Source organism: Trachurus japonicus, chromosome 8 (genome assembly GCF_045865225.1).
Source record: "Trachurus japonicus isolate A0001 chromosome 8, Traja_1.0".
NCBI lineage: Eukaryota > Metazoa > Chordata > Actinopteri > Carangiformes > Carangidae > Trachurus > Trachurus japonicus.
The window spans coordinates 21,266,552-21,400,935 of NC_140914.1; the positions used below are offsets into that span (position 1 = coordinate 21,266,552).

Consider the following 134,384-nt stretch of genomic DNA (forward strand, 5'->3'; position numbering starts at 1 on the left):
CAGAACTCATGCTGAGAAACTGCAGCTGGAGAAAACACATGCAAATACACAATTGCATTGCAAATTCAGAAAATAATATAAGTTTAGCACATGCTGCGAGGGAGTCCACAGACCGCATAAAAGTGATGAACTTTGTTTGGACTCAGTCAGAACTTTTGATTTGAATTGTTTAACAAATGCCTCCCTGCAGGTTATTGCCCTTTTTTTCTTTTGAAGTTATTTTTTGCCTTAGGAGACAGGAAAGTACAAGTGAGAGAGATACGAGAGTTTCTTAACCCACGTATTGCAGTTCTTCTGACCAGTTCTCGGAAGCATTTTGTGTAAATTTTAAGTAATGTATCCATTAATCATTTCAATACTTAGTGGTTCTGGCTCTGCTACTGCATTCCTTTGCAAGGCCAACTAAACAAGTAGATACATTTTTAATGTGATGCCTTACTGAGGCGTAATCCACCTACCAACCTATTGGTACCTGAAGAGCTTATTGTTCAAGCCTCTGAAGGCCAGTGAAATAATTCAGCCTTAAATCATGTAGCTGCTCAAGAAGAAGTGGTTTTAATAGCAAATAAGGTATATCAGGAGAAAGAGGCGTTGGTATTAATGTGGACAATGTGTGTCTTGGGAGGTCATTAGACCAAGCTGAGTAATTCAGTAAATAAGCTCCTGGCAAAGTCAGTACATTTCCTCTTTCTAACAGCCCTGACACACCAGCAGGAAGTCAGGCTTCCGTCCAATCAGAGAACTCAATCCACCTGGCTTTGTGTTGGGATAAACAGCAACATGACACACGTTTGCAAACCAAAAATAAAAATAAAAATAAGAAAATTAAAAAATATATAACACAGGGAAATTCAATTAAGCTTTAGCTGGAAGCATCTGATAAGTTTATGGAAATTAAAGTTTTATGTAAATCAGTTGTCTGCCTGGCCCTGTGCCAGATCACAAGGGGCTGCACTATATTGCATTCAAATTAGCTGCCTCAGAAAACTCACCGTCTATGCCTAACAAGCTCAAAAACAACATTACATGGAATCTAAAGCTCTGCATATTTTAATAGAGATTTCACATTATCTGCTCACTCAACATCTTACCTATTTCTGTAAAATGTGTAATAACCCATCTCTCAGATTTTTCAAACATGATTACTACTGAAAGCGGCGCCACTGCTGCAGTCACTGTTCTCTCAGAATGCAACACAGAGACCAAGACACATTCTGGAGGATGCATGAATATTCATTTGTGTGATAAATTCTTTATTTAAACAAGACTGCTTTCGATTTCTTAGGGGACAAGACAAAGTGTGAGTATAAACGTTGGTGATAAATAACTTGCTCTGATCTGAGAGCGGTTCACATCTGAAAGTACACTGACATCTAGTGGACAATGAAAACAACTTCAGAAACATGATTTTTTTTTCCTGTCATCGTCACCTCATCTAACAATATTTTAAAACTGCTGTTTAGGAGGTTTTTGAATGTATTTACCTAGCAGATATCCCTACATAATCGCATCTGTACTGGACAAGCATCGAGCTACATATGAGCTGATTAGACATTTCACATTTACACAAGTTCATATTCATATTGTTATATAGCTACTGAACACAAATACATACAAAGTCAGGTCAGTCATCACAGGCTCAGAAAAAAACTGTTGCCTCATTCCCTAATAGCAAAGAAGATCAATGTAACTTTAGTGTTGCACTCACTTGAAACACGTTTCCATCATATGAGTTTAAAAAAAAAAAATCGTTTGGACATATAAGGCAGAGTGAGATATATGTAGGTTTTAGGTCATTAAGACACATGTTGGGCAGGTGCTACCGTGAGATGGAGCTGGCATTTGATTGGCTAGAGGAGGTCGTGGCACCACTGAGCTGTGAGAAGCCACTGTGGCAAGACTCCAGACTGGTCATGGATCCCCTAGAAATAACAGAAATAAATATTAATTCATAGATTTGACTCAACCTAATAAGAAAAAAGACAGGCAACATGGACACAACACAAGTGTAAAAAGTACATCAGGCAAAGTTGTCTGCATAACACGAGGACACAACCAGACATATCACCACACTGATTTTCCAGAAACTCAAAACAGCCAGTATACGAACAAGAGCTTCTGTGTTGTACAAAGAAAACATGACACGACCCAGAATAAAAAGAAGGGAGGCTCATAAATAAACTGACCTGAAGTCATGGGAGGCCAGCACCTCGGTGTAGTACATAATCTTACACTTGTGCGTGGAGACCTGCAGAGAGGCCAGCACATCATCCACACGAGGCAGGCTGGAGGCGGTGCAGGCAGGGGAGCTGTGGAAACGCCACTGCAGGATGTAGAAGCCGGGCCAGCGTGTTATGTGGGAGCCCTGTTTGAACAAGGGGAAAGCTGCAGGATTAATTTGAGGCTGTGATGGTAGATGATTAAACACTTTGATGCAACAAACAGCACACGGGGACAAAGTGTAGCTGAAAGCTAAGAGAGAGAGAAAAAAAGACAAGAGTCCACCATCTTCCCTCTTACCTGCACACTCTCTCCCTCCCTGCAAGTGAAGGCTTTCTCCACCATGCTGTAGTCCTGGCCCAGCACCCAGCTCCTGTCTATCAGCTGGGCGTTGACAGCCCCAGGGGATGGGATGCCATGGGCTCCGAGAGTGTCTTTTTTTGGAGGCTGAGGGGCCCTCTTGGAATGGTAGATGTTGAAGACTACATCTCCTTTACACACGTCGAAGTCCCAGGTGATGACGGAGGAGGCCTCTGTAATCTCAATCAGCATCTGCAGGAGGTTGTGAGGAGATTAGAAACACAGAATAGCAGACAGCAGGTCATTAATCATGTTTCTTTCTTTCTTTTTTTTTCTTTGCGGCAAGCCTGCAATGTAGATTTTTTCCAGGTGGTGGCACCAGAATCCACAGCATAAAAATCCACCACACAGAAACTGAAATCCTGGGGAAATACCTCCTCGCCCTCAGATTTAAACAGCCTTAAACAATTAGGATAACCTCTTTAACAAAGTGGCATAAAATCACTGTACCTCATATGGGGCTCCCTTGAAGATACTGGCACTCTTATAGATGGAGTCAGTCAAAAGGCGGTTCTCCTCACTCTCCAGTTCCTCAGCTGTCCTGTACAGAGATTTGGGGACCGTGCTTCCTTCAGGAATTTCACACTAGGGGACAAAAACAACTTAAAACAAGAGAAAACACAGACTATTCAAATGTATACATCCTAACATCTAAATAAATGTGTCTCTATTTGTGTTTCAGGTTACATATTTTGTCTTTTCTCATTGATCCATTGATTTGATTGATTGATTCTAACGCATACAGTGAATTCTGAAGTTGTGTGACTCATGGAGAAAAGCACTGCCAAAATAAGAGGTGTGATCCACATTACATCACTGTGTTTGTTTTGAAAACTAATTAACAGGTTGAGATCAATACACCCGGGAATCAATCTCACCATGCTGTCTCCTCCCAAGAAGTCAGGGAGGATCTCTTTGTCAATGTAGTCCACAAGCCCTCCTGGACCCTGGTAGTCATTTCCAGCATAAACAAGGAACTTCTTACGGGTGTTCTCATCAATCAAGGGGCTGACCTAGAAACAAGGCAGTAACAGACATCTGAGAAAGAGCAGCGGGTTCACTTTTTTATGAGCTGTAAAATTCAATCCAGAAATATTTGAATTATTGATATTTAAAAAATAAAAGGGTTGGCTGGTTGTTGGTGTTGCTGAGCATCTATATTTGTACTTTAAATGGATTTTATCATCTGATATTGTATCAATGCATTTTCTATTTATCAATAAATGATTGCCTCTTCTTAATATCTCAATTGCTCAACAAAACAGGTTTAACAAAAACCCATAAATGAAACCCTCAACTATGAGATGGTAAAATCAAGAGTTTTTGACTCCAGCTGATCAAATATGGGTTCTGTCAACTTGTAACACAACAGGTAAATAAAGAGCTGAGCCTTTCTCTTAGTATCTGAAAGAGGCAGAAATAACCCATTTTGTCTTGCACATTTTTCTTTTATCTGGTTTTACTTTTCTTGTTAAGCACTTTCTAATTTTGTTAAGAGAAGCACTGTATAAATTGAGTATTGTTCTTATTATCATGCACATTTGACGTGCGAGGAATGTCAAATGTACTGGTTTTTTATCTGTTATGCGTACTTTTATCTGTTATGTGTAATGCAGTTACTTGTGGCACATGACTGTCCATGACAAATTTCCCTGCAGGGATAATACAGTAAAACTTTGTATTGTATTGGTCTTTAAAAAACAGCAACAACAGTCAAAAATCCAGTGTGTTAACACTATTAAATTTCACACAGTGTAAGGTATTCATTCATCATATTAAGCAGACCTGAGCCTCCTTGCTGGATGATTAAATGCTGGAATCCTACTGATTCTTAGATTAAAATCTTAAACACAGTTATTCAGCTGTGAACCGAAGTTGAGAAATTGCTGGTGACAGGAGAGAATGAAATCAACCAAAAACCATTTCTTTATTTACAGATCTTTGGTTGTAACTTAATAGTATGATGGTGACTCACTTATACATTGAAATGCTGTCAGACATTAGTGGCAACATGCTTACATAAGCTAAACCTTGAAATAGCTATCAGATTTAATAACAACATGAGTGTGTATTAATAATAAGTGCAATAGACTCAAAAAGGCAGTGAAGTGAATTATAATCAGCCCAAATCCACTCACCGAAAGATATTACGTTGGAGCCGGTGAAGCTTCATATGCAAATGGGGGCTAAACTGACTAATTTGAGCACTTGAGATGTAACAGTCTTAGAATACATGGGTGAAAAGAGGGAGCTGAAGAAAGCATTAAATCAATGATTGTTTTTGTCAAAGGTTTTCCAGTGAAAGGTTTGGAGCTCCCCTCTTCTACAACGCTAAATATCTAGAGAGTATAGCGTGCTCATTCGACTGAAGCCTCACCAAAACCAGTTGCGGTTCTCAAGTTTCAGAATAAAGTAGAAATATGCTTAAAGGAACTTGGCAAAAATAAAAGGATTTGGTTTCCAGGAGAGAAATGGTACACTTAAACCATGACTATATACTGGGGCTGCTGGGGTGGGGGTGGGGGTGGGGTGTGTGTGCTGAAATGAAAGCTGTGCTCAAGGAAAGAAATTTAAGATTCCAGGTTTCATTGTGTTGTGTGCTGTATAAGGAAGAAGCAGTGATTTACAGCTCGGCAGAGGAGGCAACAGTGCATATGGCGCAGAGGGGGAAAACTGGCGACGACTGTGAAAAATCCAACTTCCCTTCTGGATCACATCAACCAGCTGACTCAACCACTCAGCAGAAAGCCAGGAAACCAGGAGAATACAGACTCTAAGCAAAGCTTCAAAGAATAGCTCCAGGCAACCCAGCATCAGGACACTTGACAAGTAGCCTACTTTTGCTATGACAGAAATACATTCAATATATCTTCTATGAGCCTTAAACAATCGGGAACAATATTATGAGATAGATCTTACTATCAAAGCCATTTCTCAGTATGACATTGAATTTATTCCACGTTCCAACAACAACCTGTGCAGAATACGGTAGAAAGTAACTTCATACAGTATAAGGTGAATGATCTGGACAAATCAAATCAAGAGGGGCAGAGTTCTGGTGAAATTAAAGAGCTGGGGAGCAGATGCAGCTCTCCTTCAAGAAGCTCATCTTACAGAACTGAAACACCAAAAACTTGGAGACTTAATCAGAATTTGTCTTTCTGTAGTCAATCATGTCCCAGGAGACGGCAAGCAACTTTAATTTCTAGTAAATTAAACTTTGAGTAGACATAAGGAAGATATTGATGGGATATGGGTGCTGCTGTGGGATATCTGAAGGGTGTTTTAGTTACTTTTCTGAATGTTTCTGGTTCCTCCGGGATCTGAATGGATATTCTTTAAATAAATCTTTGAATGAAAAATATCGTTGTCTGCGTGTATCTTACTTTGCTGGAGAGAAGTACAGATTAAACTTCACCCAGTCCTGGTTACACAGAAACATTTCCACACAGGGGAGAAGAAAACTACAAAAGATGTAAAATGAATGATGGGAGTGCTGGGAGTTGGAGGGATGTGAATCTGACAAAGAGAGACTACGCTTTTTTTCACACCTGCACTCTATCTATGTTGAGTTTATGTTTTTATGTCCATGTGATAAATTGCTGTATTTTGACAATGGATTTGTCAGATCACGCTTAATTTTCCATTATAAATGAAATGAGGCAGCAAATAGGGACTGATATCAAAGATTATCAGGACGAAAATGATAATAGGAGTCAGGAGAGCCTCCCCAGCTATTCTTTGGGACACATGCAGAGCTGTTCTTCTGTCAGGGGAAACATTATTGGCTATTGTTCTAATTTAAAAAGAGAGATTTGCCGACCCTTACAATGATGATCACATAACCTTGCGACTGGCATAACTACTTGTTCTTGGATAGAGTCTGATTTCTCCAACACCCGAGTGGAAGTTACTGACAAATAAGCGCACTGAAGCGAGATTATAAGAGCTTTACCCACTTTCTGGCTAAAAGGATTGAAAATGGATTGAAAATCCTTCCCCAGATAATAAGTCTAGCTCAGACGGGTTTTATTCAACAAAGGCAGACACGTGATAAAATGTGCTAAATGCTTCATGTGATTGAACAGACAGTTAATGCAGAAAAGGCTTTGGATCAAGCCAATTGGGAATTTTTATATGGAATATTACAGAAATTTGGATTTCGTCCGACCTTTATTAAAACTATTCAAGCATTGTTTAACAGCCATATCAAACTCATTTGGTTGGAAAGAGGGACCAGACAGGGCTGTCCAGTAAATCCATTACTGTTTGCAATGTTTATTGAATCGTTAAGTCAGAGGATGATTCAGGATAATAGTTTTACAGGTATAAAAATGCTACTAGGCCAAGAATATAAAATGTCTTTACTCAGAGAGCTAAGGATGGTATTTTCATTTTCCTGTCACAGAGAGTTCAATTTTGAAATTATTGTCATCCTTAGATGTTTTTAGTTCCCTCTTAGGTTGTGAATTAGAAGAACAAGACCCATTATGTCCTAAATTTCAGTTACAGGCTATACCAAATAATTAAGCTAATACGTCCAACTAAGCTTAAGGTCACCCCTGTTTCCCACTGTGCATCCACAGTCAGCTAGCATCAGGTCTGCTAACTCCAAAGCTAGCTTCCTGCTCACACACCCTCTAGCTAGTACACCAGTTAGTTGGCATCAGGCCTGCTAGCTTTCACCATGCACACAGTCTCCTGAGCCCTCAGTCAGCTTCCTAATTGGCTAGCTGCAAGTCTATAGTCTAACCCCAACGCTAACCCACATCAGCTGACCCACAGTCAGATTCAAGCTGGAAATCCCTGCAGCGGTAGCAACATCCCATTAGAAAGCACTCGCATAATGTTTCAACTCTGCACTGTTTCATTACTTTTATTATTGTTTAGGTTTATTTTAATTTATCTCTGTGCTTATATTACTTCTCATCTTTATTACTTCCCCGGATGCTATTACTCTCCTATAAACTATACTACCTCATATTGCTATGGCAGTGATTGAATTTTCCCTGTGGGGCTGAGATAGGTCTGTGCATACTGATGGCTATAATTATCTTCATTTGCTGATATTAGTTTTCTCTGTTCCTTCTTCTCATGTCTGTTGTTTATCATCCGCTCATATTCATAATGTGGTTGGACTGCAGCCAACTATTTAGACTCCGTATCGACAAGAGTATCTGCCAGATTCAGCCTCAGAGCCTGTGAGTCCATCATGATGCAATGATTAACCACATTAACAGATGCACATTTAACGTAAACACAAACATTATTCTCACCAGAGTCCAGAGAACTGGAAACACCCGCGGTGCCCTCAATATGAGGAGGCGACCCAGAGTCTCGGGGTAGTTGGCTTCCACCACCTCGATGATTCTCAGCAGAGCCTTCACGCCTGGTCTCCACAGGTGACGCATGTTAAGGCCCTCCAGATCCACCAGGCAAGTCCAACAGCTGACCAACATATTAACACAAACACTGCATCACTATACAGCATACAAAGGCACGTGCATATCCAATTAACAAGTAACTTATAAAACAGACAGAAGACTATTTAGGCACCTAATAGGTCGTCCAAAGACTCTGGTGTTTTCCTCACAACGTCTCAGTCCCTCCTCATTGATGGACAGGACCTGGGTGACATTTATAAAGTTTTAGCATTAATACAACTGTTGATACCCTAAAAGAAAAATGACTGCGTGTTTCTGTTGATAATACCTGTCTTAGAAGGGCCTCCTCTCCCAAGGCTCGTACCAAACCCTTTGTGTCCATTTGACCCAGACGCAAGATATACAGAGGACGTCCATCTAAACATGCAAGCACATGCACAGACATTACACAACAGAGTAAATTTAGCCCACAAAATAAGTAGATCCCTTTGATGCTGTTTATGTGTAGCTGCTATTTACCACTATAAGAGCTATTAACTCAGCATATGAGCATTTTAATTGCATTTTCTGTGTTCAAGTTCGAACCAACCAGGTGGATCAGCTGAGCTGTTAGAAACAATGAGTCATTTCCAGACACGGGAACTACGACAGATGGTGCTCAGACTTTACAGTCAATAATTAACAGCCTATTCCACCCCATGTGGACTTTCTAAATACAAACGACTAAATTGTTCTGCCTCTTTACAATCAGTGATAAGTGTGTGCGCTGTCACAGAACAAACACCTCAGCACAAACAATAGGCAGTGAACTAAAGTGAAAATGAGACGATGTAAAGATGAAAAGGGCAAGTACGGTTCACTCAGTACCTCTGTCATGGTGATGCCAGCCTCCGGTGTAATATTCCTGGAGCAGTTGCGGTCGCTGCCATGTGTCTAACAGGAAATCCACTTGATGTTGTTTTCTCCAGGTAAGAGACTGCCACAGAAGCTCCCTTGCCTTGTCAAGGCTGAAATCTCTGGCCCTCAGGAAGCGAAGCACATGCTGATCTTTTGGAATCTGCACACAACAGACAGGGTTCAAATCTTCAATGCAAAATTTTCACTTACAATTACTGAAAAAAGCAAAGACATTCCTTGACCTTTCAGCCAGTACATCATTTTTGTAATCTACAAAATATCTGTGAATGGCAAAACTGACTGGGGGCAGGAGGTTAGCAGAGGTCTAGGTTTTTGTGTGATTTTCTGGAAATAAATGTATAATTTACAGTATTGCACAATAGCTGTGCATTCCAGTGGATTGTGTGTATGTGCCACCTTGCCCTTGTGGGTTTCCTGGAGCCACTGGCGCAGGCGAATAAGACAGCTCTCTTGCAGAGGCGTTAAATCACCTAGGTAACGTCTGATGTAGTCAGCATCCAACTTGTCTGTAAGAAAAAAAAGCACATGTATAGTGTAGAGTTAGGACATATTGCATGCGTCAGACATAGATGTCAGCAGCTGTTGACCACAGTGCATTAAAAAACAGATGTTGCTTTAGGTTCCTTTCAACTCAGCATGCTGTTGTAAGCAACAGCTATGGCTTAAAATGTTTCTGCAAGCTTGGTCCAGTTCGCTGCTGTTTAATTCACTGACGCTTGCTGTTTCCAGCAACATGCAACTTGGCAGCGTTTATTAACACTGGGAGAGAAAATATTCCGCTTTTAAAATATTATATTCAGTCGCATGAAACCTGCAGTTTTTTATTATTATTTAGATAATACAGTGTGACCATTTATTCAAGACCCTGCTCATTACTCTAGCAAATTATCTTTCACAAAATAACATTTAAACTGCACTTTTGTGCTGTGTGTTGGCTGCTATTCTGTACTTAATTATGACTAGTGAGTAACCACAGACCATCAGGGGAGCCAGCCACTAGCTCGGTGGCACTGGCCGGGTCTTCATCCTTGGCACTGTTCACTGGGATGGCTCGGGCAGTAGAGGGGGGAGGCAGCTGGAGCCTGGCACCAGCAGTGCCAGAGACAACGGGGGGTGTCCAACGAGGTATGTAAGTGACTCCTTCTTCGTCCAGCTCTCTGAGGTAGTATTCAATAATTTCTTTACCCTACAGCATGGGAAGGAGATGAGAGTACATAATAAATCTGAAAAACTCACAAACACTGAAAGCAAATGTAACATTTCTCCATGTGTAAAAGTGGAGGTGCAGTGTGCAATACAGTATATATTTTGGATCATTGATTGTGTAAAGACCTTTTTTATGCTAGCAGCATATTGTTTCATAGCTATCTTCTCTGCTGAGCTCTCAAAGCCAAAAAAGGACTTGATATCCAGACTAGCTGTCTGTTCAAAGCACGTCCAGTCCTCATTCTCTGGATGAACCTGTGGCATGAAAATAAAACCGTTATATGGATACTGAAAATCATACTTCAACAGAGGTGAAAGTAATTCATGTAGGCCAATGTTTTCTAGGTAAAAAGTGCCTCATTAATTTGAAGCTGACTGGTACAGTAAATCATAGAATCACAGAGGAAATGATATTGCAGGTGATGGTTATGTTGTGAAAAGTGAGGAAATTGTTAATAGAGAGGTTGATACTAGAATAACCACCTGCTGGCACAAGTGTTTGGTGCATTTGGCACACTATGGGAAGATAACTTCAAATGAGTACTTCATGGTCTGAACAGGAAAGCCAGATTTTCCCTGGTATGCACATGCAGTGGTTCCAATCACGTCTACAACTGTGACTGCTATTTTGCTGCCTGTTGTTTTCATCACAACGCCGTACTGGCTTTAGGCGGGGAGCTGTCCAGATCACTGGGCACAGCAAAGGTGTCCCAAAAAAAACCCAGTAAAACAAGGACAACAACAAAGAACAAAGAAATAAAACTCATTTTCTTATTCTGCTCCACTGTTGAGACTCACCGTGTAGTTGCAGCACTCACTAACAATAACTCTGTTGGAAAAGGTCTCGTTGTGAACCTCGATGCGCAGCGTCCTGTCTCTACGGTTCAGAGTGTTCCTCTGGACGAAGTACAAGTAGTCCACACCAGCAATCTACAAGAAGCAAAAGAAAACCTTGGTTTAGACCTGATTATTCATAAAGAATGTTAATTAAACACTACACAATATCACCTTGAAAATGACAAGATTCTCCGACAACAAAATCCAATTTTTGTTTTAAAGAAATCAATATTACTATTACGTTTACTATTACTTGCTCAATAAAAAGGTCAGAGGAGAGGTACCCTTTTGAGAAGTCGTGGTGCGTCAATGTCGATCGTGCAGCGCCTCTGAGTTATCACTGTAGATCCATCCTCACTTTGGTTTTCACTGACGACCTCACTGTCTACAAACACCGGGATCAAGGGGCACTTTGGGAATCTTCTTACATAGGCCTGAGGTTGGGAAACAGAAAAAAAAAACACACAAAAAACCAAAAATGAAATCAGTTAAATAATCCTGTGGATCCTCTAGCATTAACTTTGTGATGCTCTCGTGTTGTGCCTTTAACACATCAGGCTGCATCTACGGCAGCTTTTACACTCAGTGACTGCTTTGTGCTTTACTGCCCGCAGCATACTGTATGGCCATCTGTCCGAGGCCAGTTTCACCAGGTCTACCCTGTCAATATTGATTGAGTCACTGAACGAGGCGTTTCAGGATATGCAAAAAAAAAAAAAGCCACCCCCCTCCCCTACTCTGTGACTAGCAGCAGTGAAGCCCTTGCTAATAAACCGCTGACAAGTAACCGAAGGCGGGAGGGAACTGGAACATTACAATATGAACAGCTGCCTGTTTAATGTTTCAGAGTAACAACAAATTAGTTCCCCACAGGGTACAAACACAACACCACTGCTAATACTCTCGAGGTTCTCTGAGCCCTAGATGTGGCAACCACTGACAAGCCGAACTGGTATATATGTATGCAGTAAATCAGCCTGGTTGCCGAAGCCTCATACGATTTTAAAAGTTTGATGAGCTACTCCGACGATTCTGGCTATAAAAACAGCCCAAAGGCACGAGAGAGCTGAATTTTCAATAGTTTTTTCTCTCCAAATCCACACTTGAGCAGCGGTCTGTCGGCAAGAGACACACACGCTTGTATCGATACCACACAGCATGCCAGCAATGCAATCAATAGGATGACATTATTCACTAAGCAGTTTAATGGGAAAGGTTTCCTGGGTAAATAAGCAGCCGTGCCTGCTGTTCTGTAACAGACACACTGTTCAACAAAAACATTTTTGTTTCACTGATTCCAGGCTAATTAAAATCTTTGTCCTTTCCCTCTCGGAGCTTTAAACATAATGGGAGCACAAAGTACAACTGAGAAGCAGAATGAGTTAATTGGCTCCAGAGGACTATGTCAGTCAAACATCTGAAACAGGAATTTTCCATTATTTTACACCATTATATTTGACATTAGACAGCCAGTGTCAATCATAAGGGTTAGTGTATCTGCGTTGAAACCAAATCCAATGCATTTCTATTACACAAAGACCCAGGAATGTTTCATGAATGGGACCACAATGATGTCAGCGGTTACAGACTCAGTAATATCCAGGACAGTGATTAGGACTGTTGGCCACAGTAATAACCGCCAGTGGAAGGATCAGCAAAGGGACTAATGAGAAAGCTCCCTGATAAATGGGGGCAGAGGAGGGGATAAACTACTCACTGGAGTCTCTCCTTTATGCTGCCAAGGCCCCGGTCTTTTCATATGAGCTCTTATTTAGTTTTCACAAAAAGCTTATTTTGAGATCCTTTTCAATAACCTGCAGTGACGCAGTGAGAATTTTAGACACGGGATGTTTCCCGGCAAATGCAGCTTGTGCAGGTGTTAATGTAGACTTGTGAGGCGAAGGAGTTACCGTTGGTCTTTTACCCCACTCTGAGGATATTGCATAAGTCTTTAGCTTAATATATAACTGCAGGGAGCAAGAAACACCAACAGGAGCAGACTGTAAAAGTGGGTGAAGGCTGTCTGTCTGTCATTTTACTTTTGTCCTACTTTCCCCCTCACCAAGAGGTCATGTTCTATAATTTCAAAAGCATACATCTGTAGTTTACAGACAAAGCAAGTACTTTCACTATCAAAATAATAACCCAACTCTTTCCCGCCTAATGAATTCAAAAATGATCATATGGTGAATAAATGTTAGAAAAGACAGTTTTCTAGCTCTTTCAGTAGATCTTTCCTTTTTCTGTTGTGACTTTTAAACACTGCTGAGCTAAAAAATCAAAGTCTATTGATTATTACGTTATGCTATTTATCTGTAGAGCTGTAAACATTTATGACGAACTGTTGTGGCAGCCTCTTATCTCAGCTTGACGTCATTTATGGAACATTTTGTCTGAGGGTCCACAGGAAAAGGGTAAACTGAAAATTGAATCGAGCTCTGGTCTTGATCCCTCATTAAATATTAAAACAACAATCAAGGTCTGGTTTTAGGAGCTCTATGTGCATCAAAGATAAATCATCCGGCCCAGAGAGGCATAAAACAAGATCTGTTTGGCTTTGAATTAAACGGATCCAAACTTTAAGAGAAGGATAGTTTAATAAGCAGCTTTTTCACCCCTACGCACACTGCCTGTGAATTACTGAATTTACCACCGCAGCAGGGAAGGAGAAGCTTTATTGTATACTCTCATCAGTCACTCATCACACAAAATCTATCCCTGGTGAAAGCATAATAAGATGGAGACAGATGGCCCTGAGAAGCAGACAAAGCCACAGACATTCTGTACTTTTTCTGAAAGTGTCTAGTCTTTTGTGAATCGCCACCACTGAACCCAGTTGAAATTCTGCATTTTCTTTTATATCTGGTGTTTTCATTCAGAGCAGAAGTAGGAATATTTTAATGGAGAGCAAGATTCAAAGACAGACTCCACTTATGTAACAGTCAAGTAAGCAATAACGCACAGCTGTCTTCAGTCGTGTCACTTAGATAAGAGAGGACACAACTTATCTTCACATAGGCACTGAAAATAACAACAAAACTCACCGCCATTATCAACTCGAATGAGTGTTTGTAGACCCGAACGGGGGACTGGTATTCCTGCACCATGGTTGACGCTCGCCTCACAGACAAACACCCTCAGACTGCACAGACAAAAACATGATGGCACAGCTAGATCAAAATCACAGTGTTGTGTCAGCAGTTGACACAGCTTATTGTACTGTGTGTCCCTGGCCATAAAGAGCTTGTATCAGCTGAGAGGAGGGAAAGAGGAGCAGTGACACTCACATGACACTGGTTTGATTTGAGTTGACTCTCCACCAATAAAGCTGACCTCCAGTCTGCACACTGAGGACGAAAGGAGAGGACAAAACAGAGTTGGAGAAAAGTTTTTTTGAGCTCCCTTAGACAATATTAATTTCTAAAAACAAGTAGTGGAAGTGAAATACTTCGTTACAGTGCACACACTCTTAATGGAAAACGGCCTGAACGGCGAAAAACAAGCGACTTACAACAGTTTGAACCCCCCGGCCGGTGAATATAAGCGTCACTGTAGCAGCTCGACTTTCTTCATATCCTCCATGCTGTCAGCTGAGAGGGCAAAGATTACTTCTACGCATTTCTAAATAGCGAATAAATAGTCAAATTAAAAGTACAACGACGGCCTGTCCGCCCGTTACACTGTAGCCTAAAAGTAGCACTGTGTGACTGTTGGCTCCGCCTCCTCCTCCTCCTGACAAACAGGAAGTTGGAGTTATCGCTCCTTTAAAAGTTGGAAGTTGTAATTTTAGCTTTAGCCGACGTGTATAAATTATTAAAGAGATTACCTATCTTCACAGAGTATTTTGGTGAACTATTTTGACCAAATTTCGTCTAATGCACAGACGTGTGGTCAGGACTGTGGGGGCGCTGTGACTGATGCGACTCAGCGCTTTTCATGTTATGTTGTTTTTAATCACACATGCAGTCATGATGTATTTTATTAGGTGCTGGTTGCAGCAGAGCAGTCACCTGGACACGCAGTGAATTATGAGTTTAAATTTGACTTTTTAAATGTGCTATTCCAATGATTTTGGATGACACAGTGGATGGCTCGAATAGTGGACTGCTCCAAACACAGCTAGGCCTCAGTGGTCAGGACCCACCTACACCAAAGCCTGTTACATAAAGCTCTGTCAAACACAGGGGGGCCCTGTACATGTAACCACTCCTAGCCCAGTATTCATCCATTGCAGGATCAGGCCTATTGGAACCTGGGAACCTGAATTTGATTTGCTTGCAGCTTGTTTATCAGTCTGTTTTCAGCTGTTTTTTCAACAGTGCAAACACAAACACTAGGCTAAGACTTAATTAAAGCACATTTATTCAAATGAATCAACAGAAACTTAATCACAACTAGTATGATAATGTACTTAAAAAAAAAAAAAAGAAACAGTGCCAAATATTTACTGGCTCCAGTCAACAAAGTGAGGATTTGATTAATTTCTTTACAGCACATTATATAAAAAAAACACTTTACAAAACAAGACACTTGAAAATATTATATCAATCTGCTGGAAAATTACCATCATGTTTCATTATTTTCCGACATATTCTGGACAACAAACAAACAAACAAAAACCAAATCAATCAATTCGAAAATATTCAACTGGTTATAAAGACAAAAGTGATTATTGTATCCCTGAGTTTAGAAAGCTTATTGTATGTTTGACCTCTCAGTATCACCTTCCAGTATCTTATTCTGTAATTTACGTACTGTATGTTTGACTTGTTAAAACCACAACTTCTTAAAACTTTGACCCTACTGCCATCTAGAAGGCCCCATATCTGACCTCTACCCTGCAGCTCTATCAATTAGGTCCTGATAATCACAAATTTGTTTGTGTTTCTGTTCTTCACACAATTACCCATTAGTGAATATCGATTGACAGCATTGCAATGATACTTGTGGTGTTCTATCCAGGAACATTATTTTGTACAAATATTCACATTCTCTAGCTGTTCCAAAGAGATGCAGCTGGTCCGACAATGAAACTCCTGAAGCAGCATCTGGATCTGGCAGCCCTACAAAAGGTACAAGTCCAGCTGGGGACAACCTAAGAAAGGGGGATGAAGTGGAGCTGAGATAAGCTTTATTTTTTTTCCCTCCTAATCAGCCTCAGGCACAAAGAATGATGTTCCCATGAGGCAAGCTGCACTCAACACATCTCAATCACGGTTTCGGACAGAATTGTGCCACCTTTGTGCCACTGCACAGTCATTCTTGTCCTTCTCAGGAGATGCCACAAAAGTTGAAGGATTTGGGATAATTTGTCAGTAAGGCTTTGCTTTGTGTGAGTCACAGCAGCCAACCATATGTCTTTAGTGTTGTTTGGGCTATTTCCTGTGTGTGATCGGACAAAAGTATAGAAAAATTATGTGATTAAACCCCATCTTTGACTCCATTATTACAAAAGTGATCATTTATATATCCCTCCCTATCTCACCCCCTGGACTGAGGACCACACACTCATCTATTCTTCCAATGAAAAATATTCACCTACACATTTTCTGTCATTTGTGCTAATAGTAGTCCAGAAAAGGAAAATGTGAACTCTTAAGTGAACTGCTGCTCTCCTCCTTTCAGCTCATCACTTCCCTGAGCTCATCATCCTTTTTAGAATCCTCTTAGCTCTGTCTGATTAACTCTAATAATGACTGAAGCATTTTAATGTACTTTTTTTTTTTGCTGTGTGCTGCCCAGACTCCACAATGACTCCAGACACTGTTGCTGAGGGCTGAAACCACTGGAAACAAACCTCATGGAGTTTATGCAGCATTAGGCTCAGAAAATAGGATCTGATGAATAAAACCGCACATCACTATTTACATTGTATATAATTACTCATAAATGAAAGCAATGAAAGAAATACGCATAATTATTCAGCAAAATCAAATAATATTGTGGTTATTTGTTTCATCTTTCAGAGTAACTTTGACCTGAAATGAATGAAAGCTTAAAATGCCAGTGTAGTAATGCAGGTGATGTTGCCTATTTCAGACTTGTTATAGTGTCATATGGTTCTGAAAACTTTTTCTTTCCCTGAAAGCACCTCAGGGAAGAGGTCTATCTGAATTAAAATGGAGGCAATCTAAAAAAGAATAATAGACAGAGCTTTAAGGAATTTGAAATGATTTTCAGTCAAACAGAGAATCTATACAGAAACTTCAGAGTTTAGCACAGTGAATTAAACTATTTAACATTCAATAAAGAAGCCCCTCCACCCCCAACACATCAATACCCAACTTTTAAAGCACTAATAAAATATTCAGTGAGAGACATGAGGAGTGGCACGGTGATATTGTGGTTAGCACTGATGTTTCTCAGGAAGAAGTTTCTGAGTTTAATTCCCAGGCCTGCATGGGGCTTTTCTCAGTGGAGTTTGTATGTTCTCCGTTTACCTGTGTGGGTTTTCTCCAAGTTCTCTGGGTTCCTCCCACAATCCAAAGGCACTAGGTTCATTGGTGACTGTAAATTGCCCGTAGACCCATGTCCATGTGGGTGTGTGAGGTTGTTTGTTTCTATGTGACAAACCTGTGATACACTGGTGGCCTGTCCGGAGTGTACTCCAGCCTCCCCTTCATCAGCTGGGAATGGCTCCAGCCCCCCTGCAACCCTGGTGGTTGGATGGATGGATGGATTAACCATTGACTGACTGTGGAACAAAACTAAGTAAATAGTAATGAATAAACAGTTGGAATAGCGAGAAAATTGTGGAAATCTAGCTCATAATTCAAATCTGTAGCCAAAAGCAATGTTCACTTGAATGACACTAAGAGCTCAAGGCAATGCCGTCTAGACACGTGGAAACAAATGCCAACAACACAGAGACATACAGGTATACAGATACAGACACAGAAAAAAATACTTGTGATGTCCATGCAAGTGCGTCTCAGCTGGCTTCATCACTGTTTGTGTCCACAGGAAACACTTCCTTCTTTTTCTGTGCTACTTGCAGCACATCTCTGTTGTTGTTGTTGATTGCGTTGTAAGAATTTGCAGCACATATGCTGTGATAAAGATGTTTTCTGAATTTGCCTATGTTTTTTGCAAAAATTAATGATACTGTACATGGCTGACACATCCAGTGTTTGACATGAAGCAATACAAACTTCAATGAAGCAAACTGCAAACTAAGAAATGACACGTAAGGGAATAAATAGTGTTGAATTACATCCACTGTGTAATCCAATCATAACAGGAGGTTGACAGGTAGTCTTGATGCTGGTGTGCTTGAGCTCATCCAACAGAGCTGTGGGGGTATAGCATATAAAAACTGGTTGGGAGGCACTGCTGTAAGAGAAAGTAGCCTAACCCTGAGGCTAATCTGACTCAAGAGGCTGGTGTGTTGTTTTGGATTATCTGCTCATTACAGCACAGTTTGCTGAGGGAGAGAAGAGAGAGACAAAGGGTGTTCTTTTTCAAAATCAAATTTAACAGCATCAGTTTCCTGCGCACTTATCCCCCAACTGCTCAGAGGAATGAGATAAGAGATTATCAGAATTTGAAAGAGCGATTTCATCGGGCTTGAGTCTTGTCAGAGAAAAAAAAAAAAAGGTGGCAGATACAGTGTTTCACTGTTGACGCACCAGTAGAAACACATTCATTCTCTTTGTCGTGATGAGAAGATATTTAAAATCGGAAACTTATTCGTCAATCAGTTGCAAAAGGTGAAAGTTTGATGGCTGAGATTAAATGCACTGAATAACAACTAAATGCTGCAGGCACACACAAACTCAATTTCATTGTGGTGACTCCTTGATTAGCTTTTAGTGAGGTTTAATGGGTGCAACACTTCTTTTTTCCCTTAGCTACATTGGATTAGTGTGTGTGCTCTTATTAGATTAGATTTACCCACACAAAAAGATTAAAAAAAGATTAAAAATGTATTCATCAGTACCCAAACAAATATCCAGAGACAGAAACATTACATTTCCCAAAAGAGAGCTCTGTCATCTGCTGTAATGAACAGTTGATCTGTTGATTTGCCAGCCGGTTGGACTCACTCACTCACAACGGCATAAAGGTCAAACTACAAGGAGCAAGCGTGGGCAGTATATTAGTGATGCAACTCCTGCAAGCTCCGCAGAGGGATTTAAGTGAGTGGGGAGGTTGTAGGTTAGATAAGATGGCAGTGGCAGTGACGGTTAAACACCATTAACACTGTGTGTGTTGTAATGACTGATCTGTCAGATACACTGTTTTTTTTTTTACTTGTACCAGTAGGGGTGTTGTTCATTTACTGTCCACTTGAGGTCCTCAGTCTATTATCAATAATGTGTTTTAAATTAAAATAAGTTCACTTTCTTAAAAATGTAGGGGGGTTAACGTAGGTAAGTGATTTGAGAAAAAAAGAGTGACATAATGTATAATACATTATGTATGAAGTAAAAAAATACATGGACATCATAGCAGGATACTCTTCAAACCACATGTCTGTCTGCACCCTCCCTGCAGGTGGGAGTCAGTGCTGTAGGGCTGGGATCAAACTGACGCATCAGACTAAAACATCTTCTCTTGCACTTCATCCGTAAGAGCAGCCTGCAGACTGCCCAATGTCAGATATGTTTTAAAATTCAGAGCACCTCCAGAACGTCTCAGAAGTGCCATGCGGGATAAGGCGCTTTTTTAAGGTGAAATAAAGACCAGCTGAGGTGTAAAGTCAATAGAATGAAGGCTAAAATAAATAAAACAAAAATTAAGCGTGTATACATGCTGACAGATTCTTAATCGCAAATCTGAAGGAAAACACTTGCAGCTTTAAAATGCATGTAATAGGAAAAAACGTTTTCTAAATGAGCAACATCATAGGCAGTGTTTCATTGATATAGCAATAAATCGGTATAAAAGAGTGTGAACATGACCACAGCAGCTGGTAATACATCGACCTTCATAATTCATGTGCAGAATCTGCTCTGTTGGTTTTACATGCATTCTGAAAGACCACTTTCTCTCTCCGAGCTGTTTCAAGATCAGGGATTTTGTTGTTATTGGGAATCTTATTGAAGAGAGAAGAGATCTTGTAACTATTTAATGCAACTGGTGCAATATAAATGCAATGTCTAAGATATTCTGCTTGTGTTTTTTTTTTTTTTTAAACAGTGAAATGATTTCCTCCCCTGCTCTCCTCCACCCACACACACTAACCCTGTGTATTAGCAACGTGCTTTTTGCTCAGTACGCTGAAAGCATGCTGTTGAGCAAAATAGAGCAGGCAAAGAAACATACACAGACAAGGGGTGATATTTTTTTGGCTTGGATGATAAAAAATAGATCTTTGTCCTAATTACGACTGGACATGCTGTGGATTCATGTCAGTTCTAGATAAGTGTCCGGAAGATGTAGCCCACACAGATAGACAGAAATGCAGGCAGCAGTGAGATGTTTTTGTATGGACTTCACCAAAGTAGTAACAAATCCACCTGTGTGTACACGGAAGTGGTTATTTTTTTTGCTTGTGACATTCCTCAGGATTTTGTTACATTTGATAAATGTATTGTCATGATGTATTCTGTCAGGGTTATGTTCCTATCTTGCAAGGAGCAGCATGACTACCACCTCTTGTTCTCACCTTGACACTTTCTTTTCAGCAGAGTGTGCTACACATCAGTGCGGTCACACACTGGAATAACTGTGGCACTGCAGCACACATACGAAGGCTAATGAAATACATTCCATCCATTGCTCTGTTAAAAAAAAAATCAAATTGTGCCTTGAGCTTCTCATGTGCACCTAAGTATAAAATTTGAGACTGATGGTGGTGACATGAGGTGTGATTTATGAAATCCCATGCTTCATCTCAAAAGAAAAACAGATTGTCATACTGCATTCCTGCTCAAAGCAACGTCAAGCAGAGCAGGGAAAGTTTAAATTAGCCATCTAAAATCACTATAATACAGTAAGTCATGTTATGGCCCAGGAGCGAGCTGAGGTAATTGCATCTGAGAGCAATACATTTCAAATCTGAGTTAAAGAGGATATGCTGAGAAAGAAACAGCTAAACCAGACAGGGAAATAAAGATAAGGACGGAGACATGCTCCACACATGAAGCACTGCTCTGAAGAAAAAAACAAAACAAAACTACAGTAGATGCTATACTGCTTCTTTTTCCATCTAAACAAGCATATTACCTGGAAACCTCATCACAACACATGGCACTTTTTGGTGACCCTCAGCACATGCCAAAGCTGTCAAGGTTAAAAAATATTTGCCAGTTTGTCCTCATAAACGAGGTATGGTGCAATAAGCACAATTGTAAATGAGGGCTTCTCCTCAATGTTCTTTCGAGGAAAAGGTTATAATAAAAAAGCACATTGATAGCAATACTGAAATGCTTAAATCATAGATGTGGTGTGCACATAGCGATGGCTGCCAAGAGTACTCAGGATCTATAAAGCTGGCAGCTGCAACCAGCCCTGTTTCAGGTGTAATGATGACTTCAGAATGGCTAATTAGTAAATATATATGTTGGTCCTGTGATATCAAGACGGATAGCAACCCTCAGCGTACAGTATGAGGCACAACGTGACAAATGACAAACTGCAAAGAATCAGTCATCTTGATATATGCTTCCAGTGCCCTTTCATATTCAAATGAGGAAGACGTGAGAGCGAACTGAGACTGGGCAGCTGTGGAAAAGAGAACCCATTCAGAAGATTTAAAGGAGTGATCACCATATCGTATCAGTCGTCTTGTCCCAGCTCTGTTGCTACATCCCAGAGGAGATGCCGTAGCTTCGGTGTCTTTCAATTTAATGGAGATTCTTAACTTGTAAAATAGGAAAAAAACGTGTCAACATGTATTTAGCAGGAATTTGCCTTCAGTCTGTCACCAGTTACTGCTGAGGATGTCACCTCATCTAATAATGGAAGTCATGACAATACGTTTTGTTCCTGTTAGGTGCCTTCATGTGCTGTCAAAAACATGGCATTACAGATAATATCATTATGATCAATACCACTGTCATATCACTGAAATATAAAGCTACTGCCAGTAGCTAATTAGTTACGTTTAGCATCAAACTACAAACACCTAGTTTGGACACATGCACTGTGCATGTTTTATGGGGGGTTGTTATATAGGGAATTAGTTCTTGCTTATGTATCTCCTGCTTCCCTGATATGGAGTGAGGGACTGGTTCATTCTGGCCCTCAGGACATGCAGGGGGCGACTCCAACACCTACATTGGAGAGAAAATACAGAAGAAATGACGATTGACACTCACCAATATCCACAATATCTCATATCTATCCAGCAGTTGGTGAGGTAAGCTCGGCATATAGACAGAAAACACTAGGAGACTAAGCACCTCTCTGTAATCTAAAGCTCCCTAATTCCAATGCTGGTATTAGATGTACTTGTTCATTACAAAAACCCAAGTGTAGAAGAAAAGTGGTAACATCACAGGGAATGATTAACTAGTAATCATTAATCATTACCAATTTACTATATTTACAACTAGTACAGGACTTCGTTTTCCCCCTCAAATGAAAGTGGAAGTCTTCCACAGCTGAGAAAGGTGTGTTTATGTTTTTGTTGTTTTACTCCAGGGTACCTCTTATAAGCTGCTAAAAGTATACACCCAACTCTCCACTTGCCTTTTGGTATTATATACAGTGCACCCTTTCAATATCAAACCTCAAAATGAATAAGAACACATACCTATAAATTCCTGCAGTGTGTCTGTAGCTTGTTGACAGAAAACAGATAGAAAATGTGTCCTGCTACAGCAATGTTAAAACATGAAACATGCTTTTTACACTGCACCAGCTACATGGGTTGTAATGCTGTGTGGGGCTGTTACTCTTCCATCACGAAGCAAGAACACAACTGCTTATAAACTGACTAACTGTTAACAAACTGTTCTGTATTCAGTATTGAAATTGTAAAGAGCCAGTAACTGAACTACATTGCATTATGAATTGCAGACTGCATCATAAAGTCTTACCATGACTGCTTATTTATCTGTAGGGAGAAAGAGATTAATGAGTGCGAAGATTGTATCTGAACTGCAGAGATTTCAGGATGTCATGCTCATATTTAGCGGCTGAGTTTCAAAAGCAGAGCTATTTGTGTTAGTCTACATGAACAGTACATTTGTAAGGCATCGATGCTGTCCTGTGAACGGCCCCGAGACGAACTCTGTGCTTTACTCTGTTGCCAAAGATAACTCGGTCTCACATGGTGACATGTAATTAGTACACTCTGACAAGCCAGGCAACAGCAGTGTGTGCCAGTGCAGAGGGAAGCCTTAACCAGCTCGATCAAAGCGGGAGATTTTAGTGGGGAGATGTGACAGTAGCATGCCACTCTGATTTATTTGCTTGTCCTGATGCCATCCGAGCACATAGCACCAGTAGTGCCTGTTATCACACACACCACTCATACGCACACCTCTGCTTCATTCCAGTGTCACTCTGAATCCCATGGAGAATAATTATCGGGCCATTACGAAGATCTAACAGCTCAGGAAACAATTCTCTGTAATTACATTGTCAACCTGTATGAAATGACTTCCTGCATGTGGCTTAAGTGATTGGAATAAGTAACTCCTGCAGCTAATTTTATTGGATTTCTCAAAATAGCTGAAATACCACACGGATCAACTGGGAAGACAATTATTTCCCCCTTAAAGAAATAATTGGTATATAAAGAAAATAAACAGTCTAGGGAGAAGATAAGACCCAAAGTGTTGGGCTGCCACTCTCTGTTTCTGCTGTCATGTCATTTGGAGAGATCAAAGAACATCTCACGGAGGTCAACTCAGATGCTCTGCAAGGACACGCACCAACAAGCACATTTTCCATTATACAACTGTTTACTGAGTCATGGATTAAACCACAGCAACAACCAGGAAGTCAAGGGAATTGATTAGCCGAGTGCTGAATCATTTATCAACCATCATCTTTTGCCTGTTAACGATTCATGGAGAAAGACCATCTTTAATCATGTGTAAACATCTTAATGATGTACCACACACAGGATGTGCGTTTTGGCACACTGCCATTTGCTGGTTAAGGGACGTATCTGTGGCAGAGCCGGCGCAGAAGAAACCAGGCAAAGCTGCCTGCAAAAAGTTTCTAGTTAGAGCATCGCTAATGTTCCAGATGAGCACAGGACTATCCAGGAAAAGCCTGGGGTAGAAACTCGTGCCTATGTATAGATTCACATTTATTATTATGTGAATGTGAGGGAGAGATAAACATTTAATTAAAAGTTTGGACCATGATTTTGAACATCTTTAAAGCCACTAGATTAAACGTTGTGTCTATAAGGAATGAATTAGAACATTTTTAATATTTTCAAATATTCCAATTTAAAGTTATGCCATTAAATTACTTTACATTAAAAAAAAAATGTTTAATTACAATCACAAAAAAACTTGAAGCAAATAAGTGCCACATAGTGCCACAAAAGTGTTTCCACAGCTACACTCATTGTAAACAAGATAGTGCTCCTGTCTGTCCATGTATGAAGACTCATTAAAAATCAATGATCAATATTTGAGGGATAATGAATAGTTTGAATTTGTTCTAAAATATTGCACTCATGCCTGGATAAGTAGCTTGCCACAGCCAAGGGCACATTAAAGTTAGGCTCTTACCTGTTCTTTTTTTTGGTGAAGGAAAGTTTACGCTCAAGGTTAAGAAAAGATTACACTACACTCAGCTCCTTCCTCAAACTCACTGTACCTAAAGGTCAGGGCTAACTGAGCAATGCCGTTCCTTTATATTCAAACGGTCATGATGTAACTTACTGAGATCAAGTTTTAAAACCAACTGTTTGAAATGACAAACTGTTTGTAGCTGCAGCTATCCAGTTGTTGTTAGCCAGTCAACAAAATACAGACAGAAGTGGGGTACCTCCTGTCTTTAATTTTACAATGACCCAAACATCAAGAGAAGTTGTACATTTTTTCAGTTATCGGTAATGTGCTCTGCTTATTTACATATTTACAGGTCACACAGTTTGCACCTGGGGATTTTTCACGTTTGCACTTTTTGACCAATGTGACCGTCTGAGCATTTATTGACTTCTCTCCCTCACTTTCCCAGCTTCTGGAGCAAACTACAACTTTAAATGCTGCAACAGCAACTTCTTTTCTGTATCTCCCTCTGCAGCTGATTACTAAGAACATAACTCTAGAGTACCTTCATTGAAACATTCAGCCTCTCTCTCTTCCATAGCCCTCTCACCTCCCGCATCAATCCATAGTTTGCTAAATAACTCATGAGAACATGCAGCATGCGGGCTGTAAAACTGCACGATACCTTTGATCTTTCAAAAAACTTTGACATCAAGGTCCTAACAACCCTGATCCAAGAAAACATGTTTTTCTATGATTCCATCCCCATTTGAGAGCTCTGGCCCTTTACTGTATATCCTTGGTATGGCGTTTGTACAAGACCACTTTGATGCTGCTTTGAGAAGCCTTAATAAAAACTGTCATATTCACATGCTGCTTTTCCCTTTCTGTCATCTCTCACACTTGACTCTTTCCAGATTCTTCTAAACCCAGCCCCCAGCCACTAATCCTTCCGCTTTGATTCTTATTCCCACTTTTCAATCATTTGTCTTCTCATCTATATCTTCTTTCCCTCTGATTCATTTTCTCTGCAGGATGGTCAGTCCGTTTCCACTTTTCTCCCAACCGTCCAATTCCACTCACACCTTCTCAATCACTTCTATTACAGTTTGACAGTCCACTCAGACAAGCAGGTCACCGGGGCAGATGGACTGTCTATAAGGGATGAGGTGCTTTCTCTCTCATCCCTCTTCCTTCACTCTTGCAGTCTACCTTATTTGTCAGGACTGAAAGTATGCAGTCACAAAGCCTCCCAGATCTGACTAAGACACTTCAGACAGTCAGCCCCTCTCTTAAAGCTGCCACTTTTTATTCACAGAGGGGTGTGGGGCATTGGTTCCATATGTCCGGTGAGCCTCGCATTCGGCTCGATAGGTTCAGTAATGGACTGGCCTTTGCAATTGCACAGAGACTGACAGTAAGACAGCAGTGACAGATACAGTACCACCTAGATGTCTGTATAGCTGCAGCTGCCAGCTGGCACAGGCAGCCATTGACTAGGATGAGTCAGTATTGAGAATGACTGGGGAGTAGCCTCTTGACTTTTCATTGTTCTTTACACTGCCACTCAGGACATATGTTACTGAAGAAATACATAGTTTGAATGTAAAATGTGCCAATTTGCTGTAATAGGGTGGAAATTCATGCAGAATGAGGCACTGCCTGGAGGACATAATATTGTCAGCAGAAGGATGGAAATATAACATGAACCTGAACTTGTATCAAAAACCATTTCCCAAGACTCATAACTTTGACTCTCCCCAAACTGAAGATTTGACAATTTTGAACTCGAGTGTATCCATCACAGGATGGCTTCAAATAAAAAAAAAGATACCCTTGCCTGCTTTTCAGTGGATTCAAAGTAATAATTCAACATTTTCAGCCATTTGCTATTTTACTGTCTCACCAAGAGTTGGATGAGAATATTGATGACTCAGTCAGTTGTATAAATTGGCTGCAGCCAGCAGCTGGCTTGTTGTTTCCCCATTTCCGGTTTTTATGCCAAGTTAAATGTTAGTAAGCTAGAGTTGCCACCTTAAAAAAGTGTAAACACAACACACCAAAAAAAATGAAGCCTGGACAGGGTGGCCCTGCAGACAGTCCTGAATGCCCCAGACTGACTGGCTGACTGGGTGGTGGAATTGGTGATTAGTTTGAGCTACTCTAACTTTTTTATTGTTGTATCCAAAGAAATAGTCCACTTTATAAGTTATAGTCCACTATAACTTAAGCATAAAGCTAAGCTAACTTCAGCGGACCTGTGGCTCTAGCAATTAGGCTGAGCATATCTCCCATAGCAGGCATTCCTTTAGATTCCTTTAGGAGAGGAGCTATTTGCATTAATGGTGTGATTTATAGGCCAACGTTGCCATTAAACAGCTTTTAATAGCATCTCTGGAAATGGTGAGCATCACTAATTCTCTAGATATCACTCTAATTCAAGTGTAGTGTTTAAAGCTCTCCCTCTCTCTGTGTACGCGTGCATGTGTGTGTATATAATTGTTCCTCCTCTGAGGGAATTAAGATGAAAAAAGAAAATCAACCCTAAGCAAGTTGAGAGTCTGTGTTTGCTCTGTTTGCAGTGCGCCCCAATGGCTTTGGTTCACTTGAAATGGAGCTGACTTCACTGCGGTAGACAAGACAGCAGTGTGGTACACCAGCACAGCTCCTGATTAGTGATGAGTAATCAGTTACCACAAGTGCTGTAGATACACATCACATCCTCCAAGAACAGGTACACACAGACACTGAGATAAATTTCACCTTATTTGCTTTGTTAAGTGCAGATGAGGTATATTAACAACAATTGTTGGAGTTGAGGTGAACTAAAAAGAAATGAAGTAGGCAGAAAGAACAGAAAAAAGACAGCTGATCAGTGTCTCCACATCATTTCTGAGTTTAAATACTTACGACTTTTACTGTCTTTAGACCTATAGGTAAACTACTGTTCTAACTTATAAAACAGTAACACAATAGAACTTGTTCTTTCTGCACCACAGTGTATATATTATATTTATGTTAAAAGGTCTCACAGCCCAACTAAAATTACCCCTGCTCTACAATTCTTTAGTCATAACAGGCACACTCCATTAAGTAACGCCTGAGAGTGTTGGTTTTTCAGTCTACATCCTATTATTATGTAGAAAGGCATCCGCATACAGTATGCACACACAAGGAGCAGGGCACAGAGTCATTATGTGTGATGCATTTATCTTTGTGGGAGGCAGCGTGAGCAGAAGGCAGCTAGTCTCCTCTCTGTCACCCATACTAAAGAGACACAACCGAGGGAAAAAAAGAATTCATTAGGAAGAGGTATCAAATATAATGCTACGGAAATGTGAAGGGTGAGTGATCGGTCATGGAGAAGTTTTCAATACTTGAGTTTCAATTAATTCTGTTCAACCCCTCCCGTCCTTTTAAAAAAAGACAAGGAAAGGGCTGAGTTTCTAAAACAGTCACGGGAGAAATAATGTTGATGAAGTGAGAAATGCTCTGAAAAATAGAGACAAAGGAAGTTAAGCAAGTTAAAGAGGATGAAGGAGAGGAGAGGGCAATGGTGAGGAGGTGAGCACGAGGCTGAAGGAATGAAGGTGCCTGCTGTGTGTGGAGAAAAGCGATTAATCCTAGTCTGTGTGACCTCTCTCTTTGCAAAAGATGGCCTGCTATGCCGTGAATCATATTGTATTGTAGTTACATGAACACACTTTCACACAGCTGTGAGAGCCACAGAGGCCACAGCACATATAATGAGCTTTGTCCTATACATGGTCAAAACCTTGTATATTGAATGCATTCTTTTCTGAAAATGTCAGTCATGATCCTGTTAAAATCAGATTTTATAAAAGAATTTTAGTGTATAACAAATCAGATCTTTTCATTTTTGGCCATCATTTCTTCCAGTTATGATAATTCTGTCTTGACATATGAAAACACAGGTCAAGTCGGATAAAAAAAAAAGATGCATCTGTGATGGATGTGTTGGTAATGGTTTACAAACTGCTCCTGTTTCTTTTTCTAACACTGTCAGTTTGGCTAACTTGCGGTATTTCTTGCCCTGTCAGGTTTCTTTGAAGACGTCAGCTCAGATCTCTCTCTTTATGTGTCATATCCATCGCCACCAAGAAAATTGGCTGCTGGCATTGCAAACTTCACAGTTCAAAGTCATTCATTTACTTCTTTGCACTTGTGTATGGGTAATATCAGGCACAAAGGGAAGTTATGGGAGGATTAGGTTAAGATGATGGCATAGGAGGCTGAAAAGAGGTGTGTGTGTTTTTTCATAGGTCGTAGGACTCTGACAGCTGAAGACTGGGGGGTTCACATCAAACAAAACAGAGGCCTAGCAAAATGATGGAGCTGGTTATTGACACTGTGACTGTGGTATTGTAACACACATACAACACGGAGCATTTCACAGATGATGAAGAAGAGTGCAGTGCAACAGCATTTACAGTTCAGGTATAAACCTGATGTAAATACCTAATTACATATTGACAGAGCTAAACCCTCCCCTTGAAAAACATAATGTAACTCAAAGGACTTTGATTAGTGTTACAGCTTTACTACATACTGTATCTGAGATAAACCAGATTGTTCTCTTAAGGCTAGCATGTGACACGTGTGCATGATAGCCTGCTGTGTGAATGGTCATTTATCCTCAGGCCAACTAAAGATTTTCCACAGCTTGCGAGATAAAAGAGATCTATAATAAATGTCTCTCTCTCACCTCAATTCACATTGTTACTTGAAATAGGTAGCACAGGCAGAGCACGCCGGCAGCCTTTCCGGCACAAACATCTGAGTCTGAGGAGGAGAATCGCTCCGTGGTCAATGTCAATGGGCTGTCAGGACAAAAGACCTGCCAAAGAAGCACAATTTAACTGCAGGATGTAAAAAAGAAAGAAAAGAAAAGAAAACATTACTGTGTGCTCTCTGTTGCTGAATCATCTAATAACTGACATACTCTGTTATTACGCACCACAAAATTATTGAAAGTTTTTAAGAGGTGAAAAGCAGAAACAGAGGTGAGGTGAGCCTTTTTCCTTTGTAGAGCTGAATAGAAGAGATGCAGTTCTCTAGATTTTGCTCAAAAATATCTTTTGAAAAAAAAAAAAAACCTCAAGTGGTAGCCTATATTTATATTTTTTTAGCTTTAACTCTCAGAGGCTTTTGTTCAGCACCTGAATTCTCACCATAAAAGCTTCGACCGATATAAATGCCACCACTGCACAGTATATTCTTTTTCCTTTGGTTTCAGAGAATCAAGAGAAGGTTCAACATTAGTTCAGAGATTATAAATTGGAAAGGAGAAATAGGCATATTGCGAAATGGTCCTTACTATCAGTCAAAGAGACACCATCATTAAATGAAAACCGGCAAATTCCAACTCTGTCTTTTGAGGATGTCTCATTAAAATCCTCTTATCTTAGTCAAGGGTTTCACAGCTTCAGTGGAGCAGCAGCACACATGATAATGACTTTAGTGACATTGCAGCATTTCCTTGCATATTACAATGTCCATTTGTAAAGGTGATTTAAAATAAATGAAAAAAAATATATATATATACGTATATAAAAACGTGTTCAAGATTTCAGATCTTCAAGCTTTTAAGTTGAGCCTGAAGTTGACAGGAGATGCTGAAGAAAATGAATGGTTCTTAAGTCTCACTGCAATCTAAAAAACAAGCACACAACCGGTAGTGAAAGAGAGCATATCTTGATTGAGTATTTGAAAATAAAACATAATTGAGAAAAAAAAAATTGAAGAGCACTTTCATTCGACAGTAGATTGTACTCATTCGCTCCATGCTGATGTCACTGGCACACAGACGACTGAAATTGTGCGTTTGATGGTTTTTCCTTCAGTGAATTGCCCGAGAAGGCCCCCAGTTGAACATGTATTAGTGGGGCATACGGGCTTTTAATCAATAGATTAGATTTTTAGAACACACTACAATGCCATAATGTTAGGCTGCAAGGATATTTGTCTGTGTTTACACTGTTATTTATCCTTTCCTATTAAAAACACATCTCATAGTATTACAGCTATATCATATTATCATTTAATATCTGGTTACGCTCCAGTCTCTGTGGGTACACATGGAGGAGGAGGTATAGGTGGTGGACAAATACACTACACAACTACTGCAAACTCAAACAGAATTACACATTAAAGATTGTTCATTGAGTGGGCAATGGGATACACATTTAACTTGACCTGCTTGGGGCGAGACTGATTTAACAACCTTAAACTACTGACATATCGAAAAAAAATAGTTCCAACATTGTCTCCCTTTTTTTGCCGCAAGCAAGTAAATGTATTTCAGAGAAAAAAATTCAGCAGAGCATTTGATGTGAATGTGCTTATCATTATGTGACGCATGACAACTGGTGGACACTGTGCTGTGTGGTTTGAAGGAGAGTAGAGGTTTCTGGCATAAATGTATCTACTTCCAATTTGTGTGGAAGGTCACAAGACCAAAGAGATCAGAACTAACTCACCTCTTTAGTTTCAAATCCAATCACAATGGAGCAGTATGACGGATGAATGCAATAGTTTTCAATTATTCAATTCAGCTGCACTTTCAATTGGCGTGGTTCTGGTCACTGTAAAGTTTCCTCCTCTTCTTACTGTTTGTAATCAGTTTACAAATGTGTAGGTACATGACTATGGTCTGCAGATACACTTAAATAAAATGTGAACTTACAATAATATGACACTACATCCATACCAAAACAATTTGGCAAGTGGAGAAAGTTGTGATTTTACACTGCTACCATACATCAGTCACTGTGCACAGTGTGCAGTCACGGTCCAGCTCATCTCTTACTCTGTGTGTAGAGGGGCTGATGTCTGCCATAGTCATTCTCACCAGAAATGGTTGTGTTATTAAAGAAAGTGTCTTCCTATCTTGAAAGCATAGGGCAAATATGGGTTTCTGTAAGGGCTTGAGTATAAACAGTGCATGAGAGTATTGTATTATTTACATCAAATATCTTTTTTATGGCTTTTCAAAATAGCTATAGCAACTTCAACCAAGATGAGTTGCTGAGATGCTAAGACTGGGCCTGGATGTCTGACGCGCTTACAAAAGAACCTCACTGAGATTTCTGAACTAAAGATCAAAATGAACTTATAAAGAAGTGTATGAACTAAAATCAAAGTAATCACAGTGATTCACAAAAAAACAACTAATAAAATAATGGCCAACAAAAAAATACGGTGACACCAGCTCACCCTCTCTCCCTCTCTCAAACAAAAGAAAAGCAACAGGTGAACATATTAAGTGCTATCCCTGTCCATAATCATGTGACCCGCCACTCAATATGATTACACAAACTAAATAATAATCAAAACAAACACCACCGAAATAACCCTCAAACTTAACTAAAAGAAAAACAAATTCATGGTTCCTACAATAGCTTTTAGTCCGTTTTCAAATAAAAGAAATAAAATAAAGATGCTGGAATCAACCCAAACACAATTGTCATCTTTTATCCAAAGAGTGCATTATAAACTAATGAGCCCAAGCCAGCACTGTTTGCATATAAATCAGTCTGAAAGAAGTAATTAGGATATTTCCCCACACTTGGCTTTGTGAAATTGACCATAAATGATTGATGATGTCTCATTCATTGAGTCCTATTTTTTAAAATGTGATGAAATATAATTCCAAAACATTTTCTATAATAAATATGGCAACGTGTTTTCCCCCTGTATTTTATTAAACAACACCTATGTACAAATATATTCATTACAGGACATGTAAAATAGTACATCTCAGCATGGTGTAAATGGCTTTGGGTGCATCTAGTACAAATATCCACACTCCACTATGATACTTAGGTATTCACACAACCCTGCAAAACACACTTATGAAATTCAAGCATTGGCAACATTGTTTTGTTTTTTTTGTGATCCCTCTTTCCCTTTTGATTGCTCATGATTTTGTTACTAAACTAACTGATCCGTCAAATGGCACATTGTCATCATGACTGTAGTGAATGTGGTCCTGATGCTGCCATGTACGTAAACCTTTAAACTGAAGCTTCAAACCCACCACCAGATTCAAAGTACAATCATGCAGTTCCCTGAGAGCTTGTTACCACCTTACCTCCTTCGGCAGACAGTCCTGGGTCAGAGGCAGAGGATTAGAGTCATTGTTTAAGCATTACAGCATGTTACTGCTTTCTCTCCTTGTCAGAGAGAAGAGTCTCCTGGGTCGGCCGGGACCTCGCCAAGAATTAAAGTGTCTCCGTCAACCAGCTCCTCCCGTGGTCATAGGCAGTCCCTGCACAGTGCAACCTGGCCAATACGATAGTCCCTGCAGGGGCACAGGCGGCGGTATTTGCTGCTGGAGCCGGCGCAGCTGAACAGCAGCGGCTCCTGCTGCAGGCCACACTCAGCATGTTCTGCTGAGAAGGCAGGGAAGAGGTGGTTCATCTCTGACTCCAGTCCCTCGCACTGGAAGTCCAGCCTGGAGACAAAGACAGAGGAGGAGGAGGACCCAGCTTACAACTTACTGTAACATTCATTGTTTTCAGGTTGATAGAGTATTAAGTGTAATTCCACTCACAATATGTTTAATATTAATGTTAGCAAGAGTGCCAGAGGGTACGGGTGATTATTCCACTAATATAATTAATATTAATTCTACGGTGGTGCCTCTTCAACCTCGGGGAGAGAAGGGAAATGTTACAGGGAAAGGGTGAACCTCCTGTACTTTGTGCTGATGCATAATAGGAGTGTAAATGACGCACAACACAGTGAGGAGAAAGTTAGTTAAATTCATTGTTACCTTATGATGATCATTTTTTAAGACTCCCCTGAAAAGATGATACATTTTACAAAAACACTGAATAGTGTGAACAAGAAAAAACTTCAAGTTTCCCCTTCATTTAAAGGGCCAATGTACAGTATACTATCAAAATCACAGGTATGTTATTGACTTTTCAGAATGAATTATATTCCAACATTAAAGATGAGTAAACAATCTCTACATTGGTAGACATACAATGTGTTTGTATGTATGTCATCCAAAAACATCATTATAAAAAACAGTACTTTTTTTCAAAAAAAATCTTGTTTTCTTGTTTACTTCGCTGATACATGCTGATAAACACTAATTATACTACATTAAGAAATGAAGAGTAAACATGACTGTTTTGTTATAATGCTGTGTCAACACCAGCAAATGAAAAGATTCAAAATGTGTAGGGCCAAATTAATGTGCACAGTCATTTAACAAATGATCCAAACGAGGAAACATCTTACGCGCTGAAGGCCTCCTTAATGTTGATGAAACGATAGAGGGCAGGTTCGCAGATTAGTCCTGCGCTCTGGCATGCCGTCACACACGACTGACCCTCCAGCGAAGCCAAAAGCCGCAGAGCACTGAGCGGGGGCCAGGATGAGTAGGAGCTGCCGTGGGATGCCCAGGTTAGAAAGCTGGAGTTGGGCAGGAGGATGAAGGGGCTGGGAGGGCTGCCCTGCCACGTCTTGGATGAGTTTACTGGAGGAAATGGAGCCTCTGGAGAACAAAAGTCCTGCAGGTGCCAAGATAAAATGTCCCAGATCAGTAATATTTTGAGTGTTGTATTGCAAACAATTTGACCCTGTCAGGTAAAATAAACTCTCTACTACACTACAGACCCGTGACAAAGTAGCTTAGCAGCACACAGGGTTCCCTGACAGCTAATACAAGAAGTAATAATAGAAGTGTTACGATAGAAAAGGTGCTCATCAGAACTGACAATTCCTCGACAATCTTCCGGGAGAAGTATATGAATGCAGTTATGCCACCAAGTAACAAATGAGGTTTAGAGGTAAAATTAGGCTCTGGTGAAAGCCCTGATTAGATTCCCCCTCCAGCTGGAGCTATTCATAAGACCCAGGTAATAACATTTCTCTGACATGTCCCTCTGGCCTCCAGACCCGTTTATTAAACAGGCTCCTAGTGCCCACAGGCAATAACCAGGTTTCCAATCTCTCCATCTCTGCTGCACCTCCACTCTTAAACACAGACATCATCCATGACACACACATACGCACGCACGCACGCACGCACATACACATGCACAATGTACATACACACCTCATCAAGAAAATGGAGGGCTGGAGAGCAGCAAGGTTAGAAGATGGATAAAAACAGTAAAAATGCTATATGTTTTTACAGTATTGTGTGCATCATGTATTATTTGTAAAGGATTTACTGTATTTTGATACTATTATCATTGTTGATGTGGTGCATTACATCTGTCTTGAAACATTAAAATAAACTACAAAATTTCCTCATGGAAAGTTTGAGAGTGAGTGTCACAGGGGTTGCTGCCGGTCACATATTGAACATTTGCATTAAGGAGCTGTCAACCTGTGTGTGTGTGTGTGTGTGTGTGATTGCAGATTCCTTTTCAATGCAAGGGATGACAGTAATGGACATTTTGAGTATATTCACTATTGGGTTCACATTGAATAAACTGGATGTTCACAACCTGACCATTTGAATAGAAGGAATCTGAATAATTTCTGTGGTGATGTTGCCAGTTCAGTGCATGTGAAAACATATTATGGTCAATTATGGTCAAACTTGATGAGTTACATTAATCCAAATGTCTGTATTATCATTTACACACTGCATATAGTCCCTGTTCAATGAGCATTTGTTTTAACACCTTAGGTTTTCACTACATTAGAGGATGCATTGTGATAATAAGATCTGTTAACACCCTATGGTGAGCGGCCACAGAGTAAACAATCATTTTCCTCTTTTTACAGTGTAGCTGTGTGTCTTTGACACAGGTAGACTGACTGGAAGAGCAGCCACAAACTTAAGCTGCATCTCAGATAAATTACAGGAGATGTATCACTGTTATTTATCAGTTGGATTCTTTATCCACAGTCACTGGGAAACTTTGAAAACTAATACAATAGGACATTAAAAAGTGAAAGTGTGTAAGATGCATTCTTTGTGCTTTACTGCATGTGCCATCATGCTGTCATACCCTCGGGGGGGGGGGGCTCTCAGCTGAAATGAAAGTGCATCATAACAGTGACAGTGGAAGAGGAGCTCTGTCAGTGGACAGAGGTGGTAGTCACAGCCGGAGGCTTAGAGATTCGACTGGAAAGTTGAAAAATGAGGGTGAGAAATGTGAGCGATTTGTGTAGTTAGAAACAAAATTGGAAAAGTCTGAAATGGGCGACAGGGTGCGTTAAGAAAAGGGGAAGAAAAGAAAAGGGAGGAAAGTCTGATTGGAAGTCTGACCTTGGACAAGCCAGGCTGGCATGCAGTCACAGTCTCAGTCAGTCACGGCATGTTGAGTGTGTGTGTGTATTTCTGACAGCGGGGGAGAGATTGTGTCAAAGCAGAGCAGAGGCTAACACATTTCCCTTAACCTGCCACTGCCAGACTCTATAGCAACCATCACAACATGATAGATGTGTCAGAGGATGACAACATGTGTGAATGCACAAATACAAAATATGTGTGTGGGGTTTGGATGTGTGTGTCTACTTTTTGTTTGGCAGTAGGACTTCTGTACCCACACTTGATTTGGTAGTATCTAGTGTAAAGTCATGTCTAAATTATTGATGACTATCAATTTCATGTGTCAAAAAAAGAAGACTGCATGTCAGCCCATTTTATGTATTAGCATTACGTTTCTCATTCATCTGTGTCCTTGAGGAGCATCACTGACTAAAATTAGTCACTGTGCTTGTCTATTATACTTGCAGCTGGTGCCTGCAAAGGTTTTAATAGCTGGCCCAGGCAGTTTAGCAGAGGTATAAATATTGTGCCTAAGCAACCAAGAAATACCAGAAAGGGAGCTCTCTAAATACAAGTTCAGTTTATTAATTTAACATAGATCAACTGAATGGACATGTGAATGTGAAAGGGCAGGAGACCTTGTGCCGTTGCAAAAATTCAATTACAATATGTTCCTCATCCATTAGGCTACAGGCCATTTAACCACACAGCATTTTTTGGAATTAGCAAAACGTCTCCACACACCTCACATTCTGAAATAGCGAAAACTGTCTTCACCCAGAACATCTGACTGAAAACGGCAAATGCTGAGATGATGAAGGACAAAAGATTCAAACAAATAGCAAGCTTAGAGCATAAAAAAAAGATGAGGTTAAACATGTTGATTTGAAGCAGTGTGGCATAGACTGGATGGTGTGTATCTGTTTCAGGAGGTGGACAAATGATGACAAATGTTTTAGATGCAGCAAAACACATTCAAACCAACTCAGGCTTCAGCAAAGAGCCAATTAAACCTCTTCCCCTGTCAATAAAGAAACCGAGACAACTTACAAAGACGACCATCCTGATGAGCGGAGGCCTCCTATTGCACTTACTGCTCTGAGACTCATCATTTATATTCTTCATGCTGTCCAAGGAACATCATTGGTTTACAAGGTAATATCTCTCCATCATTTATTTCAAATAAAGTAAAGAGACAAGATGGGCTAGGGCTAGCTCGTTAGCATGCTAACTTCAAGAGGGAAAAAAAGACATGACTGAGGCTATTGGCATTGCTTTCAGCAACTGGAGATAGTTGTTAGCCAATAGAAAGTGAATTTTCATGCTGATTTTGCAATGTTTCCTCTAGACCTGCAAGTTAACAGCAAGTTAAACTTACAAATGGCTCTTTTGAAACCCTTTGAAAAGGGCCAAAGCTGTTGAGGCACAAACTGAATAATTAATCTTGTGGTTCCAGCTCACATTTCACATCTATTCCGATGGTTGATTCACACAACCAAAATGTCACCAACCCCAGCGGCCCTCCTTTCAACACTTGCACCAACAAACAACTTCTATTATATCACTACATCAGCTGGCATGCCTCACCTGATTGGATTTGTTTTGAGACTTACCTGGTTGTGAATGTAGGCATGAACTCTTTCAAGCATCCCTTCACAGGTGTACTCATAGGGCAAGAATGGCTCCACCTGCAAGGACAGATGTGAACCCTGATGAAGATGAAGAAACAGTGAGGGTGGTCGGTGTCCACAGAACCAAGTCTTAGTAATTATAGGAACTGAGCATCTGATACTTAATCAAAGCTGACATATTCATTAGTGTAATTGTGAAAGGCTTATATCATGCCATGAGCATCACATTAAAATCAATGACCTAATACATCACAGGTGACGGGTTTGAAAATTGATTTCATTATTTTTAGTGATGACTATACCAATATGTCAAACAATGGATTAAACTGACGGCAGGGCACAGGTCCTCCTGCGCTGAAGATGACGATGTTTTTTGTGCATTCTTGGTCCTGCTCTTATCAGTGTGGTTGCTAAGGCCCGTCACTCATTGTGTAAATGTTGATGGCAGACAGTGGATTAAAATTCAGTGAGAGAACAGTGATCGATTGCATGTTCAGTTCACTCTAGTGTCGGTTGCTAACAGATTTGTAAGAGATGTGAGAACATAGCAGCACAGGGGGAAGACTACTACTGCTGGTTATGGAAAAAAGAGTGCAGGATGGTGTCTTATGAGACAGATTTATATTAATTACTGAGTTTTTAAACCTATTGTTTTTTTGATGACATCAGTAATTATGAAATATATCAGGATAAGATACATTCTGTTAGGCTCCCTGATGCAGAATCCCCTCTGAATGTCTCCCGTGGTGGCTGAAGTGAGATCTCATTGTTTACTATCAGGCCACTAAAGCACAAGGGCTTTTAAACTGATAAATGGATCCTTTTAGTGTTGTGTTCCTTTTAGCACTCCCTTATTACTTTATTTCATCTGAGTTTAATGAAATGTATCTGGCACTTCATCAGCTATTCTGCAATGCAATTTGCCTTTTGGGCATCTTTATATAATAGAATCCGAGAGCGAGAGAGAGAGAAAAAAAAGAAAAACGCTTCATAGATGGTGATTTGAATTCAGAAGCAGAAAACATTTTAAAAAGACGGTGCAGTTTATATACCAAAACCGACAGCATTCCTCCGCCTCCAAAAATATGCAAGCAACATTCATTATTTCACTTCAGCTCTGATGACATGAAATAAAACTTAATCTGCGTTGCCAAGGTGAGTAGTGCCTGGAGCAGCCATGTCCAGGAAGAAGCACACAAGCCCTGTCGGCAAGTAAGATCAAGCTGGTGTCACAAACGTTTAAGTGCGTGTGTTTCTTTGTTTCCATCATGCATTGTTACCATGGTGCCAGTAAAAACTGAGGCAACAGCGTTTCAGACAGGCACAACAGTTAGTCAGTTAGGTATATTTCAGGGTCAGAAGTGTCCCTTATAATCTGTAAAAAATTGTATTAATTTATTTCACACATTAAGTTACATCAGCAGCTTTCCTTAAATTTTATGATGGAACAATTTTGTTTTACTGTATTTACAAATCCATGTAATTCCAATCAATAGTATTTAAATATCCACACTACATAGACACATAAAAAAAATCCAACAATTTCCTCATGCATTATATTTATGAACATTAAATTCATTGATCTTTCTAAGAGGATAACTAGATACAAGGTAAAAGCTGCTCAGTCAGCCTGTGTAATCATTTGTTTTTCACCACTTCTTTAAACATTTAGTAGTGCCCTAACTGGTAACATATTTTACCTCTATCAGCAGGAAGCACAAGTTTCTATTTAACACACCTGGCAGGTAGAGGCACACATGCATCTTGGCACTGCGAGAGTCTTGGCTATGGCTCAGCGTTGTTGCGCTGACACATTGAGCACAGCGTGATTGATTAATATGATCTGCTGTAGACAAAGCTTACTGACTGTGGTGCCGGCCTCTGGAAAGCAGCCATGTAAGCCCAGGTGTGGGCATAGTTTACCTACTGAGCCGCTCAATATCTCAAGCAATTAGCAGCGCAGAGAGCAGAGAGGAAGCCAGCTAAGCATTTTGCTCTAATGTCGGATGCCATGATTAAGAGCTCTATTAAAGGCTGACGGCCTCAAAAGTAGGTCAAACCATGTGAAGTGTGAATATAAAGTGTGCAAGTGCGATTTATGCCTTTACCTAGCCTATTATGCAGCATTATAATGTGCTGCAGTAGACTTTATATTAGAATACTATGATTTTGTTGAATGGGTCGTGCTGAGTTTGGATAATAAAAAAAAAAAGGACATACATTGATCTTCATGATTTCGCGGATGGTTGCATCAAACTCTTCAGAGCTATTGAAGTCGATGGTGATGACGCGAGGTCTGCCAATATACTGCTCTGCGTAGGGATGCTGGGAGAACACCTAAGGGAGGGATAAATGGGATACATTCACAATTACAATAAAAGCATATCAAGTTGAGATCGAAAATTGTGTTGTTCACTTGGTTTTTATGAATGTGCGATTAAATATTGCATTGTATAAAAAAGTCAATTGCCATCATTCTTATAGCTAGGATGATGATGAGTCTATCTACCTTCCTGGAGGTGGGCTTCCCTCTGAAGAAGTTGTGATTAAGAGAGCTGTGAGGGGGATTAAACTTGGGTTGTAGAAAGATGCAGCCATTGGCTATAGCCTCCAAAGGGGCCGGACCCTCATATGGAAACCCAAATCCAATGAAAAGCTTAACAGGAATAAAAAGAGGGAAAAGAAAGGGATCATAAGTATATTCACTGAGCTGCTCATATCCAGGTCAGCACTTGCATAAGGTTTAGTTCAGTTCTTTAGAAGCAGAAAGCACTTGAATATAATTCAAAAGTCGTACGTGAAACATCTGAGCATTTTCATGAAAGCATCCGTAACGTCCCTACCTTGGCCTTTCTAAGAAGCTGCTGCAGCTCGTGCTGAGGCAGCAGACCATGGTTCTTGACAAAGGCAGGAACCTCCGGCGGACGCTGTGTGTCATAGTAAACTGTCCCGTGGATCTCCATGTAGCGCTGCAGAATGGCCAGGAACTTTTCCTTACCCTTTGGAGACACGCGGGAGAAAATGAATTAAACACTGGAAAATAACTGATTTATCATTGTAAACACTGCTACAAAGGTGGGCCATCCTCATTTGCATTCAAATTAGTATTTTCTTTACTCCTCTGTATCCCTACTGCTTAGTTTTAGTCTCTCACTGCTTCACTTTGTGTCGTATATTTCCATTGTCAAGTTTTCAACACTGTTACCCTTAACAAATGTTTTTTTTTTACCTGCAGTTTGGATGCTGTTAGATGATTATGTTGCTTTGAAAACTCCCATATCTAAACACAGACCTCCATGATAAATAGATAAATAATAAATGCTGTCTATTCTAAAGCCTGTTTATGAAATTAACTTTAAGATAAATGTTGCATTCCACCGCACAGAAATTACACTATCTTTAAGAACGGCAGCTAAAATTAGTTTTTCTGTTTTGGTCTGAACTATGTTTGACCCTAAATGTTATATGTTTTATAAAAAATAATATAGTTACAAATAACTATGCTCTATACAGTGAATTACCAATGTCCTAAGCAGTGAAAGTCCTACTATTTTGTTCTGTATTTCTCTGTCCTTTGTTCTGGTATCTTATTCTAAGGAACATATTGTACATGCGTGTACATGACGGCCCTCCCAATGTTTATTTAAGCACACAGACTGCCCATATAAAGGTGAGACGGGACAGTGAAGCTTTCAGGTGAAAAACTACCTCCCAGAATTTCCTCCACTGAAGAAACCACCGTTTGTGCTTAAAAAGGCCTCCAACAAAGAAATGGATAAAGCTGGAGACCTGTCAAACAATGGCAATGCATAAAGTTTTTATCGGCTCCATCAGTAGTGTTTGTGCTGCAGCTTCCAAGTGATAAGTCTAAGGCTGAATTTCTTTCCCCATCAGACTGTGGAGGCAACAGTACTGGTCTGGATTTTGAGACGGTGCTGGCATTTCTTGTGCGTTATTATCCCGATGGCTACTTAATGTTGCATGTCTGTTTTCATTATAGGTAGACATGATAACATTAGCTAACTTGCTGGTAATATAATGAATTTGTTGGCACATGTTGCTTTTGCTAGCTGGCTTACCGCCAACATTGGCATGGAGCTTATAACAGCACTGCCAATATGGGCTAATGGCTACAGCTGGTTAGTGGAAGCAACAATTATTTATACAACCTTTCAACACAGTCGATCAGCTCTCCTATAGCACTTCAACAACACACACACAGTTAAATGTGGTGCACTGATTCATTACTATTACACACAACCACTCCATGAAGGGCAGAGGGAAACATCCCGTAGGAGTTGAAGAGGGCAGGAGAGTCACTTAAGCCAGAGAAAAAAAAATTGTCAATGGAAATAAGACAAGCTGATCTGATGAACCGAGTCAGCTCTTGTTAGCACCAACATCATCGTCGAGGCAACGGGCAACGATCCAACACCTGTGACGTGATGAAATCGATGTATATCCTCTGAGTAGCTGTGTGAGACACTTCGCTTGCATAATCCCACTGAGGTGAAAGTGAATTTGTTCATCTCAAAAAGTGTTGCTGGGGGAATGTCATGAATTATTTACTCACACTATGTCTTGAAGGCATAAAGCATTTATAAATGTCATCTGAGTGTTACTCCTCGTTTTTCATCTTGGGCTATTTTAATGTCTGTGAGCAACATGGAGATGAAATCACACTTTCTGTAACTCAAAGTGACACTGCTCCCAAAAGCCTTCATTCCTGGATTCATGATAATTACAGTGACTTATAATTATGACCACTGGGAAAAATTCAAAACTTCTTTACCAAATTTAGCCAAAATATGTTCTGTCTTATGAGTTCAGTCAATTTTATATGACAGTCCTCCATACTTTGTCACAGATGGTTTAAATTCTGGCTGATATTTCAAATCACGTTAAACAAGTCTGTAAGCACATATTTTGGATGGATATTGTATATCCACATCACTGACATGAACCACTCCAGGAATGCATGGTTTGGGTTTCAGCATTTGGGAGAATCGATAATGCCAGTGAAAGGCAGGTGCTCTTCCTTGATGCTGTGTGGATCCATCAATGATGCATCATGGTATCATGAATACAGAGTAGTGAAGGAAGAGAACAGAAGTGCCAAGAGGACGGAAGTGAGTTGGGAGAAGCCGATGTAGAGGAAAAGAGAGAATACGACATGAAGAATTAGTCATTTTTCCTCTCGTAGGACCTTCGTGAGCCCAAAATCTCACATGTGAATCTCAGCACAGAGGCGGCAGAAGAGTCTGCTCTCAATGAAGGAGGTTTTCATTGTCTGGAGAGATCCTGACACTACTGGCAATTTTTTTTTCAGACTCACAAATGTAACATCGGAGCTCAGCTTGTTTGGAGAAACAGGGGACGCTGTGCCAGTGTGCGAACAAAGCTCCGGTTAGATTCAAGTGAAGCAAACCTTGGGGGAAGCTGCAGCACACTTCAAAGTTACTGTACAGTACGACAGAGGGAAACCTTGCCAGTAGCTCGGCGGGAAAATTCACTCTAAACAAAAACCAATTGTTCCTCTACCAACAACATTTCAGCAGAGATTCCTACAGGAGAAAATGGTTCAGAAAAGAAACATTTTGTGATTGTTTCACAGCGTAGGAGGGTTATATTCAAGAGTTCTCCAAACTTAGCATCCATTCTCTTTTTTATCACATTCAATAATCCACTCAGGGACAAATAATTTGCTCTTCTCACAGAATAGAAACATACTACAAAAACTACAAGACAGCTATTGACTAGGGATGCACAATAACTGTTTTTTTCCACCGATACTGATAACTGATAACTTCCTGCTTCTCATAACTGATGCCTATACTGATAAATGATATCATTTTTAATAGTTTATAAACACACCTGAGGTTAAGAAAGGCTGAGATGTAGTGAGTAAAGATGAATTTGACATTGTAGCTCTGCATCTGACTTAACCAAATAATACAAACGACATCACAACTGTAATCACAATAAAAACAAGAACAGTTATGACTTCAAAAATCAATATTTATTATTGTTTCAAATCAACTGTTTCAAACTGATCGATAATGAGCAAAATCGAGGCTATGTTGGCTTATTATAATTGGCTCTAGAAATCGGCAAAAAAAATTAATTATCTGACTTATCTGTGTATTTTGCAGATAATTATTGTCTAATAGCGGGCCAATAATTATCTGTACCGATCGTTATCGTGCATCCCTAGTATTTACAGCTGTTGCAGGGGTTTATCATGTGATACAGACCTTCCACATGCTGGCTTCTTTGCCATACACAACAGCCATGTTAACCTTGTTCCTCTGAACATTCGGCCTCTCCGTCTCATTCAGCTCCTCCGCCACAAAACCCATGAAAGAGTTGTCTGGAGTGTGGGCTGCCAAGGACAAACAAAGCAATTTGAAACACAACATTAAAAATTCAATTTCATATCTGGGAATAAAAAAAATGTTATTAAAAGTAGTCTTCAGAGAGATTCAGAATTCTGTGTGTTTAGAGACTAGAATAAAAAGATGGGAAAAAAGTAAAACTCAGTTTCATGTTTTAGGCAATTTATAGTTGAATTCATCTGAGTTGACAAACTAAAAATGGTGCCTTTATAAATGTGATGTTAAGAAACTTCGAGTCGCATCTGCCTGGTTGACTCCATCAATAGTCTGTACAGTGCATTTGCCTCTATGTCTCCTAATAGCACAGCAACCATAAGGTGAAACAACTTTACAGGAATTAAACTTTTTGTTCCATCATCTTTGTTCTGGTTTTAACGAACACAGAATTATGGATTGCGGCTCTAATGCGTCCTGAAAGCTTTCTGCTCTCAGGCAACTAAACAGCACAGTGACTGTTAGCACACACAAAGGATCTACGACACCACCAGGGAGATGTAAAGTGGGGAGGTGAAAGAAACGATATTTTCAGTCAATTTTCAAACCTGGGATGAAAGCTGGCATCTTTCACAGTGTCGCGCTTTGTGATAACACAAAGTATTTTGGAAACAGCGGGGTTGCCAATTGTCGCTGAATTAATTGGAGACAGCTGAAGTTTAACCCAATGTGCCGTGAACGTGCTTGTGTTTGTGTGTGTGGGGGGCTGCTGGTGTTCGGCCACTGTAGGCTGCTTTAGGCATCTGTGCAGGAACAGCTGTTCTGAACGAACGCTGAAGCACTGGAGCCCCAAAGCTGCGTCTGTGCCGGCCCGAGGACTTCGTAAACTCATGCAATCTGTTCGCACTCTCTGTGACATGAACTCAGATGCACACATGCCTGCATGCACGCGTTTCTGATTTAGAATCGTCTGTGAGAATTTTTGCAGACATTTAATCAAATAATTTCCCACAAGCAGATGTGCAACCTCGGGCTCAGAGATAGCAAAGTGGAAATGTGTGTTAGAGAAAAATCAAAGTCCACGTACGGAACATGGTCATGTACTGTTTGGCGTGTAAGTTCCAGTAGCCCCAGTTGGTTCTGTAGCCGTGCAGAGTGGCGTACTCCTCGTGGTTGTAAGCAGGCTCAGTGCCGAAGGTGTCAATCACTCGGATGTGGCACCTGGGACAAAAATAAGAAATAAGCTGAGCTAAAATTGGAACAAAGTTGTTTCTTGCTTTCAAATCACGACGTCTCTGCTGAATTAGTGAGACAAAAAGGGGGGAAAAAAAAGTCAAAGTTTTTCACTAGAGGCAGCACGTTCATGCACAGTAAGAATTTAGTCTGCAAAATAATATGCTCACAGAGATCATAATGACAGCACAAATGACAGCCATGGAAAAACAAACAATATTATCTTCACTTTGACTTATGGGAGGTTATCACAGAGCTATAACTGTGTCTTGTTGTCAGAGTGGTTTAGAAAGCTGTCAGCCATGATGGATATCATATCCATGTCCCCTGCCAGTCTCCCCGTGGTGAGCGGGGCTCACACGGGGCCCCAAGGTGAGACAGCTGAGGTTTAAATCACAGCATTGTTTTGCAGCCATCACAGGGCGCAGAGCATGACACCACCTGGGCTGGTCTAAGCTGGATTTGAGTCAAACACATGGATCAATATTGTTCTCTGAAATGTTAAAAGTCTCTTGCCATATGTAAGTCTCTGTGGATTGACTGAAAAATGCTTCAAATCCTCCCTGATAATGTTAAGGCAACATTGAAGGAGGGAATAGATTGCACCGCTTCGACTGCATCAGCACTTAAACATCTTGAAATACGTTTCACTGACGTCTCTCCAGATTAAACCCGGGCAGAAAAAACAGGGGTGTAACATTTAGTTTACGAGGAGCAGCAAGAGTAAAAGATGTGAAGCAAACCAGCACCGAAATCAGCAGTGAATATTCTCACTCTCAAGAAAATCCACTAATGTAATCTAACCTGAGGAGATTTATCAACGCCCTGCATCTCTAATCAGCATCAGAGCTGGCAAGGAAATTAAAGTACTGGCCTGTCACACTTTGACAGCTGAGGAGTGCTGGTCGATCAGCTGACCTTGGACTGATGCTGATTGGAATCAGCGGAGGCTTTTTGCCGCTGCCCTGCCGGGGGCCTCGTTTTAAAGAATTAAAATGCAGGAGAATCAGGATGAATTATTGTGAAATGTGTGCGCCTGCTGCTCGGCCATTTAACAAGTGTAACACGCTTCTCTAACAGTGAGCTACACACTGCAATACAGCTACACCATGTAACACTACGCCCCATCGATTACCATTATTTTCACACTGCTATAACTTCAAGATTTGTTTCTTTGATGTTTACTCTTCAATATATGTATAGCATTACTGCAATTTACTGGAATTACAGTTACAATGATTAATACCTGAATTGCACCAAGGGGATGAATAAAGTTCATATTGATGTATCTAATAATTTAGATTTTGATTTCCTGTGCTGTGACTGTCACAGTTCTACTCATAAACACTACTGACTGTATTTATTTACTTATTTATACCTTGAAGATGTTTTTTCTTTGCCTTTTAGTTTATTATACGTTTCCCTCACAGGGTTGTAGTTTGCATTTAAATGTGTTTGCATTCTATTTTCTTTGATTGGGAAAAAAAAGAAGAAAAAAGAGAGATTTCCATACTGTGACTGTTGCAGTTCTGCTCATATGGAACAAAAGACAAAAACTTTACCGAAGTGTTTACTGAGAACGGCGCCTGTAACCACTCAGACAGGTGAAATGTGTTTCTCTGTCTGGGCAATTTGCAAATAAATGAGCTGTGTTTCACTCTCATACATATAACTATACACTTATATGTGTATATGGCAACAAATTCATTTCAAGTAAATTACCCGTTTCCCTATGTGATGCATATAAATAACAGTTTGTGGCTCAAGGTAAAAGGAAGTGACATCAGCCCAGACGTCTGCACCTGGTTCATTGATCAGTGTTTATAGTGGCTAAATTAGCAGCCCACTGTCTACCAGCCTATAACGCTGGCAAATCAATAAGCTAATAGTGAAGTATTTCATCAGACAGGCAATTGGTCGTTACCAAAATGGCTACATCAAACAATGGAGCTTGTTAAACTAACAGAAACAACTGTGCAAAGACAGAGAGTAAGACATAGAGAAAGAGACTGACTTGTGCTTCCTCAGTGACAGACCCATGAGCTGCTTCATCTGCTGCAGGCCATGGTAGTCGGTGTAGATGAGGTCAAAGGGCACAGGTCCCGACACAGGGCAGCTTCCTCTTCCTGGTGGGACCCCCAAAAACCTGCGTACAAAAGGTTAGATGTGCTTTAAATATTATTGGGGAGCTGGGCGGAAAATGTGCACAGTGGAATAAAAACACTGAGTGTAGTCTTACAGAAGAGAAGGAGGACTCAAAAGAAAAGAAAAAGCAAATGTCACTGAGAGAGATTTTCACTGGCCATCTCATAAGTAGAAAAAGAAAATATCTGTGCAAAATTGAAACAGTCCAGGGACACTCAAGCCTAATGTGTCAGATGCTTGAACAGAATCTCAATTAAGGCACATTAAGTCCACTTGCTTTGAGTCCCACAGCTTTTCAGTGATATAAATGAGGCTGCAGTCAACCAACAGTCACAGATAAACAGTGATGGGAATAACGTTGTATTGGTATTAACGCTGTTACTAATAGTGCTACTTTTTTCAGTAATGAGTAATCAAAAAAGTTACTGTTTCCCTATTACAACGCTGTTACCGTTACTGACAATAAAATACGCCATTACCTGGCTATACTTGACCCACTTGAAAGGTTCTTCTCCCCCTCCTCTCCTCTCCTCTCCTCTCCTCTCCTCTCACACATTTTGAACTGCCATTATCTGTTGCACCTGGTATTTTGGCCTTGGTGTCTCGCACTCTCTGTGTTTCCACAGATCTCTCCAGAGCTCCATCCCACTACACACACTCGAACCACCTGCGTCGCCTCCTTTCCCCCTGCTGTTAAACCAGCCTGCCATCCCTGCCCATGAACCAGTCTGCCATCCATTACTCCCATTAAGCTGTCCTGCTCTCCCTACCTTTCCTACCCATCATCATCATTGTAAACTGTTTTCTTGTCTGTATTCAACATCTATTGCATGTCTGCCCGTCCTGGGTGAGGTTTCTCCAACTTTTTCCCTGTTAAAAGGGTTTTCTTCTGAGTTTTTCATCAGTCGAAGTGAGGGTCTAAGGGCAGAGGATGTTGTTATGATGTTGTGTAAAGCCCTTTGAGACAAACTGTAAAAATGGGCTATACAAACAAAATTGCCTTGCCTTGCCTTGCCTTTTTTTCTTTGGTGAGGGCAGCTGATGTGAAAGGGAGGGTGAGACAACCACATAATAGGTGATGAAGATTGGCTTAGGTACAATAAGATTTCATCATAAACCAATCAGAGGCAGAGTGTACTGTATGTGTGTGTGTGTGGGGGGGGGGTCTGTTCACAAACACACAAGCTCAGCAGCAACTACACTTCAGTATCAAGAGGAGTTACAGCGATGACAACGTGATGAGTTCACAGAGTTCAAAGGTAGCTTTCTCAAAGTAGGTACAAGCATTATTTTTCCTTCGTTGAGGTGAAAGAAAAAAATGTGTTTGTAACATGCAGTTTATGCCCAGGATGAAAGTGGGGGGAAAGTAATTTGATATATTTGAGCATTACAAAAAAAGTACTGCAAGGCAATAGTTACTTTTCCTGGTAATTCATTACTTTCATAATGTAGTAACTCAGTTACTTTTTGGGGAAAGTAACAAGTATCTATAATTAATTACTTTTTAAAAGTAACACGCCCAACACTGCTAATTAAATAGTTCATTTAAAACACTACAGCTGTTGCACTAGTATTACTGTAGATGTGTCTGACAACTTTTGTGAACATTATCGTGATGGACAGATCATCCTCCACAAAAGGATGATAACAGCCAAAGATCTCCAAAATACTGTCACTCCACCATCATACAAATAACCCATCAGGAGAGTAATTGATTTTGATGGGACAGCTCTACCTTTCATAGCTGTTGGGTACAATTTCTCCCATTTCTCTCAAGTGTGTGAGAGGGTGCATGCACGAAATTGAGAACGGCTGGAAGAGAGGAGGGAAAGAGACACAGAGAGACAGAGAGTGAAAGAGAGAGAGAGGAAGAATGAAAGTGCACAATTGCAGCGTGAAGCATCTCAGCGCTCTCAGCGGGAGAGGACGGCAGAGCCACTCAACCGAACAACCCACAATTCAACTACCAGGCAACGGGATCTCGCGCAGGGGGGGCACTTGGTTTGTCTGCACAACTCGATCTGACTGAGACGCAAAAACACACATTATCTGAGACGTGTTCACATGTTCATTTAACCACACATCTCTGGCAGATGCGGAGCAATGGCTGCTCTCAAGTACTTGTGCAGCACCTGGCTTTGTCATGATACCATCTAAAACACATACATTTAAATTTCAACTGATTTATTTTCTATACATTTCTTTTCTATTTTTAAAAATATATACCGGTGTTCCTCATAATTTACTATCTTAATACTTTTCTTGTCATTGCTTACAATGTACTGGCATTTTAAAATATTTTTTTCATAGTCCTTTGGATGCTATTTTTACCAAGGCTAAATTCCAAATGAGGTCTCTACCTCAATGCAGTCCGGACTTAAAATTAGGGTGAATGAATGAATGAATGAATAAAAAAATGTTGGCATTTCTTCACTGTTAGCTCTCTTATCTACAGTGGCCCTGAGAGCTCAACACACTAAGACTTAAAGGGATAGTTCAGCTTTTTGAAGTGGGGTTGTATGAGCTACAAATGCCCATTAAGTACACTACATGCAGTAGAGAGGTCTCTGCTCCCCCCCACTGAGAAACACCGGCGCATCGCGCTGCACTGAGACACAGGCAATACACTGTTGTGAATGAGGGACAATTAATCAGTGTATTTCGCCGCTTACAAGAAGTCCTGTCTCAAAATAATACACCAGTTGAAGAGTACGATCATAAGTAAAAGTTTGTGCTGTATCACTCGCCTCTTCACACTGCTGATCAAAACAGTTGAAGAAATTACAATTAAGTGAATAAGGACAGCACTGACAACAAGGTTTATATTGCCTTATATACTATTAAGCCCTGTATATTTCTCACAGGGCATATTATTCATTTGTATATTATGTGTCAGATTAGAAGTCGGTGCTGCGTTGAGAGAACATACCCCCATTGCTTTGCTATTTTCAATGAATTAGCTTGGCTTGATCAGGCTCGCTATCAAAATGTTGCTGCTGCCTGAAAAGAATAAGGCATAAATAAAACCAAAGAAAGTAGTTATAAAAGAGTCTTTTGTTTCTAAAAATAGAAAAAAGGAAAGGCAGGAGATGCAAATTTATTTTCTGCTATGACAAAGTACGGTGCAGCTTCAGAGTGCTCTGCTTGCAGCTGGGATCAAGGTAGCACTTTGTTTGAGAAAAACACAATCAAGCGTGTCTGTTTTCATTACAAAAGGAAGTGGTGCTTTGTCAAACTTCAGCGATTCTTCAGAGCCACGCAGCACAGGAAACGGCACGGTAGAGGGAGGAGGAGGAGTGGACTTTGTGCACTGTACAGTGTGTCAGGATAATGAGACATTAAACATTTTGGGGCAGATTGTAAAACAAAATCTACTATGTAATATTTTGTGAATACAGTAATACAGTGGCCATAAATGCACACAAACATACTGGAGGTGTGGCTGGATAATCCCAGTTGATAGAGGACAAAAGGTGGGATGCAGCTCTTCCAAGAGCCACTTAAATCCAGCTCCAAATGTGAGACATCCCCATAGAGTAGACTGTTAAAATGTCCAACTTTACAACAGAATTAAACATGTTTACAGCCTTGTGCAAAAAATTGCTTTGTCCTTCCTGACAATTGATTTTTATAAAACATCTATTTACATTTTAATTTAGGCTTTAACGTCTACATAAATGAAGGGTGTGTTGCTTTGAGTGACAGGTGGAGAGTGCATGCTTGCCACAAATTGGCTTGTACTGAAGTCTCAGCTGTCAGGTACGACAGGGATGACTGTAGAACAGCCAACTGAGAGCTTCAAAACTGCCCTTAAAAGAACCTACGTACTGCATCTACAGTCTTTGATAAAGACCCATAAATAAACCAAATCTGCATGTTGACTGCCAGGGCCAAAATACAGTCGAACCACTCCACACTACACCCACTCATTAGTAACTACATGTATAATAATGACCCCCAGCATCCAACTTACCATGGCCATCCAGCATCCACTTTAAAGTCAACCCAAACAGTACTAAAAAGCCTTAACCCCAGCATAAATGTTTAAATTTGTGCCGACTACAACTTTGTCCTCGGACTGATGCCAAGTCCCCACAGTGAATTAACAGAGATGACTTGATTACTTGAATACAAAGTGTGAAATATCTGATTTTTTTTGTCTCCGTTCACTGACAATGTACAGTATGATGCACTAAGCAACATTAGTATTTTATTCACACTATTTTCCATCCAAGAGAACGAACACACTGCAGCGCACACTGGATATGAGGGTTAGGGTTAGGGTTGTTCCTCTGTTTTCGGCAAAAAGTTTTGACGTTAAGGAAAAGGAACAGTATTTGGTGATATGTGACTTAGTGGACAGACTGTGGAAACCACAGACCCATCTAACATCCTCCTGAGACCCGGTAATGCATTTTTGTACACTGTAGTGCACATAATAGCTCATTTCTCTTATACTATGCATGTCACCTTATTAGTTGTTGTTGTTGTTCATTACAGAGGACAACTGGCCCTTTGCATTGATAGCTTGTGTGTGGGGGTGTGACCTCTTTTAAAAATGGCCGACATCTCAACAAGCACATGCGAAAGAGTAAAAGTGAGCATTATATTGACATTTTTAGTATTTTGAGTGCTATATGTTGATTGTTTATTACTATAAATAAACATCTCAGCAACATTTAAGTGAATTTTCAGAACTGAATTGTTTACTTTTCATATGAAAAAAAAGCTTTACTATTGTACACTGTAGTGGACATCGGGACTCTGTACTTGTGTTTCGGTCACATTTTTTAAGGAACAGCTCTTTGACAGAGGCTGAGTGAATTTTTTACAAAATCATTGAGGGAGATTCAGAAATAGATTTATCAGAGGATGAGAGTCAAAGGAAAGATGATGACCCTGCAGGAGAGTGTAAAAGTTCAGATGAGGAAGAGCCAGATGAAGGAGATCAAGACACAGAGCTGGTGAGGTGCACCATCGGCCTCTATGGGCCGAAACCAAAACATAGGGTTTTGAGGTTTTAAATCAGTGCAAAATGAATGCCTATGGAAATATGTTCCAAAAAACATATCCCATGATTTTATTCTTGACTCTAAATAATGATTAATCAGTGAAAACTGTTCATGGATGGACAACAAGCTTTTTGTTGAGGTATTAAGCATAGGAGACGCAACCTGTTAGGAAAAATGATAAATAGTGTAGTAGTTGATAAAAAAGAATGAAAACCCCATAACTGACATTCTTTTTTTTATATTACTGTACTTTAGAGGATAATTCTAGTCTTTCCATGTAGATTATAAGCATAAAAAATATTGCACGTTTGAGAACAGTATAGTCCTGTTGTCCACTACAGTGCACATGTAAAATGAAAATGAAAACATTTTCATATCTTTTTCTTTGCAATTTGTTCTGGGTCTTAGGAGGCGCCCTTGTGTAGTTTCCTATGACTACAACTCACTGTAATAAATACTGGAGATATTCAGCTCAACGTTCAAGCTAAATTTCCTGCTTTATCGGCTGGAGTTTTTTCATGCAAAGACTGACTGAGACACTAATGGGTCTACAATTAAGATACTGCAGCCAAGTAGATTAGAACAGGAAATTGACTGGATCTTAAATATCAACATGGTTCTGTGATCAAAGGAGGACATTATCAAAGCTTCTGTTTAAATATGAATGAGAAAGAAGAATGACCAGTGGCAGAGAAAGCACCTATGTAGAAATATGAGATGAAAGACCCAGTGCTCACTCAGAACCACCATAAATTTTAGTGTTGTTATACTGAATCAATTCCATGAAAGTTTTTGCAGCAGGAGTCACAGACCCATGACCTCACACACTACCTCTCCTGGTACCTGACTCAAAGCTGCACAACCCAGCATCTTCTCTCTCTCTCTCTCTCTCTCACTCACACACACACACACACACAAATACCTGCAAAAACAAGAGACTATCGATCTTTCTTTGGACGGTGAACAGATTTAGTCAGCACTGCAGCCTTGTGGAAACAGGCATGGCGGCCCGTTCCCCTACAATAGATGGGATAATGAGCAAGAGTGTGTCAGCCAACTGTGCTTTACGCTGCGGTTTCATCAGTCAAAAGTACACACTCTGGCAATTCGGTGCTTACACAAACAAAAAGAGCTCTTCGCTTAAGCTGCTTTTCTGTTCTCTGTTTTGTACGCAGAGGGACACAGTGCAGTCCAGTTGAAATAACCATATCATAACTCTGATGTGGGCAAGCAAGATTACAAGAAAATAAACTCAGATAGAGCAAAAGCACATGTAAGCTATCAGATCAAATGCAAACACTTGATATTTTACAATTTTAGAGAGAACAGTGAAATTAACTCTCTCATATCAAACCACAACAACTCTCACGCGCCTTAAATTCTTTTGTAATGAATTCAAATATAAATGACGTTTCTTCTGTGGTTTGAGTGTATTTGTGTGTGTATGTGTGTCGTTTCTCTTGCCCATATTTTCTGTCTGCAGTATAAATGAGCATGTACTTTCATCAGTCTGTGTATGTGGGATTTCACTGTATGAGCTTAAATTGGAATTATGGCCTTTATGGGCCCTCATAGTTTAATGCTGTCGTGCATTAGTGTGAGAGCAGATGTGTTACAGTGACTGAGTGCAGAACTGTACGTGACTCCTCTCCGCAGCGATTCACAGGAGATGCTGCTGTTCAGAGGTTTTATTGGATATATGCAAATCCAGAGAAACTTTAAGGGAAGAGTAAAAGGATTAAAGTGCATTATGGAGCAAAGACTGTGGAAATGGGAGTATGCGTACACACACTGTAGCACCCAAACACACATACATATACTGCACGCATCCACATGAAGAAACAAACAAGTATATTTTTCTCTCTTTATCTGTTTCGCAAATGCACACACGCACAAGATTAAAGGATACTGTATGGCTGGCATTATTTTATCTTTTTATCATTACCAACAAATCCCATAGAAAGACCAAGGCCAACAATGGATTTATTCTACTAACAAGTACTGTTTGTGCAGCCACAGTCTGATAGCCCTCATGTCTCAGTGATGAACAACTCCATTACCATCCAGAAATTATTATAAACACATTTAACAAAAGCCATACCGTTGCATATTTGTGACATTTTCCTCCGCGGCGATACTTAATTTAATCTTCTCACAAGTATAAAGACGCAGCACGTCCATGAGCATGCTCAGTGGTGTCTTGCTGTCACAGAGCTCCTCTTTAAATGATGAAAACGCAGCTAGAGAGTTGTTTCAGGATATACTGTATCAGCCTGGCAGAGTTCATCATAATGAAGGACTATGTCACCCACTGCAACTTTAGACTTGGAAATGTGTTTTTAATAGGTTTTGGACAATGTAGTTGGCATGGACGTGCATGCAATTCATTTATCTTTTTGTTTTTGTTTTTAAAGATAGAATAATATCAGATATTTGGAGGCATAGTATGAAAGTGAGTTATACAGAGAAAAAAACATAACCTGCTCAGACTTCAATGGGGAAAAATTACATTTTACAGAAGAGAGAACAAAGGTGCAAGACTTGCATAAATGTCCTCACAGCACTTGATAACCACCCATCAGGCACAAACTCTCCTTTTCACAGCTGGCCACGGGCACCATGGCAACTCACCAGTTTGAGGAAAGGAGCGAGTGTGAGAAACACACGAGCGTAAGAGACTCCACACTCGCACAGCGTTACCTCTTAAAGGAAGGACGCATAAAGTATATCAAACAGGAGAGGTAATTGGCTGAGGCAGATTTCTAGGCACATATGAGAAGGCTGAGGCCGGGGGCATGGAGTTTACTGATGGCTGCAGGGAGGCAGGCTGGAGAGAGGACTCACAGTGTGAAGAAAATGACACTAGCAGAGAGGAGAGTTGATGTGCCACTGAGTGTAAAGCCGGCCTGGCAGAGGGAGCGGGGTCTGGCATGCTAATCGATCAGTTGAGACAGCAGGAGAGCCGGCAGAGAGGAAAACTCAGATGTTGTCACGGTTATGATCAGATACAGCCCATGTGCCACTTTGTTGTGCTGCATCTCTCCATTTCCATGTTAAAACAGATCATGAAAATGGTGCTATCACAACAAAAGAGAAAGAGTCTCTCCTTTATGTTGGACAGCTTTGTGTGCATAAAAAGCAACTTGGGCTCATTATTTTCAGTTTTTATTGAAATAAAACACAGCAAAACTTGAAATATATTTGCATTCATAGGGAAAAAGTAACATCAATAAAACAAACATCTGGATGAAGATCACATTTTCAACATTTTTTTACTTACTAATGGGGATTATAGTGCAAAAATCAGGAGCTCATTTGTGCGTTTCCCAGTTTTTCCCTTCACTTTCTGCACTGTAGACACATTCAGAGCTGTCAACATCACAAGAAGACCTCATTTTCTTAAATCCCTGGTAAACAGTGTCCTTATGCTGCAGGAAATCTAACAATTTTTTGGTATGTAGCGGGATCAAATGCAGTGTGCGTTTCCCCTAGACTTTTTTCCCCAGCAATGGTGCTGTTGTGCCTGCACTGTCTGCAAGTCAGACTAGCCTGTGAAATAGGATTATTCATGTTGGCCTTTATCTACCGCTTTTATCTGTAGAAATATATGTCAAATTTTTTAATTCTCATTTTCCCTTTGTACCACTGGCCATATTTTTTTTGTTTAATACAGATAACATATAGCGAGCAATTTTATTGACTCAAGCTTTACTAACCTCCACTCATTCTAATCAATCAGTTTAACAGGCTCATCTGAATATTGATATATAATTTAACTTTCAAGATGTATCTGTACAGAACCAATTTGAATTTAGTCTAAGCTTGAACCTGATGTTCAAGGACAAGTGTTGTACTTGTTCTGGATAAGTATGTAAGTTAGTAATCAGTCATTGCAGTCAAGTAACTTGTCTCAACCTGTGGAACCACTTGCAATGTTTTGATCCTCTGAGTTACCGACAGAGGATTAATACTGCACATACTGTACAGGTAGTAATAACAGGCAGCTAATTAACATAGGGGAGAGTGGGGTAAGATGAGCCAGTGGGTAAGTTGACCCACCCCTTGTTTCTAGGAAACTATAGGAAAAAAATAGCATGTGACCAAATATTAGGGAGGCAGGCATCATTTCATGGAGTCTGTGAAGGTTAGAACCATGTGAGTAAATTGGTTTAACATTTATGACCCAAAAATCATTTTTCACTCTCGCAAGTGAATTTTGTTGATCATAAGTTTTATGAGAACTGTGTTTAGACCAAAATAGATGATTGTAAATTTGTTTTATACATGGGTTGTGGTATCTATGAGCTACAACATGAGGTAGTAAACTTAGCATGAAAGTGCACAATAAGCTGTGGGAGTAATAAACCCAAGCCAAGGTAGCTGTGGGGTAAGTTGATCCATTTGGCCAGGGGTAAGTTGAGCCACCTATCCTATACACTTAGTGAATATATTTTGGCTGTATATGTCCAAATGATTAAATCAAGATTCTGTATGTTTGTGATTACAGTAAGTATGTTCCTATAAACAGGAAAAGTTGTTTATAGTGTGCCAAACTTTACTTTCAAAGAAAAATATCTGGGATTCTTCCCAAGATGCCACGTAATTGCAAAACTCCCCAAATCTCAATGAGTTGGTGGCTCAGCAGGAAGTCCCTGCAGTTTGTGTTCACCTGTAAACTGGACAGATGAAATATTAAGTAAAGGGGGAGGTAGGAGATGGATGGAAGGAAAGAAGGGGGGTTGATCAATTTACCCCACTCCTATGGGGTAAGTTGAGTCACAAGACCACTTTTTTTGAACATGCTATTTTTTAAAAACAGTTATATTTACACTCATTCTGTTAATTTGTAGAGATGCAAAACATCCTGAAATATACAGTTGTGTTCAAAATAATAGCAGTCTGACATCACTTGCAAGATAAATCACTCATTTTGTTAGAATTTCAACTTATTTTTTTTTCAACTTTTTCTAGAAGGTTTAGTAAAGGTATAGAAAACCAACAGACACAACAGGCATGACGTGCATGCTGCTGATTCTGTGAAACTGAATCATTTACTAAAAGGGGCGTGTTCAAAAAAATAGCAGTGCCAGGTTCAATTATTGAGGTCATTGATTATGTGAAAAAAAATAGGTGTTAAACAGGTGGCCCTTATTCAAGGATCAAGGCAACTGATGCTGCATGTAAAAAAATACATGTAATGAAGCGGTTACAATTTGCTAAATAACACATTGACTGGCCTAAAAAGAAATGGCGTAATATTTTGTGGACTGATGAGAGTAAGATTGTTCTTTTTGGGTCTAAGGGCCACAGACAGTTTGTCAGACGTCCTGCAAACACTGAATTCAAGCCACAGTACACAGTGAAGACCCCCACCCCCCTACAAGCATGGTGGTGCAAGCATCATGATATGGGGATGTTTCTCGTACTATGGTGTTGGTCCTATTTATCGCATACCAGGGATCATGGATCAGTTTGAGTACATCAGAATACTGGAAGTAGTCATGTTGCCGTATACTGAAGAGGAAATGACCCCAAACAAGACAATGACCCAAAACACACCAGCAAGCGTGTAAAAAAAGATGTCAACACTGCTATTTTTTTGAACATTATATTTCTTGACTTTCTGTAAAATATTATCAAATTAAATTACTTTTTCCAATGTTCTTGGTTTGAAATAGAATGTGCAGTGTCCCCAATGCAGTTGTGTTCCTTAAAATACAATTTATTTGAAGAATTTTGAGGTTTACTCACCTTTTTAAACACACTGCTATTATTATGAACATAACTGTATGTAGATGTGTTAGTTAGGAACAAAACTATAATTGTCTTGATGTAGTGATCCTGAATACAAAAAGTGGCTGAACTTACCCCACTCTCCCCTACCTGTCAATGAATGTAGCCAAAGTCACACAGTTATCACTAGCCAACCCGCTTCAGTATTTATTAACTGAGACACTGCAAAACACACTATACAGTATCAGTGTACAGCTCCCAGATCCACCAGCGTTCATATCTCCACCATTACTCTTTGCTGCTAGTTTAACACCTGTCTCTCTCTCAAATGACCTGAATAGGCTAATTTTTTTTTTATTAGTGGGATGGTGGATCACAGAAAAAAAATGCGGCTTCGCTTTCGATAAAGGTCACAGTGACACAAGATGCATTCATGTTGTGAGAGACACTTGTTTGCTACTGTATGGTTACGTGATGGCGTGGTCAGGGGGCTTCTGGCCGTCCATTCACGGCTGGTTCGGTCGGTTCGAAACACTGAAATGCATGTGATAACATTGTTTAAAACAACTGATCTTTGCTAGGCTATTGCTACACCAATGTTAGCATGTTCCTTTCCTTTCCAAGGTATCTCAGCGTGGGAAGCCGCACTCTTGTTCTGCTTTCATTGCATTTCTTAGGCTATACATCCTTTAATTTAGAAGTTAGCATGCAAACCACCTAGCTTCAGACCGTTTGGCCCATCTCATGACTTTCTGATACTGAGCCCCTATAGTGTAATTTGTCTTGAAGAAGACAGCATCCCAGATCAACCTCATAAATCAAGAGAAAAATCACATGACTGATCACTAGTAATGGCTGGGTGAAATATTATTTTTTTGACAGTCATTATCAAAGGCAAAACCCATTGTAGAGAGCTGGGGCTGGTTGTTGCAGCACAGCAGAGCAGCAGCAGCAGCTGTCTGGACACATGCAGGAAACTGTGAATAAGAATTTGTTCTTAATGACTCACCTGGTTAAATAAAGGTTAAATAAAATAAATGCACAGATGAGATGATGAAAGAGGTCATCTTATTCCTGCCTGTCATATTATTGCTGGTCAAGTTGAGTGTTAACAGTGCAGGTCAAATGACCCTCAGGCTACCAGGAAGTGTCCCACTTCTCCCGATGGTTTGACAGTTTGTGACATAATGTCTTGTATTATTAATACATTAGCAGCTGAAGCCCTTCACAAGATGGATAAGTAAATAGGTGTTAATGTAAATTGGCTATGTAAGAAAAACAGTTGTTTTAAAGTACATATTTCTGTATTTTTCTCAAAAAAATCTGTAGAAAACCAGGGTAATACATATTTAAAACCACTGCCTGCATTTCTGTTTTTGACAACTAAATGCACACAATGCACACAAAAGACTCCAACACAAAAGCACTGCAGTGTTAACCTCAATTAGTTTCCATACTATGCAGTTGTACTGAAGATGAATCCCGGTGTTGGCCCACAGTGGCTATTTTTAACAGTGCTGCTGTTTTTGCATTTCATCTCAAAGCACAGAAACAAAGTCTCATCAATCAGAAGGCTGCAGGGTGAGAGTGCATCAGCACTTATGGAGAGGCACAACCTGACACTGGCAGCATAACAAGGCTCTTTGTTAGTGCTTTCGAGGAAAAAAACAAAACAAAAAAACAGCTTTGATTTCAAGTTTCTTATTTTACACTTCAGAATGACTGCACAAGCTTGTCATTACTTCTACTGTTCAGCCTAGGTTCCAGGACTACAGACACATTTGAGTCCCAATCAGACATTTTTGAAATTATTTCTTAGGCATACTGATCACACAATTCTGGCAAGACTGAATGTTTGCAGTAAGAAACAAGGAGACAGGGAAATTACCTGGTGGCTGCGTTAATGTGCTCTGTCAAGTGCACCGCAAAAGCCCACTAGACATGATTCATATAGAAACTCTACTGGCAAAGTATCTACGTATGAAAAGCAGCTCTAACATCCTGCATGTCAAACCAGAGGGAAGCAAGGTGGGGGTAGGCTGAGAGTACGTAACAACAATGTGATTATAGCAGCATCAGACATAAACAGGAAGACTGGCACAGACAGTTTGAGCGGAATTGGAACCATCCTGTGAGAGAGTAGCAATCATAACTATTGGTTTCAACCGGTTATTTCGAGATGACAACACTACTAAGTGAAACATTCCTCCACTCTGTGACAGAACTTTCTATATGTGACAGGCTGCAGCTACCCAACTCCCCCCACCCCTCACAATTTTTCCCTCCTCCCCCTGCCATTGTGTCTTCGTTCCTCAGGTGTTGAGAAGCAGTGCTCTATCGCAGGCTAATTACCCGTGTCTCTCTGGGAGGGAGATGTGGGGGGATCCCAAAGCGGAAATGACAGCTGTCTTTGCCACACTGCAAACTGCTGCGGGACCCTCCCCTCAGAGTGCGACAAGTGCCGGTGTTCCAGACAGAAATAATGTCACAGCCTCAACCTCACTCACAGTAAATCAAGGAAAGATGACAGACGGAGACTGTACTACTTCTCTTGTTCCTTTATTACTAACTCTCTGCTTCAACATAGATCTGTCTTTTACCTCTCTCTTCATGAGTCAACTTCCCTGCAGCAAGATTCACATTTCAAATTCAAAATCTCAATGTGTCTACACAGCTACGTCTCTCATTTCAGCACTGCAACAACAACAGATGATGTTTGAAGAAACAGTTTGTGAAGTGATGCTTTTCGTGGAAGATTGGTATACATCATTCTCTCTGTTTACAATCAACTATGGTCCTTTTCAAAGTATACAAGACTAGAACCATCAGGTGAAATGTGCACACTACATGAAGAAATATGATTTTAAAACAGTTTCAATGATTATACTGTATATTGATTGGTTTCTGTTTTTGAATTAGACCTGCTGTGAAACATGTGCCTTGTCACCCTGCAGCTCTCATCAGGGTCCTCAGAGTGGATGACTGGATATGATTACCCTGCATCTTCAGCCTTGCTAGCAGCTATGCAAAGCTCCACTTTGGGATAAATGCTATATTCAACATTTCCAACAGCATGAGGCCGGATGGCAAAGCTAATGATGCTACGATGAATTCTCTTACACCACCAGGGGAAGTAAGACAAGTAAGGACATCATTTGTCAAATGGACATGTTATCACTAACTGATACAATCTAGATGGTTTACACCATCTGTTGTGCACACTGCCATGTTTGAATTTCTCAGACTTGTATGTAAACCATCTTTTTTATATATATATAATGTAAAATAAGTTTTATACCTAGGAGGGTTCACAGCCACATGTTTTATGTGTATTTTCAATTTGCACATAAGAAGCTGGAACCAGCTGTTTCTCCTCACAATGCAGCACTTACAGTAATGATAGAAAATATGCAGTTATTCTCATTTTCTTATGCAGATTTCCTCTAGTTAAATTGAGTTACAACTTCTGCTACGTTCGGTTGAAAACTCACCTCATCATAATTACTGCACAATTTCATCTAAGCGAATGATTGGCGTTCAGGAAACAACTGTTTGAGATAATAAAAAAGAAATAATTGTCAGTGTATAGTAAGAATAAAGTGAATTGAATAATCACACCTGCCCACAGAGGTGTGATTGGTGTATCCCTTTGAGAAAACCTTGCTGTGCGGGAAAAGAGAAAAGACAACAACGTCTTTTTCTGGAGACATCTGGAGGGAAAGTAAACCGGGGTCTTACTGTGAAAACACAATGTGTGAGCGAAACCGATTTGTCTAAGCAGGACAGCAAAGGGAAGATGCCAGCCAAGGCGACTATTCAGTGAGGCCACCAGAGAACATGAGTGCTGCCAATTAGAGCCAATTATGTGATGCAAACCAACAAGCTGACTCCCACTGTAACTAAGCTCCCAGTGTGGCTAATCTGTCTATCGAAGAAAACACTAAACATATCAACAGCCGCGCTCAAAAGAACCACAGCAGGCCATCCAGCGATATTACACTCCTTTCCAAAGCTTGGTTGGAAAAAGCGAAGAGTGGGAAATGTAAATAGATACACGCCTGGGGGAATCTGTGGGAGCACAGCCCACATAACGATCTGTCAATTTAATAGCATGCGGGAGAGAGTAAGAGTAAGGGATGGAGAGACGTGTTCCTTCTCTCTATTCATTAATAGTCACAGAAAAGGGATTTATGGATGTTCAGCATTTGCCATTAACTGGCCAATTTACGAAGGCCATTAAAAAGAATGGGATATGTAAACTGGGTTTTGGGGCTGCAAGCGGAGAGGTAATACAGCCAGTTCCTGATGAGTCCACTTCTTGTATTTAACCTATATTTTCTCTAATGTTTAACATTTCATTTCCTACAAGAACAGACATCAACAAAATACCACCACACACTTATATAACTGTCTGTCTCTGATGTATAGTGTAAACGGTCAAATACAAATACACACACAAAGTAGGAATATAATCAGCTGTTAGCCATAACCTTGGCTGATGTTTCTTTGCAAGTCTCTGTCAAAACTTCTGCAATTTTCGAAATATTTCTAATGCTGCACCCAGAGGAGACGGGCTGCAGCGATTCAATACACCATGACACCAATTAGTGGGGTAAATAATAGCACGGTCAACAGAAGCATTCCCACTGTGCCATCTTTCCCACCTCACTGATCTCCCCGGTCTGTTCTTATCAAAGCAGCTTTTCTTCGCAGCCTGAAATTTAAGATCAAAGGGCAGCTCCAACTCATCAATGCCCTTACCTCTTCCCCACCGCAATGGATACAGTGCTCAATAACAAGCACGCATTATCATGAGCCTGTCTGCTCCAGCTTCACACCACCCACTGCTAGAGAGGAATCGACAGCAAATCTAGTCTTGTACACAGTCATTTTCCTGACCAGCCAGCGTGAAGCTGGAGCAGTTTTTTGAAAGATCACTGCGCCCACAAAACGTCCAAAGCAGAACTGGACTCGTCTGCCTTCTGAACTCTTACGGCACCTCGCCAGTGTGGCAATCAATGGACTTATATTTTTAGACGAAACCATCTCGTCTGTGTAACTGGAAGGCACATTATATATAAATATATATATATTTATTTATGTGTGTGTGTGTGTGTGTGTGTGTGTCTGTTGGCATAAGGACTTATGTCGGTGATGACAAGCGACAAGGCTGTTATCACTCTGGAGTCAGTGAGCTGCAGCAGGAAGGAGGTGCACAAGCTGTAGAGATGCTGTCAAGCCCGCAGGCTGAAACCACACTCTGCAGGAAGGAGAGATAGCTTATCTGTGTTTGGCCAAAGGTGATCGAAAACAGTGTGTGGGAGAAAAAAAAAAACTCCAATTGGACTGTTGATCATTTGCAGAGCATCCAGAGAGAACAACGGAGCATTTTCATTCCATGTAAAAAGCTACAAAAGAGAATGTTTTATGGTTTGTATTTTCATAAAACAACAGATGACTCCTGCCTCGATGCCCCACACAATCTCACATTAAATTTGGATGGGAGGAATATCAGCTCACAGAGCTGTGAATTGTACACTGACTGCAGCAGTTCTGCCTCCAGCTTGAAAGCAATATGAGAAAATAACAGGATCAGAGAGGAATAAGTCAAACCTTGACTCACCCGTGCAGTTCCTTGAGAGAAACCGAGATCTTGAGGTTGTGCCCAAGCACATGGAGGGCTGTGAGGATGTCAGCCCATTGCACCATCTCACCCAAAGGACCCCCCTTCAGCACCTTGGGACTGAAGACATCCCCAGACTCCTCTGTCAGAAAGCCCATATGGACGAGAATCTGAATTTAGAAGAAAAAGGGGAAAAGTAAAGCAGAGAGAATACGAGCACTACACAGCACATCTTTTTATTTGTGTTTTTTTTTTTCTTAAACCATCTCTATGCTGTTATTATAGACACCAGGCCATTATTACCATCAATTTTTGATTTTTGTAGTCAGTCTCTGTGGTGAATAATTGAAATTTTGTAAGAGTGATTTTCACAAACGCTTCAAAAGATTCACATTAGAATAAATTCAGATATCTGGTTTGGATCAGTGATGTCAATTTTTAAATATAACCGAGTTATCTAATGAAAGCGAGGGAGCAAGTGACAGCATATTCCCACCAACACAAGACCTCAGACATACAATCAGCTGTGCATGAAGTTGGAATGAAAGCAGTGTGATTACCGATGGGGAAGGAAGGAGTTTCTAGACTGTTAAATACATAATGAAACTACATTTTTCAACAGATGGCACCATTTTATTTTCTTCCTAAATTACTTTTGTCTTGAAAATGCTTTTATTCATCCACTAGACCGCACATGTATACACCTGTTTGATTAGTGAGTGATAACTGACCCCTCTTCACTTAGACATCAACATGAATCCTTCCTAAACCTGTTTGAAGAGACATACGAGTTGTCAGGCTTTGCTTCAACTCCTCTCGTCCTCTAAATCAATTTCTGAATATCTTTGAGGACTCTAACAGACAGGCAGTCCCTCATTTAACAAGATGTTAATGAGGCTTTGAAAGGCTATCCCACTGCCTGGACATAAGTTGTTTTCACATGGGTGAGTTTTAGACTTAAATCTTATCATTCATTGCAGATGTCTCAATCCCTTTTTCCAGTTTTGCCACGACACTAGATTTTTGTAATGTTAATACAGTAATAAGCTATTCGCATCTTGGAACATGACATGCTGTCTTACTCTTGATGATGTGTTCAATGCACCAATTCACCATGGACTTGGCATTTCCAGCACATGTGATAGATTTCCCACATGTGGGAGCCACAGAGCTGTTTAGTCTGCAGCCCTGTACTGATGCATGAGCTCCGCCAGTCACATGTAACACTCATTGCGTCAACCAAAGACAGAAATGTTGGAGAACTGGAAGGCTCAATGTTACAACAGTCAAAGAACAAAGCAAAAAGAAGGAACATAATGATAACCATTATAAAGTAATTTCAGAAAAGTCCGAAAAACACAGGTCTCAGACTGTTGGTGATAACGGCTGTGAGAAGTCCAAGTGAAATCACATTAAATCAGCCCTCTTTGCGGTTTAGATATTAGAAATACCACATTTGCTCTCAGTGTCTGCAGGGCGAGTTCCTGTCTGTTTGATTGACAGCAGCTGATGGCCTGAGCTGAGCCCTCCTTTGAAAGGCTGTTCCATCTTCAACTAGTAAATTAAGACCAGAGGGTTCAAGTGTTATTTTAGATACCGATGAACATTTTGAGTTACTCTTGTGGCTTCAAAGAGGCACTGCACCTAAGTTAAATAGAAATTATTACAATGATTCTATCAGGTTATTCTATTGGCTGTTGGTTAGAAAGAGCTCCCAAACTATCTCTAAGGCATTCTCAAGTGTACGCAGTTCAGCAAGTGTGGACTCGGAGCTTGTGTCAGGTTTATAGTACCAATCGAGATCAGCACAAGTAGCATACAGCTAAGGTACACCCTGAGGGAAAAATCTGTCAGTCACTAACCACCTGCACTGCTTAAACTAGTTTAACTTCATCACTCTGTACTCAAGTGAGTTTGTAACATTTTACAGGATTAAAATACTTTCACTGACATGGCTGCCAGAAGATATACAGTATAAAAGTCAAGTAGGCAGGAACCGGTGATATGGCTATTTCCTGTAAAATTCACACGTATACAACTACTTCAACCCATAATACCACTAGTGGAAAGGATTCAGTCTTTCATTTTTTTACCTTCATGTCTCCCTCCTTTCGTATAGCTACAAATTCCCAGGTGACATTTGAAGATTGTTTACCCTACAGTAGATAGTTGTGTCAAACACCTACAAGGTTTAATACGTTCATTGTTACAATCATCTTTGAAAATTAAACATAATATTTCTTAAAGACATATTCAAGTAAAAAAAAAACTTTCTACAGAGTCAGGCTCTTCACATTGGTAATGCATGTTTGTGCGTATGCATGCACATCTACATTATGAATGTGAATAAACAGATACCGTACCATGGTTATTTTAGAGATAACTGCTTGGGTGAAGCTGGGGTTAAGTTAAGCATCACAGAAGACGACTGGTTGAGAAACAAAGTGAACAAACCTACTCTGTACTGTAGTTTATGGGCAGACAGTGTGTTGTTGTTGCAAACATTTCTATTAAATAGTAAGAGCCCTAACAGCATTTAAATGGAACAAATTGACATTTGCAGCATTTACATGGTGTTTAAGTGCTGCAAATGAGCAGCTAATTAGCTATCAAGTCTACAAAATGATGTTAGCAAAAAAAGTTTTCACCAATGAATGTTTGTGCATGTGGTCGCTTATTTAACGTGCTAAGATACAGGAAGGATGAGATTAGTGTTGATGTGTGTAAATTAAAGAAGGGTTTAGCAGACTAATGCAGGCTGATACTGTATGTGGCTCTTGTATTGTGTAGCAGGCTGCAGTCTGACTATTTTCGATGATTGTTTAATTATATATTTTTTGTTATTGTATTACATACAATATGGCTTCAAAATGCATGCAATTTAATTTGTTGGACTCATTTGGAATACATGCGTCATCTTAATCCTCTGCATTAATCCTTGACAAGAACACATCACTGTCCGTGTTCATATCATTGTGTTTCCAATTAGGGCACAACCTGATGGCATACGACCACCGTAAGAGAAGTGACTCATGGTTGAGTCGAACATCACATGGGGACCAAGAAAAGACTATTAGAGGGTAAAGTGGGGGCTGAAAATTGGTTGTTCAAGCAAACACTAGAAGTGAGGCACAGGCTGAGAGCAGAAAAAACAGTGAAGGGGAACTGAAAAATGGACGGGTGTTCAGAGATGTTTCACAAAACATCTGTCTTCTCTACAAATCAGTCTATTTCTGTTTCTCAACAGCACTCAGAGTTTCAGCATTGGAAGCCAAGCCTGCAGGGTCTGGTTAATGGACAGTAACCATTACTGTCAAACAAACCATTACAATAAACAAAGTCCTCTCCCCAGTGGGTAGAAAGCAGGCATTTGGGAAGAGTGCAATGTTATTAACAGAACAGGCTTTGATTTATCCTAGTGAAAACTGGCCGATGAAACTGATTAAAAGAAGAAAGAAATTACACACACTGCAGTATGCTAGGGTGCTGTCGACTTTTACAGAAAGCAAAACTGAAACAAATTAATTTCTTCCACACCTTATGTTTCATTTACGCTTTTGTAGAATCAAACCGCTTTTCAGCTACAGAGCTGTGTCGCATGTTCTGGGGAAAAGGAGATCTATAGCACAAAGATCAGCCATGTATTCTGACCCCACTTCACTGTGAGAAACAAACCCACATCCAATGACATGGTGCTCTTCTGACGCTCCACAAAGCCAACCATATCGCAAGCATGCAAATGTGTTGAAAGAGGGTCAGAAATGAATGAAGCATCAGGCAAAAGAAACTTGAAATGTGCCAGATTGTTTTTATAGTTAATTGTATGCAAATGATTTGGTTACTGTATATTTTTTCTCTGCAGTGCTGGTCTGTAACAGGTACTGAATATGCAATATGTTCTGAAGACGGTGCTGACTTTGACATCAGAATTAATGCTAAAAAGAAGCGCATGCACCGGATGCAACAGGTATAAGAGAAGAAAGCAATTAATATTAATAGGTCAAGTATCTTGTTATCATTCTGCCAATGATTTAAAGGGATATTGCAGTGATTCAGTGTTATATACACTTGCATAATGTTCTGGGACTCACAAAAGACACTTGATGATGATGATCAGCCACAATCAATCCAACAGAGGCTGGGACAGGAATAGTTTAAGTGAAGTTCCAAAATAGTCATGTTCCCATAATGCATCTGGATCATAGTTTCATTAGACATACTATACCTCCTAAATGCCAAAGTCTTTCAAACCTCACCCTTCTAGTATAACAAACATCCACTCTCAACTTCATGTAACTAAACTTAATGTATAAAATCTATAATGAATGAAAAACAACTTGATGTTCTCTGGTTAATACTGGACTGATAGGTCAACAGATGTAAAAGTCTCTCTTAAATTACTGTATGGCCCCATTCTGTGCTACCTATTGCATGGGATTAGAAATAGCTGTGCACCATGCCTATAGTAATGCTGAGGACGTTATTGTGAGTCAGCCAAGATTTGACAGCGTTAGTCATACAGCATGCTTGTTAGCATAAATGATGCCATATGCCAGGCAGTGATAAGGAACCTTATATTCAAACATAAGAGCAGAGCACACATTATTCACCAGAGTTGTGGCAGCTGGAGTTTATTTATCTATTTTCAATCACATGGTGACTATGTTCTATTAATACTGATGAATATGTATGTGTAATACTAAAAAGGTGCCATCATTTCTCTCACAGCGGCCTTGTGCTACAAAGGTTGATTGTTGGTGTCGGGACAAATGATACGAACTGTGAAGGCTGAGTTTGTTGATCTTTTTCACTGCCCTCCATGAATGGTTTGATGACCAAGTCCCTTTTTCTGGCCTCATTCCTGTGTATGGGTTTAGTGAGTGCAGTCTGTTTGAGCAGGGCCCTTAAGCCTGCATTAGTAGCTAATACAATATAAACTATATTGATCATTTAACCTCTTTATGGAACTTGTCATTAAAAGCCTCCATCCAATCATGCATGGATCTCAAACACTTAAAAACATCTTCATATACCGACTTACATCCATTCCACTCTCTGAAGACTTACAGGTCCAATAGATTTCACTTGTGATGACTGAAACATTGTTGAGTGAATGTACTTTTGCCAAGGCTTTTATAACTTTTTTTTCACAAGCAGAATAAATGAAGTGATGGTGTTAATGTAATTTTCTCAAATTGTCTCATTTGTGGCATGATTTCACGTGGTGATGTACACAGATTTAAAAACCCTGCCTTGATTATTGAAGTGGATGTGCCAGTTGATTTGGACAGCGTGATTTGGACTTTGAAGGCGATTTGGCCCAAAGTCATTCTAAAATCAAACATGTCTCTATGGTGGACCCTAACGAGCTAGCTGCTGCTAATGGGTCAATTGAAATTATCTGCGTCTCCACTTAACAGACTTCCTGCATTCCTGCTTTTTTTGAATTCATGAAGTCTTCCACTGTTACCCGCTTGGTCAGAGGAGTTTTTCCTCTACTGTTTGACGTGGTATCATATTATATCAATCTATTTTAAACTATTCTTAGTGAAATAATTGCTATGGTTGTTTGCATTAGTAACTTACTAATGTCCTACTGACAACATTTTGATTTGAGTGTGACTCTGGCATCATCATATTATGAAACAGAACTCATCAAGACAATGAATGCAAAATAATCTTTCTGTGCTGGATGTTCTTGATCTGAGCTCAGCTTTCAACCGCAGTGACAATGACATAACTAAAAACATCTGAAAATTGATCGAGCTTAAATAATTCAGATATTTATATTGAACACTTAGCTTTCACAGATTCTTTAGCTCTAAGAAATGTACCATGTGGAGTCCCGCAAGGATCAATTCTTGGACCTCTACTGTTTAATTATAGTGCTCTATAACCATCAAACACAGGATTAGTCATTACAACTATGCAGCTTTTTGCCTTTAATTGATAGGATAGTTGAGAGAGAAATGGGGAGGCAGAGAGCGGGGTCTGACATGCAGCAAGAGGCCACCCGAATCGGAATTCAATACGGGGCCGGCTGCAGCAAGTACTAGCCTCTGCATATGGGGTTACTGCTCAACCCACTGAGCTAAACCCCAGCTAAACTAAATTTTAACTTTAACATTAGACACATCAGCAAACCAGCCTTCTATCATCTCAGAAATATTTCAAAATTCATAACCTCATTTTGCGGGGAGATTAGGAAATACAGAAACCTTTGTCGCCAGAAGACTAGACTACTTTTAACAGTCTTTTTACTAAATCCATCCAGCAGCTCATTCAAAATACAGCCATTCATATCTTGACTTGAGCCAAAAGATTTGACCATATCACTGCCTCTGCTCTATAAACCCCTAAATGGCCTGGGCCCTGAATATATATCAACCCAGGTCTCAGGATATTAGTTCACTCTAAATAAGGTGACAGAGCCTTTATGCTGCTAAAGCAGGGAATAGTCCAACTCTGCTGGGTGATTTTTGGTGTGCGCCAATGCTGAAAACATTTTTGTTTTGGTTGGCCTTTAATCAGTTATTTGTGGACATGTCTCGTGCAGACGAATTTTACTTCAAACTCTGTCCTCCCAACTTCAGAGGGCTGTTTAAGTGTTACAACTTGGTTTCAAGGTTAAGGTTAAAATAAGAAATAGGGATTGTGATGCTAATCAGATCATGATCCATCTGATGTTGATGATGAATTCTAGAGATAACCTGTTTCTACCTTGTCTTGAGCAGTGAGCTGAATTACTGACTGCTTCTACCACCACTTGTAGAAATGAACGAGTTATTTTTACTGCTGTGTTCTGGACCAAAAAATACTGTGCAGCCTAAGGCATAAGACGACATGTCAGAGGCAGCAAGAGGAGAACATTTTAACACCATGAAATCCACTGTGCCATAAAACATGAAAATAGCCACAAAAGGGCAAAAGTAACACTGCAATCACAACCCTCTGACTGCTCTGCACAATATAGAAACAAAAGTATTAGTGGTTGATATTGAACATTCAGATTATGTAAAGATGATATGAAAACATGTTCCTGTGTTTCTTACATGTTACACTGTCTTGTGAAGCTATTTAATAAACACCAGGAGGGGATCTAATGTCATTGCCAGTTCATCAGACATCTGCTCCAGCAGCCAGCAGCCTTTAACACTTTGTGATAATTCCCGTGTAAATGTCAGCGGTGAAAGTGCACCGCAGCCAACTGAAGCCTGCAAGGAGTTACTCTCCATCATTATCTACTTATGTTGGTAACTCCACATACTGGGAGTCACACTGAGAAGCTGCAGATAAAAGAAGAAAATTTTAGCCCGGCAAATTTTGACAGATGTTCTGGTAACTCAGTAGCCTGGCATGTGGGCATTAACGCACTGTCAAGCTTTGGCAGAACTGTTTGATCCAAAACATCCTGTGCTACCCTAGAGTTTTTTTCTCCTTTAATGACTAAACAGATGGATTTACATCAAATTAGGAGCTGAAGAATGTGTTTTGTCGAAAGAAAAAGTAAAGCGCCTTTCTGCTGCCTCATCTCTGCAGCCTCTTAACTGCCACACTTTGAAAAGATGAAACCGCAACACAGACTTGTTCTCCTGTCCTACACTTTCATCCCCCAGTGCGTTCAGATTCATATTTGTGTAGTTGTTTCTCATATTCACCCTTTTTTCCTCTCTCCAGCGGTTGCGGAGCTTGTCATCCAGCCGTCGGGCAGCAGAGGCCCACTGTGCTGCCAGTCTGCGTATGCGTCTCTTCATGAAGCTCAGAGATTCCTTCCCTGTGCCCACCTGCTCCAGCAGGGTCCCAGTGTCGGACTGGAAAACAGCCTGGATGACAGGGGTGATAAAAATCAATGGGAAAAAAATTATAAGTACAGAGAACTTCTGATGCACCATTTCATGTCTTTACAGAGACGTGGAGCAGAGGTTCTGCAACAGAAACTACTGAATAATTTGCTGGTATTGAGATTTATAACTTGGCCTAAAGCAGAAGGGGTGGGGTATTGAAAAACCTCAACAAAATGGATATTGTTAGGCTGTTTTGTACAAGTGGAACCATTTCTATTGGCTGTGGTCGACTGTAGAGAGCACTGAGAGCCTGTTATATCTTGTTATCTGGTGGTGCCCTGAGGCGAGGCCTCTCAGTCAGGTTGCCTGTGGGATTCTTGGATCATCCTCATAAATAGTCTTTTCTCATTTTACTTCTCCTCTCCCCACTGTTATCACTAATTCACAGGGCAATAACAGTGTTAATCAATGGAGTAACTGTATCGGTAAAAACAGCACAGAGGACTTAAAACAGTGCAACATTCTAACACAAACTGTCTCTCCCAAAAACATTTACTATATAAAAAAAACAAAAAAACAACTAAAATTCTCTCATAGGCAAAATCAATATGCAGAGCTGTACTGGAGTCTCACAATGCAGGTGAATTATCACTCTCCGGAGCAACTCGTGTATGGCACAGCACAATTCAGAGTGCCCAAGGGAAACCTTGGGATTAGTCTCATTGAATACAGGCAGGCAATTAGAGCAGAAGGTAGAGCTGCAGACTGAACTCACATCAGGGCTTGTCATGCCCGCCATACATCACTCTGGGGAGAAAGAGGGAGGAGGGGAGAGGGGTGAATGTATTTTTTACTGAAAATAAAAAGTGAAATGATGCAGGAGCGAAAACAGCAATGAAAACTGGGATTGACAGCTCGCACCCAGTGAGGGATGGTGTACAGGAGGGTGTTCAGATGCAGCTGATCAACACAAGGTGCCACTGAATCCCTTGTACTTAGAGAATAGAACAGTGTCTGGTGTCAGTGTCAAGCTACTGAATCTACAGCAGGAGTCTCTTGAAAGTTTTAAAGTCATCGTCATTAGTCGTCAGCTGCTTTGTTTCACCTGCCTGCAAAGATTTTAACTTTTAACTTGCTATTTTCACACATCCACATCCTCCCCATATTGAGCAGGTCTGAATAAAAAAACAGAAAGACTCCTTAGTGCAGGGACAAGAGAATTTTTTCCTTATTGGCTTCCCACCAGAGAAAAGCAGCAGTAGCTGTGTTTTTGGCTGCTTCCCAGGAATTGGCTAAATGTCTCTACAGCAGTGGGAAATAATTTAACCTGTGCTTTGCTCCAAAGTTGTTTATTGAGCTAACAGTGTTGCTGTGGAATCAAATCGAATGGGAGGGAAATGATGGGTTACCTGTCTCTTCGGCTGAGGCTTCAGTGTGGGTGTAGTGGTCTGGTTCCTCCAGGGCAGTGGGGGGCAGAACCACTCAACTTCGCTAAGGTAGATGAGGAAGGAGCAGTCGGAGCCGTCCACACCGTAAAAGGCATAGCAAGGGTCTGAGGTCCAACGAGCACGCATCCACTGAAAGGCAAAGACCCAAAATGTTGTCTGATGATGTAAATTCTTCACATGGTTTACATTTATGTCCCTTATGTTATTTCATTTGACAGGTTGTGATCATGTGGCGACACCCAGCTTATATTTTCTATCTCAACTTTAATTCAATGCAATGGCACGTAGTCTAGGAAAAAACCTGGCCTCCTTGACATTTCATTGATAACACCTTATACTGTTGGTTAAGATCACACATGTCAGCAAAAAGAGCATGAAGAAAAAGACAGAGAAAATATAATAATTTTATATACTGTGTTTGTTTGCAGAAGTGAAGTGGGCATTCAAGGAGAGGAAACATCACTCAACAGTGGGGGGAAAAAATCAGCAGCTTCTTGTATGCATGTCTTTTTCTGTACATATACTACCGCTGCTCGAAAATAATTGCCACTGCTGCGATGAATGAAATTGTAATAACATGACTGTGTGGAGAGGCTTTAATTTAAAATGAGGTTTTTACAAGTGCTGTTGAGTCAGTCTCTCTGTTGTGTCTCTCTCTCTGTCATTATCAGCAAACACGAGACGAGGTTCACTTCACCACTTCACTGACATACAGTATGTCATCCAACCAAGTCCATGTAAAACTAATGAATTTATCCAAATTATGACATTTAATGTGTGTTGACTGATTGACAATATATACAGTATACTGTAATAATGCATTGTGTAAATGTCTGCGTTAAAGGTGGAATACATTAGAAAGTTGTCAGCTGCTGGTAGACTTTAAGAGACACAGCGAGTGCTACCTACAGTAGCTATCATTATCTTGTGAAGATGAGTAGGCATTAAAACATTCCTTTCATTCTTCGGTCACTCCTCTGACTGGTTCTTTATCCGTGATGCATTTGCAAAGAAACATTACAGTGACAACCAATTATATATAAACGTATAAACTTGGACAGCTTGTGCTCCATCCACAATGTCGCCGGAAATAATAGGTTGCTTGTAGTGTTGTCAACTTGATTACATTTTTCATGAACTCAGACTAATATTTAATTCTGTTGTCAGCTATAGTTGATTAATGCGTGTAACCTTGCCATCTTAGAAACAGCAGTTTCATAACTTCTGAAGCCACAACATCAACCTTGTCATAGGTACAGTCCTGTACTTTGATAACACAACACCTCACAGAAGGCTCCACCCGGGCCGATCCCACTGCTGCTAAGAAATACAACCCCCTGGGGAACACTGCTGTCTCCATACACGCCTCACACACCTCAGGAGGTGCATGTTTTCCACACATTTTGTCTTCAGTTCATGAGCTTTCCTTGCATTTCAATTGATAGAAAGAAGCACACTGTACTGTTAATGCATCTACTGTACACACTGCAATTGTCTGCTGTTGTTTCTGCTGCTGTTTTGAATTCACATAATGCACAATACTTGTTTATGGAGCTGGATTTGGTTTTGTTTGCTTTTCTGTGTCTTGTTTTTCTTTGCCGTCATCCAATATAACAATATATATTGTTCCCAGACAACCCAATTCTCTACCAGGAGCCTTTAAACATCTTATCTTATTTTACAAAATTCACGTGGCACCAAGGTCAGTCCCCAACAGAGGACACAGGGATGTTTGCTCCGTCTGTGATGCTGTTTGGACTTAAGTGAGATATGAAGACTTACATCCATCTTGCTGGGACATTCTGGATAACGAGGATCTTTAGGAACCTCGCATTGTCCTAATAGTCCGTCCCTACCTGGAGGAAAGAGAAATGCAGCATATTTATCAAAGCTTTGACACACACACACACACACATTTTGACAAAAGACTAAACAAATCACACTCTTGCACAAATCAGCAAAAAAACACTCAGTCTTTTTTCATAGTACAAAGACATAAAAGTCAAACACAAAGACGAAGGTGAGAACAACAACAAACCTGGAAACTACATCTTGTACTATTTATCTACTGTTTTTATGTGTTTAGCCAAGAAAAATAAACTACCGTATATTTCTCTCATAAATTCTGTCGACCTTCAGCACATCAGATTTTATGTAAGGTTTAATTAAGCGACAAAAACATCATAAAATAGTTAGATATAAATAGATACAACATTCCCCGTGGAGTTCAGAATTGGTCATGAGACTAACTGGGTAATATAATACTGATTGATCTGGTCTTTACAGTCTTTGCCTTGGGCATTAAGTGTGTGTCTTTGGCATTACAGGATACATCCTCCTACCTTTGGGATGAACAGAGATGAATTAGAGAGTAAGCTTGAGCTCCCCTGCTGAATGAATGGCCAAGTCTCTGTTCCAACCCAAACCCTGGATTTACTATAGATAGACTGCATTAGTGTGATTCATAAAAATAAAATAGAAAATCCTCATCCTCCCTCTCCCCCCACACCTCTTCTCTTTTACTCCCCCTTTTCCTGTATCTTCTGCGACCCGGCTGACTTTCTCTCCTTTCTTTTTTCCCCCTACCCCTACTTCTCCCTTTTCTTTCCTCTCCCTTCATTTCTTCCCCTTGAAGCCTGGCTCTAGTGAGTCTAATTAAAGGAGTAGTTGCAGCTTCTCCACCAGCATCCTGCCAAGCGTCGAAGAGCGCAATCACAGACAAATAATTGCTATCCATTCTGTCTGATTAGCATGATAACGGCAGACCTCTCACCATGAAAAGCTCTCCTGCCTGCCACTGTCAAAACGCAGCCAGGTTCAGCGCAGCCTCATTTAAATGATATCAGACGTTATGACAACAGACAAATTATCTCACAAATTTTAATGAGACAGTGAGTTGAACCGCTTTGAGTCATAAAGTGCAACGTAGTGGATACGGCAGTGAGGGATTGAATTGTAAATTAAACCGTGCCGTCCAGCTTCTATTCTGTGCCTAATAAAGAAATTGAGAATGAAGGCTAATAAAGAAAGCTGACAGATGCAGAGCCCAATAACTAGGCAGTAATTCATCATTGTGCTTTCAACATCCTGCAGTTGTGTGGTCATGACATAGTAACAACAACTGAGCACTGGGCTGTGGTGCACACAAGGTCTCCCGTTCTCACACACAGCAGCGGCTTGCTATTTTGGATGTGAACGTAATGTGCCGTGAATAATGCCTGTCATGTTCTATATGATCAACCAGCAAGAGCATGTTACATATAAAAAATTGTGCATTCAAGTGTTGGACTGGATCCAGGCTTGACAGTCGGTCTTAAGTGGGCAGAGTGGGAAAGTGTTTTCAGATTGGATGGATTTGAAATGGACAGAGGGGATTTATCTAAAGGGCTACAGATACATTTGTAATTCTCCAGGTGTGTGTGTGTGTGTGTGTGTGTGCAGTGCACTTGCTTTAAAACTCCTACCTCTGTTGCTGGCCATGCTGCGCTGCAGTGTCTGCTCCACCCTGACTGCCATCTCAGACATGTTCTGGGCTATGGCCTGGATGCGCTCCACTAGACCTGAATCCTGAATCCTAAATCAAACACACATATAAACACACACACACACACACAGACACACACACACACACGCAAGCACAAACAAAGTGGAGGAGAATATCTATAAATATCCCAACACCAACAACTACCTTGTTGTTGGCCTGAATTTTCTATAAACTCCAATCAAGAGTTTTCAAAAGATACAGGACGGTATATTTCTTTAATAGCCTCCTACCATCTACAGTAGCAGTATCTGTTGTTTTCCCACCTTTGCGGTAAACGTGAAGTGGGGAGGGGGGAAAAAAATGCTAATTTTCTACAACTTGAGGCGTGAAATCGAAAAAGCTTTTAAACATTGACAGATAATTTATTTGTTCAGATAAAAAAAGTGACTCAGCATATTAAAGCGCATCCTTCAGGGAAATAAAAAAAACAGAAGTCAATTAGACTGTTGGCAAATGGATTTCACTGCACTTGACCTCTGTGACCTGAAAGCTTTTGGCAAAACAATTAGGACGCAGTATTTACAATGGAGATAGAGAAGGATGAAACACAGAGGTTTGCCACACACATTATAGCGCAAGGTTACAGTTCCAAGAGATTCTGGAAATCTCTACCACGTCAATGAGGAACAGCAACTGCAAATCATCTGAACCTTTGTTTGTTCCAGGACCCTGGTCTCAGTAAAAGTTTAATTTTCCTCTAGAGCATTATGTTTCTAAAAACATTTTTCCAAGAGCTGCTACTGTGCAGTCTTACCAGAAACAAGCCCATGACACATTAACTGCTCTACGAGGTGCAAACACCAAAGGAGAAAAGACATCTTTCCAAATTTGATCGTGCCGGGGAAAAAAATGAACCTTCAAAGCAAAGAGGGCAAATGTTTTTGCATTTGCTGCAGCACCTTAGGAATGCACCACAACTGCCTTTATTAATGGTTAATGGATTTATGCAATCAATTATATATATTGTGGAGAGGAAAAAAAATCTATGAGTTTCTATACCGGTTTCTTGAAGAAAAAAAGAGTCTATTCAAAAGTCAGATCGACTTGAACTGTGTTTCTAAAGTTAAAATACCTCAGGGCTACAAAAAAATGCTAATTACTTGATCTATAAATATCAGCAAACAGTGAAACATGTCCATCATCAATGCCTGGTCGGTGTCTGCACCTCTGAACAGTGGTCACATTTGACACAATAATCTTACAGAATGATTGTTGTGTCATATCGAAATGATGCTGTCCATAATATAACTTTATCCTTTATTGGCACATTGTTACCTTATCACACCTTAATTAATGAAGCAATCTGATATTCTGAGATTCATTTTGTTTTGTTTTGTTTGTTTTGTGTTTGTTGGATTTTGTCTACATGTACTTATTCTGTATTTGTTTTGTGGACCCCTTTGAAAACGAGATGGTTCATCTCTACCCAATAAAAGAATGTCAACATCAAATTTTTAGTTCAATGATTAAGTGATTAAGTCATTTTTTTCTGTCAATCTAATAAGCAGTGAACTGACCACAACTAACAATTATTCTGATTGCCTCTTTGTGTTAGAAAATAGTGGAAAATGCCTATCACTGTTCCCCAGAGCCCCAAATGAAATTGCTTCGTCAACAATGGTCCCAGAATGTTTGTTGTTTTTACTATGATGATTTTCTGTTGATTGAGGCTTTTACTTTTACTTAGTTAACTTTTAGAGTTCCCATAGATATACAGCATATATGGACCTCCACACTTTACAATTAAGTAAATGTTCCATGTTCATTGAGGATGTTCTTTGCTTTGTACTTCCAAAGTTTTCTTTGCAGTATTTTGTCAGAGGAAAGCTTCTTTATACTTGATGTCTGCAGTTGTTGGTGGATCCCATTAAACTGGTGGAGGACGGTTCTTTCCAGTGTTACCCTTGTCTCTACATAAATCAATACATCATCTAAGCGACTGAATAACATCTCACATCAACAACAACAAAACAACATCAACAACAACAACTAAAAATTTAATTTCACCCCCCTTTTGCACATCACGTCTATGTTATAATCAACCACTATGAATTGATGTTACCGCCAGCCTTGGCCTGTTTTACATGAAAACAAACACTTAAATGACTGATTTTAATGAGCGCTCTTGTTATGTAGTAGTATTTCTAGAATGTATATTGCTCATTAAACAGCTCTGAATATTTAAACTCAGAAAAAAACTAATGGAGCAGGGGTTCTGGGCCAGATGCAGATCTAGCAGTTAAAGTGGGATTTCATTGAGGCAGCATGTATTTCTGTGTGTTTGCCAGGGGAAAACAAACCTAACTCTGCTTATGCATAACTCAACATAATCCTAAACCCCCCCATGTTTAATTTTTTCCATGCTGTTCCCAGGAGGCAAGTGGTGGCCAAACATTTTCTTCTATAGTACCCTGCAGACCAGCAGGTCAGCAGAAATTAAATGCTAATTATTCAGTCACCCAGGCCCACAATGCAGTGAAGTACACACACACACAGACCAAAAGTTATTATACCGTGGTACAAAAGCTTTCAATTGCACTGACAGAATATTGTTTTCTCACACAGAGGCATCCCTTATTTCCTTTGCTGGGACCCAGGAGAGGCTATCAACTGCTAAAGAGCAATTATTTTCTTTAACTTTTCACCAGGTGGCCAAAGTTTTTTCCGCCTGAAGATCTCGCACTAATCTCTGGGGTCATGCACAGTTATACACACATACACAGTTTTTTAATCACCTGAGAGAGGTAAAGTTAAGCCAGAGTGTATCAGCATCAGATACATTTATACCACCAAGTTGGTTAGAAACTATCCGGCCTTTGTCACTTTAACATTTTGAGTTAAGTCCCTTAGAAGCCAATTAAATGGTTGTTGGAGCTATATGACTGAGAGTGTACCCACAGGGCATTTTGTAGAGAAAATTAAATCCTGTAATAGCGGGTAAAAAAAATAATCATATGCAGAGTTTTGACCAGAGGACGGTAAATATTTCCCCCCAGGCGCCTGAAAAGCAGTTTGTCAGGTCAAGTGAGCTGCTGGACCTTTTCTGTCATTGTCCATTAATTGCAGTCAGAACCAGACTCATAATGGCCAGCAGTGCTGTAACATCGCAAAGGTTGTTACAGCATCTTTTCATAGGAGAGGTGGTTGAGGTGGTTGTGTTGCTGCGTGTGAGAGTTGCAGACTCGACTGAAGAGGATTTCAGAGAAGATATTTCCTGGCTGTGAGGAAGAGGGAGGTGGTATCCAGGAGGGAAACAGACAGTAAAAGCAGAAACAGGAGGGAGCTTCCTCTCCTCAAACTCTGAGCAGGTGCTGGCATGAGAAAAGGTCTGTTGCCATGGAAACCACAGAGCGCACACACATACACATACACACACTCTGTCACACAACTCTATGCAGGCAGCTTTAACTTGTCCAGCAAGACCCCTGCTCTTCATTTTTTTTTTCCATAAGTGACACTCTCTTTCATTTCCCCAGCTGCCCAGGGAGAGGGATGGAGTTTGTTCTAACACATATCATCTTCTTCAGCACCGGGCTTCAGCCACACAGGCTCTTTTCACCGCGTGCGTCCGCTGTACTGGGGTGGCCCAGGGCTCCATACTTGGCCTTCTCTCTGTCTTCACACACTCTCTCTGGTCCACTTCAGCCTGCATGTTTTTTATCCCTCCCATTACTGTGCCAGTGAAACTCACCTTTGGCAGCAGGGTTGAGCTGGGCAGAATATTTCATGTCACACCTCAAGTACAACCTTGACACCTGTTGGAGCTGCTGTTCCTTCCCAGCTGAAAGGATTTCAGCTCTTTTCTATCACTGCTGACACCGCCACAATGACTGAAGCAATTTTGTTATGCAAGCACAACTGAACCATCCTTCACTTGTCCTGTATACTATACAGTATATGTTCCACTAAACCAAACCTGTTGGACTAATAACCTAAAAAGGGAACATCACGTCTTCATAATATGAGAAACCAGTAAGTCAGTGTTGTACCTCTCCAGTGCCGAACTGAGCTCATCCAGCCTGTGGGTGTCTGTGGTGTTACCCAGAGTGTCCATCCTCTTCATTATGACCTCCAGCATGTCGCTGATTTTCCTCAGCACCCCACGAGACTCTTGGCCACCAAGTACTAAAAAAAACAAAAAACAGACAGTTCATGTACAGTAGCCTTACTATGTAACTTGAATGACCAACTAATGGCAAAGTGAATGAGGATAAAGAATAGACAGGTAATGCAAAGTTAATGAATGAATGAATGAGTTTGACATTTTTATGGCTTGATGAAGTGCATCTCTCTATATACAGTAATCACTTTTCATATAATACAATGAATCTTTACGTACATAATGTATAAAAAAAAAGGTCACAGAAGCAAAACAACTGCTCAGTAAATCATTTTCTCTATAATAATGTACTGCACAAGCACTTTAAATGCATTATTGTGGAACAGCAAGGCCACATTCATTTTATGTCCCATTTTACTGCTGGTTTACTTTAAAACATCACTTCAGTCTAGTTTCTATTTTTGTTTTGTTTTGTCCTTCATTATTAAAGCAGCAGCTCACCGGGAAACAGCGCTGCCTCAAAATACAGGGATGGGCAAATTAGCCTGACGGTATTGGTTTTTGTCCTCCTGCTTGGGCTGAAATTATTAATGACCACAACTGGTGGTGAACTGGAGAGACGCTGTTAGCAAACACCTAGTCAATTAAGCAGCCTGCAGCTACAGACAGTAAGGTCTAAGTAGGTCTCAGACTGCACTGCCGCTGTGTCGAGGTCCCGACCCTGTGCCGTTGTCTTTGATTGCACTAAACTCCAAACACTACTCGGTGTGTAATTATTAACCCGTAACTTGCACCAGAATTAACAAACACCAAACTCGCCTTTGATGCTGAGAAACACAATTAGCTTGTTGCCTCAGGCAGAAGGTCTTAAGTCATTTTTGATCAAGTAAATTCGATGAATGACGACAGATAATTCCACTCTGGGGGTTTGGGGAGTGAACCTGTGGTCCGAACTCCCGAGACAAACAAACCAATGGCAGCTTTGTATCGTTCTTAGTGACTGTGAGCGAAAATAAAGCCTCACCTCTCAGTGTTCACTCATCAATTGCATTAGGCTTTAGAAACTGCAATGTGTGCAGGCTTACTTCCCCTGCCAGAGTTCATTTATCACGGCCCAGGCGAGAGTCACCTTTCACAGAGGAAAAATTGTATTAAATCACCAGTAAATAAAATAAGGAGAGAGCAAGAGAGAGAGGTCTCTGTGTATATTTGTTGTTGCGATATAAAAGAAGGAAGAGAAGCACTCAGCAGCAGGAGCAAGAATTACAAAAAGAAAATTGCAGAGGTAGAATTCAGCTTAAGTGAACAGTGTTAGATATTTTTTTACCAAATCTCTTTCCTTTATTGCATGTACATATTGTCTTATTTGTCTTAGTACAATTCCAGTTATTTCCATAATATCTTCAGTCAAACTGGCCTAAAGACGTCTCCCTTTGAATAATTCAGCAGTTAGACAACATGTTCTCCTTCCACAGAGAGAAAGCCAGAGACTAAATGAATTTCCACTCCATTAAGGAGTAAAGCTCTGCAGGGTAACATATTCACTATGCAGTCCAGACTGTCCAAAACCTGTTGCATGCATGTCCAAATAAGTCGGAACAAGAAATGATTGAAAAATGTCTAACAAGCAATAATGTTACCTCCTTAATGTGCATTTATTTATCTATCAGGATTTTTTTTTTTTTTGTGGAAAGAGAAAAGAGCTGATGAGGAAGTATCAGAAGGCGAGCTAAGTTCAGATGAGCCTATCTCAGCTGCTGTGCACTCTCTGCAGTAAATCTAAACAAAGCCTCTGGGCTAAAGTGTGGGAAGAAGAACTCACATTTCTTCACAGTAATGTTCCTTCCACACATTGTGCTCGTAAATCACCATTACTGTGCGACCAAACACCCTTCCTACACACTACATTTTTAGAACTGAGCCTTATATGTGTTTACAATCAACTGCTCATCAGACTGGCTTTTACTCTTGCTTCTTCCTTCCTCCTGGGACACAGTGGGGCTCATGTGTTTGTTTGTTTTGTTTTTTTTTGTTTTCCAGTGGATGGTCCAACATGTGGACAGAGGTTTACCAGACACTGATGGTATCTATGTGCTAATGCACACCCTCCTCTGTGTCGTTCATCATCTGCTGGTTAATCAAGGGCCGATTTAGCAGCCGCTAATCTCATTTAATGACTCCATTTCGGAAGTGCCACAGAACAATCGATGTTATGAACAAATTCCAATTAGATCACCATTTGTACTGTAGCCTGCTGTGTCCACCGTGAAATAGTGGGCAGCCAGCTATAAACAGCTCCCCGTGGAGACTCACTGTGTCTGCGTGTGCATGGCCAAGCAGAAAACAGTTGCGACTCAGGAGGCTACTAAAATTTCTGCTCTGAAGATTGTTGATGTGAGGGAAGAAATTATCACTGAATACAGCCAATGTTGCTCACACATTATTTTAACTGTGTTAACATGTTTTTTCCTCCAAGATGATGCACTGCAACAATCTTTTCCCTCCCTGTTCACTAGCTAGTCAGCTGCCCTTGCCTTTCTCTGTTAGCTAAAAGTCACACCTTTACATCTGCTGCTAATTCTCTCATCAGCTCCCCAAAATTCTGCATGAACTTTCCCTCTACCTGTAGTTCTCCACCAGACTGTCTGTTGTGCCATCCCAGTCTAGGCCAGGAACACACTAGATGTGTGTGGTGAACATCATGGTTAACGACACTGAGCTGGTGCAGAGAACCTCGTGTGTGTTCACATGCAAGTACATCACCTGTCAGCTCTGTCTCTCTCCATATGTTGCTGGTTATGGCACTGTGGGATTTCCTGTCATTATAATTTAATTTCTTATTCATATTTGACAGAAAATGTCAGTTAAGTGCCACCTTCTCCACATGCAGCTGCCACAATGCTTAAAAATATATCTAGCTCTATTTTTTTAATGTCTGTGAGTGTGACAAGCCTGGACACAGACAACTGCGGAAGGTAATGTCATTGCTATGATGTCAACGTGACATCAGCAGGTCTTTTCTCTTCCTATTCTCCCGGCCTTATTGCCTTTGCCTCCTGGATTTAATTTTGTTTTCGAGGACTGCTCTTATCATTGACTTTCATACACTTTTACCAAACCCGTTCTGTTCCTTGTCTATTTTCGGTACAGACTTTTCTATAATTGCCTGCACCTGTATCTTAGCCAGGTCCTTCTGGTTAAATAAAAATCTCTCTCTTCAAGTCTTGCTTTTATGTTCTCACCCTGTTTTACTGAGCCACCGCAGCCAAAGCGTTTTAAACGACTGACAGATTAGTATTTTCTTAAGCTTCAAAAGTTCCCTCACTGAACGTCTGCTGGCATATAAAGCTCATCCTTGAGGCGTTTCCACAGACCCTTGATCTGAGCCAATTATCTGTTTATATGTCCAGGATGTGAGCAGCTATGAGTGTCTGAAGTCAAACAGGGAGAGGTGGCGGTGGTGTTTTTATTGATCGGTCTGTTGATGCTTCATTTAGATATGGCTTCTCATAAGTGAACTCTCAGATCGACATCAACGTCAAAGCCACAGGGTCCAACAGTTGAAGGCTATAATTTGGATGTTTAAATAGTGATATTCAATAATTTATAGAGCAGAGATCTGCAAGGACGGCCTGGTGCCTGACTCTGGACATGGCAATTTTCCAGCTGAAATCATTTTATACAATGACTCAAGTACAGTGTGAACAAAAGCTGACCCTCCTTTCCAATATTTGACTTTAAGTATCTTTAAGCTTCACAAAAACAAGAATCATACAATCCACACTCTTTGTGTGATGTCTCACTGTTGCTGACTTCAAACATGCAGCCATCTGGGAGGCTTTAAAACAATGGCAGTGCCTCTCAATACCTTGGATCACGCAGTGTGTGGATTTAGACGCTGCTCGACATCATCTCAGAGGGAGGCTCGGAGCATGATGTATCACTACACCGGGCTAATTCTACCACCGGCTCCTCTAATAATCAGATGATTTACAGTATGTAATCTCTGCACAAAGTGAAATCACTTTAACCAAGCGTGCATATAATGATTTGTTTCTTTAACACCTGCCGAGAATGGGTAATTTGGCGTGTTGCTTTAATTAAGCTTTTCTTTAAATAAGGACAATGCAGTGGCACTTGCCAGGAAAGTTATCGGCAAATAACGCTATCAGCAAAGTTAATTAAAGTTGTTGTACTGTACTGTATGTTCAAAGTTAAAGTAATTAGGCTAAAGTGGCTCTGTCAGCATTAGTGATAGTGGATCATTACTGTTGACGTACTAACATCTCTATTGTCGTTGAACTACCTTGCAGACCTTTGATTGCACACCTTTGATTAGAGCTGGACAATAATAGCAAAATCATAATCACAATTATTTCGGTCAATATGGAAATTGCGACTATTTCACAATTATGCATTGAGAACGAACCATTGTTGATTTGTATAAGGAAGTCTTTATTTTTTGAATTGCCCAATTGGGCGGTGGCAGAAAAACGTATGCAGTGTGCCAGAGTTTTGTCTATGTTATTTGCTTCTTGTGTTCATACGCTAGAGAACCTGTTCTACCTTTCTTGTTGACCAAACAGCGCTGCCCTCCCTCTGTCATCTTCACTCGTGCTGATTTTTAAATTCAGCCACACACAAGTTGCCTTGTTCACAGTATTGACTGAGTGAGGGCAGAGCAGGTTGAAATCGCACATGTGTGTGTCTTTCAGAATAAAATCCCAATAGTCTCAGAAAATGATGAGATAATTGTTTTTCTTCGATTAGATACATTTTGAGATTGTTTGGTTCCCAAATCGAAATCATGATTAAAATTCCGATTAATTGTCCAGCCCTACTTTTGATAAATTCAATCTGTCAGAACGCATCATTTTTTAACAAACTGATCACTGATAATTTTGTATGTAACAGCTGAATCTGTAAAGTATTAATTAATCCTCCTCACTATGGGGTAAATGTTTTGGAGAATAATTGCCTCTGAAAGTGCAACAGAGATACAAAGTAGCTCTGAGTGGAAATTCTTACTCCACAAACCTCAGAATTATATTAAGTTGCAGTGCTTGAGGATATTTACTTAGATTCCACCATCACATGTCACCTTATTTCTGCAACTATACAAGAAATTGCACTTACATTTACTCATTTAGACATCTGTCCAACAACCTACGTACAAGTGAGTAACATCACAAAAGCTGCAGTAGGAGACCGAGGAGGTGTAGGCACCGAGGAGGACCACATGTATTCAGTTGGTGCAAGGAGATTGGGTAAAAGAAGTGCACCAAAATGACCATTTTATCAAGAACATGAAGATCCCACACCAAGAGTAATACAAAGACCCTCTTTGAGAGAAGCCCACAGTACCAGGGCTTCATTACAACAACACATGCTCCAAAGAAATGATGTGCTAGAGAGCTGTCACTGCCAATGTGATATCACATATTTCAAAATGAAGCTCCTGAAGGTTCATGATATTAAAAGAAAAACAGAAATCAATTGTGGATCAGGAGTAATGCAGGTGCTGAGCATCACAAGTATGTGAAAAGGTATTGTATGGAAGGTATGTACGCAGCTGGCTTATACAATCTGAACTACAACAGTATACACTTTATTCAGTTTGTCAGTGAATAATTCATAAAGCAATTTCATCTTCATTCTTCCTTTGTCCTTACCATAGGTGGATGTTAAGATATCTTGACATCATTGTAAACACCAACAGAATCCAGAGAAAGATAGCGTAAAGCACCTTATTCTTCATATAGCCTACTAAAATGGAAATACAGTGTTTTGACATTCTGTAACTTATGCATTAACAAAACTATTGATTGTAGCTGAGTGTCATGTTTGATTTATATGCAGCAGTTCTTTCTCCTCCCCACTGGGGCCATCGAAAGCTAAATAAATAAATGCTGTCATCCCTGATATGCATGCCGGCTGGGTAGTGTTCTTAAGTGAGGGAGCCTGGGGTCAGACCTCACCGACTCACCTGTCACCAGGATCTATTCACACATTCCCTCCTGCTCTGATCTCTTTTACACTCGCACATGCACTGCTGCCCATCTCCTCACTTCAAATCCAAATATTCATTACAGAAAAGGCTGATTGAGATTGAGTTTCTCTTTCTCTTTTTGTCACCTTAGGGGGAGCTGCCAGGAGCTATTAGAGCAGAAAACCTCTGTGACTTATCCACTGTGCAGCTCTGGCGTCTTATTGTGCCCGACAGCCTGGAAAAGGGAAAACTAGCTGCACTATTTATTTATTTATTTATCTATTGTATCTGAAACGTGGCTTTCGGTGGCTTCAATTAAAACCTGAATCTGTGTCTTTCCTAAGCTACTTCCCCTCTTCCCCACACTACACAGATGTAAACCAACATATTTTTCTAAATTCCCCACAGAGGTAAGTCATACTGTCATTGTGTGTGTGTTTTTTCTATTCTCCATTGTCAAACAATCAAAATACAAAGAACATGTATATAAACTGGACTAGCAACCTGTCCAAACCAAGGGGGCAGTTGTCGGTCTGAGAAGTGAAGCTCACTTCCGCGTTCAAAAAACTGCAATCCCCTCGGATTCCTCTGGGGGCTGGTGTCAGAAGGGAGCATTCCCCATAGACCCCCATGTTAAAATCGCCGACTTTACATCCTCAGTAAACATGTTAAAAGCCTGGTGTCAGAACGTTTTTTCGCCTCAATCGATAGTTTCTACCCCCACACACACTCTGAGGGGGGTGAATTTTTTTTTAACTCTACCGTTTTACTGTTATTAGGTTAAAATTCTGGCCAATTAGGGCGCGGAAACATTGAGTGACAGGTCCGAGCAGCTCCGTGGACAGCTGCTTCGAGGCCAGTGGGCGGGAACTCGGCCGGCCAATCCAACATGGCGCTGTTCAGGCCGCCATATTTGAGTCACAAAAACGACTCCCCAAAACCAATGGGTGACGTCACGGACGCTACGTCCATTCTTTTTACAGTCTATGGTCCAAACCCTTATTGGCCTCCCTCAGGGGTCCAGCAGGGCACCTGACTTTTCAAGAAAAAGTGGTATAGCTAGTGGATGGGTTTTGCAAATATACAATGTATTGTATTAAACATATTGCGTGCAAACAGGAAACAATAAGAATAGAAATCACTACCTAAACCATGTGTGGAAGTGCACTTCCTGACCCAGTTTTCAGAACCTCCTACAGAGCCAACCATTGCCTGATCAACAAAATACATGTTCCAAATGAGGCTGAACTTGCACAACCTGTCATTATCATCCTCAGCTTTATAATCTTACTGCATAAGAGTTTGTCATCAAATTATTTGCAATAAAACAATTTTCTTCTGTGTTTCTGTGTGTTCTGCATGTATAAGCAGTGATATGTCCCGGTCATGTACGCATGCATCACGGCTACGCTCAGATAAAGGAGGTAATAATGTTACAGCACCTAATTTACAGACACAGTTGCAATCAAAACTGTAGTGGTTCATTTCAAACTGCTTACCCCAGGAGACAATTTAATCATCCAATACTGCAGGTCTCTACCAGCTCTTCTACACACAAAAAGCAAATCAAAAGCAAAGCAAATCATCGGTCTTTGCACCAGGTGACAGGAGCTTGCAAAAGGGTGAACAATGAGCATTCATCTTTTATTCACACCTCTCCTTTGTCAGGCATAGCGCCAGCCAGTCCGCCGCACATTCATTTCCAGTTATTCTTAACTACTGGTGAAGTTCCATCAGCAGCAAAGGTCAGTTTTATTTTATTCATAACATCTACACACAGTGGAGGAGAGCACTTCTATTTCAAGCAGATTACTTATCCCATTTTTCATTCAAACCAAGTACTCCAGTTCACAGCTTTTGATAGACCTGCAAATGCCACACCCATACTATGAGCGATGTCAGGAAAGACTCATTTTCATGCATCACGCCGTGAAGATTGCTGAGCCATGAAATAAAATAAAGTTATGTTTGTGTATATGAAACGATCGCAGAGAACTGCATGCTGAACACGATGCTCCTTGAACACCTGATGCTCTGACTCAGTGACGGATTAAAACTGTGTGGAACAGCTAGATTTTCATTTAGATTTAAAGCAGAAGTAAGCGATATTTTTGTGTTAATATAAGTCTTAAATAGTTATATCTTCCGACAGCAATCACTTACATAGAGTGTTTGGACTGAAACACGGGTCTGTCAGTCACTCTGCTCTGCTCTGAGCCGAGGAGAAAACTTTTCTCGTATCCTACAAGTTTTATCCAATGGTCGTTATAGTGACTTTCACAGGTAAAACAGGTCGGAAAAACACGAGTGGGTTGCCTGGAACGCTACAAAGTCGTAAGTCGTGACTTGCAGCTGTAATTTACGGTTTCAAAAGGCTGCCTGGAACGCAGCATTAGCCAAAACGACCTGCACATTCACCACACTATGAGATAATAACGGAACATTACGAGACCGAGTTGTTTTTGAGGCAAATTCATGCAAAACCATTGATGCGCCTTCCTGTCGAGGGCAGTTTTTCGGCAAGCAGTCTCTGCATTTGCCTCGAAAACAACTCTGTTTTGTAACGTTTTGTTATTATCTCATAGCGTGGTGAATGTGCAGGTCACAATTTGTTGGATTGTGTATTTGATGAGTTTGATGAGGGAAACCAAGAAATCTCATTAGCCTCCGTAGTGTAGCTCTGAGCAGCTCGCCACTCTGCCGTTCTAAAAATAGCTCACACCATCAAATAAAGGTAACGAACCTACTGCTATGACTATAGGGATGAGGACAATGGGCCAATTTGCCAAAATGTTGAACTATCCCTTTAAGTAGTAGCTTTATCATTCATTCAAGAGCAGCTCAAACATCAAATATTTCTTGCCAAAACATGACCGCATACCACTCCCATATATTGTTGTCATGCCCAAAAATTCAAACTTTTTGGGGTAATGTATGTATGACTGTGGGAAATATTCTGGGATACACAATACCTAACAATGTGATGGTCCTCATTTTTTGTGTCTAAAACGAGAATGTGATTATCAAAAAAGACTGGTATCGATGTAACAAAGTGCTGGTATAAAACTGAGTCTCCAAGCCTTAAGCAATGGTTGGACAGAGTGAAGGAAATGTATTGATTAAATGGAAGGAATGACTTTCTCTCTCAGATCTAGAGGAGCGACCTTTCCCAGGAAATGGGAGAAATGGACTGGTTTTATCAAAACAATTGAAGATGCTACACATTAACAATTCAAGACACTGGACATTAAATATTATCAACAGAGAAGCCCCCCATATTGTTGTTTTTTTAATTGTCATTGACAGCTTCTCTTAAATTGAAAATACTAAATAAAAAGTATCAAACACTTCTGACTTCTACTTGCATCCAGAACAGCAAATACAAAAGGGGGTAAATGTGAGGGTTCTAATACAGCAGTATGCATGAAGATTTGAAGAGTCTGCAAAACATATTTTCCTGCAGGTAGGAAGAGAGAACACCTTAACATCTGAACCATTTAGTCTTGCTCTGACCAGGCTAAAACCTGAAAGCATCCTTGGTCTATATCTCCCTTTGTGGCAAGGCTGCACTAAGACCCCTGTGGTAAAAGGACACCCTGTGAAGGTGGTCTTCAAACAGCTTATTAGAAAGCTACGGTACACCTCTGGAGCCTTTAAGATATCTAGGATCAAACGCCCCCGTCTTTCATGCTCCCCACTCCACGAGAAATAGTCCCCCTCTGTCCCCCCTCTCCCTTCTTTTCCACATCATTAGTTTCTTGTACCTTCAAAGGGAAGTAATGAAGAAAATGCATGCACATTAAATTAGGATATAGCTTGCTACCCAAATGCAACTCTGTTATTCTGGGTCTCTAGCACTCGAGTGTCAAGGGGTACAATATCACATTATATACAGTACACAGGAATCTAAAACCCTGCAGAAAATGGAGCCTATTTTTGACTGAAAAGCACCCGAGAAGAAGGTTGGAGTGCGTCGGTGGATCTTAGTTTTTACAACTAAAATAATACAAAAACTACTGAGTGAGAAAGAGGAAAACTAAGAAGAGAAAATGATGGGAACACCTGGAGGGAAACAAGAAAGCAGAGGAGGGAGAGAAACTGAAAGTAGCAGGACAATTATTACACATTTTGTCTGACTGCATTTGCTCCTCAGGTAGTTGCTCCCATTCACAAGGTGAGTAATGGAAAGAGTAGTGGTTCCTGTCAGTGCTGCCTGGGCATTTGATTTTACATTTCGGATTGAAAATACTGCTAGTTTTAAGATGCCTCTGCTGCTTTTATGTGATTTCTACATTTTTTGCATGGATGCATGTCACACATGAGTCAGTATAGAGGGGGACAACACTGGTTAAGGTGGATGCTCGCAGTTATCTCCTATGGCTCCACACAGTGTCCAGCAGAATTAGCTGGCTAGGTGTGTGTGCTAAGCGCTATCAGGCTGCTGCTTCACTGAACAATTCACCCAGGCTCATTCATTATGCTAACTCCCTGTGCTGTTAATCCTCATTCCCAAACATGCACATGTACACAAGCACACAGTGGACAAGAATTTACATAGCCTGACTCTCCCTGTTTGGCGGTAAGGCAGGGTTTAATGAGCTAGAGGCTGGATGCCCTCCCTTGACTGCAGCCTGTGAGCGGTTAATTAATCAGACAGCTCTCCTGTCTTCTACTCCCCCCCTTCCTCTCCCCTGTACTCTGAACCAGCTTTGTATATATTATTCCACAAATGGGTGAGATCCTTGAAATCGTCTCCCATGATGACACCTGATGCACCTTACCACAACAGTTCCTCCTTCACTACAATTTCAGAGTTACACTGATTTCCCAAGGACGTGCTCCAAATACGATTTAACATTAACGTTTTTAATAACCGAGTACACTCATCGCACTCAGTATCTTTACATCTCAAACAAACAAAACAAACAAACAACCACAGGGTGTCATGCTGCTTACTGATTGGCCCAGAGACAGAAAGCATGATTCAACAAGGATGAAACGATTACTGTTGCCTCTTTTGAGCAGAAATAAATTGAGATCAGTGTAATATTTCACAAGTATAAACTACAAACAATTGGTGCCCTTGGATGGGTTGGGACAGATTGACGCATTGCTTTCTCCTTTGCCAGCTGGTGTCAGTCGCAAAGGACGACACACAGTGTCAACATTGTGTCAGGCAGTGATAAAAAGGTGGGAGACAATAGTCCAATTGCCAACACTGACTCCCACATAGATTGTGCTGTAGCGGTTGATATGCAGAGGCACATTGTGCAAACACAGACAACGTGGTGAGAAAGATAAGTTTCTCTTAGGGATGGTGTGTGGTAAAAAAAAAAAAAGTTGATTTCTTTCCAGCATTACTTTGATTTGGTCAATACTTCGATTTCTGAACTGACATTTTTCTAAATAGGATTTGTCTGAAGTTGTCTATCAATCCATTCTCAATACTGCTTATCTGGGTTGCAGGGGGGCTAGTCCCAGATAACACAGTTCACCAGTTTATCACAGGGCCGACATGTGGGGACGAACAAATACGCACACAAGTTTAATATGTACCGGCATATAAGACTCTTCAATCCTTCAATCCACCTCCTGTGTATGTCTTTAGACTGTGAGAGGAACCAACACAGGCATGGCCTCTTGCTAACAGGTAACAATGCTAACCACAGCATCACCATGTCAATCAGCTGATTATTAAAGAGACACCAAAACAGCTTCACCTAAGAAACAGATGCAGTAATCTCCCCTGATCACATGACAACCAACATCTGAAGCACAGATTTATTATTAACTGCATTAGTATATTAAAGTGACTTAAATCTGCCAGATTAACCCTCATTCTAAGTGATTTATATCTGATTAAATGAGATTACAGGAGGATTCCCAGAGGGGGAATACCTCTGATAAATTTGTTATGGCTGCTCAATCGCCTACACTAGCAGTCAAAAGCTTCAGTTTTTCCATTTTAGCACAATTTCTCAGTTTACTTTTTTTCTGTTAATTAAAAAGCTGCTTTGCTTTTTGCCTTGTCCAGTTCATCCCAAACCAGCTCCACAGGGTTTAAGTCTAGAGACTGTGCTGCTCTTCCATCATGTGAAGCCGCTGTCTGCTTCTTCTTTTCTAATGTTTGAGGTCATTATCTCACTGCAGGGTGAACCCTGGCCCAGCTAGTCTGTCCTCCTGTGTTACCTGCTGTTTCTGACCATACCGATAGCAAAATACAGGACAGTGTGGTCTTAATCAGGAATCAGAGGGCGTGTACACAGTTTGAACCAACACTGCTGTGTTATTACAGAAGATTTGTAGGAATTGCTTCCAGTAAATGAAGCTTTCAAAGCTCAATTTACTTCCTTTGCTGCAACCATTTCACAGATTAAGAAATTGGTTAATGTGGAGCTACATTAACCAATTTCTTACTCTGTGAAATGGTTTTCAATTACTTTTTCATGTTTTTCGGTCTTCTGTGGCCTTGTTTACCACTAACCTTTGGACCATTCAGAGTTACTCAATGGACTCGAGTTGCTGAAATTTCAGTAATTGGAAAAACATGTGGGTGTTTTGACTGATGATGTCTATACAGTGTTATTATAACAAACTTATAAAGATGCACCATTGACAACATTAAATCATGGCCGAGCCTCCACACTTTTTGGCTACTAGTACTGTAAAAAATTAGTAAATGTGGGTCAGAGCAAGGTCATGTGAGCACTGAGCAGAGATGAAAGTAGGTGTAAAAAAAAAAGATGGGGGTGTAGATGAGAGGAGAGGAGCATCTGCAGGCGACAGCACCCCCTGACGCACTCGTGATGAGCAAAGTGAGCAGGTCTGTCAGCCCGCTGGCGGCAATCAAGGAAGCCCCACGGAGCTCTCAGCGTGCTTCCAGCCTGTTCATTACCAGCGCAGGGCACAGCCACTGCAGTCACAGGCTACCGAGCAGCACTGACGTACTTCTGCGGACTTACCTTCTGCTCGCACGGTGAAGGGGGAATCTCCGAGTCGCTTGGCCGAGAACTGGCCCCCGAGAGAGGTCATTAGGAAGCAGAGGCTGAAGAAGCCGATGCCCACCACAAAGATCCTGCATGAGAGGGACAAGAGACAAGAGGATAAATAAGTGACAACAGGGAAAGAGACTGGGTTAGAGCTTGTGAGGCAGAAAGAAAAGAATATAAAGAACCAAAAGAGTAAAGCAAACAAGGACAAGAAGGTAGAAGAGAAAATTTCACAGCATTACAGACATTCAAAACAGTTGACTTAACATCAAGTGTGTGTTAATGTGTTCCAAACACCTACAATCAAGTACAAGTTCTTGACTCACCTTATAATTGGGGTGTTCATACTGCAGGAACTAGGCCCCCTATATAGTAGTAAGGGTGTGGCTGGCAACCTTTTAATTATTTATTTATTTATTTATTTATTTATTTCAGGCATGTCAGTTAGATCAATCATCATCACACATCATCTTAGTTTAAATAATGCAATACACATGGCCGAAAGGGAAAGTGGGAGAAGCAAAAGCTTATCTACAGTAGTCCCGCCCCCATTTTAAAGGTAGGGTTGGACATTCTGGAAAAACTGCATTTTGAAAATACGTCATGTCAAAAGTCCCTTTCCTCAGACTTGTTTTGTTTATTAAGACAAAACAAGTATATTTGCATATAGTGTGCAAGCATGTATTAAGTGGCCAAGTGCATGGGGGGATATTTAAAAGCAATCGGGACATACTTGACAAGTTCAGCCTGTGCCATTGCACACACTAGCACAAGTACAACACACACACAGCAACAGTTTTAATAAACAGTGCTGCTGGATCACAGTCTCATCTGCTCCTAAAGTGTCTCTATGCGCAAGATTCAAATCATAAATGTCTAAGCCCAACTACGTAAGTAAATAAAACAAACAAGAAAAACATGCATGGATTGGTCAGAGTTTTGTCAGTCCTGCAGCTGCCACAGAGGTCTGATTATTTTTGTTCCTTTTACATAATGTATTGATTACTCTCAGGATAGAAGGACCATTTCATCCAAAATGTGTTTCTGAACAGGATTACCAACTATAACTTTAACTAGCAACCGGCTTCAGCTGCCGTTCTTTGTTCAGGGAATATGCTGTAGTCTTGATGCCCTCCAATAAAAAACAATCACTGCATCTCTCCTGAATCGAACAGAGTTTTATTTCTGTCTGGTTCACAGTGCCCACAACATAAAACTTAAGATTAATCATAGAAAAAAAAAGAAAAAAAAAAAGAGAGTGGTCTGAAAAAACATTATGGCTCTCCCCTGTCTCATCTGAGACACCTGCCACTCGCTCTCATTCATGTCATCATTTCCTGGGAGGATGACCACATCAACAGTTAAATTAAAACATAAACTTCATCCAAACAGTCATTTCATCATTCAATAACATTAATGAAAGTAATAATTAAATAAAATGTGCAAAAATGGCTCTATGCTCATTTCCACTGAAGCAACTTCATAATAATAATTTGGTTATAAACAGTGGCTCTGTTGATGTTTGTGCGCATGTGCGAGATTTGCTGCGAGATGTTCGTACATCGTTGTAAACCATTGGATGTATGATGTAAACACGGAAGAACATCTCGCGCAGCCACTGGGAGCTACTGCTAGAGGCTAAAAACAGAGATCGAAAATGTATTTTTTCGAACAACTTTTTCATGTCGCAGCTTCAGGACACTTGGGTCAGTACGGACGAACAGTATGGAGGTATTTGGATGTTTCATAGTGTGTGTTTTGGACGATTCGAAAGTGAACTCTCTCCGCCACCATGAAAGTCTGTTGCTAGCCGAACCCCCCCTGGAACTCCAAAAGCGTTTTGATGACTAAAAGTTCTCCGAACCCTTCCTTGGCATGACAGTGAGTAGAAAATTGGTGAATTATTGATTTTGGGTGAAGTATCCCTTTAAGAAGGGGCCTCTCTGATATGTTTGCAGTTTATCAACTACTTCACTGATACTTCTGACCCCTTTCTCCCATACATTCACCTGAAGTCTCTGTGAAACACACACGGACACATACAGTACATGCACAGGTAACTCTATATAGTAAGTTAGGAAGTTAGGGACATTTCAACTGAATCTCACTCAGTAAACACCAAGGTAGTAAAATCATCACGGCAACCTCTGAGGTCAGGCTGACACACAGGTGTATACGTGCGGTTTGGTAGTTGATTAAAAATATTCAGGGGGTGGTGTCATTCCTCCCTCTCTCATTTCCTATCCCTCCCTGTTTCTCAAAATGTCTTTGAGGAGTGTTTCAGTTCATACTGTACTAATCAACCCACAGAAAAGAATTGTGTAGCCGCTTGACTGTGTCATCATAAATGAACCATAACATTTTCTGCATCACGCTGTGCTCAGTGAGCAAAACATCCAAAATAAAATCATTAAATTACAGGTGAATGGCTGCGCTTTGGAGAGAACAGTAAACACACAGCAAACATTTCTCCTCTTTCTTAAACAAACCTCAGGCACCACACAGAGAATATGTTTGGAAATGTTTGGAAACAAGCTTCTCCGGAGTGGAACAGATTGTCACACTTCTGCTTTCTTGAATGTTTAAAGGCTGAGGACTGACAGCAGACGGGGCGGCAGTCACTCAGCTCGAGCCTGACAGAGTGATAGTGATGTATTACTATCCAAAATGGTGCGGTAGCCTACTAATGGTGACAAACTGGGATTTGTTGTTAGAAAGGTGAGACCTCCTCTCCCTGTCAGCCACTCAAGTGCAGTATGAGCGTGTTGAGTTGCTCACTGGCATGTTAAATCAGGTCTGGAGACTCTGGCAGAGCATGCGCTCCGGTTGCATTCACTCAGAAAGCTGTAAAACACCAGGGAAGCTTACGCCTGAAAGACTGACTGCCTCTGCTGGCATGGACACCATCGCCACCCTTGTGATGACTAATTCCTTAATGCTAATGAGTCCTTGAGCTTGTGTGCAACCTATCAGGTCAAACGTAAAACTTTTAATGAGTTTGCAGCTGCTTGATTTGCTTTCCCTGCTTCTCCAGCTGCTCTGGTGAAACTTTCAGCTGCATAAGCAATTGTTGCAGCCTGTACAACAATTGTGTCTTATTGTGTTTCAATTAATGTCATTGCTCTGAGCTTGGAAACCTGGTTCCACCACATTATTGATGTGGAGACTGAATCTATTGCTCTACAGAAATCTTTACACAGTGACAGTCTTGCTTGTTTTTGCTTTTTCCTTTTAATTTGTCATCATGTGGCAGTGATAATACAAATATTTAATTAAAAATATTAGGGAATGAACTAAGAGTCTGCTGTCCTCATTTTAAGTGAGATTTGCATTACATCGAGGGAGCATGTTCTTACCTGAACGGTTTGAAAGTGAGAAGACCTCTCCTCACCCTGATGGAAAGGTCGTTGCCGGTCGAGATCATTTTCCACACACGCAGAAAGCGCCGGGTCCTCTTGTCACTGTGCAAGTCTGTGCGACAACCGGCGTCAAAAGCATAACTTTCTGACAGAGTCCCGGGGACTGGATGATGCTCTCGCGGCGGGAGCAACTTCCAAGCCCGACTCGTGCCCGTGCGGAGCTGTGAACAACTTCAGCTGGAGCCAGCGCCGGTGCGTCCTGCAGCGGCGGCGCGGGGAGTCCGATTCTGCAGAGGAGCGAAGAGGAAGAAAGAAAAACTGGGGTCTGTCCTTTAACCAGCTCTCATTGTGTCGCTTGTGCAGGTATCTGCGAGGGCAGGAGTGCTGCGTTCCTTAAACCTTCCGAGTGGATTGGAGCACCGACTGTCTCTCTCTTCTCATTAGCTCTATGTGCAGCTCTCCAACGGTGGCGCGTTTACTGACAGCGCCATCTATTGATCCACATTGGAATATGAGAGTTGTTTTATTGTGAAGTGCAGCCAGAGAACGGGCCATGTAGCCTACGGGGACACGGACAGTCATAAAAGTAAAGAAAATTAGCTCACAATCTAATACTATTGGAAACAGGTTAATCGATTCATGCCATTAATCAATATTGCCATGCAGTGTTAGTGGAGAAAAGAGGTTTCTAGTAGTCATCTCCATGACTACACTAACTGCATAGTGAATTATTCATCATGACGTGAAGAAGTGAGACAGTGCAAATCTGACCTAATGACAGATTAACAGATCGCTACATGGTCCTGACAACGACACGGAAAAGTTTTCACCTCTGGCTCCATGTTCAAACACCATCATGTCGTAGCCCGTTCCCTTTGAGGTGTCGGGACAGATTTCAGCACCGCGGACAGCTCCGAGGCGCAGACAGAGGCTCTGCAGCGACATCCAGCGGACTGAAGACAGAATAACACGGACAACACCTGTGTGAGACAGTCATCTATGCTGGATTCAAGGTCAACATCACTCCATTTTTTAAACAATGTTTTTTGTATAACATGTATAAACCACCGTTAATGAGTTTGGCCGTTTTGACTTATTTTCAAAAGGAAAATTACATAGCAGGTTTATTCTTAGGTGTAGGTCTATTAGTATTAAGTATTATCTCAATAAAAAAAAAGTTATGAGGATATCAATTCTATGAATTTATATAGGCCTATTCAAACATCAAATGCAGGCTACTGCTTATTTTAACCAAACAGAATGAAGCAGAAATCATACATCTCAGTTGTAGGAGAGAGAGTCAGAAATCTCAGTGCATTTGCTTTAGAAAGGAAAAGGTTCTGCCACTAGATTATTTATTCTTTAAGAAGTGAAATTATACTGACTATCTGAAATATGGCACAGCTGTTGTAGTTTTAACTGTTGATCTTTTCCCCCATCTTGTTGTAAGAAATACATGAAAAGAAAGACAAAGAAATGTGACTTGACCAGGGCAACAGCCAGTGTTGCCTTAATCGAAAACAAGCGGCAGCATCCTCTGTTGCCATAGAAACTGTGTTCACTCTTCCGATCCCGGGCCTTGGCTCATGCCAGTTGCGGCTATATTGACTCTTGGCCCGCAGCCCAGCGAGACTGACTCTGCCGACATTACAAGCTCGGGAAGAGACTTAAAAATGTGTAAGTGGTCAGATCACATTCACTTGTAAAATGACAACATGACTGGTCCCCATCTGACGACCGCAGGGCTTCATTACAAAGCTCAGTGACAGAAATCCTCAGAAAGAGCTCTGAGTGACAGAAAAAAAGATTATACACACACGTCTGCGCCAAACAAACTGACAACATGCTCCTTTTATTTGAAAGCAGTATCTAGCATTGGCTGCACAAATGAGCAAAACACTCTCAGGTATTGGTCTTTGTTTGCTGAATCCGCTGCCATACTCTTGTGATCACCCCCACCAGCACCCTCTGGGATTTTTTCCCATTATTCTCTATTTCCTCCTTTTTATTTGCTTCCATCCTTTTCATGCCTATACCTGCAGTCCTGAATAACTTTTTTTTTTACACATTATTCTTATTATCAGCTCCTCTCTTGCTTCACCTTGACCTCTCCACAACTGCATTGTCCTTAGTATTTGTCATTTCACTTACTGCCTCACTATCCCAATGTCTTAATCTCTCCATCTGTCTATTTGTCTCTGGAGTATCTACTTCCTCTGCAGTTTCTCTCTCCCTCCCACTGTTTGGTTTGGACCCACAGAAGCAGACGCCCAAGGACAAAGAACTCTTAGGAGTAATGCCTTTATAACAAACCCTGTATTTGCACTGAGCAAAGGAATATACACTTGGGAGAAGCAGAGGCGGCAAAAGCAGGCTTGTGCGTTACAAAAATGGATAAAAAATTCAAATGCATTAAGCTTGTAGCTGTATGATCAGAGTAGAAATAAAACCTAATCATACTGAGATTTTGGAACATCAAGTGTTTTTACTAGCTTTTCTCTGCCAGGAATGTGGGAGAAAACTCAGGGACTGAAGCCTCAGCGAGGCAGTTCACAGCACCACAGCCCACATACAGCAACTTACTTTCTTTTCCGAACTTAACTCATAAGCTGAAAGACAAATAACAACAGCATCTTCAAAGAAGGAGACGCTGCCATCCTCAGTGTAGACAGCCACTTAAACACTGAGAAGAAAGGTGATTAAAACCTTTGAGGAGGAAACAACAGAACACCCTTTCATACATTTATAAACAAAATGAACGGTATAAACCAATTCAACTTTCAGTGGTTGGAATATTATTTTAATGAGACTAAAGTTAATGCAAGGTAGTCAATCAATGACTTTGGCTTCATTCAAAAAAATCAGCAAAGATAATCTGAGAAACAGATGAAAATATCAATAGTACGGTGTTGTTGAAGAAGAAACCACAAACCACTCTTGGAGCCTGTTTCAAAATCAAAATACATCATAACCCAAATCTATGATTTCATATTTTCAAAACAGTAAACAGTAGGCTATGTACTGTAGGCTACTTGGTATTTCCTTGTCATTTGACTGTCTTGCCTTCATTCTCATGTCACTAGTCATTGTTCATGACTAATCATATAAAAATGTATGTTGTGACATTTTTTATACTGTCAATCATCTATCTTTAACATGTATATTAGTACCATATGCTTGGTCTCAAAAGATGCAACAATGAAAGTTGGTGAACAAATTCTCCCAAACTCCAATGCTCTGCTACTGATCCACATAGGCTACTATATGGCAAGAACAGCGCCACACTAAGGCGAGAAATTAACCAATCTTGTATCGTTTTGGCTCAGCCGTCAGAAACCACGAGGCATTGAAAAAACCTAACCGGTGGCTATGGATTCAGTTGACATACTCTTGACCCCCTATCAGATCCAATTAGTTTCGCTAAATACCATGTTTATCCTACGAGCCAAAACCAATGTTCGATTTGAGTTGTAGATATGAGGTTTGACAGGATAAGATCACATACCTGTGCTAGAAACGCAAACTCCCTGTCAGGCCGTCCGCGACTCTGGTTGCGTCTGTTTGGAATATTTCATAAAGTCCAGCGAATTCAGCGGTTTCATTAGCCTACTATATGTAAACGTGTAAAGCCCAGTGGGAGGAAGTGATGTAACGGGGCGGTGACCTCTGACCTGCCAGGTGAAAGTTGCCAGTTAAAGGCTGGACAGGTGAAAATGGGAGCACAGTGGCGAAGAAAATCACATTACAAGGGCAAAGTAATTCAGTGACATTTCAAAAGCTACTACAGCTCATTTATCTAAATGACCACACCTCCACATGCTATATGACACAATAAAAACTAAAGTGAAAAGAATTTGACAAACTCAGAGTCTTTGTTAGCACACAGCGGGGCAGCAGTCGAACCACATCATTCAACACATGTCAGCATAGAAAAAACAGCATCCTTTTAAATGCAAGCTCCACAGTGAGATACACTGATTTTTGGATGTTAAATGACTCTAACCATAGATGCTCCAAGGACGACATATTATTTTAATTCCCTCTCTCCAAGGCCATTTGCTCTTACCAGCTGCACAAAGTAAGTGATTTCACACAGAGGAGCTCTCTCCCTGCTGTACATTACCATAAATGTCCATATCAACCATTATTTTAACTGAGAGCAGCATTACTGTACTTGTGATGCTCTAATATTGGTGCTGAAAGTGTAGCACTGGTCTAAATGTTCACTTAAACAATTCCATCAAGCTTCAGATCCATTATGGTCTAAATGGGTGTTCATGTTCACAGTCTTCCTCCTTTGCAGACATACTGTAGCTATATATGTGAAATACCTTAAAATAGGTACTGAATAATGACCTAATGCACAACAATGGTATAGATAAACACATATTCTTTGTGAGCACAGATACATATATTTTTTAAAGAAGAATGTTGACTAATTATCATTATTATTAAACTTACGATACCATATTCATTATGTTCTTACTTCAAACTGTTTTTGTCAATGATCATAATATCTGGAATATTAGCTGTGAGGTTTAAAACCCACACCAGTCTTGCACAGGAAGTTAAAATTTGGATCCAAAACCCTTGAATAGCTATGTGAATACACATGCATTTCTTGTTAGACATATCCTGCTATAAATGCATGAAAAATTCACATTTCTAAATCTGTTATTTATTTAAAGTGTAACATAGCTATTCAAGGGTTTTGGATGAGAAGTAAACGATTTCTTTCTGCAGCATTAGCAGAGATTTCAGTGCATCCCTGCATCACACCGCTGTTTGCAAGTTAATGTCACCACAGGCAAGGTGGCAAGTGATGAGAGAAGCAGGGGCTTTATATCCAATTAAGATGGAGAGTTAGCCCTGAGGGTTTGGATCCTCTGCCCCAGAGTGGTTTGCGAGGAAGATAATGGTTTATCTACAGCTACTACACATGTCTGAACTCTTTGAACTGTATTTACCTGCCATCCTGCAGCGTTTGATCTCAAAGACGCAAACAGGGAAACAGATGAAACACCTCCTTGCTGTGTGCAGTAGTGTTGTCAGGATTATACTGTATCAAATTCAAATATGAAGGTACAAAAGAGCAGGAAACTCTGAATGAATGTGAACTTCTATTCTCAGGTTTTCCAAACTTACTGTTGCTCAGAACTTTTGAGAAGAACTTAAATAAAATGAAAAGCAGCGTAAAGCTTTGTGAGACTGCCTGGTGTTTGTTCAGCCCATGTGCTGTGTCATGCAGTGGAAATACAAATCAGTTTCACTTTTTTTTTTCTTATTTCTTTCAGTTGGCAGACCAATGCAAGTAGACTGAAATAGTTCTTATGTTCAGATTTGATCCTGAGAGATCAAAGAAAAGTTTCCCTGGAGCTTCAGAACAGATCAGTTTTCTGTCTCCCCTCCCTCCTCTACAGACTTTTGGTGTTCCACACTTCATACTTGGTCATAACCCCACACTGAACACTAACAAGGCTGGGACACAAGCCCCAGTATAAATGAGGTACAAAGGTGATATAATGTAGGCGCACACTTAAAGCAGAAGTAAGCGATCCGGTCGTTTTGGCTAACTTCCTGTGAGTGGATGGAGTTAGCAGTCCCCGCCCTCGTCCCTACGTCACCACATTCACGCGCATCCCTTGGCTGCACACACAGAGAGGACTGCCCCTTTATGCCGTTCTCTCTCCTCATTGGATAAAGGTTGTAGGATACAAGGAAAGTTTTCTCCTCGGCTTACAGCAGAGCAGAGTGACTGACAGACCCGTGTTTCGGACCAAACACTCTATATAAGTGATTGCTGTCGGAAGGTAAAACTATTTAAGACTTACGTATATTAACACAAACATTCCGCTTACTTCTGCTTTAAATGTTTTTAAAAAATAAGCAAACTCAGTTAAGACTGTGTTGGAATATCACTTGCCCTGAAAATTACAGGTATTATTTTTGATTTGTAATGTAGATTAAGGGGTTTCAGCGATTTACGTAAGTAGCTTATTATTAGGATGTAAGAGTGTGGTGGTGGTGGGCCTGTGCCCCAGTAGAGCTTAATGGTTAGCAACGCCCCTGCTTCCACCTGTTGTTTGTCATGATCGTGGTCTGTCTGTCCTCTCCTTGTCCTTCGTCCCTCATCCATCCTCCTGAGTTGTTTCTGCTTTTTCTTTCTTTTCCTGACGTGGTCATTCTTCACCTGTCCACCAGGTGTCCTCAGCATTCTCCCCTTCTATGCACATCTCATCTCTGCTCACCCCTGGCTTGCTGCCTGATCTCCCAGCTGCCTCTCACCATCAGCGACTGTCCATGTGCAGGGTATTTTTTTTTCGTGTTGTTCCTCAGTAAGTGTCAAGGCTAAATCATTTACCTTCAGGCCTGCCTGGCTCTGCCTGTTGCCAGTTTAGCTGCCAAGGTTGAGTTTCCACAGGCAAACGAACAAAAATGGTTTCCCCATAATGTACATGAGTCAACCACATGACCTAATATTTACAAGCCATGACAACAGGGCGGTTTTGAGTACTTTGGCGAGTGTTTACATGCCTGTCTCTAGGGGAGTTGGAGGATGGGTTTGGTCTAATCCATGAGTTCTGGTTGCTGGTGTATGTGTGTGTAACAGTGTAGCTTGCTGTATATCTGCATCATTATTTTTTATACATTAATGTAATAGCTATTCAAATGTAGATCTGTGGAACCACTACCGTTTTCTGGCCAGATATTCAAAAAGTGTTTCTCTATTGATGTGATTGCAATTCATTTTCCTAATGACATTTAGATGTACAAGTTTTGGTTTAGAAAAAAAATGCAATTCTTTGCTCAAAGATATCAATGGTAATATAGTTTGCTCTCAAGGTGAGGACTTGTCGTTTCATGCTAACCTGCTGTATCTGTTGAAACTGGATCACTTTGAGGATGTCTGGATGAATATATTCTGTCTGCCAGTTTCAGATTATCTAATTTATCTTTGACATCATGAACAGCTGAAAGGAATGTGAAGTTCAGTATGTCATGACTGCAAAAGTAAAATCACTCAATAGAGGAAACTAAGAAACTAAAAAAAAAAAGAAAAAAGAATCTTTCAAGGGAAAAAAAATAATGACAAAGAAAAGGCTAGACAATCAAAACAGTACAAAACCTGACAAGACAAAGAGTATGGAGGTAGCGCTGGTTCTCTGATTCACAGGACAAGATGAAGTAGCACAGAACAAAGGGAAATGCAGACTTCATAACACACACAGGCTAATGGGGAACAGGTGGAAACAATCAGGGTGAAGAAGCAGAAAACACCACATAACAACAACCTTTAACAAACATGATAATAGTACTGACAAAAATAAAATGACACTAGATTATTAACTTATAATCACAAATATATTTTATTTACAATGTACTTGTACACTAACTTCATTTGTTTTGGAAATATTTCTTAACCAGCCCAGTTTCTTATATCACTCTTCCAGCAAATAGTGAATTCCACTGTATTCAGAGAGTGTGCAGTGCTTTCCCTACCAAGCACCTGTCATCTTGTTCTTTTCACAAATATGAGAATGATTGTCAAAAATATCATTAAAATGTATAGTTTTGTGTAAACCAGCATCAAAATCTTTCAGCGACCCAATAAGATGTCTTTTCATGGGACCCGAAACCCCTGGCGGCGCCACTGGTTATTATGACTCACAATGACACACATAGCCAGTGTATCAGCAGGATCTTAGTAGTTTTTATTTTTTGCATTACAGCTACATTCCTGATCACAGTGTGACAGCTAAAAGAAATTCACACACAAAAAAACAAACAAAATAAATCTTTCCATTTTAAGGTCTCATCACTGACAAATAAAACACCCTCTGAACAAACAACAGTTGATCTCGGATAATGTCTGCTGTGAAGCATTCAAACACAATTGCCATCTTAGCTAAAGCTGCTCTGACATCAATCTGAAGCATTTCCCAGCGCTGCCCTGAAGTAAGGTCCCACCTTTTAGGTTTCCTTCAGAAACTAATGGTTTGAGTATTTCAGAAGCCCAATGCATGTAGATGATCATTACAACATCCTGTTTCAGCATTTTAATAAAAAGGCCAAGAACAAGGCCTTCAGTGAGGATCAAGGCTTTTTACTTCTAACTTTTCAGATGAGGATTTCACATAAATATGGTGAATGTATAAAATGACAACTATTTCTGACCTTTTTCTCTTATAAAAAGCATGGAGTGTCTGTTAGTTCTACCCACCCCACATTCATTCGCCATGTAAACCGCCAATATTTCACAAACAATAGCACAGAAGTACACAGTGAAAAGTGAAAGTGAAAACACCACAAAATGAAAAGAAACCTACATAAAGGAACTTGTTTTTCTCCTTCATGTTCCATTGACATTCTCATGACCTCTCTTATTCATCTTGAAAGCCTTTTAACTGGGAATCACTAGACTTTTCAGTTTAGGGCGGATGGGTATTTGAGAGCTTTTATGTACAGTATGTTGTCATGACTGCTTTGTGTTTCATGTTGGACCCCCTCAGAAATAAGATGCCTGCTTATCTCTCAAGGGGCTATCCATAAATTTGAACTACATGTATAAGCAATATAACAAATAAAGTAGTTAAAACCAGCCTCACCTTCACCATGGACAATGGTAAATGCTGTTCACACATTAATGAATCTGTACCGACAACTTATAATGTTATATATTAATAAATCAGCCATAGAGGTAATATTTTCTGCATCATGATTGAGTACTATTACTTTTGATGCCTTAAGTACATTTTTCAGGAGAGCGTGTGTGTGTGTGTGTGTGTGTGTGTGTGTGTGTGTGTGATGCTCAAACTTAAAGCAGAAGTAAGTGGTCCGGTCGTTTTCGCTAATACTGCGTTCCAGGCAGGCTTTTGAAATCGTAAATTACAGCTTCAAGTCACAGCTTACGACTTTGTAGCGTTCCAGGCAACCCACTCGTGTTTTTCCGACCTGTTTTACCTGTGAAAGTCACTATAACGGCCACTCGTAACTTCCGACCGGTGAACTCGTACCAGATCGAACTGGTACGACTTCACGGTCGGAAAAATACGAGTTTCCTTGAACGCACCACCAACAGTCCTCGTCCCTACATCGCCACATTCACGGCGTCCCTTGGCTGCACACACAGCCCTGCATGCCGTTCTCTCTCCTCATTGGATAAAAACTGTAGGATACGATAAATGTTTTCTCCTCGGCTCAGAGCAGAGCAGAGTGACTGACAGACCCGTGTTTCAGTCCAAACACTCTATGTAAGTGATTGCTGTCGGAAGATATAACTATTTAAGACTTATATTAACACAAATATATCACTTACTTCTGCTTTAAAGTATATTTTTTTTTGGCTTTTCATGCCTTTATTAGATAGGACAGTTGAGAGTGTGACAGGAAATGGGAGGCATAGAGCGGGGGAATGACACGCAGGACAGGGCCGTCCGACGCGGGACTCGAACCGGGGCCGCCTGCAGCGAGGACTACAGCCTCAACACATGGGGCGGGTGCTCTACCAACTGAGCTAAACACCGCCCCTCTTACTTCTGCTTTAATCTAACTTAACGCGTAGGAGTTGCAGCTGCTTATTGTCGAGGGCAAAAGTCAACAGAAATTCAGATGGAAACAACAACACTAACCAAGAAAACTTTTCTGATGTGTTTACGGACTCTCTTTAAATTTTAAGTGTAGTTGAGAATAATGGCTAATGTGGTAATATATCAATCAATCAATAAATAATAAACAAATGAATAGATAAATAAATCAAGTTGTCCCTCCAGGGAAAGCAGTAAGACCATATCCAAACAAAGTTTCCTTTCCTTTCGATTTTGGTGTGCTTCAGCACAGTCATTCCAGGGCATGTCCACACCTGTTGTGAGTGAAGTCAAAACCGACACCATACTTGCACTTGCTTTTAAAATGCTGACGGCAACTCACTGAATGTTCCTCCATTCAATAAGTTCTCAGGTTTATTGAAGTGGAGTTCAGACCCACAGATATCCTGTGCTGGAAGAAAAACATCTATTAGCTGTGTATTCAGGATAATAACATGGTGAGTATAGACAAAGTTGACTGACCTCATGTTCAGTAGCTCTCTGTGTTTGTCTTTTATCTGGTCTGTGCAATGTGAAAAAATGTGATTTAAATGCAGGTCAAAGTGGTGAGTTTGTCCTCTGTTGTGAGGAGACAACAGGTTTTGGGCTGGTTGTCCATCATCTGGTTCACTTCAACAGTCCGGCTGATTGCAGGTGAGGCTTTGTTCTGTGCATGAAAAGGAAAATATCGGGCATACATACTAGAAACCTGTCAACACAGGGACGTTAAAGTGAGGGAAATTTTCTGGAGCCGTCCCAGCTCTCTGCTTTGAAAAGGTTTCTAGTTATGACTGAAGACATTTGTTGCACAAGGCTTAGCAATATGTCATAAAGGCTACTATTCCCTTATTAATCTATCTAGTAGCCTCCACCTAAATCCATGTGACATGGCATATGCCCAAAAATGCCAAAAAATGTAGTAAACATGTCAAATTTACCTGATAGTTATGCCCACTTTTAGTCTCTTTGCTAACCTTTTTTTTTGGGAGGATAGAAAAAAGTCTTTATATTTTTTTGCGATAGAAGATTTAGAGGAAAATATATAAATGGGATGTCCACTGAGGGAATATGGTGGAATCTGAGGGAAAATAAAGGGATGCAAGAAGAATAGCTCTATTGCTGGGGTACTAAAATCTAGCAGCACTCCAACAGTATGTACCAAGTACCTTTAGTATTAGGAATGTATTTGTTGGTAAGCAACGACTCTACAGGTCATGAACAAATCTGGGAAAATGTACTTTGTATGTAATTGTATGTACTTTCATTGATATTGCTGACAGTTGCCTTGGTAACATAAAAGTTGAGCTTTTGTCAGTGTCAGACTTCAGCGAGGATATGACAATTTCCTGGATGCAGTGTTATCAATATTATAAAGAATATTTATATTAAAGAGAATATGTCATTGGAGTGTTCAAATAAAATGTTCTGTTCTAATGAAATACCATCATTAGCAGGAACTATTCATCAGCCTGTGTTATGCAGTTGTCTCTGTCTCTATCTCTAATTCAGGAGGTGATGTGGGCCTGCAGTCCATACCCCATGAGGTGGCACAGTGTGGAAAAAATGTCACACTCACATGTAACACCACCTCAGAGCGCCGGATGGATGTTCCAACTTTGTCCTGGCTGGCAAAAAAGGAAACTGTGTGTCAATATGGAAAAGACCAAATTGTGCCTGGGGTTTTAGTATGTGAGAGCTCATCAGCAGGGACTTCCCAGTACAGTCTCTCTCTGACTCTCATCAACGTGATGCCGCGCGACGAAGGAAAATATCTCTGTAAACTTCGCTCCAACCTGGGAGTTAGTGATACTTCAACTTCTCTTACAGTACAAGGTGGGCTACCTATTAATGTATAGCCGTATATATCTACATATTGTTTTTTCCTCACTGTCTTCTCAAACCTATTATGGTTACAGATTGCCTTGAGGATTCTGGTTCCTCCACTAATGAGTCTCACGCCATGTGCTGGTTTAATGGATTTTATCCTGACGGCACCGTCCACTGGTTCCAGGGGGAAGTTAACTTAACAGACTCTGCTGACACACAGGCTGTAGAGGACCAATATGGCCGGTACAATGTCTCAAGTGTACTGCGTGTGGAGAAAGAAAACTACGGCTTGGTTTATAACTGCTCACTGTGGATACCCTCTGGTAGGAAATATCTCTCCATTCATCAGTTTACTATGCCTAGGATGGTAACGTCATCGGGAAGCATGGTCAGACTGCAGTGGATGTGTGTTACAGTAGGAATCATGATAGTGAAATTTATGACCTAGAGGGGGGGAAAGTAGAATTCAGTTTTTTTCTAGATGTAATTTGGAAAAGTTGAATTACGGCATCATAATTAAAAGACAACAAGACAACAAAAGAATCAATATTACAGTAAAACAACAGGGTCAGGTCAGTAAAGCATGTAACTGCACTGATTAATAAATATCTAAGCTAAGAGTCACATCTGCACTCTCAGCCTTGACTGGATGTCACAGACCTTGAAAACAAACTCCTCCACTTGATGGCAGCACAGCATTTAGTGTATGTTAGAGACCTGTACACGGTGTGTATGCCTGAATGATGAGAGCATGCTTTCACTTAGAGAGCATGCCTATTCACTTAGACTTTGGCAAACCTTTATTTGGAAATACAATACTTATGTTTTGAAATTCCTCTCGCTATCTTTTTGGATTGGTATTTCCCGGTGAGTCATGCAAAAGTAACTGTAAGGGGAAAATAAATACTGATTTACGTCTATTACTTTGTATGCTGTAAATGAGATCCTGAAATGCATGATAATGTACATTTTCTGAAAAAATACAATATAGTGGTTAAAATAATACTCTGCAGGCACATGACATTTGTAGATATGTACTGAACTACTCTAGTCTGACCACTTAAAGGTACTGTATCTGTACTTTGAATATTTTCACTACTTGTATTTGGCAGCTTCATTGTCAGCAACTAGTTACCTTGTGTCTAAAAATGGCCACATAATCAGACACCTGACAACACTGCATAAGTCTATCCTTTCTCAAAGTAAGTGCTGTTGAAAATGTCACTGTACATAAGGCAAAACTCAAAATTGTCTAATTTAACATTGGTTTCCATGGTAACTATTCATTTGCTTTAATTTCTCCAAGAGAAAAGACAAGATTTTGTAATAGTTTTTGAGTTATGTGTCTTTTCCTCTCACATTAAAAGGACTCTGTGCTAAAACTCAGCTATACTCTTGTTGCAAACAATATTGTATGTTGACAATTCTATTTTTGTAAAGTTTGCTTTGTAAATATGCATCATCTTATGGATTGTATAGGATAGGCAAAAATAAACCTTGGGCTTCAGCCTATTCCTTTTTTTGGGCACGGAGTGAATTTTATCATGTGAGATGAATGAATGTAATCATGTATGATGATGTGTTGTTGTTTATCCATTTTTATTTGTATTGTATGACCCAAATGAACTATTCATTCATTCACTAATCACTTACTCACAATGAAAGTGTTAAGCATTTGTATCCCCAACCACATGTATCTGCTCTTCTACAATGTGGGTGTGGACAGGTGGCTGCAAAGGTTGTTTAGTTTAACATGTTTAGAGATCCGTACACTCATCACTGCACTTCACTGCACATGTTGCTGCAGAGGTGTGGAGGTATGCAGACCACAATACGTGTTGTGTGTAAGCAGGTTTGACAGGTAAGTGTGTGGTATAGATGTTTCCTGGTTGAGAAATGCTTCATTTGGTGGTGCAGGTTTCAAATTACACACTTTTCTTTTTTTGCTTAGGTGGGTGGGTGGTAATAAACCTTAACAATTGGCCTGTTGCATTTTGTGCATTTCAGCAAGATTATGCCTGTGTTTGATTCTTTGTTGTTGGTTTGTATTTGTTTATTTGTCTGCACGAGTGAAGTTGGTAGAACTCAGCTGGTAAGACGAAACAGGTCTCTACAGCCACTGAGGAAGAACTGTATCATCCACAAGTCAAACCAGCAAGCAAGTTCAAACATGTGCAGGTGGTGTGCTGCTGCGGCACAATTATCTTTTCACGTGTGGTTTATAACAACAGAGGCAGCTACACAAACTGAAACAAAGTCATTAGGAGAACTAAACGATTACATGGCTCAAACTGAAGACAGTAAAACCAACAAAGGCAACTGCATGCATGTGTGTGTGTGCGTGTCTGTCCTTGTTGTGTTGGTCGGAGTATTAATCCCACTCTAATTGAACTGCAAATATGATTCCAGCAGCAGTAACCTGTTAGCTTATCACACACAAAGATTGTCAAGTTAATGTTTATGAACATACTGTACAAAAGAGAGAGCTTTAGGGATCCTAGCAGGCAGATTTGGTTATGTTGTACAGCTAGACCATCTGATTTCCAGGTTTCCAAATGTTATGCTAAGCCAAGCTCAGTTGAGATGGCAGGCAGCTGCCTGTAGTTTGCCATATTGATGTAAATATGGTGTCAATCTACTCATTTAAGGCTTTTTAAGAAAATAACAAAAGCATATTTCCTAAAATGTCTACCAATTACTTTGATAATATTACCATACTGTACCTATCTGAAGCAAAATGACAGTTTTAGTTGTTTCAGTAAATGACCTGAAAATATGTTCAACTGACAAAGAACAGGACATTTGGATCACAAAAAATAATAGTCAGTTTGTGTTAGTAAACAAATAATGTTCATCCATTATTTTGTTTTAAGTGTATAAATGACTTAATTTCAAGCTCAGAATTTGACCTGCTTTATCTGCATGTGTGTTGACGAAGCATGTTGCCAATTACAAGAGCCTTGAGTAGGTATCATTTGCAAAGAGATTCATCCACCCATACATTACTGTAGTCAAGCAAAAACTTTAACTTGCCATTTGGGGACGTATAGAAAATGTTAGATGCATTATGTCATTTAACCTACTCATTCATTCCCATTGGAATATACTGTATACTGAATTTGTGTATAAAAACACACTTTTTAAATTAAGACATTAAACAGAAAAACATACTGTATGTAAAGGAACCAGCATATATAACTGAAATGATTTAAACATGGTTAATTAATCATATAGACAGTTTATTTTTTACACATACCCAGAGGATGTGTGTGTGTATACAGTATATATATGACCATTATATACCCCCATACATTTCTGTATAGTTTTGATCATATAGTTATAGCTTTGCAGCAGAGTAAACTGTGCATCCTCCAGAGTCCAGACGTTTCCAAGCTTTGCTGAAGCAAAACCTTTGGGTCTGCTAAAACAAGAAGATTGATTTGGTGTTCTCCTATGTAGATAAAATACTGTTGCCATGGTGAACTGCCAAAAGCCTGCATAAAGACAGTATATTAGCTTTGCTTGTTCTTTTTTCTTTATGTGCAGACGACTGAATGCATGTCTCTGTAAGGACCAGCTATTAGATATTCTTGGCTTTGAAAGGCACTCTGATTGGAGGAGTAATCCAGTTCTTAATCAACCAGGAAGGATGAACTAAAAACTTCTTCGTATTATTCAGCTGCATTTGCCTTCAATGATAGCAGCGGATAATAGCTCAACATTGAGGATGCACTGAGTTCCAGGAAAAAATGAAAAGGGAACTGAGGGTTTATTCATACAGTACCCATTCATGGAGCTGGGGAAGCATTAACCAGAGAGGTTCGTCTGTGAGCTTATCATCCTGTGTATATAAATATCTTTAAAACATATTTATTTTTTGGTTGCAGAATGTTTGTCTTAACATGTGATTTTTTTTTTTTTTTTAATTACACTTGATCATAAGAGTAGATGAGTAAATGTCACCTGTTTGAAATCTTGTGCAGGGCTCACAGTAAAGTGAAGGTACTAAAACACCTGCACACAGAGATCTGCTGTGTGGGAGGAACTTCACGTTGCCTCTGACAGCTCAGTCTATAAACACTGTCTGTTTATAGGTGTCCAAGTAGAGACAGTGACGCAAATCCTGGATGCCGTGGTTAAAATAATGTGGCAGATAATCTAACCAGCGAGGACAAAATGATTGCTGCAGTAAAACCTATAAAGTATTTTGTTATGAGCCTCATTCCTCATTATCACAAATGCATCAGATCCTTAGATGTAGTTTGCTCACATCTGTACAAAAAAAAGGAAAAAGATTCACAATAAGTTTATGTTAACCATTATACCTTTATATCAATGTGCACGGTGCAGCTTGCCCAGGAGCAGACATGGTAATGGTCACAGGACTGGTTGAACTCAGACCTGAGTTCAAAGCTCCTCCTTAACCTTGTTCTCACGTGAGCGCAAAATGGATTCTCAGAATAACACACTTATCTGCTTTCTTCAGCGGGGCGGTAACCTGCAATACAATACATGAAGACGAGAGAATACGACAGACACAGTGGGCAGAGACATGTGACCACAGTGTTTCAGATGAGCATGCAGTTACTATGTTACTTATATTCTGTATGTTTTAAAGCTATGTCTTTCCTGCAGATGTTTGTCATTCCCTTAGGTACACCGAAGTTCTGTTTTTTTTAAATGTAAGTATTCAAATATTGTGGAGCATGCTTTATTTGTGACTAATATAAACATTAAGGGTAAGTACAGTCACAAGAAAAACAAATGTCTACCTTCTAAACTAGCAAGCTCTATACAGTATATAGTTATCTCTTTCCAATGTCTTAACGTAAACACACTCACACACAACTGTAACACTCACATGACACACACAGCTAAAACTGTCACATCCAAATGAAACTCAGCTGAGACACTGAAACACACTGACAGACACACAACTGAGACACTGACACACTCACAACACACACAATACTGACAAACAATGGAAATACTCTCGTGGCTGAATTATTTTTCAAACCCTGTTTGCGTCATAATGCAACTTTCCCATTACTGTAATGTAAACCCTTTCAAGTGAAAACCTCACCGTCTCACTTCAGGTACTGTCTACAATGAACCTGACTGAGATTAATGGGACAATTTTGTGAGTCACACTGACAATTTAGATATGGAAGTGGGAAGTCGAAATGCACAGGAGCACCATTAAAATAAAATCAAACATCAAACACTGAACTGTTATATAACCCTCCAATTATTTTATGTAACATACCCCTCCTCCTTGTTCTGATACCCCGACATTCTTCCATCTGTGTCACAATACACATTACATAGCCTACATACATTACTGTGTTTACTGTATTCTTAACAGGTCTGTGATAGAAGATGAGACACAACACAGCCTCAAACTGTTGAAATCTTCTACGAACAACATTATTGCGTTCTTTGGCTCATGTAACAATGATACAGAAAAATAAAGAGTAATATTATCATATTATTAATTTTAGTTTATATTGTCTGGCTTCCTTGGCCAATACTGCAGGTGCACAAAAAAGTTTGTAGTCAACATTATTCCATTACTTTTGAGTTTCCATAATAAACACAGTTGGAGAGGTGAAAACAATGCATAATGCATTATGTAATGTCTGCAACATATTCTGCTTATTTCGAAACATGGGTCTTTATGATCACAATATTGTCATGTTTAATCATGTTAATTAGGTTTTTTTCAACAGTCCTTGCAGTTTAGATATTCAAACAAACTGAGATGTATATTGGTTTGGTTTTGATGTATTCTTATTGTTGAGTGTGTGTGATGGTAAATGTGTTTGAAGTATCTGTGCAAATGTATCTAATGTAGTGAATATTTTCCTTAGCGACTCAATGAAGCAAAGGCAACAACAAAATTGTTACCATAGTAACAGCCATTCATCATCCAAATGAATAGCTATATGTCTTTATGATCCACAGCTTCATAGGCTTCATACTGTAGGTCTCTTTCTGGTTGTAGATGAGTTGTATTGTGGTTTCAGATGAGTTGTACTGTGAAGAGACCTAATGTTTTCTGTCTGCTGCACTGAGTGGTCAATCAACGCAGTGGCATTAGCCACAGGAAAAAGGAAGAGTGTGTAATCACGATAAAATGTCATCTCCTGAAAAAGGAAGTGAGCCAATAGAGATTTTCACACTTAAATAAATTAGCATCCATTGCAAAGCTGCAATTAACAACAGAGTAGTGACAGAGGTGGGAAATTTAGAGTGACAGCGACATACAGTAGGGGACGGTGGCAAATTAAGGTGAAAGCTCAAACCTTTTAGATAGAACAGTCTTAGCATTAGCAGATTCAAATTTATATATCTCGATTAATAAAAGCACAGCGTTGCACCATGTGACACCTTCAGATAAAAACCAGATGTGCTCGGTCCACTAGAGTCGTCACTCATCTTATTGGTGGACATCGGCTGGTCACATTACTATCCATTATCTCGCTGCATTACACAGTCAAACAAAGCCTCAGGTCATGTGCCTTGGAACCCAAACACAGAAACCAGTCACTATGCCTTCATGACATCCGAGAGTTTTCACACTTCCAATATGGAGATGGGGTGTCGTGTATGTGTGCGTGTCTGTATGTGTGTGTGTGTGTGTGCGTGCGCTTCAGTGTATATTTGCAGTCTACAGATGGCAGCCCAACATTTCTGCCTGCACGGGGGAATCAGGTGAGACTTCAGCACAGATGAACCCACTGACTGTTGAGGAGGAACATGTCATGACTTAATGCAGTCGGCTCTGTGTACAAACACGAGAGACCTCTGCTCAGTTATACACATAATAATAGAAAATAATTAGAGCAACACATAAGTATACATGCATAATAATTCAAGAAAGTCAATTTATGATGATGACACTTTATACCATTTCATTAACTGTAGAGTTGATTATCTTTAATATGTCATTTTTATGTTTGCCAGGAAGCTTTATATATCAGTTGTCCGTGTGTGTGTGTGTGTGTGTGTGTATTTCTGTATCTATTTACAGTTGCATCTTTGTTTGTTTCAGTTTTACATTGACACTGTATTCTTTAAAGGGATATTTCATTTTGGCAAATTTGCCTATTGCCACAATCCCTATAGTTTAGGAGTAGGTTCATTACCTTTAAATTTGAAATTTCCGACCAAGCTGCGGACTTTACTTGAACTTTCGTCAGCTTACCAACTGTAGCTTTAAAGATCTTATTCAGGTCGCATAAATTTGGATTCGCTTTGTGTAGAACGCAGCGGTTCAGCTGGAGAGACATTAAGACACAGCTGCACACAGATCCTGATTTCCAGTGTTGATTTCCAATTTGTAAGTCACTGACCTTGTTATAATCAATAATATTTAATCAGTAAACAACACTAATTATAGAGCAATGAGAAGCAAGTAACCTGTTTATCATCTGCTTTGCTTCCCCAAGTAAACTAAACTATTCAAAAAGTGGTTTAACGAAAATGGTGAATAATTTATGATTCATTTTAATAATTCACACTTCAAAAAATGGTACAGTAGGGAAAAATATCAGTCTTGGCTGTGGGTTCCTACACTTCAGTCACACTGATGCAAATTCTACCAAGGTTGTTGACTGCCTGAAGTTATCTCCGGTGCTTGAAGAATTCGTTCACCTTGACTAAAGTCATGAGAGGCACATTGCAAACCGGTGGGCCTTCAGAAACAATAGATGAGAGGATAATGTTTATCTTGCACTGGGCAGAATATGCCTGGAGGTGGAAAACAGACTCTTGGAAATGTGTGTAGTATTTCTTGGTAGATCTCCTTGGGATTTATTACTCAACATACCCCCAAGGTGGCTTGTTGCATAAGATGTTAATGGATGAGTGGCTCGCTGATCTCATTTCAATTTTTGTAAGCACAGTGTGGTAAAACACCCAATAACCCAGACTTTACTTTACAGGATATTTCAGTTGGCTGACAAACACCCTGCCGTCTTTTCTCCCCCTGGGACTGATCAGCAGCTGGGACTCAACCACGATGATACATTTTTACATTCTGCAAAAAACACCTCTTTGAACCACCAAGCTGTCAGCATTACTACTTCACTGTGGCCACAGTGGATTTGCGCAACAAAATGTTTACAGTGATTGAGTGACCTTGCTTCTGCAGTGGAACGTACCAAACTAGATGGGATGTTCACACAGCAACACAACCACTCCTGCCTGTTCAGACCACAAGAAATAGATTTAGCAGGAAATAAAAAGACATCCAGGTCATGCAAGTCTTCATTCTGAGTATTACTGTATATGAAAGAAAGACCAGATGGAAAATAGGCCAGCATACGCTCAGCATATACAAATACAGTGGGTACTAGTTTCATTTGGACGGTTTCACGCGAGATTCACGCGTGAGTCACGGGAGGCTCACGCGGATTTTTTGTGGAGGAGTAATTGTGTTTTCACCAGAAGCTGCAATGTGCCCAAACAACCGCCAGGTGGCATCTGTGAGCAGCAGATCGCCTCTATAAGACAGCAGCACGGAGCAGTGAACACGAATGGGGAATGCAATATAATAATAATAATAATAATACAGTATAGTTTTTCAATGAGAAAAATGTAACGACGGCAGCTATACGTCTCACTCTCTTTTATCGATCCTCTTGTCAGCTCCAAACACACCCATCTGCACCGCGATTATGGACCACAGCGTGGTTTTCCACACAGCAGTTAATTAACTCAGTGGGCGATGCTGCCGGTGTGTTTTTAAATGAGCCAACTACTGTACAGTAGTGTTCATTCCCCACCTTGTTTGACTGAGAGTGTAGCTGGATGATTTCTCATGAATGAACGGGCAATAGCCTATGTCACTTTCGGGCTGGGCGATAAAACAGGATATCCTGAAATAACTTTCCCTCGATAGAAATAGGCTACAAGATGTGTGGATATAGGTTTCATTCATCCATGTTTTGACAGACAACACAAACAACCAGTGACAGGGACGGACTGGCCATAGGGCAATGTGGGCTAATGCCACAGCAGCCGCGACCGAAGATGCAGCCGTGCTGATGTGACCGCAAAAAAAAAGTCAGTCGGGGTCAGCTGGTGTACAGCCGGCCGACTCTGAAACACTCGAGACACAATAACATTAGTAACGCACGAAAGGTATAGTTCACTTAGTAGAGCAGCTGTCACTATAAGCAAAGATTTTATTTCAGTCTGGGATGCCAACGTGCAGTTTTAGTGAACAATGCATTTTCTCTTATCATCATTATTATGATCACTGATAGGCTACAGCCTATATGTGCGGCTATATACCGTATGTGTGTGTTTATGTAATGCAGGGGTGCTTTAAAAAAAACACAGTTGTCTGGACAGTAGGCATTTTTCTCACAACCGACCTCAAAAGCGAGGGCAGGTCCGCCGAAGCATCATTCTGCCCGTTGTCTTTGTTGTTACTTTGTTGCCGCTGCACAGAGCACATGGCTACTTAATTATGCACGTGCTGACCATATATGGTTATTAAAAAAAAAACCATCTCTGATCTCTGCCCGCACATAGACAGACACAGGTTCACATACAGACAGGGGCGCACGGCAAATGCAGCTGCAGCGCTATTAAACTAGAGCAACAGCAACTCTCATATTTAAATTGTGTTTTATATTGATTTCATATATTTCACTGATTGCAATTAGGCTATAGAATGCTAGTGTGTGTTTTATTGAAAGCGAGGCTGGGTGAAAATGCTACAGTGGGGCTTATATGCAGCGGTCTGTAGGACCAGCTTAGAAACATCAGCGACACATTATCACCTTCATTTATCTCTGATCAATAGGTGTGCTTGTGGATACTTCACTCAAGTAGGCTACAGCCCTGCCCCCCACAGACCTTCACACAGCTGTTCAGTCAGCTTAGAAAAACCGGTTCTTACAGTAGCTACCTCTCCTCACACTTTTCATAAGCCGGAGGACAAAACTGTAGGCTTCATTGTTTCGTTTCATTTCGTTAAGTGAAAATCATCTCTGAATTATGGAACTAAAAATAAAATAGGCTTATCTTTAAAAAAAAAAAGATCCTATGATATTTAGCCTAATTGCATTATTTTTATTCAAATGTGACTGAGACCTTTATCTACCTAAACAGATGGTAACATGAATAAATATCCTGTTTTGTATTTTTCTGGAAACTGTTACATTATGTAACGTGACCGCGGCGCTCTCTCCCCCCTCTCTCCCTCCCGAATTGGGCATATTATGATAAATATAACTGATGAAAACAATAATTGAAGAAAAAATAAGCTATTGTCGGCCCGAGGTAGGCTATAAATGCCCAGAAATCGAATGTTTCATTTGTGTAAGTCGTAAGCTTCAGAAACCAGACAAATAACCAAGTCCAGTTGCATTCGATTTAAATTTCCTTGAGATAACTATGACCGGGAGTCCGGGACAAACGATAATATTCACAGGTTTAGTGCACGTGCACACGCCGGCCGGAGTCAACTCGCAACAATGTAGCTTTCCCTCGATTAAAGTAGTTCTGTCATCTCCCACTTTGTACCGGATAAGAGACAGCACCCGACAGATACAGTATGCTAAATGTTTGGATGCAGGTTGAAGTGTCAGTAGTCGCTGCAGGGACGATTGATGCAGCTGTTTCAAATGTCCCTCACGCCACCGTGCGTAGTGATTGTGGTCACACTGCGCGATCAAAATATGTATATAAATCACCGAATTAATACCCTATTGTTCTGCAATGAACAACAACCGATTTGAATGAACAACATATTTTTAATAAACACCAGATATTTTTAATGAACAAAACGTGTTTATGACATGAATCAACAGATATTCAGCAAAGTGAGGGGAAAATGAAATGAAATGAAAATGAAAATGAAAATGCAGTCGTCCAACAACTCGTACAAAAGAAGAAAGGCGAGTTTAATCGAAATGCGGATCCTGACAATTACGCACGGGACAAAAATATTTATGTGACCTATTTATATTGTGAGAAATTATGTGACATTTTGGCAATGACGAGTACACTAGTATGTTGTCTGATATGCTGCATAAAAACGAGAGTAATGTCAGTAGTTTCTGTTTAAAACATGCTGTTTCAACCGTCCCTCCTCTGTGTCTCTAACGACCCGCATAGGTGGGGCGTTTGAGACAAATGTCAACTTATGTTCAAAGTTATCATCGCGATCATCCAATATGTGTTAAATTACACTTGTAACTAAGAGAATACACATGTGAGTTGTTGATCACATGATACAAATGTTTGTGTACATAACATCATCTTTGAAAAAGACGTTTAATGAAAAGTGTATCAATCGACCCGGCTCTCCTCAAACTTGGAGCCACCCAGCCAGGCTACAGGAGAGATCAAAGATATGCAGGGGACCCCCAAAAGGCTGAGAACCACTGATCCTGTTGAACGTAGGCTACTGTAACCACTGTGAAACAATAAAAACAACAACATTGATCTGATTGACCGGCGTAGCGGTCCCTCTCTCCATCCACTCTCTAGCTCTCTCGACCACAGCTGCAAATGAACTACCTATGGCCTATGAACAGCGCCACTCTCCATTGCAGCTACGTTGTGGTCAAACGTGGAATTACCCCAAAATCTTTTGAGCTGCATCTCAGTACGATGCTTCCACCTAGTGGCTACAGTGTGACCTACAATTTCACGCAACGCGTGAATCACGCGTTACGTGAGGGAAACGTCCAAATGAAACTAGTACCCACTGTACTCACAATACAAATACAAGAAAAAGACATTGAAAGAGCCGGCCTTGGCCTCCTAACACACTACGCCAAGATGTTTACCAACATCCTCATGACCTACATACAGTACCAACACAGGGAATTAACTCCATCATTATGATTTTCCTGACAGGTATGAAGGTCAAGTGGACTTGAAACATCTTCATCTAAGATATATACATAAAACCAGCCCAACAGGCATGTTCACTCTCTGAAAGGAAGCAATATAGACCTATATTGTATACTGTAGATATTGTATGACCATGCATTGCTTCCTTGAGTCTTCACAACAGTCAACAACAATACTAAACAGTAAATGTGTATAGTGTGCATGAACTCGCTTATAAGAACTATAAGAACTCTTTTTACTAATAAGGTTTTATGTTCTACAGAAGATTAAACCATTCATGAATGCTTAAGCCTATTATATAATATACAACTGCAGCCTACACGTTTTTCTATACTCTTTCTATACAAGTGAAGAGCATTATTTTATACTTTTTTTTTTGTACTCTTTTTGTCCTTTTTTTTTTTTTTACTCAATTTTCTGAAAACAAGTTTTGAACAATGACTGAAAAAATATTTATTAATGATGTTAAGATATGCGTTTAGTATAGTGTGGTACAGATCTGCTCACATTGCCTTCAGATATACTAATTATGGCTCACTATGTTTATGGCAAATTAATCATTTTATTTATCAGACTATTTCTATTTTCCTCCTCCTTTTTCTATAGTAATTTCCAGACAGACATGAGAAGGATTGTTTGGCCTTCGCGAAGATAAAAGAATGGCACTCTGGTGTTGGCAATTCCTGTATTCATTATAAAATACTGTAAATGGAAGGTTAAATGTTAATTTTCTTTAAATGGTTTCCAGACCCCTGGACATAATTTGATTTAAGCAAAGTGCCAAGTTTCAGAATTAATTAATCTTTATCAACATAATCGTTAAAATAGACAATATTGTTTAGGCTCATCAAAACAGAGAGAGAACTATTTGATGTGCCATAAAGTAGATGTGCTTACAAATAATAAATTAAATAAAAATTCAAAACAATGTTATCACAAAAAAAAAAAGATGTTCATTTTCTATGTGGTTCTGATGTAGTAGTTTGTGTTGACAACCACTGGTGGTCCAGATTTGATACTCACAAAAGTCATTTTGCTAAACATTTTCTCACACATCAATTGGCTGAATGTAGCTTAGCAACTGTAACTAGGTGCAGCCAGGTTTCCTCGAGCAAAAATGATGTGCATAGGGCTGTAGAGAGGATGACACTACATTTATAAACCGACTTTCCAAAATTAAAAATGTAACAAAAAGATTATTCTTTTTTCTATGGTAAACTTTCAAACCATACAAAGGCTAATTTACAACATTTCAATTCCATCCTTTTACATTTTAGCTGGGAATAGCAAAAGCATACACTAGCTAGCTAGTGACAGCTGTGAATGAAATGCATAATTGCTTAATTAGACTGCAATGAAGTAGCATGATGAAAAACTAAGGGGCAAAATGTTTCGTAAACGTCTGGCAGAAAATGTGTAAAAGATACAAACTGTAAAATTGTGTCAAGTTTAAAAATCAATAAAAAAGGAGCAAAGAGAGAGCAACAATGATTCACAAACTTCATGATGTGAGGAAACATCCGGAAGGGGAAAAAAATCCATTAAGGAAATGAAGCTAATTGCACATTTTCATCCTGGAGTCATTCTGATAGAATAAAATTACAATTCTAGGAAATTATATTTCCTGCCCTCTGTCTCCAAAACTTAATAACCACATAGTAATGTCCAATCACTGGGGAGAGATAACAGTGCATGGCTAAATAGAAATAACATTTATTTCGACAATGTCCATGTATTTACTGTAAAACCTGAGCACAATTATTACCGAACTCAAGAACAAGAACAGTAATATGTTAATCAGTAGAGACATGTAAATGAATTCACTTTGATGACTAAGTGCAAAACAAGAGAGGTAAAGTCAGAGAGGTTTTAGTCTTCGGTGATTAGACCCCGCTGTGATGTCATCAAATGTAAAGAATAATGAAAATATTTTGATCCTTACCTTACTGCAGTAGAGGACTTCTCTGGAAAATTAAAAGTTTTTACAGAGTAAATACATGCTGGAGGGAGTATGTAGTGGTTATTTAAATTTTGAAATAAATCATGAATGAGGTCACCTTTGGAATGATACGAAGATGACATTGCTATCGGCCTGAAATAAACTCAGCAATTTTAGATCAATGTTAAAATATCAAATGTGGGTGAATGCCAGAACTAATTCAAGATCAGAATGTGAAGCTTAATGAAAGGCAAAGACCCGACAGAGATGAAGGTTATAAAGCAGGTAAAAAGCTAGGTAAGTGTGCTTATTGAAATAAAATAGTACAAGAAAAATAAACTCCAATAACCAAATAAAGTTAAAGTGAATGATGTAAGAACATAAAGGCAACATGAACAAGGAATTGACATGAAATCAGCAACGACAAAACAAAATTGTTACCTGAGGTCCCATCCGTTCAACATAAAAGGTCAGCAAGGCCAACTGAGACAAGGCATGGATGATAAGAATACAGTAATTGTATGTAATATAATACACAAGATGGCTAAAACATAAATACAAAGGTCCAACAACTGAAACAGAAGAAAAGCAAGTCGAATGGTGAATGGGGAAATTGCATGAAGTCACACCAGCCAGAACATGTAGGACAGTGAAGGACCAAACTGAAATAAAAGGTCAAATACAATATGAATCTAAGTCAACAAAGACCATCTTTATAAAAATGCAAATAAAGGTCAAACAACCAATAGAAATGAAAGGCAGCAAAGGCAAACAGAAGTAAAAGCCTGGAGGACGATAGCTGGAGCTGATGGGCCTCTTGAAGTAGATACCAGACAGAATCACATCTCTTGCCTGAACCACCGGCCCGAGATGCTGAGAAAGAGGCCAGAGTTGAGATGCAGGAATCTGTTAGAGTAGCTGTATAGAGCAAGAGGAGTGCTCTTAACCCACCGACTGCCGCTCAAGGGAAGTGGAAGTGATTTCCTGCAGCACAGCATGCTGGGATTCAAAACCTCTGAGAGAGGATAATGATCAGACAGTGGCCTCATAATAACATTAATGAGACACAGTGTGAGTAGAACTTTAACTCTTCACAGAAAACGCACTGAATGGTGGTTTTTGGAAGCAGAGAGAACAGATATTTAAGTATTCGCTGGGACATCATAACTGATTTAATAGGACTTCATTGAGGTCATGATGAGATCTGATTGGTTGCACCAGAAGTCAACTGATTACAAGGCAGAATTACGAAAGTCGATGTTTCATAAAAGATAGTGACAAAAGGTCAGTGAACCAGCCCTTGTCTTGTTATCAGGGCCGGCTCTAGCCATTTTGGTGCCCTAGGCGAGATTACTCTCAGGCGCCCCCCCAACAATGATCATAATGATCATAACGATAACATAACAGTGTATCTCTATGTCCCCTCTGACCCTGAGATACAACAACTTGCACAACAATCAGTAAAATTGCATTGAGTAAATCCTGGGTGAAGACATGAAAAAATTAGTCACAATCATGAGAACAAACTGTTGTGGTGCTTGAAATGGGTATACGAAAGTCTGGGCTTCACAAAAGCAGTGGAATATACTGTATGATATAAGGCGATAAGTGTGGAAAAAAAATTGTGAAATTGCTTTTTGAGCATAAATGTTAGGCCTAACTGTCATTCTCACCAAATGTCTCAAATGTGGGATAACAGAAGCTAAATATGGACTTCATTGACTTCAACTTCATGAGATGTGTGTAGCCCTAAATGAGAAATTTTCTCCAAATATCAACTAAGTAGACAAAAAACACACAATATTTACAATATTTAGCCTATATAATGTATCCTATATGTGTTGCCACTGTGGTACTGTTTGAGAGGTTAAAAAAAAAAAAAAAAACTAGTTTGAGAGCTCAGCAGGTCTGAATACAGAGCTGGAGCTGATCTGGAGCTGAGGCCCAGTGGCCCTGCTGTCTGAGCAGGCTGAAGTCTCAACTCTCTCTTCTTTTTTCATAATCTTCCTCATCAAATTAGTCAGAACTTTAAACCTCATCACCCTCACTGCCTCTCTCTCTCTCTCTCTCTCTCTCTCTCTCTCTCTCTCTCCCTCTGAACGACTCTGCAGTTTCGAAGCGCTTCACAGTTGTTGTTTTGATTGACAGGTCGTCAAGGGCGTGCGGCCGTGCGTATTTGAAAGAGGAGGGCCTCCCAATCAAGTTGAACCACATTTCTACTGCGTAAATGACCGAAATATGAAAAAAACAAAACATATTGAGACGGTCGCGCAAACGCATCTAATTAAAAATGACAAGAAAAGGGCTTGAGAGCATTCCTGCTGCAGACAGGTATCTGCTGTGTGTGTGTGACTATACACAATTTAGGAACATGTTTGTCATTGTTTATTTATTTGTTTTGGGGTTTTTTTTCTACACAGTAAACGCTAAGTGAGGGGGCGCAGCGGACATAAATCATTATTATTATCTTTTTTTCCCCTTGACTGGCGGCGCCCCTCCAGCAGTTGGCGCTCTAGGCGACCGCCTATATCGCCTATGCCTAGAGCTTTTACAGTCTATGGCCTAGAGCCGGCCCTGCTTGTTATATAAGTTTAATATCACAGTTGCTCAATACATAACATGTTATACCATGGAGACCAAAAGAATGCATTGGGTCATTGATTCCCCTGCTAGAAACCAACAAAGCACTGCTCACATTAAAAAAGGTTTTTGCAGCAGTCTGGTCCCTGATGCTTTGGACAACAAATGAGGACAGGCTCAGGGACTCGTAGCCTTACAGTAATGAGCACCAAGGAGCATGATGTCTGAAATGCTCTTTGAGGATGTGAGAAGTGCTCATCTTCTCATTTTAAAATAGTTTCCTGGGACCAGTAGCTGAAAGCGACCAGTTGGAACAAAAAGAATGTGCGAATATACCCCGATGATTGTACATTGTGTGTTCAGTTTATTGAAAGGTCTTTCGAGAAAAAAAAAAAGGGCACTTATCTTCATACGTACTTGTCATTTCACCCAAATCCGAAAATAAATACTGCTCCTCGATCTTTCTTACCCAGCTGCTCCCTCCCTACCCCCTGTTCAGTGTCACAGCTAGGTTGCATAACAAAGTCCTAGGAGACCCAGTCCAAAATGTTTTTAGTTTCATGACAGGATGTTCTGAATGTGTTGAATACATGCAACTGCATAAAAGACATGTGATCACTGGACAACTATCAAGACACATTCGCCTCTAACCCTGACACAGAAAAAAAGCTGCAACTATTGATTCATCACATATTGTTGATAAAAGAAACAAAAGAGGATAGTAGTCTCTTTTGAGAACATGTATGCTTATAATGCAGAAATATAAAAATGCAAAGTAATATACAGGGTAAAACATGAACTGAAATATGACTCAGGAACTTGTTTCATTGTGAGATGTCAGGTGTTTCTTTTTTAAATATCTCCTTCCACTATGGACACACACAGGTACAGCCTAATAGCTCATAATAACATAAAGCCTCCTCAAACACAGAGAACACCTTCTAGTGCAGCGAGGTGTAATGAGACCGGTCGCCGCTGGCAAACCTCTGTTGTTCCTGCCCCCACCACCACCTCCACCTCCACCATCACCATACCTCTCATTATCCAGGACACGATGTTCCCGTGCCAAAGGACAATGTCAAAGGACCTGTAGCCGCCGCCAAACTTGGGAGGGAGGAGGTTTGAGTACACAGTCGTGACAGCGGCCTGCATGTGCGCTCTGTCTGAAGTCACCAAGCCACCGAATGAAAAGGGTGGATTAAGACAAACAATGCAAAATTAGCAGGCGGGTGTTACAGGGCATTTGAGAGGACTCCTTGACATACATGTGGTGTTGTCTGTATTTACAGAAAGAAATGTGTTTGATGAAGAATTTAAAAAAACATTTTATAACAAGGCAAGAGTGAATTAGAAAAGTTTATATTAATTGCCAATCATTCCCATTTGCTCATTTTCCTTGCTGACAAGCTCAGTACAAAGCAATATCAAACTGTTTCCCTCATCACAGGTGCTGTACAATCATTAAATAATACAAATCCAATTAGATTCAATGCTTGGCTAAAACCAGCCAAAGTGGAACGCCTGTGAAGCAGCAGCAGCAGGTGGTTGTGGAAGTTCTGGCCCTTTATTTTTTTAATAATTCACACAGCTACAGTCTACATCCAAAAATGTATCGTCAGATCGCTCTCTGGCCCAGATCATTATGCATGTGTCAAGCTGTTTCTTGTGTGAGACAAATGATGGAGCCGCATCAGACCTGTTCTATCTGTATCTATGTCAGGCAAAGTTATTCTCACAGTTCATGGCCCCAAAAATAATGAGACAGTCCATCAAAGTCAAGCCAATTTATCCTGCAGCTAATGTAGGAAACAGTTCTGGCTTCTAGGGGTGTGGCTGTTCAATAGGTGGTGTACAAACCACCCAATCAAATTATACTGTTTCTCTTTTGAAAAAAATAGGAACAATCCTGCTCTGCTCGATTCACACCAATTTAATGGCATTAATGGGCAACTGTGGCAATTGACTCTGTCTTCATTCCATAGGCAAACACAGTGTTCAGATCCTGTGCCTGTTCAGACTCCCATCATCCCCTCCACTGGAGAGCAGAGACCTCAAATTGCCCACTTAGCTGAGCTGTAAAAAACAAAACAAATGACTTTACAGCATGGTGTGGGGTTTCTGGGTCAGCCTCTGTAACAGCTGAAAGTACACCTGTGTGTATTCATGCCACAGGAAAAGAAAGGAACAGAATTCATGCGAGACTTATACCCTCCCTTATTAGTATAATTATCAGGAAGTATTTGTTTTGCATTATAAGTTCCTGCATGCAGTGTAAACTGACTGTTCTAGGACCTTTGGCCTTTTAACCTGAATACATATTGGCTGCACTGAAACAACTCACAAAGCTAACGTTCTCCTTGACATCGCGTGATTGACAGATCAGACTGCCACTTGTGTTAGCACACCCAGCTGATTAAATACACAGAAACAAACCACACATCCAAAATATACATACATGACTCTCTTTCTCTCCCTCTCTCTCTGCAGGCATGCCAACACAGTATTGCTTTGTGTGCTTCTATGCTGCTTATCAAACACTTGCCTAACTTAAGTAAATGCCATCGGGTGACATCTCCTGAAACCCAATCCTTCTTCTGTCTCAGTATTTTTCTGAGGAACCTAAACGCAGACTTACAAAGGAATACATTCCAATAACAATGAAAACTGCACTAAATCCTTCTTCAGAATTCATCGACAATAAGACATCCATGACCGGTGTACTAAAATCACAACTGACAGAGCACATGGTCCTGAGAGCGCACCCTTCCTCTGTGACCAAATAATAATACTTTGTGCTCCGAGAACACCTCGTTCCTCCCATTATTACAGTCGGTCATCATCATAGACTAACACCTCTGAGCCACTGAGAGCAGCTCAACAGTGCATTGCAGCCCAGGAAAGACTATTGTGTAACAGCTGTGATCACACACACACTTTTATACATCAAAATGTTTTAAAATGCTGCTTATTCCTCATGAAACTGTACAAGACTTAGCTAAGCTACCTGCTCACAGTGACTGGTTATGATGTTTAGCTCGTGTAATGTTTAGCATGTTCAGCATCTTTAGTATTATATTATATGGTTAGTTAGTTATAACTACAACTAAATACAAAATACAGCTGAAGTAAGAGTGAATGTTGTTAGTTTTGTGATAAGTCGTTTACTATATTTGACAAATTTAAATTTTGACCCGATAGTGAATCGATTGGTTGTTACAGTTAATCCTCAAGAGAACTTGAATTAAATGTCTGTACAAAAATTTCATGGCAGTCCAAAAATAGGGGCACATATTAAAGGAGAAGTGCCGTTTTTTACAACCTGGACCTTATTTCTGCCATAAAATACAGTCGTTTACTCACCCATATAACTTTGATGTCATTAGGAGTGCTTCAGACGATAGATCCATTCAAGAGCTGCATATATCCATGTGGGAGTGATCAGGGCACCGGGAATGCACATTATAACGCATTATCTGCCACGAAACTTGTTCAATACACCAATATTTTGTTATGATTAGCTAGTGCTATTCCCCTTTGAGTTGCCTGTTATCGTCATCCGGGGTCTGTCGATATACCTACTAACCTCTGAACTGGATGATGTCACTCTGCGACAGTCGGCTTGTTTACCTGGAAATGGCTACTGTGCAACATGGCTGAATATTTGTCAGATTTCTACAGACCCCGGATGATGATAACAAAACGAGTTTTGCGGCAGATAATGCGTTATTTAGAGGCTGCATTCTCTGTGCCCCAATCACTCCAACTATATGAATATACGTGGCTTTCAAATGGATCTAAATATCGTCTGAAGGACGCCTAATGACACCAAAGTTACATGGGTGAGTAAACGACTGTATTTTATGCCAGATATAAGGTCCAGGTTGTAAAAAAAAAAACGACCCTTGTCCATATTTATCACCTTCATCACATCGACAGACACACAACTGCAAATTAAGGAAAATTTGCTGAAATGTCTGATAAATGCAAAACTAGCGAATTGTTTGCCAACATGTTTGCTACAACAATTTAATAAGGCAACAATGTGTCACTGTTGTATGATCATTTTTGCAAAGTGCATGAAGTCAAAAAATCAATTGTGGATGCTTTAAAAGATTATATTAATTTCACTTTCTTTCACACCAATAGGCTACTTCTGCTTTGTGTTTTCATTCTTTGGATTTTCACGTTATCCTTTTAGAATGCCCTGACCTGTAAAGAGACTATACCGATAAGAATGGGCAGTTGAGAGAAAATGAAATATGGGTTCCCTTGCTGATACTGTCTTGAGGCTGTGTTTAATGAAGTGAAGAACCTGAGTGATGGAGCTGAATTGCTCAGGGGCCTTGAGCTTTAGTTTCAGACTAGTTTTGTCCCCAGAGAGGGAAGGATGAAGGCCTCGGTCGAGACAGAGGTCAGGAAGTCCAAAGTTATCATCCCTAAGTCCATTGCTTCGAGTTTAGAAAGAGCAGCACACCGCAGCAACATCAGAAGATGTGCTTATATTGTGAGGTTTACTCAGCAGAATATCAGATTTAAAAGAATAACAATCATGACACAGTAAATCAGATAAAATGTGCAATCTTGCAACCTGAACAGGCCAAGAGGAACCCGACACACTCTACAATTCAATTTTCAAATTATGTACCTGAGGTCTAAGAACAGCTTTTCTGGCAGCTACAATAAAATGTAGATGTATTATTCTTAATCACATACACATTGTATTGGGCCAATGAAATAATTAGCCAATATACCCCATCACTGGCCGTTACCATCCTCCAGCATGAACAGTTAGACTCAGTAATGAATGACAGCACTAATTAGGAGCACATTTCTACTCATAAATCCACTTGAGCTCTCAGGTAATGGATTCTGTGGTATCATAGCAACAAGTGACAAAGTCTGGGCTCAGGGAGCATGTGAGCGATCCGAGCATGATAATGATAACTGTAATATTATTTTATTTTATTTGGCTTTTGTCTGATCTGAACGCAGACCATTCAGCTTCCCACTCAGTTGACATTTGAATCACTGCACCTCTGGGAAAACAATGCTACTGAGCAAACCCTTTTTTTCTTCTTTTATTATGTGGGTTACATAATTTCACCGCAAAAGAGGATTAGTCTAAACATGCACTTTATATTAGGTTAAACCGGGTTGTGATTTACACTCTGTAATGACGACAGTTGCGTCAAACCTGTGCAAAATTGTGACTCGCTTGTTGAGAGCAGGAACAGAACGTCTCTGCCAGCCTCCTCAGCCTTTGACATGTGAGACGAGTTTCAGACAATGGCTTTGTCATCATGCGGCACAAGTGCGAATAAAACCAGCGAACACCAGAGAAATGGGGACTAAATCCGCACAGAAATGAGGAAGTAACTAGAGATGAGCCTGCACGCATGCAACATATTTGTGCATGAAGTAGATTGGCAAATGTATCAACATGCCTTTTATTTTGTAATGATAGAAAAGATTTTATGCATTTTCCTTTTCGCAGAGTGTAGTGCTATAAGCATGAACAGTCTCAAGTGACTGTGATGAGTCTCCCCTGGTGGAGAGGGAGATCGTTCATGTTCAACCTAACAGTCTTTCAGGGATCAAATGACATTTAATTTTTGGACAACAACAGCAAATTATTGGCATGTTGTCCCTGTGTGTGGTCCACTGAGAACTGGTCTGAATATGTGACCTTTTAATGATGACAACCACAATGACTGCAAGAGCATGTACATCACTCAAACTAAATTCACTGAGCTTGTGTGTCGATGTTAATATGCTTAAAAATTTTCGTTTCAATCGTAGCTGTACTTTATATACATTTCATAAACTTATTTTGTCTGTTCTATTTAGTATGTACGCTTAGTGGGGCATTCAAATTTGAGCCTGTAACATGCTACAGTGGAAAAACTTTGTCATTTGAGGAAAGTGAATATTGAGTTTTATTGGAGCATTCACCCAGATCACATATTCAATTACTTCCTCCTAGACCAAGAGTTGGCTTTATTACTTGAATTTATGCCATACAAAGTTAATATCAATATCATCCTTGTAGATTTTTGGCAAAATACCTAATTTTCACATTTTATAAATGAATCTAATACATAACTCATGCATATGAATGTTTAAACATTCATTAAAATGTTCAACATTACTCTTGTTTCAATTTTTTATGATGTGTCTCCAATCTTTAAAAATAAAAAATATATATAAATTGTCTTTAGATGAGAAACTTAGCTGAATGGTCCGGTAAAAAATATTGGGAAAACTTTTCTTCTCCTGTCTTTCATAATCTCTGAGCCTGTGTTTTTGTGGTTCAGTCACAGCATGAGCTCATCCGTTGCTTGTTTGATTACAGCTTTCACTGTAGTTCCTTCAGTGGTCTGAAAAATAAAAGTGTTGATGCTCATTGCAGCAGTCAGTAACCTACCACTGCTGCAAATTTTCTTCTGCACTGCACACAGACAACTTAAAAGGTGAAATCACCTCTGTCACCAATTTTTTTCCCTCTTACCCTACTTGATTTGCATCATTTCCTCTGATTGGCTGCTTCAGTAGAGAGCAGGAGGGGGCAGGTACTGTGTGTGAACATAAATACAGCGTGCAGCCTAACAGGCACACTCACATGCATCTGCTACTATCATCATCATCCTTTTCAAAAACAGCTCGATCCTGCTCCATCACTGCAAACAAAACCATTTTCAAGACAAGACAAGAAGAGGATAAACAACTGAAGTCAGTTTTTTCAGCTTCGCAGGAAAAGAGCAACAGCTATCCAACATGTCTTTCGAAGTCAAGGAGAAGACAGACGTGCGTCTGGTGTTTCTGGGAGCAGCTGGAGTGGGGAAGACGGCCCTCATCCAACGCTTCCTCAAAGACACATTCGAGCCCAAGCACCGGCGCACAGTGGAGGAGCTCCACAGGAAGGAGTACGAGGTGGGGGGCATCAAAGTCACCATCAACATCATAGACACCAGTGGCAGCTACTCCTTCCCAGCCATGCGCAAGCTCTCCATCCAGAACAGCGACGCCTTCGCCCTGGTCTACGCCGTGGACGACCCTGAATCCCTCGAGGCAGTCAAGAGTCTGCGAGAGGAGATCCTGGAGGTCAAAGAAGACAAGTACACACCCATTGTGGTGATAGGCAACAAGATTGACCGCCACAATGAGCGACAAGTGTCCAACAATGACGTGCTGTCCACACTGGAGCTGGACTGGAACCACAGCTTCATGGAGTCCTCGGCCAAGAACAACATCAACGTGCTGGAAGCCTTCAAAGAGCTGCTGCTGCAGGCCAACGTGCCCAGTCGGTTCAGTCCGGCACTGTGCCGGAGACGGGAAACCTTCCCCAAGGAGAACCACAAACGACCTCCTATGAACAAGACCAACAGTTGCCTCATCTCATAGTGATGTCAGAGGGCAACAACACAAAAAGAGACAGAGGATGGAAGAGGAGGAAGCTGCACAACATACAGTGAAAGAACTTTGTAGGGGGGTTAGGAGGTGGGGTTGCTGATTGCAAAGAAACAAAACAAGAGACAGTGTTAAATGTGTTAAGACCCTTAAGAAACTCCCAGTTCATAAACTATGTCCACTCATCAGTCCAGCATCGCATCTCGAACCGCAGCAGCACTGGAGGCACAGAGGTGCAACAATGAACACACACACCACCTCGGCAGCCTGAAAGAATGTGGCTGGACTGCTTTAATGGTGGAAAAGTGAAATGTTGCATGAGAAACAAGTCATTAGTCTGAAATGTCAAAAATGATGCAGTGACAAACTGACTAATTGAATTGGCAGCACTATGTATCATAAGCTCAAATCGCTGTACATGAGCATTTCATTTTGGGGTTTGGTGTAACTGGTGTTTAAAAAAGTGCAATAACTGTGTAATGGGTATTTATGCAAAAGTCTGTTTGTGTCTTTGTATGATGGCATTATGGCTCAAGTGAACAACAAAATAACTCTTTGGAAGTTGTTTATATTTTTAAATGCTGATTTACATCTTCATGCATGTGTAAACTTTTATTTTGAAATACATAACATACATTTACTGGTGTTTCTCAAAATCTTTGTGACTGACTAATAATTTTTTCTTCTTTTTTTAAATGGGAGTTTTCTTTATTGGATAACTAGTTGGTGGTGGAATGTTTTCTACTCAACATGACCCCAAATAAAATCACATTGTACATGAATTACTGACTTTCACTGGCTGGATTTTTCTTTATGTGACAACATACAAAAAGGTGGCTTGAGTGGGGCAAGAACACTAACTAAATTACATCTACTTCATTTAGTTGCACATTCTTCACTGAGAATGTTTGTATAACTTCTTTGTATAACCTATCTTGTTTTAGTCATAATGCATGACTTTAACGCCTGTTAAGATTCAACACTCAATTCCACTCCAACTTGTATTGTGTTGACAAACTGATAACATCTTTCTTAAACCCTTTTGGTTAAACCAACAGTGATGGTTAAACCAGAAATTTAAGTTGTGCTTCTTTTATTTTAAGGCTTTAGGACTTGAGGTTTAAGGATGTGTTTATTTTTAAAAGTTCTGTCTACTTTATATTTAAAAAAGAAAAAGAAAAAAAAAAGGTGCAGCAGACACAGAGAAGCTGCTATTGCAATTCTGCAACAGAATTACAAAATTGAGGTTTTGTAAGTTGACTTCTTTTTCTCAATGAAATAAAATAAGAAAAATAAAAAATAATTAAAAATAAGACTGATGTGGTTGGTATTTACTGTCATATATGTAAAGCTCACTGGTCTATAATTAACTCAGTATCAATATCACTCACCAAAGTAAACTATTGACACGCAATAATTTCCTGAGTTCTCTACATTATGTTGTATTGCCATCTGGTGGTCATTACGTGTCGCCAATGAAGAATCTGTAAGGTCAATGGCTCTCAAGCCTTTCCTGTCATGTCCCACTTCAGACACCTATGAAAAGTTCACATCCACCCACCCTACATTTTTATTAGCCATTAACCATGACAGAGGAAGCAACTAACAAAAAGGATCCATATTGAATTTTAACTAAATAAAAGGTCAACACATTTTCCCCCTCTTAAATCATATTCATTCACTCCAACTTCCTCTGGTCCCTCATGCCCCCCCAACTGTTGCTGGAGGTAAGTCAGAAAGTTTCTTTTTTAATAGTTTATAGTTTTAAAGTTTCTTTTTTTTTTAATTAAAAGTAAGAGCATATTAATCTGCTGTCTCCTTTATCTGCTGCAGTACATGTTAAGGGACTAATGGGCTCTATGCACAGCTCCACCACTTCCTGGATTTAAGGCAGGTCCTTTATTTCCTGTCTTACATTATTGGACACACTGATTAATCCAGGTGTGTCTGACCATTGTGACTACTCAGACACACCTGGATTAATCAGTTTGTCCAATAATGTAAAACAGGAAATGAAGGACCTGCCTTAAATCCAGGAAGTGGTGGAGCTGTGCATAGAGCCCATTGGCAGCTGAAAAGACATTCCTAAACCATACTTTATGTCAGATAACAGCAGTAAAAGTTTGACCTGTGATGTCATGCAAAAGGAGAGGATACAGGTTTTTGAGACGTAAATCCCTACAAATAACATATTTGTGACCTAAACTGACATGCAAGCAAGAAAAACACTTCTGCCATACTCTACACATCTATAAAATAAATTAATCCATTTCTTGTATTTTTCTCGTATTCTCTAAATTCTCTATAAGGTTTTGTAGGTGCTGATAAATGGCCTGCAAAACTGACTAACTGTTGAAAGGCCACGTTTGCTTCCTCTTTCCAAAAAGGTTCAGAGACAAGGTGCATTGTTTCCCCAGAATCAGACAAGGAAGTGACCTGTGACTATCAAATGTCTGGTTCCTCTTTGCATCCTGTTTA

At 40.2% G+C, this 134,384-nt stretch overlaps 4 protein-coding genes across 4 annotated transcripts; 2 read left to right on the plus strand and 2 right to left on the minus strand.

Annotated features, from left to right (window-relative positions):
• Positions 1–1,760: 1,760 nt before the first annotated feature.
• On the minus strand, positions 1,761–14,627 carry sec14l1 (SEC14-like lipid binding 1). The gene is made up of 17 exons (XM_085784631.1): positions 14,437–14,627; positions 14,213–14,272; positions 13,970–14,067; positions 11,210–11,359; positions 10,887–11,018; positions 10,215–10,343; positions 9,861–10,068; positions 9,279–9,388; positions 8,832–9,021; positions 8,293–8,381; positions 8,137–8,207; positions 7,857–8,028; positions 3,459–3,593; positions 3,031–3,165; positions 2,521–2,772; positions 2,187–2,365; positions 1,761–1,922 (listed from the first exon to the last, which is right to left on the minus strand). The coding sequence occupies exons 3-17, from the start codon at positions 14,030–14,032 to the stop codon at positions 1,820–1,822; spliced, it is 2,118 nt and encodes a 705-aa protein (XP_085640757.1). The 5' UTR covers positions 14,033–14,067; positions 14,213–14,272; positions 14,437–14,627; the 3' UTR covers positions 1,761–1,819.
• Positions 14,628–32,255: 17,628 nt separating this feature from the next.
• On the minus strand, positions 32,256–96,932 carry mgat5b (alpha-1,6-mannosylglycoprotein 6-beta-N-acetylglucosaminyltransferase B). The gene is made up of 17 exons (XM_085784632.1): positions 96,690–96,932; positions 93,307–93,419; positions 80,285–80,420; positions 76,216–76,325; positions 74,534–74,607; positions 72,713–72,880; positions 71,178–71,342; positions 63,520–63,689; positions 47,021–47,152; positions 44,861–44,994; positions 43,699–43,826; positions 40,288–40,443; positions 39,954–40,100; positions 39,665–39,781; positions 37,427–37,501; positions 33,824–34,095; positions 32,256–33,026 (listed from the first exon to the last, which is right to left on the minus strand). The coding sequence occupies exons 1-17, from the start codon at positions 96,755–96,757 to the stop codon at positions 32,828–32,830; spliced, it is 2,364 nt and encodes a 787-aa protein (XP_085640758.1). The 5' UTR covers positions 96,758–96,932; the 3' UTR covers positions 32,256–32,827.
• Positions 96,933–106,608: 9,676 nt separating this feature from the next.
• On the plus strand, positions 106,609–108,567 carry LOC146983182 (uncharacterized). The gene is made up of 4 exons (XM_085785430.1): positions 106,609–106,734; positions 106,834–106,930; positions 107,786–108,109; positions 108,193–108,567. The coding sequence occupies exons 1-4, from the start codon at positions 106,732–106,734 to the stop codon at positions 108,549–108,551; spliced, it is 783 nt and encodes a 260-aa protein (XP_085641556.1). The 5' UTR covers positions 106,609–106,731; the 3' UTR covers positions 108,552–108,567.
• A 22,533-nt stretch (positions 108,568–131,100) lies between these two features.
• On the plus strand, positions 131,101–132,679 carry LOC146983183 (ras-related protein Rap-2a-like). Its single transcript, XM_085784633.1, has one exon. It carries the CDS (start codon positions 131,274–131,276, stop codon positions 131,898–131,900), a length of 627 nt encoding a protein of 208 aa, XP_085640759.1. The 5' UTR covers positions 131,101–131,273; the 3' UTR covers positions 131,901–132,679.
• Positions 132,680–134,384: the final 1,705 nt, after the last annotated feature.

What these genes read in the sequence shown, in the direction of transcription:
- sec14l1 (XM_085784631.1), bottom strand. Translation starts at nt 14,032, where the DNA reads ATGGTGCAGGAATACCAGTCCCCCGTTCGGGTCTACAAACACTCATTC. An exon ending in AGTGGCTGGCTCCCCTGATG is followed by an intron (nt 9,389 to 9,860) that starts GTCTGTGGTTAC and finishes TTTTTCTTACAG; the next exon opens with ACAAGTTGGATGCTGACTAC. An exon ending in CTGGCCTCCCATGACTTCAG is followed by an intron (nt 1,923 to 2,186) that starts GTCAGTTTATTT and finishes TGTTATTTCTAG; the next exon opens with GGGATCCATGACCAGTCTGG.
- mgat5b (XM_085784632.1), bottom strand. Translation starts at nt 96,757, where the DNA reads ATGATCTCGACCGGCAACGACCTTTCCATCAGGGTGAGGAGAGGTCTT. An exon ending in AGCCTCAGCCGAAGAGACAG is followed by an intron (nt 71,343 to 72,712) that starts GTAACCCATCAT and finishes CCTGTCATCCAG; the next exon opens with GCTGTTTTCCAGTCCGACAC. An exon ending in GGAAGCCCACCTCCAGGAAG is followed by an intron (nt 39,782 to 39,953) that starts GTAGATAGACTC and finishes TCCCTCCCTTAG; the next exon opens with GTGTTCTCCCAGCATCCCTA.
- LOC146983182 (XM_085785430.1), top strand. An exon ending in AACAGTCCGGCTGATTGCAG is followed by an intron (nt 106,931 to 107,785) that starts GTGAGGCTTTGT and finishes TCTCTAATTCAG; the next exon opens with GAGGTGATGTGGGCCTGCAG. An exon ending in AACTTCTCTTACAGTACAAG is followed by an intron (nt 108,110 to 108,192) that starts GTGGGCTACCTA and finishes TTATGGTTACAG; the next exon opens with ATTGCCTTGAGGATTCTGGT.
- LOC146983183 (XM_085784633.1), top strand. Translation starts at nt 131,274, where the DNA reads ATGTCTTTCGAAGTCAAGGAGAAGACAGACGTGCGTCTGGTGTTTCTG.